General features: G+C 42.4%; 1 protein-coding gene across 2 annotated transcripts; it reads right to left on the bottom strand.

Moving 5' to 3' along the window:
- Positions 1 to 2,217: 2,217 nt before the first annotated feature.
- On the bottom strand, positions 2,218 to 77,921 carry LOC115095532 (loricrin-like). 2 transcript variants are annotated; one of them, XM_029609376.1, is made up of 18 exons: positions 77,770 to 77,921; positions 75,916 to 76,026; positions 75,290 to 75,400; positions 74,030 to 74,140; positions 73,283 to 73,393; positions 72,085 to 72,204; positions 39,411 to 39,419; positions 37,536 to 37,646; positions 37,129 to 37,239; positions 35,511 to 35,621; positions 35,104 to 35,214; positions 33,486 to 33,596; positions 32,742 to 32,852; positions 32,261 to 32,380; positions 6,432 to 6,440; positions 5,735 to 5,802; positions 5,194 to 5,331; positions 2,218 to 2,365 (listed from the first exon to the last, which is right to left on the bottom strand). In XM_029609376.1, exons 1-18 carry the CDS (start codon positions 77,858 to 77,860, stop codon positions 2,291 to 2,293), a joined length of 1,740 nt encoding a protein of 579 aa, XP_029465236.1. In that variant the 5' UTR covers positions 77,861 to 77,921; the 3' UTR covers positions 2,218 to 2,290. The 2 variants fall into 2 exon arrangements, with proteins under 2 accessions (XP_029465236.1, XP_029465237.1); XM_029609377.1 differs by lacking the exons at positions 2,218 to 2,365; positions 5,194 to 5,331; positions 5,735 to 5,802; positions 6,432 to 6,440 and adding an exon at positions 28,906 to 29,112.
- Between the last annotated feature and the right edge of the window lie 27,631 nt (positions 77,922 to 105,552).

Here is a 105,552-nt window from a genome sequence, read left to right on the forward strand (position 1 = left end):
ATGGAAATTATTTCACTGAATTTTTTTTATAAATGTATTTCTCCAAAGATATGAGATTGATGCAAACATTTGTGTTCAAGCAATTTTCTTGTCTCTGTTAATGATAAGGTGGTTTATTGATTTTAAGTATATTTCAATATTTTAAACTGCCTCAATCTTTTGTTTGAGAATGAGGTAAAGAAATAATGTAACACAAATAAATAAATAATAATGAAATTCCCAGGAAAAACAAAATAAAATGAAAGCTCCTATGTTTAAGTGAATGAAAAAAATTTACAAATTTACATCATAAAAGAGCTTTCCAGTGAATGGGTTTTCTTATACCTTGATCACAAATCATGATAATAATATACCAGAAATTTTCATTAATTGTCAATAAATTATAGCCTGATGGCACAGTGTGAACAGGTTCTCCCATATATATTCTTAGGCCATGTTTATTAACAGGGTATGTATTTTTCTAAACTCTTTACAATCATTATAAGAAACCCCTTATGTATGTTGGGTTACCCTTCTAGAGGTCTCTTCTTTAATCTTTTTCCAGTTTGGCAGGAGAGAGGAGGAAAAACAGTTCTCTCTGCCAGCTTCTTATAACAATATGGAAGATTTAATCCCAGATCGAACTCCTAGGCTGGCCTGCTTCTGTGGCTTTCAAAAGGACTATGCTGAATATCCAGGGTGTTTCCCTCCTCTCAGGAGTAAGTGCTTGATAAACTGAGAGAGGATCCTCCCAAAGAATGGGATATTTTATGATCTGGGAAATTCCATGAAATCAGGGAAGAAAACCCATCAGTTCATGTTGGAAGGGTCCTCAATTCACACAGTTTTAACTACCTCTAACTAGCCTGTGAGTCTGAGTATTGAATTTACAATGCTTCACCCAAAGCGATATTCTATTGGAAGGCTTGGCCTTGTGCTTTGAGCAGCAAACTGAAAACCAGAGAAGCCCAGCTCAAATTTTGCTTCTCCCACATAAGTTGTTGGGCAAGTCATATAACCCTCCATTGTCTCAGAAACAAACCAACCCCCTCTCATTTATCAAAATGCTCTAAGGGCTTATTGCATGCAATAGCACCCTATTGTATGGTGTAATTCTGGAGGGTTGGGTTTACTGTTTTGTGAAGCCCTATCATGCAGCTTTAACTGCATCTTTTATCAGGAGAGAGAGAGAGAGAGAGAAACTAGCCATGATGCCCTGATCCTAGATAGGTATTTATATCTCTATGGGAGGCCCACCTAGTAACTCGAGGTGAGGTTTAGGTATTAGTGTAGGGGTTAGGGGCCACTTTGACATTCAATGTGAGACATATTACCAGAACAGTGCTCTCTTGTGAACATTTGATGACCCTCGGAGTGAGGAAAATCACCCAAAGATGAGATTTGTGCAATGTTCTCTCAACCTCTCTCATATGTAAACATTGTCGTCCGTCCCCGTGGCCCCCCCCCCCCCCCTGGTTGTATATAAGAAATGCCACATGCTGGCACTTATCTCAAAGTGCAAAAAAGTTATTGCAATTTGCAGTGACTTAGCTCTTCATATAAGTATTTGTGCAAATTGTGATAAACTCCCTATTACCATAAAACACACCCCCTTTCCCATCACATGCAATATTTACCACATTTTGATAAATCCAGGCCTTAGATTTTAAATCCTCTAGAGCAGGAAGCTACTTTCTTTACCTGATTGCTACATGCTTTGAGCTCTGATTTGACAAAGTGAATAATTAAATCAGAAATTAAAACAACAGTAAATATGCTACTATGCCAAATGTTTGAAGGAATACCATTCATTAAAAGCACCCTTGACCCTGTAAATATTTTTCTCTAGTAAGCAGACCTTTGTTGGAGCCACTCATATCTTCTTCCTTCTGGTTGTTAGTATCCAACACATGGCTTATAAGTTTTAAAGGGAAATTCAGGTTTAAATGAGAAAATTATAAATCTGTGTTTGAAGGGATCCACTGAAGAGCTTACTCAGCCCTGTATAGTGAATGATTCACCCTTCTAGTTTCCTATGTTTACTACATCCTGTGCTTAACTATGATTATTAATATCCCCCAAGGCTCCCTGATCTGCACTTTATCCTAGCAGAGATTCCAAATGTAAAGCATTAATAAATCAGCAAATATTATATGTTTAGTCACAATGATTGCTTTAATATAGCAAGAAAATTATATTTAAGCATGTGATACATTTTGATGATAAATGAAGCCTTGGAGTTAACTTTATATGATTATTCTTTTCAAATCAGAATTTAAGCACTGTGATTAACATGCATGATCTTAATTAACTAAAGCAGTTTTTCAATATTACTTCTTTGAACCACATTGGCCTTGTTTCTGCTGGTCTGTGTATTGATCTCCACCTAGAAAATGAATCATAGAATTAGTGTAAATGCAGTAGAAAACATTTTTTCTGGCTTCCCGGATTGGTTCCTTCATACTTACTTCCCTGTATAATAATAATTTCTATCTGGACATTTTCTTGAATATTTGTTTTACTTTTTCAATATTGGCATAATAATAGAATTCACTCATTTATCACATTCACCACCACCACCACAAACTTGGCTCTTAACTGACTTAGAGGCTGAAAAAACTATGAGTTTTATTTAATTTCTCTGTCCAATATAGTCCAATATAGCTTATAATATTCTTTACTGATTTTTTGCTATGTTTGCTAGAAATTAGATTTAATGATGTGTGATCATTTCTTATGTTACAAAATGTGCTGTGCTTTTAGATGAATTATAATTACAACTTAGGCTATGTTGACCTTTTCCAATCTACCATATAAATGGGCTTGGACCGACGTGCCGCAAATGCGCAGTAGAGAGCAGCTCTACTGAGCATGCGCGAGAGCACGTCGGTCAGAGGGCAGCAACATGGTGCTGGGAAGGAATGAAGCGGCGGGAAGGAGCAACGGCGACGGCGGCAGCACAGAAGGCCTCCGGGGGGTCTCTCTCTCTCGCGCGGGGAGAAGCGGCAGCACAGACATAGAAATGGGAGGTTTCCAGGGGTCTCTCTCTCGCGTGCGCGCCTCATCACCGAGCGTCGGACGGGCCAGCAACGAGCCCGGTGGAGAGGCGCGCACGAGAGAGAACCCTGGAGACCTCCCATGGAGCAGCGGCGGCGGTATCTAAGTGTCAGGCGCGCCTTCTGGATAAGAGAAGAGGGAGTGGAGGAGGGCTGAGGGAGAGGGACGGGGTTGTGGAGGAGGTGGGAGGGGAAGGAAGAGGATGTGAGTAAGTGGGGAGGGTAAAGTTGTGGAGGACAGAAAAAGGGAGTGGAGGAGGGCTGAGGGAGAGGGAAGGGGTTGAGGAGGTGGGAGGGAAGGAAAGGGAAAATGAGAAGGGATGGAAGGAAGAGGATGTAAGTGGGAAGGGTAAAGTGGAGTAGAGAAAAAGAGGAAGTGGAGGAGGGCTGAGGGAGAGGGGACAAGGGGAAGGAAAGGGAAGGTGAGAGGGGAAGGAAAAGGGAAGAGGATATGACTAAACAAGTGGGAAGGGTAAGAAGTTCTGGAGAAGAGAAAAAAGAGTGGAGGAGGGCTGGGAGAGGGAAGGGGTTGTAGATGAGGTGAGAGGGGAAGGAAAGGAATGATGAGAGGGGATGGAAGGAAAAGGGAAGTTGTGGAGAACAGAGCAGCTCTAACCGTGCCAGTCTGACCGATGGAATCTCGCCTGTTTTAATGGGCTTAACGGCTAGTAATGATATAAAACAGGTAAGACATATATTATTGAAGTAAAATGCAGAAGTGAATCTATGATTGATCAATCTGAAATATGACCCTTTCTTACTAGGGCTGAATTGCTAATTATAAGTAGGACAGGTCATGCTGATTCTGTACTGATGACTCATACTGACACTATTTTCTAGAATGTAAATAAGTCTGATTGTATGAATTGGATGTTGGGAGCACCAAGAGATTGCATGAAATGTGGTCTTTCCCATGTAGCTATATTAGAAAATAAAACTGATAACATTGTACTGCAACAGAATTGTCTATTTTTTGTAGAGTAAATTAAAGGGAAATTTTAAATCACCACAGGGCCTATGTGCTCAAGATTTTCTCTTCTTTTTTTATCTGGAAAAAATGCTTAGTGCATGTTATAAAATCCGGGGTCGGCACGTGCAAGGGGGTGCACACTTGCTCACCTTGCGCGTGCCGAGCCTGAGGGGAGCCCCGATGGCTTTCCCCGTTCCCTCCAAGTCCGCTCTGATTTCGGAGCGGCCTTGGAGGGAACTTTTCTTTTGGTCCCCCCACCCCCCCAGCCCTACCTAAATCCCACCCACCTTATTTTATTTCTTACGCCTGCCTCTTGCAGGCGTATCTTGCGCGCGCCGGCCAGCTGCCACCGCACGAACCTCTGGCACGGCCGCTGTGCTGGAGGACTTGGGACTGCCCCCTTCCCGCCACCCCACCCCCGGCCCTGCCCCTTCTCACCCCCTTTCCACCCCTTTTTCCAAGCCCCGGGACATACGCACGTCCCGGGGCTTGCGCACGCTGCTGAGCCCATGCAAAATAGGCTCGGCGTGCGCAGGAGTAGGTTTTCGGGGGTTATGCACGTCTATTACGCGCATAACCCTTTGAAAATCTACCCCAAAGTTACTTGTATTGAATAATAGTGGGAGTGTTGGAAGGGCAAGGGGGTTTTAAAGGATAGGAGGGTACCTTTCAAACAAAATTATATAGAGGCTTAGAAGAATGCTTGATTTGTAACCCATCTTAAACTAAGATCTGGAGAAGACGAGTAAATAAATCTGAACTCCAAATACAAATACAAAAACTTAATTTTTGCAGGTTATGACTCTAATAGAATCAGATGATAAATATTTTGCATGCTTGTTCAAACCCAGCTGAGTTATGACATTTAAGAAAGGTCCTATATTTCTACTAATCTTTATATTTTCAACCAAATTATTTAATTAATTTTCCACCTATAAAAAGGCTGATATCTCACATAGCATAAAGTGGTCAGGTTATTGCTAAAAATAAAACTGAAATGTGAAGCTCACTTACTCAAATTCAATTATTAAAATCAAAATTGAAATATGGAATAATACAGTACCTTCATAAACAATGGGAGGTTTTAGTAATAGAAATCTTTCCCAAGAATGTATAGCAATTCTTACTCAGTATATAAAATTATCTTTATTATTATTATTACTGCTAAGTAAAACTTTCAATCCTTACTTTGACCTTTCCGTTGGCATTGGTTACCAACTCCCTGCGAGCACTGGGACTGCTGACCACACTGTGACTGCTGACCGCACTGTGACTGCTGACCGCACTGCCCTCCATCATTGCCACCCTTGGAAGAAATGCTTGTCTCTAGAAATTCAAAGCAGAATAGGGTAGGAAGAATGATTTTGACTTGTCTGCTTCAACATGTCATAAAACTAGTAGATGTCACTGCTCGGATTCCCTTCCTGTAGGGGACTATAAATGCTGCTTCCACCGTATTTGAGCCACATCTGCCTTGAAATGAAGTTTTGGGATTGAACCCAGGTCACTCACACAGTACTGTGCAGTGCCGCCACTGTGTCATCAGGCAACCCTGGGGCTTTGAGGATATTATTAAATATAAAATATTATTCATGCCACTTGAGAAAAATGTACCATCTACAAAATTAACACTGAAGGTTTTAAAAGATTTCAAAGGACAAATTATTAAAATAAATTAAAACTTAAGACCATAGCCTTGACCTTTCTGTTGGCATGAATCAACTCCAACCTGTGAGCCCATGGTGCTCTGATACGACTGTCCTCCACAACCACTGCCTTTGCCACTTGTGGATGTTTCTGATGTCATAGAATAAAAAAGAAAAGAAAAGGAAGTGTGAGTCTGTGAAGCTTCTGTATTCTCAGCTTCAAGATCTCATGAAACTTCATTCAAACAAACTGGAGTTTTATCTCGATTTCTAACTTGTTCTTTGTAAGATGTATTTGTCTGTTGCATTGCAGAATAAAGCAGAATAGGAAGAATGATTCTATGATAGTTTTGTCTTCTCTGCTTCAAAACATCATGAATCTGCATTTGTAATTTCCTGAAGTTTTCCCTGCATTTACAAAATTGTTTCCATGTTGGCAGAGAACATGATTCTCTCCACAATCTTGTAGGCATTAATCACCCTGAGTCTGTCCAGAAGGCATCTCTGTTGGGATTCCCTTCATTGGGAGACCATAAATGCTGCTTCCACAGTATTCCAGCCCTGTCTGCCTTGAAATCAATTTGGGGAATTGAACCCATGCAACCCACACAGCAGTGTGCAGCATGGCCACTTGTAATCAGACCAACCCGGGTCTTGAAAACAATTATTAAATATAAAATATGATTCATGCTGCTTGTGAAAAATTTACTATCTTAGCTACAAATCTCACTCAGCAATTTTTAAAGGGTTTGTAAGAAAAATTATTAAAATAAAACTTATGACCATAGCCTTGATCTTTCTGTTGGCATGAATCAACTCCAACCTGTGAGCCCCCTGTGCTCTGATATGACTGTCCTCCACAAGCACTACCTTTGCCACTTGTGGATGTTTCTGATGTCATAGAATAGAATAGAATAGAATAGAATAGGAAGTGTGAGTCTGTGAAGCTTCTGTATTCTATGCTTGAACATATCCTGAAACATCATTCAAAACCAGCTGGAGTTTTGCATCTATTTTTAACTGGTTTCTTAGAAGATGTACTTGTGTCTTATATTGCATAAAAAAACAAAGTAAGAAGAATGATTTTATGTATGAAACTTTAGTCTTTTCTGCTTTAGCATATCATAAACTTGCATTTGTAACTACCTGGAGTTTTCCTTGCATTTTAAAAGTGTTTTCATGTTGTGCAGTATCACAGCAAATACCTATGGCCAGAGGATATACCCATAATTCTCTCCAAAACTGGTATGCAAGGCACTGTGAAACTGACCACTATGTTAATGTGTTTCAGTCACAGTTAGGGCTCTCTTCCTCTGAGGGCTGTAAATGCTGCTTCTGCAGTATTCCAGCCCTTTCTGTTTAAGAAGTTGCACCCAAGTTGCGGTTTGAACCAGGGTCTCCCTCACAACAATGTTTTGTAGGGGTGTGCATTCATTTGCAACGCATTGGCAAGCCGCAACGTATATGCCAAATTTGTTGTATTCGTGGGGGTCACGAAACGTATGGCGAATCCCCACGAATACAATATATCACTAACGAATAAACCCCCACCCTCCTGACTCCCCCCCCACCCCCAAGACTTGCCAAATGTCCCTGGTGGTCCAGCGGGGGTCCTGGAGCCATATCCTGCACTCGGGCCGTCGGCTGCCAGTATTCAAAATGGCGCCGATAGCCTTTGTCCTTACTATGTCACAGGGGCTACCGGTGCCATTGGTCGGCCCCTGTCACATGGTAGGAGCACAAGATGGCGCCGGCTGTCCAATGTTAATTCCGTATACACCTAATCACTATCTTAACTCTTCTCAACAGTAGCTTTTGAAAGCTCCCAGCTTTAGAGAAATTAGGCTAGAAAGAATTAGGGAACTGGCCTTTGTATTTTTATCTCCCTCATTTTGGGATTCCCTGACCTTTATACCATGTCTTCAAATGGATTACAAGGAATATACAAAGGGTCTGAAAGTGTTCCTGTTCTGAAGGGCCTATGAAGAATAATTATGATTAATTTAATTTTCCTTCTCTTTTGGTATGGTCCATGAAGAACATTTTATAATTCTTTAGTTTTAATTATATCCTTTATACATTTTGATTTTATATTGTTCAAAAGATATTATTGCCCGATATTTCAAGTTTTTTATCTCATTTATTCTTGATGTGTATGTTTATTTTATTTTTTATTTTTAGAGAATGTAAGGTATTGTTTCTCTTAATTGTATATCAGCTTGGTTTTTACTTTGAATGGAAGAAATTATTTTTCCCAAATGCATTAAACTAACTAAGGGGGTCATTTTCTAAAGGGATTACATATCATAGCTAAATTGGGGCGGAATTGGAGCGGAGTCTGCATTGGAAGAGGAGGAGTCAGGGTGGCGTTGGGGGCAGACTCCACGATGACTTTTCTGATGGCGAAAAGGTAGGACACCTTATCGCTGCCAGTAGCGGGCCCAATAGTGCCTCCTTTCATGGTGGCGCTATTGGGCGGGAAAGCCAGCATCGATAACACCACGGTGGTGTGATTACTGCCGGCTTTCACAGGCCCGCCCCCCGCTTGCCCTCCGCCCCCCAGTACCGCTGAATTCATAGAGCCGGCCCTAAATATCACATTAAATGTAGCATACTTTAACATTGAAACAAAGAGCTGCAAATTCAGGACTCTGTTTCACTTAAACACCTTTGACTTTATGACCTTGCGCAGGAGATATTACATCTTTCTGCTCAATTTTATATTGTAAGCTGTGTTGGACAGGGGCATTTATTTATTTATTTATTTATTTATTTATTTATTTGAAGTCTTTTATAAACTGAGGTATAGCAAGCTGCCTTCACTCCAGTTTACATTTTAACAACTTATTACAGATAAAGGACAATATAACCGAGTAACTTATTAACTGAAATCCTTATTACCTTCTAAGAACAAGCGACATAAACATAATAAGCATAGGTCATGTAGTGTGCGGGTAGTGTACAAACAATGTACAAATAAGTATTGATACATATGTTACATAATAACATGAGTGATTTGGGATTCTCTTTCTATGGTAGAATTGGGTAAGGAACGGGAGGATTATATCTCTGGGATCGGTCAGAGTCAAGCTAGATTGAGCAAAAATATTCACTTTTTAGGAGTCTAAGATTGGGTGTGAATAGTCAAGGGAGAGGTTCTCATAGTAAGATTAGTGCAATTATAATTGGGAGGGATAATGTTTCAGAGCGGTTGCGTTTGGCTTAGCCAACACCATCTGGAAATGTCTGTCTGAATAACCATGTTTTGATTTCCTTATTGAATGTTTTGAAGTTGCTGAGTGTGCTTAGGTGATCTGGTAAGGAGTTCCATAATTTCGGTCCCGCGATTGAGAAGACTCTGTTCCTAGTGTTGGAAAGCTTTGCTGAAGGAAGAGAGGGAATGACTAGGTGCAGTTTGTTGGAGGTTCTCGTCGTTCATTGTGATTTGTGTATCTGAATCATGTTATCGAGGGTGGTGTTGTCTGCTTTGTACATTGCATTGTGTAGTAATGTTAAAGTTTTGAATTTAATTCTTTGTTCAACCGGTAGCCAGTGAAGACTTTTTAGAACAGGGGTGATGTGGTCTGATTTTTTCTTGCCGGTTAGTACTCTGGCAGTGACATTCTGTAGCAATTGGAGCGGTTTTAGTGCGGATTTTGGAAGGCCAATCAGGAGTGAGTTGCCGTAATCGAGGCTGGTAAAGATAAGAGATTGAAGGACGGTTCTGAAATCTTGTTGGTGTAGTAGCGGTTTAAGATGTTTGAGAATGTGAAGTTTATGAAAGCCTTCTTTGGTTTTCGTTGTGATGTCTTAGTTCATTGTCGATCCAGATCCCGAGGTCCTTTGCATTGTTCTTCAGTTGGATGTTGGTGTTGTCAATTTGTAAGGAAGGCATTGGGGATATTTGTCCTGTGTTATTTCTTTCGATGAGGATGCATTCTGTTTTGCACATGTTGAGGCATAACTTTAGGTGGTTCAGCATGTTTCTAATTGAGATAAGGTGGTTGGCTGTTAGGCTCAATGCATCTTCAATTGTTGAGGTTATTGGAATGAGAGTTGAATGTCGGCGTACATATAAAAAGTTACGCCTAGACTTGAGATGAGTTGGCATAGTGGGAGTAGGTAAATATTAAAGAGGGTGGCTGAGAGGGTGGATCCTTGTGGTACCCCTGTTTCGAGGGGGAGGGGATCAGAAGAGTTGTTGTTAAGGGTGACTTTGAAGAACCTGTCTTTTAGGAAAGATGTGAACCAGTTAAGAGTTTTGCCTGAAAGACCTATGCTTGCAAGTCTTGATATCAGGCTGTTGTGGTCTACAGTGTCGAATGCAGCAGAGAGATCGAGTAGGATTAGTAAATGGCTTAGTTTGTTGTCGAAGCCTCTTATTATTTTGTCTGATATATTGAGTAGCAGTGTTTCTGTGCTGTGGTTCTTCCTGAAACCATGTTGTGAAGGATGTAGAATATTGTTCTCTAGGTGTTCATTGAGCTGTAACAGTGCTGCTTTCTCTGTCATCTTTGCGAGTAAGGGAAGGTTAGATAGAGGACGGTAATTATTCAAATCATCAAGATCCAGGTTCTTTTTTTTTAATATTGGTGTGATTGTTGCGATTTTTAATTTAGTTGGTAGCTCACCTTCTTCTAGTGATTTGTTTATAATTGCAGCTATGGTTGGGGCGATGATGTGTGCCATTTCCTTTAACTCTCGGGTTGGGATTATATCAAGATCATGACAAGCTGGGTTTATTTTTCTTAGCATTTTTTCTGTTTCAGTATTTGAAATTGGGTCGAAATTTGACCATGGCGTTATGGTTGTTGTGCTCAAATGTTCTTCTGTGATCGGGGATTTGTTGAAGGTGCCCGTAATTTTGCTTATTTTATTCTTAAAGAACATGGCAAGTTCTTGGCTTAAATTATTTGTGTCGGATGTGGAGGTGTTGTTATTCTCATCTATGAGGTTTCTTACAATGTTAAAGAGGGAGTTGGAGCTATTTGTGGAGTTTTTTTTCTTTTGACTATAGTAATCGCGTTTGGTGTTCAGAATCATTTTTTTGTAGAAGGCGAGTTGTGTGCGGTATCTTTGTAGGGTTACTAGGCATTTCGATTTTCGCCATTCTTTTTCCATCTTCCTCAGGTTGGATTTCATTGATCTCAGTTGAGAGTTGAACCATGGGTTTTTTTTCCCTCTGTTTTGTTTTTTTTTAATCAATTTCAATTTCTCGGTATTTATGTTATTTGCAGTTTGTTCTGTAAGGTGAAACCAGGATTGAGTAGCATTGTTTGTATGGAAGAGGTCCTGATTTGCTAGTTGCTTTCCTAGTTCTTGTTGGAGTAAGTTGGGCTGGAAGGGTGATCTGTATTTGAATGACAGTGGTTTGTTTGTTCTTGTTATGTTGTTGGTTTTTACTAGTGTCCTGCATTGTAAGAGGTAGTGGTCGGACCAGGGGACTGGTTTGGTTGATATTGATGTATCTGAGAAATAGTTGTTGGGGAAGATCAGGTCTTAAGTGTGACCTGCTTTATGAGTGGGGTTGTTAACTAGTTGGTTCAGGTTTAGGCTGGATAGCATGTCGATCAAGGTTTGACAGTTTTGTGATCTGGGGTTAGCATCTGTGTGGAGGTTGAAATCCCTGAGTAATATGGTCGGTTTTTTCCTGCTAATGTTTGTTATTAAGAATTCTAAGTCTACATCCTTGTCTAGAAGTTTGGGAGGGCAGTATACTAGACATAATTGTAGGCATTCTGAGTCAAATAGAGCAATTTCATATTTCTTAGGGAGGTTGTGAGGTATCGGTTTCATTGCGAGATGCTTTTTTATGATGAGGAGTAGTCCTCCTCCTCTGTGAGACTTCCGTGGGACTGAAAATAAGTTGTAAGCATTGTTGGTTAGATGATTTGTTAGCACTTGATCGGTATTTTTAAACCAGGTTTCGGTTATGGCGATGAAGTTGGGGTTCTTTTCTAGGATTATGTCTGATATTAGAATGAATTTCTTGGTTAAAGATTGGGCATTTATCAGAAAGAAGGTGAGATAAAATAGGTTTTTGATATGTTTCATGAGTGGGATGTTAATCAGGTATCTGTTTCTTTTCTGATGAGTCACATTGGGGGTGAATCCATCATCAATTTGTTTGGAGTTTCTTGGGGTGCTCGAGCGACCCTCTGGTCTTGTAGTCATGGGCTAAGTGTTGTCATGTTGGAGAAGATGTTTATGGACGGGAGGGAGGGAGGAGGATTTTGGGAGGAGGTCTGGATGAGTGAAGGAAGAGGCAGTAGCTGAAATTTGATGGGATGATAATTGGATGAGGTCTGTGAGAGTGGTACAGTTGATTAGGAAGATTGTTTGCTGAGGAGCAGATGATTTATTGTTGTGATTCGGATGAGTGTTGGATGAGTTAGGATGAGTGCTGGATGGGTTAGAATGAAGTCAGAATGAGTGCTGGATGCAGTCGGGGAGAATGCTGGATGGAGTCGGGATGAATGCTGGTTGAATGTTGGATGAGAGCAGATGAAGTCAAGTTGAATGCTGGATGAGAGCAGATGAAGTCATGGTGAATGCTGGATGGGGTCAGGGTGAGTGTTGAATGAAGTCAGGATGCGTTCTGGATGGAAGCGGATGATGTTAGAGTGAATGCTGGATGTAGATAGGGTGAATGCTGGATGAAGCCTGTATGCAGCTGGCTGATGTCAGGGTGAGATCAGGACGAGTGCCGGTGAGGTTTGAGTAGGATGGAAGGTTGCTGGTGGAAGCTGGATGGACGTTTGAAGAGGTTGAATGGATGCCTGGGAGGGTTTTTGCGAGTGTTGGAGTTGTATGTTTTAGGTGTAGATGGTTACGCTGTCCGAGAGAGGGAGAGGCCCTTGGTCCTGGGGCACTCCAAGGGGTGCGCTAAGGGGCAGGCCCCTTATGTCGTGCTCCTTCGGACATGCGACGCCTGGCGTGCGACGCTGCTGGGAGGCGTGAAGATTTAAAGCCCTTCCCAGCGCCTTCTGATAGGCCTAGAGCCTCTCAGGGGGCGTGTCACTCACCGCGTGAGTTGGTCGGCTTCTTTTTCTATTTTATTTTTCGCTTTCTCTCTTGTTTTTTGTTGTGTTGTGTTTCCGTTGGCCTCCTCTGCACACATTTAAATCATGTGCAATAACTATTGCACTGCTGAATACACTGATGACACTATTTTGTATAACTAATAAATTATGGGGGCCAAGGAAGGTAAAATATTGCACATGCTTAAGGAAACAGGATAATCTAGGCACATTCATTTGTTTTAATATGATTAAATTGCATTGAAAATTGCCCTGAATGTTATCATATTCATTCTCTTTAATTAGGTCTTTTTGTGTTACTCCAATAAATGTTTTTGGCATATACTTGATGCCTCAAGAAAATAACAGAAAAGAACCTACTTTATAAATTGTGTAAAAGAATGAACACTTTGTGTCATCTTTACCTCATCCACATTTTCTGTGATTCAGTTTGTCAGTAATTTTTCATGGTTTGAAATTATAGCTCTCTTATTAAGATATTTATTGACTTGAGAGTTATACCTGGTGGTAGCACGTGTTAGCTAGGCTAGTAAATTTCCAACAGCAGGTAGAGTTTTCTAGCCATAGATTTTCTGCTGGCTTAAAGAATCCCCAAAGGCTTAATTGACCAGTCATGGCTTTGAAAAATGTCTTTGCAATAATTATTTGCTGAGTCAAGTGAATGAAAATATTTCTAGCCTACATTAGAAAACTGGAACAGAGAGCCTCAGGTATATTGGAGAAGAATAATCCCCACTTCATAAGCTTTTGGGGACATCCCCACTTTTAACTGCATAATACATTATCATCTTCAGTGCAGAATGAATTAGTCACATTTTTCCTTTTCAGACATGCATAGTTATTCATAGGTAACTAACATCTTGAACAGGGTGGAGAAACCAAGTGAAGTATGATAAAAGAATGATGCCAGCAGAAAGAAAGACCAGGAAGTGTTATATTTTGATAGTGCAATTAGGTTCAGTCACTGGGTAGAGGTAGGGCACTTTGGTACCTCCCAATGTATGCAGATCTTTTTCCTTCTGTTGCCCAGGAGAAGATGGAGGAAGCTTTCAAGCTCTAGGCAAGGTGATGGTAGTAATCCATAAACTATTCTTCTTGCACCAAGAAAAATGAGCTCTGGAGGACTTGATGGGAGACACTCAACTTTATCAGAAAGCTTTTCAGTGAATGTAATTTTATGATAGTATTATTAATCTCTTTAGCTGCGTGTATTCACCATATTTCTTCTCTTGATGCCATTAATGTTTTCAATGTAAGAGTCAGCAAAAGAACATGTCTTTCTTGACCAATATTTGTATTATATTTCCAGTATAATAAACTCCCTTTGTTTACCAATAAAGGCTTTTTTTTTTTTTTACTATAGATGAAGGTTTATGAATCATAGCCATTTAGATTGTGGGCCATCTTTAATAGGATTGACGCAGATGATACCAAATCTATAACAGGGAAGTAAGCCAGGAAGGTGTGGAAATCATGAGGAGTGATCTAGTGAAGACCAAAGAATGGTCCAGAGTCTGGCAGCTGAGATTTAATACTAAGATATGCAGAATCTTGCATTGAGCTATTAAGAGCCTGTTCTTAATAGCCACTCTTGTGATAAAGACCTGATTAAAAGAGCAGGGCAAAACATGAATGGAAAAGAGCACAAGCAGGCGAGGAGGTAGGAGGTCAGGGATGGAAGAGGTGAGGGGAGTGGAGGTGGACAGGTGAGGTGAGGTGGGAAGAGGTAGGGGGAGTGGAGGTGGGCAGGTGAGGAGATGGGCCCGAGAAAGAGATGACAAGGTATGGGAAGGGGGAGTAGTAAGGAAGGGGATGGCATAGGACAGAGATAGCAAGGATATGGGAAGGGGAGGTGGCTTGGGGTTGAGCTCTCACTTAAAAGGTTTATGCTTACCATACAAACCCATCCTAGATCTGCCCTATAGTTTCTGCTCCAAGCGTGTGGCCATGTCTACAGGGCACAGCTTGGCCCTAATGACAGCCCCAGCTCCATCTCGACTGTATGTTTTCAAAGGGCAGAGAGTGATTGGGCATTGTGTGATAGGAGTAGTCAATTTAGCCACGGTGTTCTCCCCACCACCACAACTGCGAAGAGTGGGACCCATATGGCATCCTATTGTCCTTGGCATGGTAAGGATAATTTTACAGCTTTGGATTCAGATGGGCTGTGTTTTCATGTATTCTGTAGGAAGGCTGGGTGACCTTTGTCTTAAAAATGGCTGGTTATTCACAACCAGAGCCCCAGCACTGGCCATTCCAATGACGAAGTGTGCTGCCATGCTGTGCCAGTAATTGATTTTAAAATAATGTTGTAAGTGAGCTAGGCTGGAGGGCTTAGCAAAAACCCCACTGCCATCACCCCAACCCTCCTCTCCATATCAGCTGGGTAGATAGAGTCATACAGCTCTAGCTGTGTCTAGCTTTGCACTAACAGCAACACTGGCAACATAACAATCAAGTCCTTAATTTGTTCAGATAACTAAGTTAGATAAGGCTGAATAAATGTGTTATCCATCTAACTTATCTAGATAAGTTTGGCTCACAAAGAAATCCCTGGAAACCCCTTACTTAGTCAGATAAATTGTATCCAGGAAATTTTTTGTTATGCTCAGGCTTGTGAACCCTTGGCTGACAGGAGGACGGTATACCTTTCAGAAGATCCGTAGGTTCTCTCATCGGGTGGCGAGGCAGAGCAGAAGATGGGACCAGCTGACCCTCGGCACTGGAGACTGAGGCGACTGCGGAGACGGATGAAGAGACAAGAAGAGGAGCTGTGTCTTCACCACTGGAAGTCTGTGGTCCCCGCAGGAGGAGCTCGTAGGGACCCAGACTGCTGGGACTTAGGTGTAGCCAAGTCATCATAGCTACAATCCGTGCTCTGAAACTGCAGATCACAACTCCCTCTAGTGTCTGGTGTCTGGTACACTGTGAATCTGGACAGTAGGTGTCACTGAAATCTTTCAGTAAAGGATAAAGGCCCAGGCAGGGAAGCTTCCATTCTTGTGATGAATGAATGGCTACATAGATGATATTGCCAAGAGTGTTTTGGCTTTCGGTTCATAGGACTATATTTCAAGGACTTCTGAGCAGAAATGGGGTCCAACAGTCAAAGAAGAGGCACAATGCCAGAACAGACTGACAACCTACTGAGGAAAGCTTTAAATTAGGATAATCAGGAATGGGTAAACAAAGTTCCAAGGTAAGTAAAAGTACTTGGGTAAGTGAATTTTTAAAGAGAAGTGTGTTAGAAAGAGTAGCATCTGGAAAACTGTGTCCCTGGTGCTCACATAATGTGAAATATAGTCCTAGATCTAAAGGCAGTCATGGAAAAGGCTAGCTTGGATGTAGTGGTTGTCATGGAAACATGGTATACAGAAAACCATGACTGAGATACACTTGTACTGGGCTGTAATCTATTTAGGGGGACCAGGTAGGGAAAAAGGGAGGAGGGATGGTGCTGTACAGTCATAACACAAATTTGCGGATGACACATAATTATAGAGAATAGTAAATTCTCAAAAGGATTGTGAGAAATTGCAAGAGGATCTTGTGAGACTTGAAGACTGGGCTTCCAAATGGAAGATGAAATTTAAAATGGCAAAGTGCAAGGTGATGCATAAAGGGAAAAATAACCTTTGCTGTAGTTAGAAGACACTCAGAATCATTTTGTAGTTACCTCCCAGGTAAGAGATCTAGGCGTCATAATTAGGGATGTGAATCGTATTTCTGACGATTGAAAATAACGTATGATATTTTCAAAATCGTCAGAAATCGGGGGCTCCCCGAAACCGATAGGAAATCCCCACTAAATTGTTTGTGGGGGTTCTCTTATCGTTTTGGGGGAGGGTGGGAAAAACAGCACACAAAAATAACCCCTAAACCCACCCCAACCCTTTAAAACTAATCCCTTAGCTTCCCCCACCCTCCCGACCCCCCCAAAAACGTTTTACAGGTACCTGGTGGTCCAGTGGGGGTCCCGGGAGCGATCTCCCGCTCCCGGGCCATTGGCTGCCACTAATCAAAATGGTGCCGATGGCCCTTTGCCCTTACCATGTGACAGGGTATCCATGCCATTGGCCGGCCCCTGTTACATCGAGGGAGCACTGGATGGCCGGCGCCATCTTTAAAAATGGTGCGGGCCATCCAGTGCTCCCACCATGTGACATGCATTTGCATGTTGAGGGCGCTATTAGATGCCGCGGGTTTGATGCGCATTTTCCTCCCCTTACTGAATAAGGGGTAAGGGAAAATGCATGTCCAAGAGCAGGCTAACAGTGCGCTCCGTCGGAGCGCACTGTACTGTATCGGCCTGTATGTAAATGTAAATGTAAATGTATTTACTATTTCAGATAATAGAAGGGCTAGGGGCATTCCATGAAGTTAGCAAGTAGCACATTTAAAAGAAATTGCATAACATTCTTTTTCATTCAACACTTAGTTAAGTTCTGGAATTTATTACCAGAAGATGTGGTTACTGCAGTTAGTGTAGCTGGGTTTATAAAAGGTTAGGATAAGTTTGTAAAGGAGAAGTCCATAAACAGCTATTAATCTTTAACGAATAGTAGCTTGAGATCTATTTAATGTTTGGGTGCTTGCCAGGTACTTGTGACTTGTTTTGGCCTCTGTTGGACACAGGATGTTGAACTTGATGGACCCTTGGTCTGACCCATTATGGCACATCTTATGTTCTTATGATCACCCTCTACCCCATGACCCAGCATCGTATTTGCAGGGTTTTCAATGGAATGGGTCTTCCCAGGGACTTTAGCTTTTTCAGACTGCTCCCCCTCTCACCCAGCGCCAGTGTCTTCTTTAACCAGGAAAGTGCTGTTCCTGCAGCCAGAGCCTGCATCTCTTCTGTCCTTCCTGCTGAGCTGTTTGATCTGTGGGGCTCTCTATGGGTACGGAGCCCAACATAGTTCAAATATTTAACATTTTAACTGCTCTCAGCAAGAAGGAAAGAAGAGGTATCAGCACTGGCTGCAGGAAGAGCATTCTTCTGGTTCAAGGCACCAATGCTGGGAGGAAGGTGGATCAGCCTGGAGAAGATGTAGACACCAGGCAGATACTTCTTTTGAAATCATGCATATAAGATGCTGGGTTGGGGGTTAGAGCAGGAATGGTGTGTATTTGAGCTTCCCTGCATTGGAACTGTTATCTTACAGGGGCAGGGAGCATGTAAAATTATTTTCCCCTTCACTCCCTGCTGATTTATGAATTTCCTTCCTTGCAGCTTCTCTACTTTCAATCCAGGACTCCTCACAGTTTGGTCCCCCCCACCAATGGAAGCAGCTGAAAGCAGGGAAAGCCATTAGTTACTTCTGGGTTTGTCTTGACTAAAGGCATTCCGAGGCTGCTGCTGCTGCTGTCTCTTTATCTCTCTGGAGCTTCTCTTTTTCCCCAAAATTGGCTGATCTTTGCAGCAGCAGCAGCAATAGCTCTCAGCATGTTCCTGCCACTGCCCTAATGTGGCACAGGTCTTCCTGGAATTGCCACTGCTTCTCTACCGGCTTCCTCTAGGCAGGAGAGAGAGCAAACAGGGGGAAAGAATAAGAGGGTGATGTGTAGAAGAGAGAGCAGAAGAGACAGGAATGAAGACACTGAGCAGAGAGTGAGGAGAGAGATCAGGAGTGAAAAAAGGAGATGCTAAGCAGATAATGAGCTAAGGGAAAGAGAGCAGTAACAAGAAAAATAGCAAGTGGGGAGAGGGGACAGATAGATTAGGGGGAGAAAGAGGGAGATGTTAGGCAGAAGAGAGAGATTCTGGGCAGAGTATAAGGGGTAAAAGAGAGGTGAGATGCTGGAGTGAGAGGAAGAAAGAGACTGGTGAGGAGTGTGGAATGGTATGCGGATTGAGAGAGAGACTGGTGATGATTGGGTGGAGGATGAAGAAAGAGACTGGTGGGGATAAGGTAAAGATTGAGAAAGCTTCCAGCAGCTGTAGAATTCCCTTTACCCCTGTTTCTTAAAGGGGACACCCCTTCCTCACCCACACCACTACTCATTCCCCTTGTTTTTTGGTTCCTTGGCTTTTGCTGTGTAAAAGGTTGGTCACCACTGGGAAAAGGGCATTCTCCTCTGTCCTACCTCCCTTGAGTCCTGAGTTCAGTCCTTCCAGATCTGCTGTCTGGTGGGAAGAGGGTGGGCATGAGGTATTTGTAGAAAATTTCTCTGGGCTTGTTTGTAGGTGAAAGTTTGTGCGGCTCTCGCAAATGCTTAGGAGTTTATTCTAAAGTGAGAAAGTGATGATTATTTTGGCCAACGTTTGCTACTGGACAGGATGATGTTCCAGGTGGGGGCAGGAAGATGCAGAAATGCCCCTTACTGGGATGGACAGCTACAGGTACACCCAGAGCTGCAAGAAACCCATTTCCATGAGGGAGATTTTATGGTCACTCCTGAATTTGAACTTGCATCCTAAAACAGTTCCGAATTCTACCCATTCACTTCAGTGCTGCAGGTCCCATAATGCCTCAGGGATAGGGTTGTCAGGAATCTAGGACTGACCTAAAATCTCCTTCCTGAAACAGGATAACTTGGCAGCTCTCTACATCCTGTTCTGAAAGGGGGCAGCTGTTAGAGTTGGCCAGGCAAGAATTTTAGTGATGGATCTGTCCTGTACACTGAAGGTTGGCATTGTGCTGCCCAGAGCCAAGTGGTCCTTGGGAGGGGGGAAGATCAGAATTACTGATGGAATAAAATAAACCATGAAATCACTGCATTAGAAATCAGGTCTGCGGGCATCTCCTTTCTCCCCAGTATTCTCTTGTTAACATTCAATCAAATTAAAACATTTCTGCTTAGATCACAAAGCTGTGTATATATTAGGGATCTGAATCGTTTTTGAACGATTAAAATTATCTTCAGATAATTTTAACATCGTCCTAAATCGTTAGAGTGCACGATACAATACAAATGCCCCCGATTTATCATCAGGGGCATTTGTATTGTATCGTTAAATAGGGCACGGGAATTATTTGGGGGAGGGCGGGAAAATCGGCACACCAAAACATCCCCTAAACCCACCCCGACCCTTTAAAACCAATTCCTTACCCTCCCCCACCCTCCTGAACCCCCCCAAAATGTTAAATTACCTGGTGGTCCAGTGGGGGGGTCCCGGCGCGATCTTCCACTCTCGGGCCATCGGCGCCATTTTGGCTGCCACTAATTAAAATGGCGCCAATGGCCCGATAAAAAAAAAACCCCACCCGACCCTTTAAATCGACCCCCCTTAGCCTCCCCCACTCTCCCGACCCTTTTTTTTTAGGGAGGTCTGCGCCACTAAAAAAAAAACCCCACCCAACCCTTTAAATTGACCCCACCCTCCCGACCCCCCCAAAACCTTTTAAAATTACCTGGGGGCCTCAGGGGGCCTCGGGGAGAGATCCAGGGGGGCCTCGGGGAGAGGAGAGATCCAGGGGGGCCTCGGGAAGAGATTTCCCGTTCCCAGGCATCAGCTGTTCTAAAAAAAAATGGCACCGATGCCCCTTTGCCCTTACCATGTGACAGGGTATCCGTGCCATTGGCCGGCCCCTGTCACATGGTAGGAGCACTGGATGGCCGGCGCCATCTGATTAATGTTTACTCATACCATGCCACTTATTATATTATAGACTTCTATCATAAATCCCTTCAGTTGTCTCTTCTCTATGTTGAAGAGACCTAATCTTTTAGTCTTTCCTCATAGTGGAATTGTTCCACCCCCTTTATAATTCTGATTGCCCTTCTCTGTACCTTTTCTAATTCTACTATTTCACACAGTATTCATGATGCAGTCACAGCATGGAGTGATACAGAGGCATTATGATATTCCAATTTTATTTTATTCTCAATTCCTTTCCTAATAATTCTTAGAATTCTATTTGCTTTCTTGGCTCTGCTGCACACTGAGCAGAAAATGTCAATGTATCATCAGTGATGACATCTAGTTCCCATTTCTGAAAGGAGACTCCTAATGTAGAACCTTGCATTGTGTGGATATACATGCCCAGTTTCTCAGTTTTGCAAAGCCCTGTTACAGTTTCTCACAATCCTCTTATGATTTAACAACCTTAAATAATTTTGTGTCTTCCACAAATTTAATCACATCATTCATTGTTCCCATTTCCAGGTCTTTTATAAATATATTAAAAAGCAGTGATCCCAGAACAGATTCTTGCGGCACTCCACTATTTACCTTTCTCCATTGAGAAAATTAACCATTTAGATCATACTCTTGATTTCTGTCATTTAACCTGTTCCCAATCCACAACAGGACACTGTGCCCTATTTCATGACTTTCTAATTTCTTAAGAAGTCTTTCATGAATTACTTTATCAAATGTTTTCTGGAAATCCAAATACACTGTATCAACGGCTCACCTTTATCCACATTTTTATTTATTCCCTCCAAAAAATGTAGCAGATTAACGAGGTAAGACTTCCATTGGCTAAATCCATGTTAGCTTTGTTCAATTATACTATGCCTATCAATAATTTAGGAATTTTCTTCTTTATGATAGTTTCTACCAGATTCACTGGTCTGTATTTTCTATATCACCCATTAATCCCCTTTTAAAAATTGGCATTACATTGGCAACCCTCCAGTCTTCAGTTGCCATAGACAAAGCTACAGAATGTTTACAAATTTCCAATAGCAGGTCTACAGTTTCATTTCTCATTTATTTCAACATGCTGTGATGTATACCATCTGGTCCTGGTGCTTTGCTACTCATTAGTTTGTTAATTTGCCCTATTACATCTTATAGGTACACTGAGATTTGTTTCAGTTCTGCTGAATAATCACCATTGAATATCATTTCTTGTTACGCATCCCGTCCTTCCCCGGCCCACGCACGGGCCTGCTCACCTCCATGGTTCCACTGCAGGTCCCGGGTCGGTCTCCCTAGCGGCAGCTGCAAGCGCTTCCAGGCCTCAGCATCCTGCAGCTGTGGCAGTCCCCGGGCCTTCCACTGCACACCAGGCCTCATGCCAGAGCTCGGCATCCTCGGCTGTGTTGGCCATGCCCCTAAGCGTGTGCGCGTGGACCGCCCGGCCTCTTGTAGGGCCAAGGGTGGGTCCTAGCTCTGCAGCATGCCCTGATTGATTCCCTGTTATAAGGAAGTCCCTGCTTGTACTTCCTTGCCTTGGCAATCGGGTCGGCATGTAAGCTAGATTGTCACTGCGTTTGTATCTTGTTCCAGTCTTGTTCCAAGTCTCCTTCCAGGATCCTTCTGTTCCAGTTCTGTTCCTGCCTTGTTCCTGCTTCCTAGTACTCCAGCGTCCTTCTGTTCCTGTTCATCTGTCCGTCTCCCTATGTGGTACCTCTGGACTGTCTTACTGGTACTGACCTCGGCTTGTTCCTTGACCTGCTTGTCTACTGCCTGCCTTCTGACTCCAGTCTGCTCCTCGACTTGCCTGCCTGCTGCCTGCCTTCTGACTCCAGTCTGTTCCTCGACCTGCCTGCTGCCTGCCTTCTGACCGCGGCCTGCCTGTGACCTCATCTGACCTCTGGAACCTGACCTCTGCTTTGCTGACTACTTCTTGGACTGACCCCTGGACTCTGACCTTTGCTTGCTTGACCACGTCTCTAGATTATGGCTCTGTTCCTAGCCTTGTCATCAACTACACTATTCTGGTCCTCCTTGTTCCATCTGACCTCCAGTCTCGAACCTGACCGCGCTCCCCTTATGTCTGTGGGCATGCTGGACTTCCATCCTTCCAGGAGACCCTGTGAGGCCCACCTAAGTCCAAGCGGCCCGGGCCCCTTCGGGCTCCTCCCGGGGGGACCGCGGGCTTCCAGTGGTGAAGCTCTTCCTAGCCTCTGTCTCCTCCAGTACTCCGCCCCTGGGGGCAGTTGCTTCCTGGTCCCTACCAGGAGGCAGTTCTCCACTGCCTCAGGACAAGGGTCCACCCCCGAGCGCAACATTTCTGGCAGGGTTATCTTTCTTACATCTTTCTCAATGAAGACCAAAGCAAATAATTCATTTACTCTCTGCTATGGCTTTGTCATCACTAAGTGCCCATTTTACCCCTTGATCATCTTATGGTCCAATTGACTCTTTCACAGGCTTTCTACATTGAATGTACCTGAAAAAGGTTTTATTATGAGTTTTTGCTTCCATGGCAAGCTTCTTTTCAAAATTTCTCTTTTTTCCTTCCTTAACAAAGCTTTGCATCTAACTTGCTAGTGCTTATGCTGTTTCATATTTTCTTCATTCAGATTCATTTTCCATGTCTTGAAAAATGTTCTTTTAACCATTACAGCCTCTCTCACCTGACCTTTTAATCAGGCCTAGAGTCATTTAGCCTTCCTCCACCTTTTCAAATGTGTGGAATGCATCTGGTCTGGGCTTCCTTCACATGGTATTTTTTAAACAAAGTCTATGCCTGATATAAACTCTTAACATTTGCAGCTACTCTTTTCAGTTTCTTTCTAATCATTTTCCTCATTTTACCACAGTTACTGTTTGAAAATTAAATGCTGTCACAGTAGATTTCTTTAGTGTCCTCCTTCCAGTTATTAAGTGAAATTTGATAATGTTGTGATTACTATTATCAAGTGACTCCAACACTGTTACCTCTTAAAACCAAATCCTGTGTTCCATTAAGAATTAGGCTTCCCCTCTTTTGATTCTTGTACCATCTGCTCCATGAGCAGCCATTTATTTAATCTAGAACTTTATCTCTCCTACATGTCCTGATGTGACAGTCACCCAGTCAATACTGGGGTAAGTCAAATCACCTATTATTACTATGCTGCTGATTTTTTAAGCTTCCCTAATTTCTTTTAACATTTCATTGTCTGCTAGTTCATTTTGGCCAGGTAGATGGTAATGCATTTCTATTGTATTCCCCTTTTCACCTGGAATTTGTATTGATAAATTCAACATTGTATTTTGTTTCTTGCAGAGCTTTTATCCTGTTTGACTCAACGCCCTCTTTAATATATAGGGCAAACCCCTCCACCAATTTGATGTATCATGTTCATTTCATTATAATCTATACCCAGCTATCACAGTGACCCATCCCAATCTCCCTCTTCCAGGTCTGTAAGATGCCAATTATATCTACCACTTCATCCAGTGCTATTCACTCTAACTCTCCCATCTTAAATTTTAGACTTCTAGCATATTATACAGACATTTCAAAGTATGTTTTTTGTTTCTATTAAGAACCTGCTTATTAGTTGGCAGGTTGTTAGAATCTTTCTGCTCTGTCTGTGCTTTTGTTAAAGGTACCATGTCCATTTTAGCATTTATTGCAACCTCTCTACCAGGATGCCCAACTTTCCATGTTTTCTTAGTATCCTGCAAAGATACATCAATCTGAACCATGTGCTTCTGAGTGACTGTCTGTTTCCCCCATCATCTAGTTTAATTGCTGTGCTATCTCCTTTTTAAAGGTTAGATCCAGCATTCTGGATCCACTCTGGTTAAGGTGGAGCCCATCCTTTGGGAGAAGGCCCTCCCTTCCATAAATGATGCCCAGTTCATAATAGGGGTGTGTACGGAAAACAATTCATTTTTCTTTTTTGGTTCATTTTTGGGAGTTTTTTTCCCCATGAATTTTGGTTTACTGAATGATTGATTCATTTCATTCTTGTGAAAAAAAAAAAAGAATCAAACTTAAAAAAAGGACATAAACAAAAACGGGGTCACCTGTCCCTCCCTATACCCACCTGGAAATATGCCATGACTAAGATCCCCCCTGGCCCCGACTTACCCATTCTGGTAGTGATCTGCCTGTGAAGCTTAAGCCCAAGCCAAAGCCTTAGGTTTGAATAGGCTGAGGACATGGAAGAGCAATGCTGCCAGTGTTGGGCCAGGGTTCAGGTAGAGGCCCCGATATTAGAACCTGAGATTTGGGCAGAGCCTACTGCATTGGGCCTGGGTCCAGGCTCTGGTCTATGCTAAGGCCCAGGTATCGGGACCAATCCCCTGGGCAAGGCCCTGGTGACAAGGTTGGGTCCAGGTTGAGGCCCTGGCTTCAGTACCTGGCCTGTTTGCCAAGCCGTGCCATCAGGCCTGGGCCCAGACTTTGGCCTAATCCGAAGACCAGGTGTGACCTGGCCTCAGGGATGTGCTCTGGAGTTAGACTTGGATCCGGATCAAGACAGCAGCATCAGAATTCTAGCAATGGCATCTAGACTGGGTCTGATTAGAGAGCCAGATATCAGGACCCGGACTTGCCACTTCCACGGATAACTGATGGATTAGTTAAGTGATTGTTGAAGTGGGTGCTTAGGTCTCAGCTAAGAACCCAGCATCAGCCCGGGCCTACCCCAATACCCAGGCATCATGCTCATGCCTAGACCATGGCCATGCTTTGGGCCTCAGCCTATTCCCTAGGCAAGGCCGTGGCTTTGGACCTAGGCTTAAGCTCAATACATTCATTTAAAAATAATGCATCAAATGAGGTTTGTTTCATTTTGGGTAATCTCAATTTGTTTCTGGACCCCTGAATGAAACAAATTTCCCTTGTCGCCTGTTATTAGGGATGTGAATCGTGTCCTCGATCGTCTTAACGATCGATTTCGGCTGGGAGGGGGAGGGAATCGTATTGTTGCTGTTTGGGGGGGTAAAATATCGTGAAAAATCGTTAAAAATCGTTAAAAATCGAAAAATCGAAAAATCGAAAAACCGGCACATTAAAACCCCCTAAAACCCACCCCCGACCCTTTAAATTAAATCCCCCACCAAATAACTTAAATAACCTGCGGGTCCAGCGGCGGTCCGGAACGGGCTCCTGCTCCTGAATCTTGTCGTCTTCAGCCGGCGCCATTTTCCAAAATGGCGCCGAAAAATGGCGGCGGCCATAGACGAAAAAGATTGGACGGCAGGAGGTCCTTCCGGACCCCCACTGGACTTTTGGCAAGTCTCGTGGGGGTCAGGAGGCCCCCCACAAGCTGGCCAAAAGTTCCTGGAGGTCCAGCGGGGGTCAGGGAGCGATTTCCCGCCGCAAATCGTTTTCGTACGGAAAATGGCGCCGGCAGATCGACTGCAGGAGGTCGTTCAGCGAGGCGCCGGAACCCTCGCTGAACGACCTCCTGCAGTCGATCTCCTGCCGGCGCCATTTTCCGTACGAAAACGATTCGCGGCGGGAAATCGCTCCCTGACCCCCGCTGGACCTCCAGGAACTTTTGGCCAGCTTGTGGGGGGCCTCCTGACCCCCACGAGACTTGCCAAAAGTCCAGCGGGGGGCCGGAAGGACCTCCTGCCGTCCAATCTTTTTCGTCTATGGCCGCCGCCATTTTTCGGCGCCATTTTGGAAAATGGCGCCGGCTGAAGACGACAAGATTCAGGAGCAGGAGCCCGTTCCGGACCGCTGCCATTCCGGACCGCCGCTGGACCCGCAGGTTATTTAAGTTATTGGGGGGGGGGGGTTCGGGAGGGTGGGGGATTTAATTTAAAGGGTCGGGGGTGGGTTTTAGGGGGTTTTAGTGTGCCGGCTCACGATTCTAACGATTTATAACGATAAATCGTTAGAATCTGTATTGTATTGTGTTCCATAACGGTTTAAGACGATATTAAAATTATCGGACGATAATTTTAATCGTCCTAAAACGATTCACATCCCTACCTGTTATACGTTCATTTTAAACACATGCACTCCCTTGTTCCAAACAAACATAAACATTTCTTTCTTGAACCATCGATTTATCCATGCATTGAGATTCTGGAGCTCTGACTGCCTTTGGGGTCCTGCACGTGGAACGGAGAACATTTTTGGGAATTGTACCCTAAAGGATCGGGATTTCAATTTATTATCTAAAATGCTAAATGTGGCTTCCAAAACCTCCCTTCTGCACTTTCCTATGTCACTGGTACCTAAATATACCACAACAGCCGACTCCTTCCCAGCACTATCTAAAATTCTAACTATGTGATGTGTTGAGTAGGTGATAGCATATTTGACTGTAGTATAAATAGGGACTTTTGTTTTCAATTTTTATTTTATTTTTCCTTGTTCTGTCAATGTAAAAACACAAAACAAATCAGTGAAAAAATAAATTAGTTGTTAAACAAAGGAGAAAAATCAATGGAAATTGTTTTTTCACTGAATTTCTTTTATAACTATCTTTCTTCAAAGATAGAATATGAGATTGTTTAAAAAATTGTGTTCAGGCAAATTTTGTGTCTCCATTAATGATATCATACTTTATAGATTTGAAGTCTCTTTTAATATTGTAAACTGCCTCAATCTTTTGGAGTGTGAGGTAAACAAATAATGTCACATAAATAAATATCAAAATTCACAGAAAAAATAAAGTAATGAGAGAAAATGAAAGCCCCTATCTTTAAGTCACCTAAAATGTTACTGTCCATGATTATAATAGCATACCCTACTCCACTGTAAAAGTGCATTCCAGTGAATGGGTTTCCTTCTACCTTGATCACAAATCATAAAAATAACAAACCAGAAATTTCCAATAATTAAGTCAATAAATTGTAGCCCCATGGCACAGTGTCAGCAGATTCTCCCATATATTCTTGGGCCATGTTTATTAACAGGGTATGTTTTTTTATTCTAAACTCTTGACAATCATCATAAGAAACCCCTTATGTATTGTGGGTTACCCTACTAGATATTTGATTCTTCTTTATTCTGTTTCCAGTTTGGCAGGAGAGAGCAGAGGAGAAACAGCTCTCTCCGCCAGCTCCTTCTAACATTGTGGAAGAGTTAATCCCACATCGAACTCCTAGGCTAGGCTGCTTCTGTGGCTTTCAAAAGGATTATGCTGAATAACCCAGGGAGTTTCCCTCCTCTCAGGAGTAAGTGCTTCATAAACTGAGAAAGGATCCTCCCAAAGAATGGGAAATTTTATGATCTGGGAAATTCCATGAAATCAGGGTAGAAAACCCATCAGCTCATGTTGAAAGGGTCCTCAATTCACACAGTTTTAATTACCTCTAACTAGCCTGTGAGTGTGAGTATTGAATTTACAATGCTTTTCTCCCAAAGCAATATTCTATTGGAAGGCTTTGCTTTGTGGTTTGAGCAGCAAACTGAAAACCAGAGAAGCCCAGTTCAAATTTTGCTTCTCCCACTTGAGACATTGGGCAAGTCACTTAATCTTCCATTGCCTCAGACATAAATTTAGGGGTAGATCTGAAAAAGTCGGGCGCGCATCCATGTGCATGCGCTACCCAACGTGCACACATGGGACACATGATTTTATAACATGCACGCACCGGTGCGTGCATGTTATAAAATCGGGGGTCGGCACACGCAAGAGGGTGCACATTTGTGCAACCTTCGTGCGCCGACACCCGCGGCCTTCCGCAGTTCTCTCTCAGTCCACTCCAATTTAGGAGCAGCCTGGGAGGGAACTTCCCTATCTCGTATACTAACCTTCCTACCCTTCCCTTAACCTTCCCATCCCCTAGCCCTATCCTAACCCCCCCCCCCCCCCCCCCCCCCCAAATCCTTGCCTTATCATTTGCTTGGGGCAGGAGCAAGTTGCGCATGCAGGCACCCTGCTGGCACGCGCCAGCAGGGTGCCTGCTGTGCCAGGCACCTCTTACCATGCTCCGCCCCGCCCACGTTCCGCCCCGCCCCACTCTGGTCTGACCCCTTCCCTTCCCCGAGGCCCCAGTACTTACACGCTTCCCGGGGATTTACGCGCGTGGCCAGGCCTTTCAAAATTGGCCCGGCACGTGTAAGCCCGGCTACGCACATAAATCTACTGAATTTATGCACGTAAGGTTCTGAAAATTTATCCTTTGGATTTTAAGTCCTCTAGGGCAGGAAGCTACTTTCTTTACCTTATTGTTACTTGCCTTCAGCTCTGATTTGGAAATGTGAGTAATGAAATAAAAAATTGAAAAGCAATAAATGAGCTACTATGCCAAATGTTTGAAGGAACAGCATTCACTAAAAGTACCCTGGACTCTGTACATTTTTCTCTACTATAAATAGACCTTTGTTGGAGCCACACATATTTTCTTCCTTCTGTTTAATGGTAAAAAATGCATGCGTTATCAGTTATGGAGGGAAATTGCGGGTTTAAATGAGAAAATTCTAAATCTGTGTTTGAAGGGATCCACTGAAGAGCTTAGTCAGCCCCATATGGTGAATGATTCACCCTTCTCATTTCCCAAGTTTACTACATCCTATACTCTGCTATGACTACTAAAATCCCCAAGGCTCCCTGGTCTGCACTTTATCCCAGCAGAGATTACAAAAGAGATCAGTAGACAAATGTAATTTGTTTAGCCATTAGGATTGCTTTAATATAGCAGGAAAATTATATTTAATCAATTGATAATTTTGATGACAAAAGAAACTTTGGAGTTAACTTTATATGGTTATTTTTTTTCAAATCAGAATTTAATCGCATAAGTTATCATGCATGATCTTGATTGTCTGAAGTAGTTTTTTAATATTGCTTCTTTGAACCACATTGGCCTTGTTTCTGCTGCTCTGTGTATTGATTTCCACCTAGAAAATGAAGAATAGAATTAGTGAAATGGCAGCAGAAAACATTTTTTCTGGCTTCTGTGCTTGGTTCCTTTATACTTTCTTCCATGTATGAAAATAATTTCTATCTGGACATTTTCTTGAATATTTGATTTCTTTTTGGATGTTAACATGATAAAAGAAATCACTCATTTCTCACATTCACCACCATCATAAATTTTGCTCTTAACTAACTTAGGGGGTCATTTTCTAAAGGGATCGCATGCGAAAAGTCCCTTTTCGCATGAGATACCTAGATCGTGGTGGGTTCTGGGCGGCGTCCATACCGGAAGGGGAGGAGTCGGGGTAGCACCGGGGTAGACGCCATGAAGACATCACTGACTGCGAAAAGGTAAGGAGCCTTATCGCCACCAGGAACGCGCCCAATAGCACTACCTTTCATGGTGGTGCTATTGGTTTGCGAAAGCCGGTAGTGATAGCACCGCGGTGGTGCAATCGCTGCCGGCTTTTGCAGGCCCGCCTCCCACTTCGCCCCCCGCCCCCGGTACTGCGCGATTCACAGAGCCGTGCGATGATAGAAAATCTAGCCCTTAGGAGCTAAAAAAAACCTATGAGTTTTATGGTATTTCTCTGTCTAATATAGTATAATTTAGCTTATGATATTCCTTACTGATTTTTACTATGCTTGCTAGAAATTAGATTTAATGATGTGTGATCATTTCTTATCAGTTCACAGGCCCTTTAACACCAAAATGATTCCAGCAGCTAAGACATTAGCACAGGGACACTTGCAGAAATTAAGAAAATGAAAAACAATAATGAATGATAAAGGTTTGTATTATTTTAGCTCTTTTATGTGCAAATGTTAAAATTACAGCAATATCTAATTATATTTAAATTAGTGATTTACCAGCCTGAAGGCAGGGAGGTGTCTCTGAATGTTAACTGATGTCATTGACAGGGAGAGAAGGCCTCTTCTGAACAGAGTGTAAAACTCCCTTTCCTCTTTTCAGATTCTACATAGACTACTTTCATCTCTCATTGTGTGCTGTAATTTTCATAGTGTTTGCAATAGAAATGTTTCAAGTTCTAACATACCCAAAACACAAGGGGTGTGCATTCGTTCGCTATGAATAGGGAATCTGCAACATATAGGGCCTTATTCATTGTATTCGTGGTGAAGCGAAACGTATCGCGATTCCCATGAATACAACGAATCTCGACGAATAATTCGGCCGCCTAAAGGACCCAATTTAAATAAACCCCCCACCCTCCTGACCCCCCCCCCCAAGACTTACCAAAACTCCCTGGTGGTCCAGCGGGGGGTCCGGGAGCCATCCCCTGCACTCATACCCTCGGCTGCCGGTATCAAAATGGCGCCGATAGCCTTTGACCTACTATGTCACAGGGGCTACTGGTGCCATTGGTCAGCCCCTGTCACTTGGTCACTGGCACCATCTTGTGCTCCTACCATGTGACAGGGGCTGACCAATGGCACCAGTAGACCTTGTGACATAGTAAGGGCAAACAAAGGCTATCGACGCCATTTTGATTACTGGCAGCCGACGGCCTAAGTGCAAGAGATCGCTCTCAGACCCCCGCTGGACCACCAGGAACTTTTAGCAAGTGTTGAGGGACCCTCCTGACCCCCACAAGACTTGCCAAAAGTCCAGTGGGGGTCTGGGAGTGACCTCCTGCACTCCATAGCCTTTGCCAGTATTAAAAATGGCTATCGCTAGCCTTTGCCGGTATTCAAAATGGTGCCGATAGCCTTTGCCCTCACTATGTCACAGGGGCGACGTGCAGGGGATGGCTCCTGGAACCCTCGCTGGACCACCAGGGAGTTTTGGTAAGTCTTCACTAGAAAATGCCACATTGATAAATTTAATTGCTAATTTTCTGCTTTGTTTTTGCTATATTGTGCTAAATAAACAAACATTTTGACATATGTTACTCAGATAAAAATAGAGTTAATTTGAGAACATCAATAACATGCAGGTATGTGGATTTTCAGCCTCCTGACAGTATGCATTTAGTTTCATAGCAGATACAAACCTTTTACCATAAAAATTCCTGTATTTGCTACAGGAACATCGGTATAAAAAAAACTAAAACTAAATAAATAAATAAAAAAGAGAAATTCTGGAGGAACTTTCAAAGGAGTGTGCCAGATGTATATGTACTTTACATTTTCTAAAGTTATAAAGGTAGATGGAGGATCACTAATGCATCTTACTTTCCAAACCCATTTATTTTAGCATTTTAGATTTACCTGCATAACAAACCAGTATAAAAACCATGTATATGGGTGCATTGTGATGAAAACAAATGTCGTTGTGTATAGGCTTTCAAGAATGTGCATAACTTTGCAGCTCAGTGTCTTACTGAAAATTTACCCCAGTAACTCAAATTAGTCAGTATATTGTATAACAGGGATTCTAACGTGAGTGTCCCGGGTCCACTAGGGGATATGCAAAAGGGTGTCAGGGATTCTGACAAAACAATAAAAGCTAACAAACAAAATAAAATATAGCAACTATGTTGGATTGTTTTGCTATTTTATATACAGAAAGTTACTTGTGTTGAGTAATACTGAGGGCGTAGGAGTGACAAAGAGTTTTTACAGCATAGGAGGGGACCTCTCAAACAAAATCATATAGAGACTTGGAAGAATGCTTGAATTGTATCCCACCTTAAACTCAGATTTGGAGAAGGCGAGTAATTAAATCTGAAATCCCAATGCAAATATGAAACCCAAAACACACATTTTTGCAGGTTATTTAATGGAATCTGATGATAATATTAGACATGCATGTTCAAAAGCAGATGAATTATGACATTTGAAGAAGGGTCCTATATTACCATTACCTCTTTGATTCATTTATTTTTTAACAAAATTATTTATTTAAATTTCCCACTATAAAAAGGCAGATATCTCACATAGCATAAAGTGAAAAGGTTATTATTAAAAATAAAATTGAAATGTGAAGCACACTGCTACAAATCCAGTTTTTAAAATCACAATTGAAATATGGAATAAGACAGTACCTTCATAAACAATGGGAGATTTTTGTAATATAAATCTCTACTAAGAACATAGAGCAATTCTTACTCAGTACAAAAACTGCCATTATTATTATTATTGCTAAGTAAAACTTTCAATCCTTACTTTGACCTTTCTGTTGGCATTGGTTACCAACTCCCTGCGAGCACTGGGACTGCTGACCGCACTGGGACTGCTGACCGCACTGCCCTCCATCATTGCCACCCTTGGATGAAATGCTTGACTCTAGAAATTCAAAGCAGAATAGGGTAGGAAGAATGATTTTGACTTGTCTGCTTCAACATGTCATAAAACCAGTAGATGTCACTGCAGGGATTCCCTTCCTGACAGGGACTATAAATGCTACTTCTACAGTATTTGAGCCACATCTGCCTTGAAATGAAGTTTGGGGATTGAACCCAGGTCACTCACACAGTTGTGTGCAGTGATGCCACTGTGTCATTAGGCCAACCCTGGGGCGTTGAGGATATTATTAAATATAAAATATTATTCATGCCGCTTTTGAAAAATGTACCATCTACAAAATTAACACAGAAGTTTTTAAAATATGTCTAAGGAAAACATGTTAAAATAAATTAAAACTTACGACCATAGGCTTGACCTTTCTGTTGGCATGAATCAACTCCAACCTGTGATCCCCCTGTGCTCTGATACGACTGTCCTCCACAACCACTGCCTTTGCCACTTGTGGATGTTTCTGATGTCATAGAATAGAACAGAATAGGAATTGTGAGTCTGTGAAGGTTCGCTATTCTATGCTTGAACATGTCATGCAACTTCATTGAGAAGCAGCTGCATTATTTTCTCTATTTCTAACTTGTTCCTTGGAAGATCTGTTTGCCTCTTGCATTGCAGACCAAGCCAGAATAAGAAGAATGATTTTATGATACTTTAGTCTTCTCTTCTTCTATATATATGATGAATTTGCATTTGTAACTACCTGGAGGTTTTCCTGCATTTTAAAATTGTTTCCATGTTGGCAGAGAATATAAAACACGAGTCCCTCCACAATCTGGTATGCATTAAGCACCCTGAGTCTGTCCAGTAGGCCTCTCTGTTGGTATTCCTTTCACTGGGGGACTATAAATGCTGCTTCCACAGTATTCCAGCCCTGTCTGCCTTGAAATCAAGTTGGGGAACTGAACCCATGCAACCCACATAGCAGTGTGCAGCATTGCCACTTGTCATCAGACCAACCTGGGCCTTTAAAACTATTATTAAATATAAAATATGATTCATGATGCTTGTGAAAAATTTACTGTCTTATCTACAAATCTCACACAGCAATTTTTAAAGGGTTTGTAAGAAAAATTATTAAAATAAAACTTACGACTATAGCCTTGACCTTTCTGTTGGCATGAATCAACTCCAACCTGTGAGCCCCCTGTGCTCTGATTCCATTGTCCTCCACAAGCACTGCCTTTGCCACTTGTGGATGTTTCTGAGGTCATAGAATAGAAGAGAATAGGAAGTGTGAGTCTGTGAAGCTTCGCTATTCTATGCTTGAACATGTAAGTAAGCCTCCCCCTCAAATCCCCCCCAGCATTGCCACTGCTTCGCTTTGGTAGCTAGTATCCCGGATGTATTTAAGTGCTACATATACAGAGCATGCTATATCTGACACAAGGCACAACCAGTATATCCTTGTTAAGTTTATTATGCCTCTGGCTATTTCAGTTCCCAATTTCTCATGACCTTGTTTTATTGTAACTTTTGCTTCTTCTTCAATATTAATGTTATAACTCCCTTGTTACATGTAAACCGATATGTTATGATCTGTATCATGAATGTCGGTATAGAAAAGAGTTAAATAAATTAAATAAATAAATGAAACTTCCTTGAGAACCTGCTGGAGTATTTTCTCTATTTCTAATAGGGATGTACATTCATTTTTTATGAATTAGACAATGTCAACGATATTGTCTAAATCGTAATGGACCGGTTGTGCCAAATTGTTTGCCAAAATTTTGTATTTCGTGATAGTGTGCACTAACGGAGTTACTGTGCACTAAATATCTGTTAGTGCACAGTAATACCAATTAGTGCACACTGTTTTCTAAATAACGAACTCCTCTGAATTGATACTTTTTACTTTTTAAGTTGCATTGTTTTAGTGCGTACTAACATTAGTTACAGCGCACTAACACATACTAGTGCGCTGTAAGATCTATTAGGGTGCACTAACTAAACTGTTAGCGTGCTCTAATGAGCCTTAATGTGCATTAATATCTAACTAGTGCACACTGTCTCGGGCGGTGTACTATGCACTAATGCTGAGAGAGTGCGCACTAACTGGTTGTTAATGCATATTAAGGCTCGTTAGTTCTCACTAATGCACTTTGCTGAAAATTTCCAAACAAAACGAAATTTTTCACGGAGCGGCAGATCCGAAGCCCATCCCGATATCTTTAAATGAAGCACATCCCTAATTTCTAACTTGTTCCTTGGAAGATCTGTTTCTCTCTTGAACTGCAGACCAAACCAGAATAGGAAGAATTATTTTATGATAATTTAGTCTTATCTTCTTCTATATATCTGTTGAATCTGCATTTGTAACTACCAGGAGTTTCCCCTGCATTTTAAAATTGTTTCCATGTTGGTACAGGACATAGAGCATGATTCTCTCCACAAGCTGGTATGCATTAATCAGCGTGTGTCTGTCCAGTAGTGTCACTGTTGGGAATCCTTTCACTGGGGGACTATAAATACTGCTTCCACAATATTCCAGCCCTGTCTGCCTTGAAATCAAGTTGAGGATTGAACCCTGGCAACCCACACAGCAGTGTGCCACATTGCCACTTTTCATTTGACAAACCTGGGTCTTAAAAGCTATTATTAAATATAAAATATGATTTATGCTACTTGTGAAAAATGTATTATTTCTTCTACAAAACTCACACAGCAATTTTGATAGGGTTTGTTAGAAAAATTATTAAAACAAAACTTACGACTATAGCCTTGACCTTTCTCTTGGCATGAATCAACTCCAACCTGTGAGCCCCCTGTGCTCTGATTCCATTGTCCTCCACAAGCACTGCCTTTGCCACTTGTGGATGTTTCTGATGTCATAGAATAGAACAGAATAGGAAGAGTGAGTCTTTGAAGCTTCACTATTCTATGCTTGAACATGTCATGAAAATTCATTCAAATCAGAACCGGAGTATTTTTCTATTTCTAACCCACACAGCAGTGTGCAGCATTGCCACTTGTCATCAGACCAACCTGGGCCTTTAAAACTATTATTAAATATAAAATATGATTCATGATGCTTGTGAAAAATTTACTGTCTTATCTACAAATCTCACACAGCAATTTTTAAAGGGTTTGTAAGAAAAATTATTAAAATAAAACTTACGACTATAGCCTTGACCTTTCTGTTGGCATGAATCAACTCCAATCTGTGAGCCCCCTGTGCTCTGATTCCATTGTCCTCCACAAGCACTGCCTTTGCCACTTGTGGATGTTTCTGAGGTCATAAAATAGAATAGAATAGGAAGTGTGAGTCTGTGAAGCTTCGCTATTCTATGCTTGAACATGTAAGTAGGCCTCCCCCTCAAATCCCCCCCAGCATTGCCACTGCTTCGCTTTGGTAGCTGGTATCCCGGTTGTATTTAAGTGCTACATATACAGAGCACGCTATATCTGACACAAGGCACAACCAGTATATCCTTGTTAAGTTTATTATGCCTCTGGCTATTTCAGTTTCCAATTTCTCATGACCTTGTTTTATTGTAACTTTTGCTTCTTCTTCAGTATTAATGTTATAACTCCCTTGTTACATGTAAACCGATATGTTATGATCTGTATCATGAATGTCGGTATAGAAAAGAGTTAAATAAATTAAATAAATAAATGAAACTTCCTTGAGAACCTGCTGGAGTATTTTCTCTATTTCTAATAGGGATGTACATTCATTTTTTATGAATTAGACAATGTCAACAATATTGTCTAAATCGTAATGGACTGGTTGTGCCAAATTGTTTGCCAAAATTTTGTATTTCGTGATAGTGTGCACTAACGGAGTTACTGTGCACTAAATATCTGTTAGTGCACAGTAATACCAATTAGTGCACACTGTTTTCTAGCTAACGAACTCCTCTGAATTGATACTTTTTACTTTTTAAGTTGCATTGTTTTAGTGCGTACTAACATTAGTTACAGCGCACTAACACATACTAGTGCGCTGTAAGATCTATTAGGGTGCACTAACTAAACTGTTAGCGTGCACTAATGAGCCTTAATGTGCATTAATATCTAACTAGTGCACACTGTCTCGGGCGGTGTACTATGCACTAATGCTGAGAGAGTGCGCACTAACTGGTTGTAAATGCACATTAAGGCTCGTTAGTTCTCACTAATGCACTTTGCTGAAAATTTCCAAACAAAACGAAATTTTCACGGAGCGGCAAATCCGAAGCCCATCCCGATATCTTTAAATGAAGCACATCCCTAATTTCTAACTTGTTCCTTGGAAGATCTGTTTCTCTCTTGAATTGCAGACCAAACCAGAATAAGAAGAATTATTTTATGATAATTTCGTCTTCTCTTCTTCTATATATCTGTTGAATCTGCATTTGTAACTACCAGGAGTTTCCCCTGCATTTTAAATTTTTTTCCATGTTGGTACTGGACATAGGGCATGATTCTCTCCACAAGCTGGTATGCATTAATCAGCGTGCATCTGTCCAGTAGTGTCACTGTTGGGAATCCTTTCACTGGGGGACTATAAATACTGCTTTCACAATATTCCAGCCCTGTCTGCCTTGAAATCAAGTTGAGGAATTGAACCCTGGCAACCCACACAGCAGTGTGCCGCATTGCCACTTTTCATTTGACAAACCTGGGTCTTAAAAGCTATTATTAAATATAAAATATGATTTATGCTCCTTGTGAAAAATGTATTATTTCTTCTACAAAACTCACACAGCAATTTTGATAGGGTTTGTTAGAAAAATTATTAAAACAAAACTTACGACTATAGCCTTGACCTTTCTCTTGGCATGAATCAACTCCAACCTGTGAGCCCCCTGTGCTCTGATTCCATTGTCCTCCACAAGCACTGCCTTTGCCACTTGTGGATGTTTCTGATGTCATAGAATAGAACAGAATAGGAAGAGTGAGTCTTTGAAGCTTCACTATTCTATGCTTGAACATGTCATGAAAATTCATTCAAATCAGAACCAGAGTATTTTTCTATTTCTAACCCACACAGCAGTGTGCAGCATTGCCACTTGTCATCAGACCAACCTGGGCCTTTAAAACTATTATTAAATATAAAATATGATTCATGATGCTTGTGAAAAATTTACTGTCTTATCTACAAATCTCACACAGCAATTTTTAAAGGGTTTGTAAGAAAAATTATTAAAATAAAACTTACGACTATAGCCTTGACCTTTCTGTTGGCATGAATCAACTCCAATCTGTGAGCCCCCTGTGCTCTGATTCCATTGTCCTCCACAAGCACTGCCTTTGCCACTTGTGGATGTTTCTGATGTCATAGAATAGAACAGAATAGGAAGTGTGAGTCTGTGAAGCTTCACTTTTCTATGCTTGAATATATCCTGAACCTTCATTCAAAACCAACTGGAGTTTCACATCTATTTTTAACTTGTTTCTTAGAAGATGTTTTTTTGTTTTACATTGCAGAAAAAATCAAAATAAGAATTATTTTATGTAGGATACTTTAGTCTTGTCTGCTTCATCATATCATTAACTTCCATTTGTAACTACCTGGAATTTACTTTGCATTTTACAATTGTTTCCATGTTGTGCAGATATCACAACAAATATCTATGGCCAGAGGATATACATCATAATTCTCTCCAAAACTGGTATGCAAGCACCATGAAACTGAAGAGTATGTTAATGTATTTCTGTGATAGTTAGTACTCTCTTCCTCTAGGGGCCTGTAAATGCTATTTCTTCAGTATTCCAGCTCTTTCTGCTTAAGAAGTTAAAGCCAAGTTGGGGTTTGAACCAGTGTCTCCCTCACAACAGTGTTTTGCTCAGCTACTGGTTCAGGTGAACCCTAGGCAGTGGCATTGCTGCAGAGAAGCAAGGAAAGGGAAGTGCCCCTTCAAAAACTATGACTTAACCCCTTTGGCTACCACGTCCTTCAGTGATGACTTGGAGGAGAGGGCAGGGCTGGGAATAAGCAGGACAATTGGTCTGAGCCCCAAGCCTCAGAAGACTCCATGTTCTGTCCATTGTGAATCTGAAGGCAGCAGAATCCAAGCAGCAGCTAAATGCAGGCTGGTGCCACAGGGAAATGAAAGAGTATTATCATATGGTGAATTGTAAGGGGGAAATATGCTACCTCTCCTCTGCAAACACTGGGGAGAGGACTTTTGTGAATGCAGAATGTGTGTTACAGAACTGGAGGTTTAGTATTTATATTGAAATCAATCCCATCCTATATAGACTCCAGTGTGTAGCAGTGTCAGTGGGTCATCAGGCCAGTCCAAGATCTGGTAGGATACTATTAAGCATCATGCAGCTTGAAGAAAATGGGGTGAAATAAAAATGAGAAAAACACAACTTTCATCTGATTAAAACTTTTTCATCTTTTCAGAATACACTGTCTAAAAAGCAGTTTCTAAGGAAAAATTATTGAAATGAATTTAAACTTACGGCCATAGCTTTGATCTTTCTGTTGGCACGAATCAATCACAACCTGTGAGCCCCCTGTGCTCTGACTCCATTGTCCTCCACAACCACTGCCCTTGCCACTTGTGGACGTTTCTGATATTGAATGGAACAGAATAGGAAGTTTGTCTGTGATGTTTGATATTCTCTGCTTAAATATGTCATGAAACTTCAAAAAATATCAAATTGATGTTTCCCCTATGTTTAACTTGTTTCTATGTAATCAAGCCATCATTGCTACATTTATTGGCTAAAAGCTAAAAACCACAATTCTCTTTGCAATCTGAATTGATACAATAGAGTGATGATTGTGGCTCCCTTCCTTCCAGGTACTGTAAATGCTGCCTCTGAGCATTCCCAGTTGAAGCTGTTTTGAGGAGCTGAACTCAGGCCTATAACATAGCAGGGTGCCACCCTACCACTGTGTCACTAGAACAATTCAGGATCAGAAGGTATTTCATATTAAAATTCTATGAAATTTAATAAACTCATTGTATCAATAACAGAATCAACTTTCATTGTATTAATCATTATCAATGCTTATGCATACAATCATCTTCAAAGAACATTTAAGAGTTTTAGAAAAATTATTATAATTAAAACTTATGACCATAGCCTTGACATTTCTGTTGGCATGAGTCAACTCCAGTCTGTAAGCCCCCTGTGTTCTGATTCCACTGTCCACCACAATTATTGACTTTGCCACTTGTGGGTGTTTCTGATGACAGAGAGTAGAACAGAAGAATTGTGATTCTTTGAAAATTTGCTATTATCTGCTGGAACATACCTTCATTCGTTACTGCAAGGAGATTTTTTCCAAATGTTAAATATTTCCTAGGTAGCCAAGCCATCATATCTACAATCCTTGGTCTGAAACCACATACCACTACTCCTTCTGGAAACTGGTCTACACATACTATGAACCTGGCCAGTAAGAGTAACAGTTATTCTCCCAGTGAAGGATAAAGGCCCAGGCAGGTAAGCTTCCATTTTAGATATGAATGTAAGGCTGCAAAGATGGTATCAACAAGAATGTTCAGATTTCCTGGACCTTGGGATGATGATTCAAGAACTCCTGAGCATAGACGGTAGTCTACCATCAATGCTGGAACAGGCTGGCAAGCCTACTGAGCACAGCTATAGACTTGGACCATCAAGAATGGGTGAACAATGCCCCAAGGTAACTAAATATACTCACGTAAGTCAATTCTTAAAGAGAAATTAAAAGGGGCAACATCTGGAAAACTGTGAATCCCTATTGTCACTGGGCAAACCCCAGGTCAGGAAGGACATCCTTAAAATAAAATGCAACCTCTTTATGTTAAGGAAAAATTAATGAAATCACAGTGCCAATAACAGAATCAACATTCCTTGCATTATACTGAAATAGAACTTACGATCAAAGGCTTTCACTTGGCATGAGTCATTGCCTTGGTCCTGTTGGCATGTTGTCTTCTGATTGCACTGTCTTCCACCTTTGGCAGACATGACTGTTTCTGTCTATGTTGAGCAGTATGGAATAGGAAGAGTGATTCTGTGAGGCTTTAGTCTTGTCTTCAAGAACTTGCCTTTTTATACTCAAGAACTGTTCTTCCCTGTGTCAAATGGACATCACGTGTGCCTTGTTGGAGCTCTTGAAAAGCAAATAGGAATTAAGCATCACTCATATAATTAGAGCTCATTCTCTAATTATTTTCTGTGCTAAAGGAGGATATCACTAAGTGTAATTTCTTGCTCAGATTATTTAAAATGACAGAGTGTCATGATACATTTCTAAATTGTACCTTGTAACTTTTATAGAATGAATCATTTTCCAAATTTAGTCTAATGAAAACAGTACATTTTTTTCTAATTAAAAAAGCAGGCCAAATCAGAGATGTAGGGCAAGAATGAAACAGGATTCTAGAACAGGGGTTCCAGCTGCTAACTTTAATCCTTTCTTTCAATAGCTCATCATGTAGAGTGATTGGATTACATTATGAAGTGTACGTTTGATTTGTGCAAGTCCTGTCATCTACCCTGTTATAATATCATGCTTTTCTACTGTGGGAGTATAAAATTAGGAGATACACAAAAGTAATGAAATGAGAATTAATGTAGTAATATGGATGTAGAAGGAGCAGGAAAATATATAGGCTCCCCTTTAAAATGCTTTGCATCCTTGCTCACTTAAAAGTTATATTGTATGGACTGGAACTTGTCATCATCACAATTCTATAGTCTGTCCTGTGGAGTTCCGCAGGGTTTCATACTTTCTCCCACTTTATTGCCTTCATTGGCTGCTCTTATTCAGAGTTTAGGCTATTCTTGCTTTTAATATTCTGATGACGTACAGATAAATGTGTGTATTGATTCTATTTTGGCTGACAGTATTGTAAAATTCATTCATTGTCTTTCAGAAGTAGCTAACTGGATTCATACCTCCAAATTAAAAGTAAATCCTGGGGAATTGAAAGCTATTTGATTTGCTAAGAAATCTGATATGCCTAATTGTCCTTCTCTTACTATTGCTGGTAGTCACATTTAGCTAAGAATGTTGTTACTACTATGGGAATTAGTACTGATTCCCAGCTTACTTTTGAGCTTTGAATCTCAAAAGCAATTCAATCGCCTTATTTTTTTCCATGTGCTATTCAGCATTTAAGGCCCTTTTTGGGGAATTGAAGATTATAGCTCATGATGAATAGATTAGATTATTGTAATGCATTATGGAGTAGATTTTAAAAAAGGACACATGATTTCACAACGTGCGTGCGCCGATGCCGCTTGTTATAAAATTGTGGGCGGCACAAGGGGGAGTAGGCATAGACCATAATCACGTGGTGACACATTATTCGGCTTCCCCAATTCCCTCCCAGTCTGTTCCAATTAGGGAGCGGACTTTGAGGGAAGGTTCCTACCCCTTACCCTAACCTCCCTTCCCCTTCCCCAATCCTACCCGCCCCCTATCCCTATCCTAGGGCCCCCAATTTTGTTACCTTTCTTTTTGCTCCTGCAAAGGAGATATAGTAAGTTGCTCACATTGGCACCCTGCCAACATGCGATTCCTGGCATAGCGACAAATGGCTGCTGTACCAGGAGCCTCTAGCCCCACCCTGCCCCCCCCCACACTGCCCCTCCCCATCCCCCAGACCACCCCTCTACCGAGGCCCAGCTCTTGTGCACTTAGCGGGCCGGATTTTAATAGCTACACGAAGGCTTAGATTTGTGCGTGCAAACCGGCGCGCACAAATCTTCGCCTGATTTTATAACATGCGTGCGCAGCCGCACGCATGTTATAAAATCCAGGGTCGGCGCGCGCAAGGGGGTGCACACTAGTGCACCTTGTGCATGCTGAGCCCTAGGGGAGCCCCAATGGCTTTCCCCGTTCCCTCCGGCCCCCCCCAGCTTCTCCTCCTTTCCCCTATCTAACCCCCCCCCCAGCCCTACCTAAATCCCCCCCTACCTTTATTTTATAAGTTGCGCCTGCCTCTGGGCAGGCGTAGGTTGCGTGCACTGGCCAACAGCTGGCTCGCGATCCTGGGCACAGCAGCAAATGGCCACTGTGCTTGGGGGCTCTGGTCATGCCCCCTCCCAGCCCCTGACCGCCCCGCCCCCCACCTGCCCCTTTTTTCAAGCCCCGGGATATACGTGCGTCCCGGGGCTTTACACATGCCCCCGGCCCTTTAAAAAAAGGTCCGGCTCGCCTAGGCTTTGAAAATCTGCCCCAACTGGTGTTGCGCACATGGCCAGACCTTTTTTAAAATGTGCGTAGCACTCGAAAGCCCTGGCCACATGTGTAACTACTGTGTTTTACACATGTGGGCCATTAAAAATCCGGCCATATATCAGTACATCTCTGTGTGTGCCTTATATCACCTAAAATATACCTGCCAGAGTTATTTTTACAAAAAGGAAGTACGATCATGTAACACATCTTTTGAAAAGCCTTCATTGGCTTCCCGTGTGTCCTTAGGAATCCATTTTAACGTAGAATATCTCGTATTTAAAGCCCTCTGGTTTGGACCTCCCTCTAATCTTTTCAGACTGTTAATTCCGTATACACCTAATCGCTATCTTCACTCTTCTCAACAGGAGCATTTGAAAGTTCCCAGTTTTAGAGAGATCAGGCTAGAAAGAAACAGGGAACTGGCCTTTGTATTTTTAGCTCCCTCGTTTTGGGGTTCCCTGACTTTTATACAATGTCTTGAAAGGGATTACAAGGAATATACGAAGGATCTGAAATATTCCTGTTCAGTACGGCCTATGAAGAATAATTATGATTAATTGAATTTTCTTTCCCTTTTCGTGTGGTCCATGAAGAACATTTTATTGTTCCTTAGCTTTTAATTATATCCTTTATACATTTTGATTTAATATTATTCAAAAAATATTATTGCCTGATATTTCAAGTGATTTTATCTCATTTATACTCGATATTTATGTTTATTAGAACTTTGTCTTTATTCTTATTAAAATTGGGGAATTACTTAACATGAATCTAAGCCATGTAAATAAAACAATGAAAATAATTCATGTTTTTATGTTTTCTCTTTTTTTTTATATTTAGTGCATTATTTTTTATTTTTTATTTTTTTAATAATTTAAGATATTGTTTCTTTTAATTATTTATCGTCTTGGTTTTTACTTTTAATGGAAGAAATTATTTTTCCCAAATTAAATAAACTAACTAAATAACACTTTAAATGCAGCATACTTTATTAGTATTAGAGTCTAATATGCATTTTTTTCTTTAACATTGGAACAAAGAGATGCAAATTCAGGGCTCTGATTTGTTCACTTAAACACCTTTGACTGTATTATATTGTGCAGGTGACTACATCTTTCTGCTCAATTTTATATTGTGAGCTGTGTTGGACAGGGGCATTTTAATCATGTGCAGTAACTTAAGAACATAAGAACATGCCATACTGGATCAGACCAAGGGTCCATCAAGCCCAGCATCCTGTTTCCATCAGTGGCCAATCCAGGCCATAAGAACCTGACAAGTACCCAAAAACTAAGTCTATTCCATGTTACCGTAGCTAGTAATAGCAGTGGCTATTTTCTAAGTCAACTTAATTAATAACAGGAAATGGACTTCTCCTCCAATAAATTATTCAATCCTTTTTTAAACACAGCTATACTAACTGCACTAACCATATCCTCTGGCAACAAATTCCAGAGTTTAATTGTGCGTTAAGTGAAAAAGAACTTTCTCCAATTAGTTTTAAATGTGCCACATGCTAACTTCATGGAGTGCCCCCTAGTCTTTCTGTTATCTGAAAGATTAAATAACCGATTCATATCTACTCATTCTAGACCTCTCATGATTTTAAACACCTCTATTGTATACCCCCTCAGCCGTCTCTTCTCCAAGCTGTAAAGTCCTAACCTCTTTAGTCTTTCCTCATAGGGGAGCTGTTCCATTCCCCTTATCATTTTAGTCACCCTTCTCTGTACCTTCTCCATCGCAATTATATCTTTTCTGAGATGCGGCGACCAGAATTGTACACAGTATTCAAGGTGTGGTCTCACCATGGAGCGATATAGAGGCATTATGACACGTTCTGTTTTATTCACCATTCCCTTTCTAATAATTTCCAACATTCTGTTTGCTTTTTTGACTGCCGCAGCACACTGAACTGATGATTTCAATGTGTTATCCACTATGATGCCTAGATCTCTTTCTTAGGTGGTAACACCTAATATGGAACCTAACATTGTGTAACTATAGCATGGGTTATTTTTCCGTATATGCATCACCTTGCACTTATCCATATTAAATTTCATCTGCCATTTTGATGCCCAATTTTCCAGTCTCACAAGGTCTTCCTGCAATTTATCACAATCTGCTTGTGATTTAACTACTCTGAACAATTTTGTATCATCTGCAAATTGGATTACCTCACTCATCGTATTTCCTTCCAGATCATTTATAAATATATTGAAAAGTAAGGGTCCCAATACAGATCCTTGAGGCACTCCACTGCCCACTCCCTTCCACTGAGAAAATTGTCCATTTAATCCTACTCTCTGTTTCCTGTCTTTTAGCCAGTTTGTAATCCACGAAAGGACATTGCCTCTGAAGAGAAACTTTGTCAAATGCCTTCTGAAAATCCAAGTACACTATGGGGTGGATTTTCAGAGCCCTGCTCGCGTAAATCCGCCCAAAACCGGGCGGATTTACGCGAGCAGGGCCCTGCGCGCCGGGAAGCCTATTTTACATAGGCCTCCCGGCGCGCGCAGAGCCCCGGGACTCGCGTAAGTCCCGGGGTTCTCCGAGGGGGGCGTGTCGGGGGCGTGTCGGGGGGCGGGCCCGGTCGTCACGGCGTTTCGGGGGCATGTCGGCAGCATTTTGGGGGCGGGTACGGGGGCGTGGCTACGGCCCGGGGCGGTCCGGGGGCATGGCCACGCCCTCCGTACCCACCCCCAGGTCACAGCCCGGCGCGCAGGAGTCCCGCTGGCGCGCGGGGATTTACGCCTCCCTCCGGGAGGCGTAAATCCCCCAACAAAAGTAAGGGGGGGGTTTAGACAGGGCCGGGCGGGTGGGTTAGGTAGGGGAAGGGAGGGGAAGGTGAGGGGAGGGCAAAGGAAAGTTCCCTCCGAGGCTGCTCCGATTTCGGAGCGGCCTTGGAGGGAACGGGGGTAGGCTGTGCGGCTCGGCGCGCGCCGGCTATACGAAATCGATAGCCTTGCGCGCGCCGATCCAGGATTTTAGCGGATACGCGCGGCTCCGCGCGTATCTACTAAAATCCAGCGTACTTTTGTTTGCGCCTGGAGCGCAAACAAAAGTAGGCTATTCGCGCTCGTTTTAAAATCCGCCCCTATATCTACCAGTTCACCTTTATCCACATGTTTATTAACGCCTTCAAAAAAGTGAAGCAAATTTGTGAGGCAAGACTTGCCTTGGGTAAAGCCATGCTGACTTTGTTCCATTAAACCATGTCTTTCTATATGTTCTGTGATTTTGATGTTTAGAACACTTTCCACTATTTTTCCTGGCACGGAAGTCAGGCTGACCAGTCTGTAGTTTCCCAGAACAACCCTGGAGCCCTTTTTAAATATTGGGGTTACATTAGCTATCCTCCTTCAGGTACAATGGATGATTTTAATGATAGGTTACACATTTTTACTAATCGGTCTGAAATTTCATTTTTTAGTTCCTTCAGAACTCTGGGGTGTATACCATCCGGTCCAGGTTATTTACTACTCTTCACTTTGTCAATCAGGCCTACCACATCTTCTAGGTTCACTGTGATTTGGTTCAGTCCATCTGAATCATTACCCATGAATTATCCTCTTCAGTAAACACCGAAGCAAAGAAATCATTTAATCTTTCCATGATGGCCTTATCTTCTCTAAGTGCCCCTCTAACCCCTCGATCATCTAACGGTCCAACTGACTCCCTCATAGGCTTTCTGCTTCGGATATATTTTAAAAAGTTTTTACTGTGAGTTTTTGCCTCTATGGCCAACTTCTTTTCAAACTCTCTCTTAGCCTGTTTTATCGATGTCTTACATTTAACTTGCCAACGTTTATGCATTATCCTATTTTCTTCTGTTGGATCCTTCTTCGAGTTTTTGAATTAAGATCTTTTCGCTAAAATAACTTCTTTCACCTCCCTTTTTAACCATGCCGGTAATTGTTTTGCCTTCTTTCCACCTTTTTTAATGTGTGGAATACATCTGGACTGTGCTTCTAGGATGGTATATTTTAACAATGACCATGCCTCTTGCACACGTTTTACCTTTGTAGCTGCTGCTTTCAGTTTTTTTCTAACAATTTTTCTCATTTTATCAAAATTTCCCTTTTGAACATTTAGCACGAGAGCCGTGGATATGCTTACTGTCCCCCTTCCAGTCATTAATTCAAATGTAATCATATAATGATCACTATTGCCAAGCAGCCCCACCACGGTTGCCTCTCTCACCAAATCTTGTGCTCCACTGAGAATTAGATCTAAAATTGCTCCCTATCTTGTTGGTTCCTGAACCAATTGCTCCATAAAAGTGTCATTTATTCCATCCAGGAACTTTATATCTCTAGCATGTACCAATGATACATTTACCCAGTCAATATTGAGGTAATTGAAGTCTCCCATTATTACCGCACTACCAATTTGTTTAGCTTCCCTAATTTCTCTTTGCATTTCACTGTCAGTCTCACCATCTTGACCAGGTGGACGGTAGTATATTCCTATCACTATAGTCTTCCCCGACACACAAGGGATTTCTACTAGAGATGTGAATCAGAACCGGAATCAGTTTGATTCCGGTTCTGATTCAAATCGTTCATTTTTTTTCGTCCGGCCCGATCGTATTTTTTTTTATCAGCTGTGCCCGATCCGATAAACAAAAGACCCACCCCAACCCTTTAAAACCACTCCCTTAGCCTCCACCAGCCTCCTGACCCCCCAAAAAATGATTAAAATTACCTGGTGGTCCAGCGGGGCTCCCAGGAGCGTTCTCTCATGTTCGGGCTGTCGGCTGATAAACAAAAAACCCACCCTGACCCTTTACAACTGCTCCCTTAGCCTCCACCACCCTCCCAACCCCCCAAAAAATGTTTTAAAACTACCTGGTGGTCCAGTGGGCCCCGGGAGTGATCTCCCGCTCTTGGGCCGTTGGCTGCCACTAATAAAAATGGCACCAATGGCCCTTTGCCCTTACCATGTGACAGGGTAACCATGCCATTGGCCGGCCCCTGTCACATGGTAGGAGCACTGGATGGCCGGCACCATCTTTAAAAATGGCGCGGGCCATCCAGTGGACGGCCGGCTAGTCTCATGCAGGATGTTTATCCTCTTGGACTCTATGCCATCCCGGACATTAAGCGCCACACTGCCTCCCAGGTGCTCCTCTCTGTCATTGTGATATAATTTGTACCTCGGTATAGCACTGACCCATTGGTTGTCTTCCTTCCACCATGTCTCTGAGATGCCAATTAAGTCTATATCATCATTCACTGCTATACATTCTAATTCTCCCATCTTACTTCTTAGACTTTTGGCATTATCATACAAACATTTTAAAGTTTGTTTTTTGTTTGTATTTTCATTCTGCTTTTTAATTGATAGGGATGTTAGAATTTTTTAGCTCAGGTGAGATTTTAGTTACAGGCACTTGGACTACTTTTCTTATTATTGGAACCTCACTGTCAGGATGCCCTAATTCTAATGCTTCGTTAGTATCCTTTGAAGATACCTCTCTCCGAACCATGCGCTGCTGAGCGACTGTCAGCTTTCCCCTTTGTTCTAGTTTAAAAGCTGCTCTATCTCCTTTTTAAAGGTTAGCGCCAGCAGTCTGGTTCTCCCTGGTTAAGGTGGAGCCCATCCCTTCAGAAGAGACTTCCCCTTCCCCAAAAGGTTCCCCAGTTCCTGACAAAACCGAATCCCTCTTCCTTGCACCATCGTTTCATCCACGCATTGAGACTCCGGAGCTCTGCCTGCCTCTGGTGACCTGCACGTGGAACAGGGAGCATTTCAGAGAATGCTACCCTGGAGATTCTGGATTTAAGCTTTCTACCTAAGAGCCTAAATTTGGCTTCCAGAACCTCCCTCCCACATTTTTCTATGTCGTAGGTGCCCACATGTATCACGACAGCTGTCTCCTCCCCAGCACTGTCTAAAATCCTATCTAGGTGACACGTGAGGTCCGCCACCTTCGCACCAGGTTGGCATGTTACCAGGTGATCCTCACACCCACCAGCCACCTAGTGCACTGCTGAATACACTGATATCACTATTTTGTATAAATAATAAATGATGGGGACCATTGAAGGTAAAATATTGTACATACTTGAGGAAACAGGATAATCTAGGCACATTCATTTTAATATGACTAAATTGCATTGAAAATTACCCTGAATGTTAGCATATTCATTCTCTTTAATTAGGTCTATTGTTCGTGTTACTCTAAAAAATTATTTTGGCATATACTGGAAGCCTCAAGAAAATAACAGAAAAGTACCTACTTTATAAATTGTGTAAAAGAAGTGAACACTTTCGGGTAGATTTTCAAAACACGCGATTTGGCGTACTTTTGTTGGCGCATCAGGCGCAAACAAAAGTACGCTGGATTTTAGTAGATACGCGCGTAGCCGCGCATATCCGCTAAAATCCTGGATCGGCGCGCGCAAGGCTACCGATTCCGTATAGCCGGCGTGCGCCGAGCCGCGCAGCCTACCTCCGTTCCCTCCGAGGCCGCTCCAAAATCGGAGCGGCCTCGGAGGGAACTTTCTTTTGCCCTCCCCTCACCTTCCCCTCCCTTCCCCTACCTAACCCACCCCCCCGGCCTTGTCTAAACCCCCCCCTTACCTTTGTCGGGGGATTTACGCCTCCCGGAGGGAGACGTAAATCCCCGCGCACCAGCCTGCCGCTAGCATGCCGGGACGCGACCTGAGGGCGGGTCCGGAGGGCGCGGCCACGCCCCCGGACCTCCCCGGGCCGTAACCACGCCCCCAGACCTGCCCCCAAAATGCTACGTCCTGCCCCGAAAACGCCGCGCGGATTGGGCCTGCCCCCCGACACACCCCCCTCAGAAAACCCCGGGACTTACGCGAGTCCCGGGGCTCTGCGCACGCCGGTAGGCCTATGTAAAATAGGCGCACCGGCTCGCAGGGCTCTTAAAATCCGCCCCTTTGTGTTATTCTTTGCCTAATCCACATTTTCTGTGATCCAGTTTATCAGTCATTTTTCATGGTTGGAAACTACAGCTCTCTTATTAAGATATTTATTTAATCATTTTCTATACCGACATTCATGATGGATATCATGAATGTCGGTATAGAATAGGATATCTTTTATCATGAATGTCGGTATAGAATAGGATATCTTTTACTTATGCCTACATTAGGCAATGTATCTTTTACTGGTTAACCCCATATATACCTATCCAAGTTATATCGACCTGTTCATTGTAAGACATTTACTTGTAAATGTGATTGTTCTGTTATAATGTAAACCGAGTTGATCAGTAATTCTGTTATTGGAAAGTCGGTATATAAAAATGCTAAATAAATAAAAATAAATAAATATCATATCAAATCGGTTTACATCGAACATGGGTAGTGAGAACTTTAACATTAATCGTAGCTAGGATGCTACTGGAGGAGGTGAGAGAAGGGCTAAGTTACATGGAATGAGGGTAACTTGAATTTGGATAATGGAAAGAGAAAAGGAGAGAGGAGCAGTTGTATCATAATGTATATAGGATAACTCTTAATAGTATATATAAGATGTATATAAGATATATAATAATATGTATACGGTAACAATGGTAGGAGGAATAGTTAAATAAAGTATGATAAATAGTATAGTATAAAATAATTTAACAAATGTAAGATTGCGAAATTATATAGCATATCTACAATAGATTGAACGAGGGTTACTGGAACTTGGATGATGGAAAGAAAAAAGGAGAGAAGAGCAGTTGTATAACAAAATATATAGGACAACGCTTAATAGTATATACAAGATAACATACACAAGATACACAACAATATGCATACAGTAACAATGGCAAGAGGAACAGTTAAGCAAAACATGTTAAACAGTACAATGCAATTTAATATACCAAATGAAGACTGTGAAATTATGCAGCACATCAACTATAGAGTATCGGGAGACAGCCAACAAACAAATTGCATAACAAATATATCGTATATACATGAGGTTTAAGGAAAATTTGTATAACCATAATATCGTATATATATGAGGTGTATATAAATATATAGCATAATATATAGCATATTTATTGACTTGAGAGTGATACCTGGTCAGCAAGGCTAGAAAATTTCCTACAGCAGGTATAGTTTTCTAGCAATAGATTATCCGCTGGTTTAAATAATCCCCAAAGGCTTAATTGACCAGTCAAGGCTTTGAAACATGTCTTGACAATAATTATTTACTGAATCAACTGAATAAAAATATTTCTAGCCTACATTTGAAAACTGGAATAGAGAGCCTCAGGTGTATTGGAGAAGCAGAATAATCCCCACTTCTTAAGCTTTTAGAGAAATCCCTACTTTTAACCGCATAATACATTATCGTCTTCAGTGCAGAATGAATTAGTCACATTTTTCCTTTTCAGACATGCATAGTTATTCTTAGGTAACTAACATCTTGAACAGGGTGGAGAAACCAAGTGAAGTTGGTCGGCTTCTTTTTCTATTTTATTTTTCGCTTTCTCTCTTGTTTTTTGTTGTGTTGTGTTTCCGTTGGCCTCCTCTGCACACATTTAAATCATGTGCAATAACTATTGCACTGCTGAATACACTGATGACACTATTTTGTATAACTAATAAATTATGGGGGCCAAGGAAGGTAAAATATTGCACATGCTTAAGGAAACAGGATAATCTAGGCACATTCATTTGTTTTAATATGATTAAATTGCATTGAAAATTGCCCTGAATGTTATCATATTCATTCTCTTTAATTAGGTCTTTTTGTGTTACTCCAATAAATGTTTTTGGCATATACTTGATGCCTCAAGAAAATAACAGAAAAGAACCTACTTTATAAATTGTGTAAAAGAATGAACACTTTGTGTCATCTTTACCTCATCCACATTTTCTGTGATTCAGTTTGTCAGTAATTTTTCATGGTTTGAAATTATAGCTCTCTTATTAAGATATTTATTGACTTGAGAGTTATACCTGGTGGTAGCACGTGTTAGCTAGGCTAGTAAATTTCCAACAGCAGGTAGAGTTTTCTAGCCAAAGATTTTCTGCTGGCTTAAAGAATCCCCAAAGGCTTAATTGACCAGTCATGGCTTTGAAAAATGTCTTTGCAATAATTATTTGCTGAGTCAAGTGAATGAAAATATTTCTAGCCTACATTAGAAAACTGGAACAGAGAGCCTCAGGTATATTGGAGAAGAATAATCCCCACTTCATAAGCTTTTGGGGACATCCCCACTTTTAACTGCATAATACATTATCATCTTCAGTGCATAATGAATTAGTCACATTTTTCCTTTTCAGACATGCATAGTTATTCATAGGTAACTAACATCTTGAACAGGGTGGAGAAACCAAGTGAAGTATGATAAAAGAATGATGCCAGCAGAAAGAAAGACCAGGAAGTGTTATATTTTGATAGTGCAATTAGGTTCAGTCACTGGGTAGAGGTAGGGCACTTTGGTACCTCCCAATGTATGCAGATCTTTTTCCTTCTGTTGCCCATGAGAAGATGGAAGAACCTTTCTAGCTGTAGGCAAGGAAGAAATGGTACCCTGTTGTAGAGTCCATCAAGCTAGGGTGAGAGAACATAGTAGAAATTTCATCTTTGTGAGACTTTCCTCACTCCAAATGACTTGAAATATTCACCAAGGTGTCCTGTGCTGTTTATACGCCTCACTCTACATGTGAAACTGGCCCCTAAACCCTAAACCACCACCACCACCACCACCACCACATCTCGACCTAGCAGGTGGCCCTCATATAGAGATATGAATACTTAACTACTAGGGGGGGGGGGGGTTGTATAAAGTCAGTCTCTCTCTCTCTTTCTTTCTCTCTCTCTCTCTCAAAATATGGCCCCTAATTTAACTAAAGCCCACCCAAATTCCTCCCCCAATTCCACCCACCTCAAAAAAATTTGCATTTGTACCATGCGCCACTATACATTTGCATGCATTAACGCCATAACGCATTTTAATAAATGATCCTATAAGCTAGATAAAGCTGAATAACCGTGTCATCCATCTAACCTATCTAGATAAGTTTGGCTCACAGAGGACTGATCCTGAACCCCCTTACTTATCCAGATAAATTGTATCCAGGAAATGTTTAACCCCTAAGTGTGTCACTTTCCAGCTTAGCTTGACAAATCCTTTTGCATATGGCTACTAAAGTCTGCAAATTTGAACCAGAGCTTTTCCTTGCCCTACCTGAATCTTTCAGGCTTATGAAAATCCCTCCAATAACCACCCACTAGTGACACCCACTAGTGAGATAGAAATGCCAATTTTTAAATATAGATACCATGAGGTAATCTGAGAAAAATCATAAGGCAAACACATATTTCATGTTTGGCAACCAAAAATGCAAACTAATATAAGAACATTCACATTCCATAAAATGCACTTCTTGTCTCAAGAAGGTAACAATTGATACAACACACATTTTATATTAGACAACATTAGTAAGCTAATCAGGTTACATCAGTAATAAGATGTACTCCATCCTTAAGAGGATTATCATTTCTTCCTGCTTACGAAAGTAACCATTTATGGAAACAGGTTCATCAAGATCCAAGGCTAGGCACTTGAACAATACCAAAACAAACAGTACTTCCCACTTCACTCCCTGCGTTTCTTCATTGAAAAATACCAATTAGTGAATTCATCTGACTAATGAAGATACATCATACTCCTTACAGGTATCTTGTCCACTTAGCACCTGTTGCGTGTCCCATCTGCGCTCGGCCTGCACCCGGGCCTGCTCACCTCATCCCTGCTCCGGCGGGTCCCGGGTCGTACTCCCCCGCTGCTGCTGCCAGCTCTGCTTGGCCTTGGCATCCCGCAGTGGCGTGCGCCAGGCCTTCTACTTCTCACCAAGCCTCACAGCAGGACTCGGCATCCTCCGTGGCGTTGGCCTCGCCCCTAGGCGCATGCATGGACCGCCCGGCCTCTTAAAGGGCCAAGAGCAGCTCCCAGCTCTGCGGCATGCCCTGATTGATTCCTGGATATAAGGAAGTGGTCAGACACCACTTCCTTGCTTGGCAATCGGGTGGTACCTTCCGATGTCTCTAGTTTTCTTGTTCCAGTGTCTCTTGTTCCAGTGTCTCTTGTTCCAGCGTCTCCTGTTCCAGCGTCTCCTGTTCCTTCATCTCTCCATCCCTGGTAGTACCCTTTGGACTGATCTCACAGTACTGACCTCTGCCTGTTCTCTGACTACTCCTAATTACTGCCTAGACCTGATCTCTGCCTGTTCTCTGACTACTCCTGATCGCTGCCTGGAACCGAGCTCTGCCTGTCCACTGACTACTCCTGATTGCTGCCAGGAACTTGACCTCTGCCTGGTCTGACTACTCCCGGACTGACTACAGGTACTGACCCCTGCTTTGGCTGACCATTCTGGACTGATACTCTGGCCTTGATCCTCGCTATCCACTCTGATACTCTCTTCTGGCCTCGTGCCTGAACACCGGCTGAGTACCCTTCTTTGTGGTGGGTACTCCCCTGCACTTCCTCTCTAGGAGACCTTGTGAGGCCTACCTAAGACCAGGTGGCCCGGGTAACCAAGGGCTCAATCTGAGGGAATCCCGGGTTGCTATTGGCGAAGCTCCAGCTAGCCTCTGTCTCCTCCTGTGCTCCGCCTCCTGGTGGCAGGCGCTCTCTGGGTCCGACCGGAGGGCCGTACCAATCCTGCACCAGGCCAAGGGTCCACCTCCAGTGCATCAGGTTGCCAAGACCATGGCCTTGGCAGAGTCTCCCGCCTTGCAGGCCATCCCTGGCCTAGCCGCTCATGTCCGAGAACAACAACGAACTTTGGAAGCATTGACTTCATCTGTGGAGAGACTATGGTCTCAACTAGAGGATTCTGTTATGGCCAGTTCAGGGGTTGGGCTCACACCCCGCCTCCATGAGCATCATTGGCCCTCCCAGCTCCACCCCATTTCAGTGGGGATCCACGCCTCTGTCGAGGCTTCCTCAACCAATATTTTATGCAATTTGCACTACAGCCTTCACTGTTTCCCAGTGAGACCACCAAGATCATCTTCATCCTCTCATCCTCGAAGGAAAAGCCCTGGCATGGACTTTCCAACTTTGGGAGCATTCTGATGACATCCTCCGTCACCTCTCCCACTTCATTTCCATTTTCAAGCGGACCTTCGAGGATCCTGGTCGACAGGCGGTTGCAGGTCACCAGCTTCTCCACCTCTGTCAAGGCTCACATTCGTTCACTGAATTCACGGTAGAATTCAGGACACTAGCCACTGAACTGGGGTGGCAAGAGGACTGCCTACGGGCAATCTATCTGGACAGCTTGTCTCCTGCCCTCAAAGACGAGCTGACTGCTCGTGAAATTGATTGATCACCGCATACATCAGAGACACCAGGAGGTAAAGGTCTCCCGGCTTTCTGCCCTACACCCAGTCCGTGCTACAAGTCCCCAGTTGAAGGCCTTTCCGGAACCTCCTCCATCACCAGAGGAGCCTATGCAGATCAATCGCGGTTGCTTGTTTCCTGAAGAGTGCCTTCAATGTAAGAAGAAAGGCCTATGTTTATACTGGCCTGGCTCGGTTCCTTGAGATGTTAAAAAGACATTACGGGTGGCTCAGCATGGTTAAGGACTCCCGCAGTTATGTAGACTCCTGTCCCATCTGTGCACAGCAAAAGCCTCCAACTGATCACTTTTAGGGGCTCCTCCAACTCTTCCAGCTCCCACTGAACCCTGATCAAACTTCTCTACTGACTTCATTGTCGATCTACCCCCATCAAAGGGCAACACGGTCATCTGGGTCATCATCGACTGCTTTTAGAAAATGGGCCACTTCATTCCACTGCAGAGCCTCCCCTCGGCTCTTGAGTTGGCAAAACTCTTCTTAAATAATGTATTTCGCTTACATGGCTTACCCAGAGAGATCGTCTCTGACCGTGGACCACAATTCGCTGCCAAATACTGGAAATCCTTGTGTAAAAAGTTTGATATTACCCTGAACCTGACGTCAGCCTATCACCCTCAAGTGAACTGCCAAGCCGAAAGGATGAATCGGTCCCTGAAGACATTCTTGAGATCCTACATTAATGATCAACAGAATAACTGGGCCAACCTCTTGCCATGGGCCGAGTTATCCCACAATACCCACATCACCTCTGCCACTGACGTCTCAAAAAATAAATGCATGTGAATTAGGACAGGTTTCATTTCTTGTTTGGAATATCACATATTGTTGTTTTTGGACATAGATCATTATCCATTTCTTTCACTCCACTATGAGATCTTATAAGCCCACCTTTAGGTTGTGTCACTTTCTCAACATTTTGATTTCAGCTTGCATGTAATTGAATTTTTTATTTTTTTTTATTTTTTTAAATTATTTTTACGCTTTTTGTCCACATCTTATGTATCTTTCTTTCTTTGTGCTTTTATTTCAAGATATGATTGTTTTACAGTTCAAAAACACAGACTTTGAGGAAATGGGGAAGTACCTAGAGGAAGAACTAAATGGATGGGAAAATGAGAGAGATGTGGATCAACAGTGGACCAATCTAAAAGGAGCAATCGCCAAGGCAACTGCTCTATATGTTAGAAATGTAAAGAAAAGCAAAAGAAAAATGAAACTTATCTGGTTCTCAAAGGAGGTGGCTGACAAAATTAAAGCTAAAAGAACTGCATACAAGAAATACAAAAGATCCCAAAGGGAGGAGCACAAAGAAGAATATCTGATTCAACTGAGGGAGACTAAGAAATTAATCAAGTTGGCAAAAAGTCAAGCAGAAGAGAGGATTGCCAAGGAGATAAAATATGGTGACAAAACATTTTTCAGATACATCAGCGAAAAGAGAAAAGTCCAAAGTGGTATAGTGAAATTGAAAGGTGGAAATGATCAATGTGTGGAGGGAGACGAAGAAATGGCAGAAATATTAAACGAATACTTCAGCTCTGTGTTCACTAAAGAAGACCCTGGAGAAGGACCATCTCTACACAACAAGAAACTGGAGGGAAGCGGAACAGAGGAAAATCCATTTACAGTAGATAATGTATGGGAAGAGCTAAAGAATCTGAAAGTGGACAAAGCCATGGGGCCTGATGGGATTCATCCAAGGATACTGAGGGAGCTCAGAGATGTTCTGGCAGGTCCGATGTGTGACCTGTTCAATAGATCCCTAGAAACAGGAGTGGTGCCGAGTGATTGGAGAAGAGCGGTGGTGGTCCCTCTTCACAAGAGTGGGAACAGAGAGGAGGCTGGTAACTACAGACCGGTTAGCCTCACTTCGGTGGTGGGAAAAGTAATGGAGTCACTGTTGAAAGAGAGAATAGTGAACTATCTACAGTCCGGAGAATTGATGGACCAGAGGCAGCATGGATTCACCAGAGGAAGATCCTGTCAGACAAATCTGATTGACTTTTTTGACTGGGTAACCAAGGAATTGGATAGAGGAAGAGCACTCGATATCATATACTTGGATTTCAGCAAAGCTTTTGATACGGTTCCGCACAGGAGACTGGTGAATAAAACGAGAAGCTTGGGAGTGAGTGCCGAGGTGGTGACCTGGATTGCAAATTGGTTGACGGACAGAAGACAACGTGTGATGGTAAATGGAACCTTCTCTGAAGAGAGAGCGGTTTTAAGTGGTGTACCGCAAGGATCGGTGTTGGGACCGGTCCTGTTCAATATCTTTGTGAGCGACATTGCGGACGGGATAGAAGGTAAGGTTTGTCTTTTTGCGGATGACACTAAGATCTGCAACAGAGTGGACACGCCGGAAGGAGTGGAGAGAATGAGACGGGATCTAAGGAAACTGGAAGAGTGGTCGAAGATATGGCAGCTGAGATTCAATGCCAAGAAGTGCAAAGTCATGCATATGGGGAGTGGAAATCCGAATGAACTGTATTCGATGGGGGGGGAAAGGCTGATGTGCACAGAGCAGGAGAGGGACCTTGGGGTGATGGTGTCTAATGATCTGAAGTCGGCGAAACAATGCGACAAGGCGATAGCTAAAGCCAGAAGAATGCTGGGCTGCATAGAGATAGGAATATCGAGTAAGAAAAGGGAAGTGATTATTCCCTTGTACAGGTCCTTGGTGAGGCCTCACCTGGAGTACTGTGTTCAGTTCTGGAGACCGTACCTTCAAAAAGACAAAGACAAGATGGAGGCGGTACAGAGAAGGGCGACCAGGAAGGTGGAGGATCTTCATCGGATGACGTACGAGGAGAGATTGAAGAATCTAAATATGTACACCCTGGAGGAAAGGAGGAGCAGAGGTGATATGATACAGACTTTCAGATACTTGAAAGGTGTTAATGATCAAAAGACAACGACAAACCTTTTCCGAAGGAAAAAAATCAGCAGAACCAGGGGTCACGATTTGAAGCTCCAGGGAGGAAGATTCAGAACCAATGTCAGGAAGTATTTCTTCACGGAGAGGGTGGTGGATGCCTGGAATGCCCTTCCGGAGGATGTGGTGAAGACCAGAACTGTGAAGGACTTCAAAGGGGCGTGGGATAAACACTGTGGATCCATAAAGTCAAGAGGCTGCCAATGAAGAGTGGGTGACTCTCCAGAATGATGGCTACTGCCTGGAGTCAATACCCTTATTAAATAAACATACACAGGCTTACGGTGACTCCAACATCGCTCTAAGCTTCAACAGCAAGAGAAAATGTGGAAAAAAGGATTCACACTCACAAAGAGGGGAGTAGCTGGCTTGTTACGGTGGTTACTACCCCAAATCAAATAAGCCTGATACTTCACTTTCAATGCATATACAGCAAAGTTCTCTGATTCAACGGCAGGGGAGAAGAAAAACTGATACTTCACACATCCAGCAGAGCTCTCTGCTTCAACGGCAGGGGAGAAGAAAAGAGGGTTCGCACTCACAAAGCGGGGAGTAGCTGGCTTGTTACGGCGGTTACTACCCCAAACCAAATGTGCCTGATACTTCACTTTCGATGCACATCCAGCATGGCTCTCTGCTTCAACGGCATGGGAGAAGACTTATACGTCACGCATATCCAGCATAGCTTCCTGCTTCAACGGCAGGGGAGAAGAAAAACAACCAATAAGGGCTAATAACATAGTCTGGGTAAAACAAATAAGCATGGGTGCAGCTTGCTTATTGCGGCGGCTACTACCCCTAACGAATCAAGCTAGATATTTCACTTGGATGCAGCTCCATCACTGCTCTCTACATTAAAGGTGGGGGTGGAAGGGAAATAGAACCAAGAGCTAAGAGAAACAGATAAGTATGAGAGAAAATATGTGTGAGGCTTGCTGGGCAGACTAGATGGGCCATTTGGTCTTCTTCTGCCGTCATTTCTATGTTTCTATGTTTCTATGTTTCTATGTTTCTATGTTTTGTGTTTGCACACAGTTCATAGTCTGTCAATTTATTCTTTATACAGTTATTTATTCAGAAGAAAACCAAATGGTAATAAGATCTGCCATATATATTTAAGAGATTATTTCACCAAGGTAAAATCATCTATATATTTTTTCACATTTCATTGATTCAAATTACAAGATTAGTATATATTTAATCAAAGAAGATATTACATTTCACTGTTTATTTATGTTTTATATTCATTAATTGCTTTTTGAGCATTTATGTTGTTTTATGTGAGTCATGTATGTTTACATAGCCATATTGATATAGTTACATCTGCCCTAAATTAATTAAGGATCATGTTCCATTTTAAATGTTTTATATATGTTTTATATCCATTGTTACCTTTTAAGTATTAATTTTGTTTTTATTATTTATGTATGTCATGTAATTTTTGTATTGTATTGTCAATAATTGACATTTATTTATTGTAGTCCCTGAGGCAGCCCCCGCAAGGGGGGCGAAACTCGGTCTGAGTCGGGCATATTGTGCATTGGACCTGCAAGTCTCCTTAATAAAGCTTCCAACGGACATTCTTAGGCATCTATTTTGTTTGTATTTCCCCCACGGCTTTTTTAGATTGCCTACCTCCTTGTTTTATCAGCCAGTAACTTAACAACTACAGCTACCTCGTAACATGGGCATCCACAACACATTTCATGTGTCCCTCAATAAACCTCTGGTACTGTCGTGGCCCACCAGATGTCCACCCGCTCCACCGCAAGTCTCCGCTGAACCTGACGCCAGTCTTCAGGTAAGAGAGGTCCTCGACATCCGTTCTGTTGGGAATACCTCCTTGCCTGGGAGGGATTTGGGGCCAAGGAAAACTCTTGGGAACCCTCACATAACATACTTGACAAGAACTTGTTGCAGGACTTCCACCAGGCTCATCCAGACAAGCCATGACCGAGGGGGGGAGGCCTAGAGGGGGGATACTGTTGCGCATCCCGTCCGTGCTCAGCCCACACCCGGGCCTGCTCACCTCATCCCTTCTCCAGCAGTTCCTGGGTCATCCTCCCCTGCTGCTGCTGCCATCTCTGCTCGGCCTTGGAGTCCCGTGGTGGCATCCGCCAGGCCTTCTACTTCTCACCAGGCCTCATGGTGGGGCTTGGTGTCCTCCGTGGCATCGATCCCGCCCCTAGGCACGCGCGCGTGGACTGCCCGGCTGCTTAAAGGGCCAAAGGCGGCTACCAGCTCTGCAATGCACCCTGATTGATTCCCGGATATAAGGAAGTGGTCAGACACCACTTCCTTGTCTTGGCAATTGGGTCGTACACTCCGGTGTCTCTAGTTTGCCTGTTCCAGTATCTCTTGTTCCAGCGTCTCTTGTTCCAGCTTCTCCTGTTCCAGCGTCTCCTGTGTCTCCTGTTCCAGCATCTCCTGTTCCTTCTTCTCTCCATCCCTGGTAGAACCCGTCAGACTGATCTCACAGTACTGACCTCTGTCTGTTCTCTGACTACTCCTGATTGCTGCCTGGACCTGATCTCTGCCTGTTCTCTGACTACTCCTGATTGCTATCTGGACCTGATCTCTGCCTATTCTCTGACTACTCCTGATCGCTGCCTGGAACTGACCTCTGCCTGTCCACTGACTACTGTTTATTGCTGCCTGGAACTTGACATCTGCCTAGCCTGACTACTCCCAGACTGACTACAGTTACTGACCCCTGCTTCGGCTGACCATTCTGGACTGATACTCTGGACTTGATCCTCACTATCCACTCATGCACTCTCTTCTGGCCTCCTGCGACCTCTGGACACTTGTGCCTGAAGACCAACCTTGCACCCTTGTTCATGATGGGCACTCCCCTGTGCGTCCTCCTAGGAGACCCTGCAAGGCCCACCTAAGACCAGGTAGCCCGGGTAACCAAGGGCTTAACCTGCGGAAACCCCATGTTGCTATTACAAAGCTCCAGCTAGCCTCTGTCTCCTCCTGTGCTTCGCCTCCTGGTGGAAGGTGCTCTCTGGTTACGACTGGAGGACTGTACCAATTCTGCACCAGGCCAAGGGTCCACCTCCAGTGCAACAGCACCTTTTCGAATTCCATCCACCTTAGCTCCTCTTTGGAAATGCAAAGTAAATGAGTTGATTTAGCAATTTTCCACTGTCCATACTATTCTGTTATACAAGTAATCCTACAAGACTCAATGCATAGAGACAAAGCCAACAGGAAAGGAAAAATGTAATAGGCTCCATATATTCTAATGAATTCTTCAGCAATAATCCAAAAATAGTGTAATATTTGTCATAGGAACACAACCTAACAACATATAAGAACCTATTTTCATAGAAAAACATATGTTGGCCACTAGATTGCATAGTTCCCTACTCTAGGAATAAATTAGCCAGAAGGGGATTCCTCTTATCAGCACTTCCCCCAGAGGCTGTCTGGAGTGGGAGGATCCTCTTTCCTATAATTGGCAGCTAGGAGTAGATGAGGTGTGGCATATTTTGGTTGGAGATTGTAAAGTGAGAAGCCCTTACTACTTTCTTTTATTGTGAGATGTACCAGTTATCCTTGCTATGCACACCCTGCTTGTTGAGGATCGACCTCAGGTTTAGAACAGAGACTTCATTTAAGAAGATTTTCTCTTTGTGAATTTTTTTCTGGAGTGCAGCCTGGAGGCCAGGACGATGAAGACCTACTAGCTCTATTTCAGGCGAAGAAGGGATGCAGTGACAATAGTACCCCATAAGGGTTGTTCAGGACAGTTGAGTAAAGTATTTTCTCTTTTGATTGAGAGGAGTTTTCTGTCAACCATCCTCTCCTTTAGACACTGGGCTGAATAGCCTCATCCCTGGTAACTACAGACTTTTCCATCTGAAATGTCATCAGGACTGATTTTTGAGAAAGAAGGAAGATAACCAGAATTGGAGACCCACCACTGGATCTTCCCCCTAGGAACAGAGGAGCAGGCTGGATGAAAGAAAAACAACCTTGGACTCAAGTAGGAGTTTTCCACATTCTAAGGGGATCCCATGTACAGTAGGAAACTTCTTATGCACTCATCTGCAGGAGTGGTAGGAATCACCCACGGAACTTGAGCTCACTTAAACAGAGAGAAGACATCCAGCTGAAATTTCAGTTAATGATGATTGGACATTGACGTAACTTTTGACTAAATAAACAAAATATTATTTGAACACTCAGTCCTGTGTCCATCTCATCTATCCCAATTCAGCAGCACCTCAGAAAAACATCTGATAAACAGACACACATTTGAGAGATTCACACCACTGCATGGGCCATAACCCTTAATTTCCCCTCAACAGAAAGAACTCACTCTTTTGAAGTAATTGGAGGGGGAAAATATTACCAGAGACATCCCCAATATAAAATTCAATTTTTGGGTGCCCTCTGGAAAATATGCCACGCCAAACAAAAAGGTTACACATAGAATGAAAAACATGTCTTTATAACAAAGGCTGGTTAAAGTTATTTGCGTAGATAGCATTGCAGAAAAATGGTAAGGCAATGCCTTTGGAAAAACTTTAACAGCAGGTAACTATCCTGCTTTTAAATTAGGCCTTTGCTTGCACTTCAAGTACTGGGCCACTACTGGTCTGGTCCTGAGGATGATTCTGCAGAGAGCTCTCTCAGAATGAGATAACGTCACAACCTATAATATAAACAGGGGCCATAGATTTTAAAAATGTTAAGTCCAACGAAGAGGGTGTGCATCAGTCCATCAGCTCTCTCAAAGCATGAAGAATGTGGGCCTCAGGGTGTCAAACAAGAAATTAAACCTTAGGTCACTTAGAGCTCAAGAAGGTGGTAGCAGGCTACAAAAATAAATGCCAAAACTTTGGAGAAGCAATAATACATAATGGCCATGATCATGTTTCTTTACTGATTCTCCTGAAGAATGCATAACCTATACAGAATAACATTTCATTCATCTAGCTGGGTGTTGGTACACTTTAGACCATTCCACAAACTTTTCTAGATTCCTCCTTATGTTTTCCATACCTTTCTGAGTGTCTGTTGCAGATTTTGATATTGTCCAAAAAATGACATACTTTTCCTAATAGCCCTTCCACAATATTGTTTATGAAAATGTTGAAAAGAACCAGTCCAAGGACTGATTCCTGTGGCACAGCACTAGTAAGGTCCCTCTTCTCAGAGTGAACTCCATCTATCAACATTCTTTCTCGCCTCTCACTCAAGCAGCTTCTAACCCATTCTGTCTCTTTAGGCCTATACCAAAGACACCCAGTTTATTGATAAGTTGCCTATGTGGAAGCATGTCGAGGCTAGACTGATATCCAAGTAGACTAGATCTAGATCTTTCCCCGATCCAATTCTTTGGTCACCCAATCAAATAAATTAATTAGATTCATCTGACAAGACCTACGTATGATAAATCCATGCTGCCTTGGATCTTGTAATCCACTGGATCCAGAAACTGCACAAGCCTCTGTTTTAGCAGTGATTTCATTAATTTAGTCACCACAGAAGTCAGACTAACTGATCTATGGTTCTTAGCATTCTTACTTCCACTTTTGTGAAGATGAACCACACCTGCCTCTCTCAAGTCTTCTGGAACTACTATAAGTAAAAAAGTCAATCAGCAGAACTGCAAGAAGTTCTCTAAATTCTCTTGGATGTATTCCTTATGGTCTCATTGCTTTATTTACTTTTAGTTTACCTACTGCCTCACAAACACAGTCTTCTAAACATCATTTGGGGTTTACTTTGCTTCCAATCTTATTTGTATCCATTTTCTGTGTTTCTGCTCCGGACCCTTCTTCAGTGAACGCTGAATAGAAATATTTGTTAAGCAATTACTCTTTTACACATCAGCCTGTACATATTTATCCCCTTCATCTTTGAGTCCATTAATGCCATGTTTATACTTCCTCCTATCACTAACTTACCTAAAAATAAAGTCTTCTCATCCCATTTGACCATATTTTACTATTTTACTTCAATTTGCATCATCAGTCTTTTAACTACTTTCCTAGCTTCTCTTTGATTTTCATGGTAGTATAGCCTTTATCCACATGTTTATTAACCCCTTCAAAAAAATGAAGCAGATTTGTTAGGCAAGACTTCCCTTGGGTAAATCCATGTTGACTGTGTTCCATTAAATCATGTCTTTCTATATGTTCTACGATTTTGGTCTTGAGAATAGTTTCCACTATTTTTCCCGGCACTGAAGTCAGGCTCACTGGTCTATAGTTACCCAGATCACCCCATGGAGCCTTTTCTAAATATTGGGGTTACATTGGCCACTCTCCAGTCTTCAGGTACAATGGATGATTTTAATGATAGGTTATAAATTTTAACTAATTGATCAGAAATTTCATTTTTGAGTTCCTTCAGTACCCTAGAATGCATACCATCCGGTCCAGGTGATTTGCTACTCTTTAGTTTGTCAATCTGGCCTACTACATCTTCCAGGTTCACTGTGATTTCCATTATATTCTTAGGCCATGTTTTTTAACAGAGTATGGTTTTTTTTCTAAGCTCTTGACAATAATCATAAGAAACCCCTTATGTATGTTGGGTTACCCTATTAGAGGTCTCTTCTTTAGAGATCCGATTCCAGTTTGGCAGGAGAAAGCAGAGGAATAACAGCTCTCTGTGCCAACTCCTTATAACATTGTGGAAGATTTAATTCCACATCTGTCTCCTAGGCTAGGCTGCTTCTGTGGCTTTCAGTAGGGGTGTGCATTCATTTGCAATGTATTGGCAATCCGCAACTTATATGCCATATTCGTTGTATTCGTGGGGGTCATGAAACGTATGGTGAACCCCCACGAATACAACGTATCACTAATGAATAAACCCCCACCCTCCTGACCCCCCCAAGACTTGCCAAAAGTCCCTGGTGGTCCAGTGGGGGTCCTGGAGCGATCTCCTGCACTTGGGCTGTCGGTATTCAAAATGGCACCGATAGCCTTTGCCCTTACTATGTCACAGAGGCTACCGGTGCCATTGGTCAGCCCCTGTCACATGGTAGGAGGAATGGATGGATGGCACCATTTTGTGCTCCTACCATGTGACAGGGCCGACCAATGGCACCAGTAGCCCCTGTGACATAGTAAGGGCAAAGGCTATTGTTGCCATTTTGAATACCGGCAGCTGACAGCCCAAGTACAGGAGATCACTCTAGGACCCCCACTGGACCACCAGGGACTTTTGGCAAATCTTGGGGGGGATCAGGAGAGTGGGGGGGGGGGGTTTGTAGTTAATTAAATTTAAAGGGTTGGAATAGGGTTTGTTTTTTTTAATGAATACATATGTAACTAATGAATGGATCGGGGTCCCCGAGAACGGATGCAACAGATTTGGGTCCCCACGAATATGAATACCGAATGGGACAAATCCATCCCTGCTGCACATCCCTAGCTTTCAGTAGGATTATGCTGAACAGCCAGGGAGCTTCCCTCCTCTCTGGAGTAAGTGCTAGAAAATCCACATAAAAGAACTCAGAGTATTGATCTTGCACTTGATAAACTGAGAGGATCCTCCCAAAGAATAGGATATTTTATGATCTGGGAAATTCCATGAAATCAGGGAAGAAAACCTATCAGGTCATGCTGGAAGGATCCTCAACTCACACAGTTTTAATTACCTCAAACTAGCCTGTGAGTCTGAGCATTGAATTTGCAATGCTTCACTCAAAGCAATATTCTATTGGAAGGTTTTGGCTTATGGTTTGAGCAGAAAACTGAAAACCAGAGAAGCCCAGTTCTAATTTTGCTTCTCACACTTGAGAGTTTGGGCAAGTCACTTAGGGCCTCATTTTCTAAAGTATCACAGGCCTGCGATACTTTAGGGAATGAGGGCCGGGGGGCCGAAATGGGGGGCGGGCCTGAGCTAGCCGGCAGCGATCGCACCGTCACAGTGCGATAGTTGCCGGTTTCGCACCCAATAGCGCCACCATAGAAGGTGTAGCTATTGGGCGCCAACTTGGACACGAAAAGGGCCTTACCTTTTCGTCATCTGCGGCATCTTCGCAGAGTCAGCCCCGGGGACGCCCGACTCCTCCTCTTCCGGGGCCGACTCTGCTCCCATTTTGGTATCGCGTGCGATCCGTTTAGAAAATGAGGCTCTTAATCTTCCATTGCCTCAGACACAAACTTAGATTTTAAGTTCTCTAGGGCAGGAAGCTATTTTCTTTATCTGATTGTAACTTGCCTTGCGTTCTGATTTGGAAAGGTGAGTAATTAAATCAAAAATTGAAAAGCAGTAAATAAATAAGCTACTATGCCAAATGTTTGAAGGACCCTGTAAATATTTCTCTGCTGTAAATAGACCTTTGTTAGAGCCACACATATTTCCTTCCTTCTGTTTGCAAGTTCACAAGGCATGGCTTATCAGTTATGGAAGGAAATTGCAGATTTAAATGAGAAAATTATAAATCTTTGAAGGGATCCACTGATACCACCATCCACAGAAGAGCTTGGTCAGCCCTGTACAGTGAATGATTCAACATTCTAGATTCCTAGGTTTACTACATCCTGTGCTCAACTATGACTACTAAGATCCCCAAGGCTCCCTGTTCTGCACTTTAACCCAGCAGAGATTACAAAATTAATGCATTAAAAGATCAGTAGACAAATGTAATTTGTTTAGCCACTAGGATTGCTTTATTATAGCAGGAAAATTATATTTAATCAATTGATAATTTTGATGACAAAAGAAACTTTGAAGTTATCTTTATATGGTTATTCATTTAAAATCAGAATTTAATCACAGAAGTTAACATGCATGATCTTGATTGTCTGAAGTAGTTTTTTAATATTGCTTCTTTGAACCACATTGGCCTTGTTTCTGCTGGTCAGTGTATTGATTTCCACCTAGAAAATGAAGAATAGAATTAGTGTAATGGTAGCAGAAAACATTTTTTCTGGCTTCCCTGCTTAGTTCCTTCATACTTCCTTCCCTGTATGAAAATAATTTCTATCTGGACATTTTCTTGAATATTTGTTTTTCTTTTTGGATGTTAACATGATATAAGAAATCACTCATTTCTCACATTCACCAACACCATAAATTTTGCTCTTAATTAACTTAGGGACTAAAATAAACTATGAGTTTTATTGTATCTCTCTGTCCAATGTAGTACAATTTAGCTTATGATATACTTTACTGATTTTTAATATGATTGCTAGAAATTAGATTTAATAATGTGTGATCATTTCTTATCAGTAAGAAAATGTGTTGTCCTTGTAAGTAAATTATAATCACAATTTAGGCTATGCTGCCCTTTTCTAATAATGCCATAAAACAGGTAAGGCATATGTTGTTGAAGTAAAATGCAGAAGTGAAACTGTGATTGGTCAATCTTAAATATGACCCTTTTTGTTACTAGTGCTGTACAGCTAATTATAGAAACATAGAAACATAGAAATGATGACAGAAGAAGAACAAACGGCTCATCCAGTCTGCCCAGTAAGCTTTCACAGTAATTTTTCTTATACTTATCTATTACTTTGACCGCTGAGGTCAGGACCCTTATTGGTAACTTTTTTGGTTCTAATCTCCTTCCATCCCTGCCATTGATGTAGAGAGCTGTGCTGGAGCTGCATAAAAGTGAAGTATCAAGCCTAATTGGTTAGGGGTAGTAACCGCTGCAATAAGCAAGCTACTCCCACGCTTGTTTACCCAGCCTGTGCAATTTAGTCCTCGTTGGTAGTTGTCTGAATGTAAATCCTCTTATCTTCATTCCCCCCTGCCGTTGAAGCAGTGAGCTGCACTATATATGTATTCAAAGTGAAGTATCAGGCTTAATTGGTTTGGGGTAGTAACCGCCGCAACAAGTAAGCTACTCCCACGCTTATTTGTTTACCCAGACTATGCAATTCAGTCCTTGCTAGTAGTTGTCTGAATGTACATCCTCTTATCTGCATTCCCCCCTGCCATTGAAGCAGTGAGCTGCGCTATATATGTATTCAAAAGTGAAGTATCAGGCTTAATTGGTTTGGGGTAGTAACCGCCGCAACAAGCAAGCTACTCCCACGCTTGTTTACCCAGCCTGTGCAATTTAGTCCTCGTTGGTAGTTGTCTGAATGTAAATCCTCTTATCTTCATTCCCCCCTGCCGTTGAAGCAGTGAGCTGCACTATATATGTATTCAAAGTGAAGTATCAGGCTTAATTGGTTTGGGGTAGTAACCGCCGCAACAAGCAAGCTCCTCCCACGCTTATTTATTTACCCAGACTATGCAATTCAGTCCTTGCTAGTAGTTGTCTGAATGTACATCCTCTTATCTGCATTCCCCCCTGCCATTGAAGCAGTGAGCTGCGCTATATATGTATTCAAAAGTGAAGTATCAGGCTTAATTGGTTTGGGGTAGTAACCCCTGCAACAAGCAAGCTACTCCCACGCTTATTTGTGAATACAAATCCTTTGTCCCACATTTCCTCTTGCCGTTGAAGCATTATCTTATCTTCATTCCCCCCTGCCATTGAAGCAGTGAGCTGCGTTATATATGTATTCAAAGTAGAGATGTGAATCGTGTGATCGATCGTCTTAATGATCGATTTTGGCTGGGGGGGGAGGGAATCGGATCGTTGCGGTTTTGTTTTTTTAAAAATCGTGTAAATCGTAAATCGGGGGAGGGCGGGAAAACCGGCACACTATATAGCAGGGTCACAACTCCAAATTGCGATCCAATGCACATATCAATCCCAGGAAGTTAGCTTCCGGTACTATTTCTCTAGAGTTAGTATTCCTAGGCACATTAGGGATGCTTTGCTCACCTGAATGGGAAATTAGCTTGCGTTAAGGCCAGAGAATATTTACCTAAATTAATGTTTAAGGCAGCTGTTTTGTCATAATTTACTTGAAATCCAGACACTCTAGTGCTTCCATTAGGAAAACAATGAGGTATGTTAGAGCGCCAAAACCCACCCCGACCCTTTAAAATAAATCCCCCACCCTCCCGAACCCCCCCCACCAAATGTCTTAAATTACCTGGGGTCCAGTGGGGGGGTCCCGCTGTGATCTTCCACTCTCGGGCCACGGGTGCATTAATAGAAATGGCGCCGGCGCTACCTTTGCCCTGTCATATGACAGGGCAAAGGTAGTGCCGGTGCCATTTTGGTTCCTGTTCCCGACGTCACGAGCGTAGGAGATCGCTCCCGGACCCCCGCTGGACCCCCAGGGACTTTTGGCCAGCTTGGGGGGGCCTCCTGACCCCCACAAGACTTGCCAAAAGTCCAGCGGGGGTCCGGAAGCGACCTCCTGCACTCGAATCGTATTTGCCGTATTGCAAAATGGCACCCCTGGGGGTCCAGCGGGGGTCCAGCGGGGGTCCGGGAGGATCTCCTGCGCTCGTGACGTCGGGGGACAGGAACCAAAATGGCGCCGGCGCTACCTTTGCCCTGTCACCGGCGCCATTTCTAACAACGCACCCGTGGCCCAAGAGTGGAAGATCACACCGGGACCCCCCCCACTGGACCCCAGGTAATTTAAGACATTTGGGGGGGGTTCAGGAGGGTGGGGGATTTATTTTAAATGGTCGGGGTGGGTTTTAGGGTTGTTTTAGTGTGCCGGTTTTCCCGCCCTTCCCCTTCCCCTCCCCCTTCCCCCGATTTACGATTTTTGACGATAAATCGGGGGAATTCCTAGTGTATATCGCCTCTAACGATTTTTGATGATTTAAAATATATCGGACAATATTTAAAATCTTCAAAAAACGATTCACATCCCTAATTCAAAGTAAATTAGTTTGGGGTAGTAACCGCCGCAACAAGCAAGCTACTCGCACGCTTAATTATAAGTAGGACAGGTGATGTTGACCTGTTAACTGAACTTGATCTAAGACATGCTGACTCATGCTGACTCTGTATTCTCGATATATAAGTCTGATTGTATGTACTAGATTTTGGGAAGACCAAGAATTTGCTCGAAATGGGGTTTTCCCTATGTAGCTACATTAGAAAATAAAAGTGGTAACATTGTATTGCAACAGATTTGTCTATTCTTTTGTGGAGTAAATTAGAGGGCCTATGTGCTAAATGTTTTCTCACATTTTGTAGCTGGAAAAAATATTTAGTACTCAGGCCCTTTAAACAACTGAAAGAATCCTTGCACCTAAGTCATCAGCACAGGGACGCATGGTGAAATTAAGAAAATGGAAAACAATAATGATTGAAAAGTGTGTAGTGTATTTTAGCTCTTTTATGTGAAAATGTAAAAATTACAGCAATATCTAATTCTATTTAAATTAGTGATTTACAAGCCTGAAGGCAGGAGGTAAGAACATAAGAACATAAGAACATGCCATACTGGGTCAGACCAAGGGTCCATCAAGCCCAGCATCCTGTTTCCAACAGTGGCCAATCCAGGCCATAAGAACCTGGCAAGTATCCAAAAACTAAGTCTATTCCATGTTACCATTGCTAATGGCAGTGGCTATTCTCTAAGTGAACTTAATAGCAGGTAATGGACTTCTCCTCCAAGAACTTATCCAATCCTTTTTTAAACACAGCTATACTAACTGCACTAACCACATCTTCTGGCAGGTAAAACCTACCACATCCTCTGGCAACAAATTCCAGAGTTTAATTGCGCGCTGAGTAAAAAAGAACTTTCTCCGATTAGTTTTAAATGTGCCCCATGTTAACTTCATGGAGTGCCCCCTAGTCTTTCTATTATCCGAAAGAGTAAATAACCGATTCACATCTACCCGGTCTAGACCTCTCATGATTTTAAACATCTCTATCATATCGTATCATATCGTATCTTTGAATGTTAATAGATGCCAGTGACAGGGAGAGAAGGTCTCTTCTGAACAGAGTGCAACATTCCCTTTCCTCTTTGCATAGGCTACTTTCATCTCTCATTGTGTGCTGTATTTTTCATAGTGTTTGGAATAGAATTGTTGCAAGTTCTAACATACCCAAAATGCCACGTAAAGTGGGAAAATGTAAAATAAAATCATTAAATGAGATAATACAGAAAATTCTGTTAAAAGCAGATTTGTTCTTTCTGATAATGAATAGTAACATAATAAATAACAGCAGATAAAGCTCATGATGGCCCATCCTGTTTGCCTGGTAAAGATTCATCCGCTTAGGGTAGATTCACTTAGAAATTTCCATATGCTACTGTACTCAGATTAATATAGAATGAATTTGCGAACATCAATAATGTGCAGGTATGTGGATTTTCAGCCTCCTGACAGTATGCATTTAGTTTCAAGGCAGATAGAAACTTATAAACATAAAAAAGAGGGATTCTGGAGGGACTTTCAAGGGAGTGTGCCAGATATATTTAAGCTTTAAATTTTCAAAAGTTATAAAGATCGATGGAGGACCCCTAATGCATTTAACTTTCCAAACCTTGTTCTTTAGCATTTTAGATTTACCTGCATAGCAAACCAGTTTTCAAACCATATATAAGGGTGTATTGTGATGAAAACAAATGTCGTTATGTGCAGGCTTTTAAGAATGCACATAACCGTGCATCTAGATGACTTACTAAAAATTTACCACAGTAACTCAAATTAGTCATTATAACAGGTACTCTAAAATGAGAGTCCCAGGTCCACTAGGGAATCTGCAAGATGGTGTCAGGGAGTCTGCCAAATACATCAAAAGCTAACAAACAAAAAATATAGTAAATATGCTGGAGTGTTTTGCTAATTTATATACAGAAAGTTACTTGTGTTGAGTTATACTGTGAGCAAAGGAGTGGCGAAGAATTTTTACAGCCTAGGAGGGGACCTCTCAAACAAAATCATATAGAGACTTAGAAGAATGCTTGAATTGTAACCCACCTTAAAGTCAGATTTGGAGAAGATGAGTAATTCAATCTAAAATCCCAATGCAAATACAAATCCCAAAACTTAAATTTTTGCAGGCTATGACTCTATTTAATGGAATGTGATGTAAATATAGACATGTGTGTTCAAAAGCAGATGATTTATGACATTTGAAGAAGGGACCTATATTACCATTACCTCTTCTAATCGTCATTTATCTATTTATTTATTTGTTTGTTTGTTTATTTATTTATTTATTTAAATGTCCCACTATAAAAAGGCAGATATCACACATAGCATAAAGTGGAAAGGTTATTGTTAAAAATAAAAATGAAATGTGAAGCTCACTGCTTCAAATCCAGATTTTTAAAATCACAATTGTAATATTGAATAATATAGTACCTCCATAAACAATGGGAGGTTTTTGTAATTGAAATCTCTCCGAAGAACGTATAGCAATCCTTACTCAGTACAAAATAATTATTATTATTATTACTGCTAAGCAGAACTTTTAATCCTTACTTTGACCTTTCTGTTGGCACTGGTTACCAACTCCCTGTGAGCACTGAGACTGCTGACCACACTGGGACTGCTGACCGCACTGCCCTCCATCATTGCCACCCTTGGATGAAATGCTTGACTCTAGAAATTCAAAGCAGAATAGGGTAGGAAGAATGATTTTGACTTGTCTGCTTCAACATGTCATAAAACCAGTAGATGTCACTGCTGGGACTCCCGTCCTGAGAGGGATTATAAATGCTACTTCCACAGTATTTGAGCCACATCTGCTTTGAAATGAAGTTTGGGGATTGAACCCAGGTCACTCACACAGTTGTGTGCAGTGATGCCGCTGTTTCATTAGGCGTTGACCATTAGGGATGTGAATCGTTTTTGAACGATTAAAATTATCGTCAGATATTTTAAAATCATTCTAAATCATTAGAGTGCACAATACAATACAAATGCCCCCGATTTATCGTCAGGGGCATTTGTATTGTATCGTTAAATAGGGCACGGGAATTATTTGGGGGAGGGCGAGAAAACCAGCACACCAAAACAACCCCTAAACCCACCCCGACCCTTTAAAACCATTCCTTACCCTCTCCCACCTCCCAAACCCCCCAAAAATGTTAAGTTACCTGGTGGTCCAGTGGGGGGGGGGGGTCCCAGCATGATCTCCCGCTCTCGGGCCATCGGCGCCATTTTGGCTGCCACTAATTAAAATGGCGCCGATGGCCTGATAAAAAAAAAACCCATCCGACCCTTTAAATCGACCCCCCTTAGCCTCCCCCACCCTCCCGACCCTTTTTTTTTTAGGGAGGCCCGCGCCGGTAAAAAAAACAACCCACCTGACCCTTTAAATTGACCCCCCCCCAAAACCTTTTAAAATTACCTGGTGGTCCAGGGGGGCCTCAGGGGGCCTCGGGGAGAGATCCAGGGGGGCCTTGGGGAGAGGAGAGATCCAGGGGGGCCTCGGGGAGAGATTTCCCATTCCCAGGCATCAGCTGTTCTAAAAAAAATTGGCGCCGATGCCCCTTTGCCCTTACCATGTGACAGGGTATCCGTGCCATTGGCCGGCCCCTGTCACATGGTAGGAGCACTGGATGGCCGGCGCCATCTTTAAAGATGGCGCCGGCCATCTTTACTCATCAGCCCCTATTAACACAGATGTTTTTTAAATATTTCTAAGGAAAACTTATAAAAATAAATTACAACTTACGACCATAGCCATGACCTTTCTGTTGGCATGAATCACCTCCAACTTGTGAGCCCCCTGTGCTCTGATAGGACTGTCCTCCACAAGCACTGCCTTTGCCACTTGTGGATGTTTCTGATGTCATAAAAATTAACAGAATAGGAAGAGTGAGTATGTGAAGCTTTGCTGTTCTATGCTTGAACATGTCATGAAACTTCATTCAGAACCAGCTGGAGTTTTTCCTCTATTTCTAACTTGTTCCTTGGAAGATCTGTTTGTCTCTTGCATTGCAGACCAAAACAGAATAGGAAGAATGATTTTATGATAGTTTAGTCTTCTCTTCTTCTATGTGTATGATGAATCTGCATTTGTAACTACCTGGAGTTTTCCAGCATTTTAAAATTGTTCCATGTTGGCAGAGATCATAGAACATGAGTCCCTCCACAAGCTGGTATGCATTAATCAGCCTGAGTCTGTCCAGTAGGTGTCACTGGTGGGAATCCCTTCATTGGGGGACTAAAAATGCTGCTTCCACAATATTCCAGCCCTGTTTGCCTTGAAATCAAATTTAGGTACTGAACCCAGGCAACCCACACAGCAGTGTGCAGCATTGCCACTTGTCATCAGACCAACCTGGGTCTTAAAACTTATTAATACATATAAAATATGATTCATGCTGCTTGTGGAAAATGTACTATTTCTTCCAGAAAACTAACACAGCAATTTTTAAAGGGTTTGTAAGAAAAATTATTAAAACAAATTAAAACTTACGACTATAGCCTTGACCTTTCTGTTGGCATGAATCCACTCCAACTTGTGAGCCTCCTGTGCTCTGATAAGACTGTCCTCCACAACCACTGCCTTTTCCACTTGTGGATGTTTCTGACGTCATAGAGTAGAACAGAATAGGAAGTGTGAGTCTGTGAAGCATCGGTATTCTACACATGAACATGTCCTCTCATTCAAAACCAGCTGGAGTTTCATATCTATTTTTAACTTGTTTCTTAGAAGATGTGTTTTTGTATTACATTGCAGAAAAAATCAAAATAAGAATGATTTTATGTAGGATACTTTAGTCTTGTCTGCTGCATTATTTCATTAACTTCAATTTGTAACTACCTAGAGCTTTCTTTGCATTTTAAAAGAGTTTACGTGTTGTGCAGATATCACAGCAAATATCTATGGCCAGAGGATATACATCATAATTCTCTCCAAAACCTGGTATGCAAGCACCGTGAAACTGAAGAGTATGTTAATGTATTTCTGTGATAGCTAGTACTCTCTTCCTCTAGGGGCCTGTAAATGCTATTTCTACAGTATTCCAGCTCTTTCTGCTTAAGATGTTAAAGCCAAGTTGGGGTTTGAACCAGTGTCTCCCTCACAACAGTGTTTTGCTCAGCTACTGTTTCAGGTGAACCCTAGCCAGTGGCATTGCTGCAGAGAAGCAAGGAAAGGGAAGTGCCCCTTCAAAAACTATGACTTAACCCCTTTGACTACCACGTCCTTCAGTGATGACTTGGAGGAGAGGGCAGGGCTGGGAATAAGCAGGACAAATGGTCTGAGCGCCAAGTCACAGAAGGCTCCTTATTCTGTCCATGGTGAATCTGAAGGCAGCAGCATCCAAGCAGCTGCTAAATGCAGGCTGGTGCCACAGGGAAATGAAAGAGTATTATCATATGGTGAATTGTAAGGGGGAAATATGCTACCTCTCCTCTGCAAACACTGGGGAGAGGATTTTTGTGAATGCAGAATGTGTGTTACAGAACTGGAGGTTTAGTATTTACATTGAAATCTACCCCACCCTATTAAGACTCCAGTGTGTAGCACTGCCAGTGGGACATCAAGCCAGTCCAAGATCTGGTAGGATACTATTAAGCATCATGCAGCTTGAAGAAAATGTGGTGAAATAAAAATGAGAAAAACACAACTTTCATCTGATTAAAACTTTTTCATCTTTTCAGAATACACTGTCTAAAAAGCAGTTTCTAAAATGTTTCTAAGGAAAATGTATTAAAATAAATTTAAACTTACGGCCATAGCTTTGACCTTTCTGTTGGCATGAATCAACTCCAACCTGTGAGCCCCCGGTGCTCTGACTCCATTGTCCTCCACAACTACTGCCCTTGCCACTTGTGGATGTTTCTGATATTGAATGGAACAGAATAGGAAGTGTCAATTTGTGATGTTTGATATTCCCTGCTTGAACATGTCATGAATCTTCAAAAAATATCAAATGGATTTTTCCCCTATTTTTAATTTGTTTCTATGTAGCCAAGCCATCATTGCTACATTAATTGGTTAAATGCTAAAAACCACAATTCTCTTTGCAATCTGGTATACAAACACTCTGAATTGGTACAACAGAGTGATGTTTGGGACTCCCTTTCTTCCAAGTAACTGTAAATGCTGCCTCTGAGTGTTCCCAGTTCAAGCTGTTCTGAGGAGCTGAACTAAGGTCTCCAACACAGCTGTGTGCCACCCTGCCACTGGGTCATTAGGCCAACTCAGGATCAGAAGATATTTCATAATAATCTTGTATAAAATTTAATAAAATCACTGTATCAATAATAGAATCAACTTTGAACATGTTAATCATTAATAATGCTTTTGAATGGAATCATCCAAAGATCAAATTATTATAATTAATTAAAACTTACGACCATAGCTTTGACCTTTCTGTTGGCATGAATCAACTCCAACCTGAGAGCCTCCTGTATTCTGATTCCACTGTCCTCCACAATTACTGACTTTGCCACTTGTGGATGTTTCTGATGACAGAGAGTAGAACAGAAGAATAATTACGAATCAGTGAAGCTTTGCTATTGTCTGCTTGAACACACCTTCATTTGCTACTATAGGGAGATTTTTCCAAATTTGAATTTTTTCCTCTGTAGCCAAGCCATCATATCTACAATCCTTGGTCTGAAACCACAGATCACAACTCCCTCTGGAATCTGGTCTACACCTCCTGTGAACCTGGACAGTAGGTGTCACATATATCTCCCCAGTAAAGGATAAAGGCCAAGGCAGGGAAGCTACCATTCTGAATGAATGAATGGCTGAATGAATGAATGGCTATATAGACGGTATCAGCAACAGCGTTCTGAATTCCTGGACCTTGGGATGATGTTTCAAGGACTCCTGAGCATAAACAAGGGTCCACCATCAGTATCAGAACAGATCGATAAGTCTCCTGACCATGGCTTTAGACTTGGATCTTAGTGAACAATATCCCAAGATAACTAAATATACTCAGGTAAGTCCATTTTTAAAGAGAAATTAAAAGGGACAACATCTGGAAGACCTTGTACCCTAGTGCTCCATATATGTTAAATGTATTCTTAAATCTAAAAGCAGTCATGGAAGACACTGACGGAGATAGTGTTTATTAGGGAGACGTGATGCACAGAAAACCATGATTGAAATGTAGTTATACTGGGCTAGAATATGTTCAGGAAGGACAGGATAGGAAGAAAAGGAAGAGGAGAAGCACTGTATATAATATATAATATTATCACAGCAGAACTGCAGGTTTTATGATGTAAAAAAGAAACTCTATGGGTTAATCTGGAAAGAGAAAATGGAATATCTGTTAATTTTGTGTGATTTATAGATCTCCAATAATTACAAGGAATGATTAGAGAATGAATAGAAGACATTTACAAAACTGCATGAAAGGAGGTAATATTGCCCCTATATAAAAAAAATGGTGAGATCTCCTTTGAGAATACTGTGTATTATTCTGGTGTCCACACCTTCAAAAGGATATAAACCAGATGGATCAATCCAGAGAGTTATGGTCAAAGGTATTTGTTCTAAAGCATATGGAGATAGACTTAAAGATATAAACATGTATACCCTAGAGAAAAGGTGGGATCTCATAAGTATCTTAAAGATGTTTAAATAACCTAAGGAATCAATGCACAGAGATTTGTGTCTTTCAATAGAAAAGAGGTTCTGTAATGAGGGATTATGAGATTTGGGTAAAATTGTAGACTCAGAAGTAATCTAAATAAATATTTCTTTACAGACAGGATGGTGGATGCATGGAACAAACTTCCACTGAAGGTGATGGAGACAAGGAAAGTATCTGAATTCAAGAATATATGGGTAAGCACAGAAATCTCTGAAGGAGTTGTAGGAATTGTAGAGCTGAATGGTTAGTGTGAATCATCAGAATCATCAGATTTGATAAAACATATGCTGTTTTTTGCTGACACATTTCTATTCCAGAAGGGATTCTCTACCTTCTGGAATTGAAAATGCTTCCTCTGCAGCATTCTGAGTTTAGGTTAGGATGCCTTGAGTAGATGAAGCCAGATTTGCAATTTAATCAGGGACTCCAACATAGCAGAGTGCATCCCTGTCACTGGGTCATTGGGCGAAACCCATACCAGGAAGGATTATCCTTTAAATAAAATGCAACCTCTTTATCTTACGGAAAAATTAATGAAATCACAGTGCCAATAACAGAATCAACATTCCTCGCATTATACTGAAATAGAACTTACGATCAAAGGCTTTCACTTGGCATGGGTCATTGCCTTGGTCCTGTTGGCATGTTGTCTTCTGATTGCACTGTCCTCCACCTTTGGCAGACATGTTTGTCTCTGTCTGTGTAGAGCAGTACGGAATAGGAAGAGTGATTCTGTGAGGCTTTAGTCTTGTCTTCAAGAACTTGCCTTTTTATACTCAAGAACAGTTCTTCCCTCTGTCAAATGTGCATCACGTGTGCCTTGGTGGAGCTCTTGAAAAGCAAATAGGAATTAAGTATCACCCATATAATTAGAGGTCATTTTCTAATTTTTTTCTGTGCCAAAGAAACCCAGTGTAATTTCTTGTTCAGATTATTTAAAATGACACAGTGTCATGTTAAATTTCTAAATTGTACCTTGTGACTTTTATGAAATGAATCATTTTCCAAATTTAGTCCAATGAAAACATTGTACATTTTTTTTCTAATTAAAAAAGCAGGCCAAATCAGAGATTATAGGGCAAGATAGAAACAGGATTCTAGATCAGGGGTTCCAGCTGCTAACTTTAATCCTTTCTTTCAATAGCTCATCATGTAGAGTGATCGGATACATTATGAAGTGTACGTTTGATTTGTGCAAGTCCTGTCTTCTACCTTTTTCTTATTATAATATCATGCTTTTCTACTGTGGGAGTATAAAATTAGGAGATACACCATGAAGTAATGGAATGACAATTAATGTATATGTAGAAGTGGTAGGAAGATATATAGGCTCCCCTTTAAAATGCTTTGCATCCTTGCTCACTTAAAAGTTATATTGTATGGACTGGAACTTGTCATCATCACAATTCTATAGTCTGTCCTCTGGAGTTCCACAGGGTTCCATACTTTCTCGCACTTTATTGTCTTCATTGGCCACTCTTATTCAGAGTTTAGGCTATTCTTGCTTTTCATATTCTGATGACGAACAGATAAATGTGTATATTGATTCTATTTTGGCTGACAGTATTGTAAAATTCATTCATTGTCTCTCAGAAGTAGCCAGCTGTTTCCATACATCCAAATTAAAAGTAAATCCTGGGAAATTGAAAGCTATTTGGTTTGCTAAGAAATCTGATATGCCTCCTTGTCCTTCTCTTACTATTGCTGGTACTCACATGTATCTAAGAAATGTTATTACTACTATGGGAATTAATATTGAATCCCAGATTACTTTTGAATTAGGAATCTCAAAAGTAATTCAGTTCTCTTAATTTTTTCTATGATTTATTCAATATTTAAGGCCCTTTTTGGGTATTGAAGATTTATAGCTCTTAACCTATTCACTTGTGATGAATAGATTATTGTAACATATTATATAAGTAGATCTCTGTGTGTGCCTTATATTGCCCACAATTAGTCTAAAATACAGCTGCCAGAATTGTTTTTGTAAAAGGGAAGTATGACCATGTAACACATCTTTTGAAGAGCCTACATTGGCTTTCTTTGTCCTTAAGAATCCAGTTTAAAGAAGAATGTCTCATGCTTAATGCCTGCTGTTTTGACCATCCCTCTAATCTTGCTAGACCGTTAATTCCATATTCACCTAGTCGCTGTCTTTAATCTTCTCAACAGGAGCTTTTGAAAGTTCCCAGGTTTAGAGAAATTAGGCTAAATAAAAAAGGCATCTGGCCTTTGTATTTTTAGCTCCCTCGGTTTGGGATTCCCTGCCATTTATACTATGTCTCTAAAGTGATTACAAGGAATATATGAATGGTCTGAAAATGTTTCTGCTTGGTAGGACCTATGATAAATAATTATGATTAATTTAATTTTCTTTCCTTTTTGGTATGTTCCATGAAGAACACTTTATTATTCCTTGCTCTAACAGCAACACTGTTAGCATAAGCAATCAAGTCCTAAACTTGCACAGATAACTAAGCTAGATAAGGCTGAATAACTGTGCCATCCATCTAACTTATCTAGATAAGCATGGCCCACAGGGGAATTATCCTGGAACTCCCTTACTTATCCAGATAAATTTTATCCAGGAATTTTTAACCTCTGGTTGTGTCAAGTTCCAACTTAGTTTCATAAATCTTTTTACATATAACTCCAAAAGTCTCCAAATTTGTACCAGGGCTATTCCTTACCATACCTGAATCTTTTCAGGCATATGAAAACCTACTGTGACCACCCACTAGTGACACCACATATCATGAACAATGGTTGAGATAGAAATGCCAATTTTTAAAATACAGATACCATGAGGTAATCTGAGAAAAGTCATAAGCCAAACACATATTTCATGTTAGGCAATCATAAATGCAATCTGTTATAAGAACATTCATATTCTATGAGATGCACTTCTTCTCACAAGAAGGTAACAATTGATACACCTATTTTATATTAGGCACCATTAGTAAGCTAATCAGGTTGCATCAGTATAAGATGTACTCCTTCCTTAAGAGGATTAACATTTCTTCCTGCTTACGAGGGTAACCATTTATGAAAACAGGTCCATCAAGGCCCAAGGCTAGGCACTTGAAAAATACCAAAACAAACAGTACTTCTCACTTCAATCCCTGAGTTTCTTAATTGAAAAATACCATTTAGTGAATTCATTTAATTAATGAAGACACTTCCTTCTCCTTTCAGGGCTATTGTCCACATAGAACCTCCTCAAATTAAATCCACCTAAAGCTCCTCTTTGGAAATGCAAAGTAAATTAGTTGTGTTAGCAATTCTCCACTCTCTATACTATTCTGTTCCACTGGTCATCCTCCAGACACAAAGCATAGAGACACAGCAAAAAGGAAAAGACAAACTTAATAGGTTGCAAATATTCTAATAAATTCTTCAGTGGAATTGAAATCAATGATCCAAAAATAGTGCAATGTTTCTCATAGGTGCACAACCTAACAACACATAAGAACTATTTTCATAGAAAAACAGATGTGACGACCCCCTTATTGCTCACTAGATTGCATAGTTCCCTACCCTAGTAATAAATTAGCTAGAAGGGGATACCACTTATCGGCACCTTCCGCAGATGCTGTCTGGAGTGAGAGGACCCTCTTTCCTATAAGTTGCAGCTAGGAGTAGATGAGGTGTGGCATTTTTTGGCTGGAGTTTGCAGAGTGAGAAGCCCTTAGTGCTTTCTTTTACTATGACATCTACCCCTTAACTGAGTATACATTTGGAGGAAAATCCATGTTATGTTTTCCCTGCTCGTTAAGGATCTACCTCAGGTTTAGAATAGAAACTTCATTTAACTACCTCTAACCAACTTCCAATCACTACCCTTACGCAGAAAACTATAACTTCCAGTGTCCACCCTTACGCAAAAACTACAAAATACCAAATGGACATGTCCTAGTAAATACCATAAACTCTGTAAATGTACCCTGTCAAATTTCGGTTAATACATTCTGTTAAATTTACTCTTTTCTCTGCTCCCAGTTGTACTTTTCCCTGTTTTATTGTAACTGTAATTGTTTTCATTCAGCACATGTTATTTATTTCGTTCACTGTAACTTTTATCACTCCCCCTGTTTATTGTAAACTGGCATGATGTGATACTCTCACGAATGCCGGTATAGAAAAAACTAAAATAAAATAAAATAAATTTAAGAAGATTTTCTCTTTGTGAGTTTTTTTCTCAAGTGCAGCCTGGGACCCTCTTGGAGATAGCCATCCCCTGGTTCCGGAGGCCAGGACAATTAAGTCCTACTAGTCTCTTTCAGGTCAGTGATAATAGCACCCCAGAAGGGTTTTTCAGGTCAGCTGAGTGAAGTATTTTCTCTTTTGATTAAGAGGAGGTTTCTGCCAATCATCCTCTCCTTTGGACACTGGGCTGAATAGCCTGATTTCTAGTAACTACAGACTTTTCCAGCTGAAAGGTCATCAGGACTGATTTTTGAGAAAGAAGGAAGAAGACCAGAATTGGAAACCCACCACTGTCTGGATCTCCTCCCTAGGGACACAGGAGCAGGCTGTGTGAAAGAAAAATAACCTTGGACTCAGGTAGGAGTTTTCAACATTCTTTTTTTTAACTTTATTTATTATTTTAAAATCTGTTAAGTTAATACACCTTGACAAGAAATGGTACAATATAGATCAAATTAAGTAAAATGAGGAAAAATAACATAATAGGAAGTATAAGATCTCAAAGACCACAAAGAGGAGGAGGTCCAATGAAAATAAGAAAGAAAACATTTTATAAAGAAAAAAGCCAAACAATGCTAAGGGCAAGAATCTTCAAATATACAAAGCGCCAAAAATCACATGAGTTACAGACTGGGAGTTAAGGGTGTAGTATCCTGTCTAGCTTTATCATTGAGGAAAACATTTAACTGGGAGGGATGAAAGAAGACATATTTAAACCCCTGGAACTTAGCAACATATTTGCAAGGAAAATAGAGCCAAAAAAGTCTCCATATTTAAAACAGCTGGATGCATCAGCAGAAATCATTTCCTCTTAAACTGAGTTGCTTTGGACACATCTGGGAACATACAATATTAAGCCCTAACAAGGAAATATTTCTCTTATGAAAAAACAATTTCAAAATAAAGTCCTGATCAGAATCCAAAGCAAAGATAACAAGGTAGAAGGCACAACAGCTTCATCCATCTAGCTTTCAAGAAAAGAAGAGAGATGGGAAGAATCAACTAGACCAACATCAGCAGGAGTATCCCTCGCTTGAGCAACTTTTGCATTCACAGGAGGATAATAGGCTTTAGAAATTGGAGGAAGCAGGCTTTCCTTGCTAGATAAAGTTTCCATAAAATATCTGCATATTATCTCAAGCAGGGTGGTAAGCCTTTTTTTGGGAAAATTAATGACCCTGATATTTCAGCGACATGCCACATTTTCCAGATTTTTCAGCTTATTCAGCAGAAACAGATGACCAACCAAAATGGTTTTTGACAGAATTCTGCAAAGCGACCTCCTTCGTCTCCCAAGATTCTACTTGTGATTTAATTTCAAGCAACTGGGAATGGAAAGCTTGAAATGAATTGGATAATTCACGTTGATGTAAAACAAACTGAGAAACTTGGTTGGAAAGATTTTCTATGGCTTCCCAGATTATGTCCAAGCTAATGTTAGAAGGCTTGACCATAGGAGTAAAAGTTATCTCTTTGAAAACTGTCTCAGCCATTGATAGAACAGGAGAGAAGGAAGCAGACAGGAATTCAGCTCCCCGAGCAGCCTGGCTATCAGCTCCAAAGCTCATCTCTCCATGCAGGCACTTCCCAACACTGAAGAAATGGGCAGTATGATGTCATCTAAGTGCAATTGGAGCAAAGTGATCACATCAGCGCTACCCTTGGGGAGGGGCCCGGTTGTGGAGGGACTTGGCGCTGCTATGGAATTGGAGATGACTCACGGTCTATGACTGCTAGTGACAGACCACCTCTCCTCTAGCTGCCCAAAGACACTTAAACAGAACTGGAGAGAAGATCTTGGCTCCGGAGTGTTTATCCTTCAGACCAGTTGAAGATGGACCTTCGGATATATCCAGGCATGCTTTAGCCTTGCCCTTCCTCTTACCCATATTGAGAAAAGGTAAGAAATTAAAAGGCAAGAATATCAGAGGCAAGAAGGGAGTCAATAGAGCAGCAACACTTAGTGAGCGGCCATCTTGGATCGCCACCGAGTTTTCCCACATTCTAAGGAGATCCCATGCATAGTAGGAAACTTCTTGTGCACTCATCTTCAGGAGTGGTAGGAATCACCCAGGGAACCTGAGCTCAAACACTTAAACAAAGAGAAAAGGATATCCAGCTGTAACTTCAGTTATAGATGATTGGACATTGATTTAACTTTTGACTAAACAAGTGAAATATTATTTGAGCACCCAGTCCTATGTCCAGCTCATCTGTCCCATTTCAGCAGTACCTCAGAACATCATCTGATAAACAGACACATATTTGAGAGATTCACACCACCACCTGGGCCATAAGCCTTAGTTTCCCCTCAACAGAAAGAACTCATTCTTTGGGAAGTAATTGGAGGGGAAAGCTTATTAGCAGAGATAGCCCCGATATAAAATTCATTTTTTGGGTGCCCTCTGGAAAATAATATGCCATTCCAAACAAAAGGGTTATGCATAGAATGAAACACATGTCCTAATTATAAAGACTGTGCAAATAAAAATGGTAAGGCATTGTCTTAGGAATAACTTTAATAGCAGGTAACCATCCTGCCTTGAAACTAGGTCTTTGTTCACAGTTGGTCTTCTTGAAAATCAATCTGCCATTTTCCCAAAATTTCCATGCCACCTTGGGGATTTTGCTGCCTTTTTATCTTGCTGCCTTGCTGCTGACATTACACCTTTGATGTCTTACTGCCACTCTTCCTAACTGCCATACCCCTAATACAACATTATTAAGGTTCTTACTCTGCCTATCTGCCAAGCCCCTTAATTGTACTTTGGGGGTTCTGTTGCCATTCTGCCTTCTTTCCCTGCTATAATATTATATCTAGGGGCTCTTGCTGGCATGCTACCTTGCTGGTATGCCCCTGATGCTACATCTTATCACTCTGCCTTTCTGCCTTGCCCATACCAATACCTCTTAAGGGTCTTGTTGCCACTCTGCATAGCTACTATGCTCCTGATGCTGCACCTTGGTCTTGCTGCCCCTCTCTGCCTTGCTGTCCTGCCCCTGATGCTACACATTGGGGGTCTTGCTGTTACTCTGCCTTGATCCTGTGTTTCTTATGCTTCACTGAGGGGTCTTGTTGCAAATCTGACTTCCTGCCTTGCTCCTGATTTTATATCTTGGGGGACTTGCTTCCACTTTGACTGTCCTCTATACCTCTGATTATACATCTTGGGGATTTTAGTAAAACTGTGTTTGCCACTTGGATCACAGCCTAGTTCTTCCACTCTACTTCTTTATTTTGTCATTAAAATTTACAAAAAGGAAAAATGCAAGTTTCTCCTGCCACCCCACCTCTTTTCTGGTTCTCTATCTTATTGTTTTGTTGTACCCCTCTAGGAATCTGGCCTAGTTCACCCACCCTATTTCTCTCTTGTTTATATTGCAGTATTTTTCCTCCAAAAGAGATAATGTTAAAAAAAAGAAAGAAAATTACATATTTCTGTTCTCACCCCACCTCTTTCCTGGTTGTATGCCTTGCTATCTAAGTCTGTCACTGTTAATGCCTGATTTGTTCCTGGATAGCTCTTGGTGCCTTGGTACTCCTATGGTACTGTTTTCCACTTTGTGGAACCTTAAGGTATTCATGCTATTGTTTTTGCTGCTTTTGCTGCTCTTCTCCTGCCTTCACTGCCTTGGGCTGTTCATACAACTATTGTTGGTTTCCTTTGCTCCTCTCATCATGTCTTGGCGGCTTTGATGTATCTGTGCTGCTTGTGATACTGTACTCTACATCTTGCAGATTTTGATGCCTCTTTACTGTTTGAGATTCCCCACACTGAATGCTTTGGGACTGCGACCTGAAAAGTAAAAGAGAGAGCGAGGCCCCCAAGGAGCGGGTACCCCTGGTAAAGTCCGAGGAGGCAGAGTAGCATGGTATGTGGAGAGCGGATCCCATCCACAGCAATACCTGGAGGCAGCTAGGTAGGAAACCCTTTGCTAACTCGATTAGTTAGAGAAATGAAAGACCTTTAAATATCTGAAGATTACTTCATCTTAGAGGGAAGCCCCTGAGGTTCGCACCACTGCTAGTACTTTAGTTGGGGCCGCGCCGCACACGCACCCTTAGGCCTCAGGAGAACATGGTAGAAGGCAGCGTCTAGCCAGTCCGGGAACGCCGGAGGATGTTGGCAAGATGATGCCGCGGCAGCCAAACTTCCATCAGCCCAGGAGGGAGTCGCCAAAGAGGTAAGGAGGGCGGAGTGGGAGATGTCGGCAGCGACGGTCGCAACAGTACCCCTTCAAAGGGCGATCTCCTCTTCGGGTACCAGGCTTGGGTTTTGAAGGATGCGTGATGTGGAACTGATGAAGCATCTCTTTGTCCAAGATATTGATCTGAGGCTCCCAAGAGTTTTCTTCAGGACCGAAACCTTCCCAAGATAGGAGGTATTCATAAGTATTGCCTCTTTTCTGAACATCCAGAATCTCTTCGACTTTGTACTCTAAGTTATCTTCTGCATTTATGACAGGTGGGTCATGAGATTTGGAAGTAAATTCGCTGAGTATGAGCGGTTTCAGAAGTGAAACGTGGAAAGCATTATGGATGTTGAGACCAGGTGGTAGCTTTAGACAGTAGGTGACTTTGCCAATACGTTGAAGAACTAGGAATGGTCCCACGTAGCGAGGCGCAAACTGAGAGGAAGGTATAAGTCTGAGGTGCTTGGTTGACAACCAGACCTTGTCTCCTGGCTTGAAGACTGGAGCTTGCGAATGGTGCGCATCATAGTACTTCTTAGCACGGTCACTCGCTTTGATTAGCATGTCCTTTGTCTGAACCCACAGATTATGGATATCATCAGCAGTGGATTGAGCTGCTGGGGATGTCACTGAGAGCTTCAGTGGAAGTGGCGGTGTTGGAGAACGTCCATAGACCACTTCAAACGGTGACAATCCAGTAGATGTTGTTGGATGAGAGTGATGGTGAATTCAGCCTATGGAAGCAATTTGGCCCAGTTATTCTGTCAGGACATGACATAAGCTTGAATAAACTGCTTCATTGTTCGGTTCGATTCATCCATTCCGACTGGCCATTTCACTGTGGATGATAGGCTGAGGTGAAGTCTAGAGAGATGTCAAACAATTTGCACAAGGCCCTCCAGAATCATGCCATGAATTGGGACCCATGGTCGGATACAATGTGAGAAGGTAGTCCATGGAGGCGGAATATGTGCTTTATAAAGAGCTTTGCAAGCTCCAAGGCTGAAGGTATGCCAGGGAGTGCCACGAAGTGTGCTATCTTGCTAAATCGATCCACTGTCACCCAAATGATATTCATTCCTCCAGAAGTAGGTAAATCAACTACAAAGTCAGTAGCGATGTGAGACCAGGGTTGTTCCGGAACTGGCAGTGGTTGCATCTGACCCCATGGTTGTCCAGAAGCGGGTTTATTCTTAGCACAATTGGTGCAAGATTCCACGTAGGAATAAGTATCCTTCTTGATGGTAGGCCACCAGTACAGCTTCTGTATCTTGAGCAGGGTACGGCGTTGGCCAGGATGGCCAGCCAGCTTGGAATCGTGAGCCCAGAAGAGCACTTTCTTCCTGAGTCTTTTTGGAACAATAGTTTTACCAGTGGGTACAGACTGAGTGGATGCCAAGAGGATCTTCTTCGGGTTAATTATGTGCTGTGGCTCATCAGACACATCCTCTGAATGAAAGGAGTGCGACAGAGCATCTGCTCTGGTGTTTTTATCTACAGGGTGGTACTTTAACACAAAATCAAAACGATTAAAAAATAAGGACCATATGGCCTGTCTGTAATTCAGACTTTGTGTGTGGTGGAGATACTCTAGATTTTTATGATCCGTGAATACGGTTATTTGATGTTGAGCACCTTTGAGCCAAGTCCGCCATTCCTCGAATGCGAGCTTTATTGCCAAAAGCTCTTTATCGCCGATCCCATAGTTTTTCTCAGCTGGAAAAATCTTCGTGAGAAGGGCTTGTTTGGGTCTGGATGCCACAAGCATGGTTCTGTGGAGAAGGCAGTCTTCAATTTCACGAACATGGAAATGGCCTCTGCTGACCATTTTGAAGCGTTGGCACCCTTGCGGGTCATTGCAGTCAAGGATACGGTTAAAGAAGATTAGTTCTTTATAAAGCTTCGGTAATAGTTGGTGAACCCCAGGAATCTCCTTAAAGCATTTAGGCTGGTAGTTTGGGACCAATTCTTGATACTTTCAAGTTTGTGAGGGTCCATTTGGAAGCCTTCTTTTGACACGATGTAACCTAAGAAAGGCACTGAGTCTTTGTGAAATTCACACTTAGAATTTGGCGTACAGCCGGTGTTCGCGAAGACGGTGGAGTACTTGCTTGACATCTGCAACGTGGGTATCCAAATCCTGGGAGAAGATTAGTATGTCGTCCAGGTAGACCACAACATTCTTGTACAGCAGGTCCCGCAAGATGTTGTTCATCATATTTTGGAAAATGGCGAGTGCATTGCAGAACCCGAATGGCATTACAAGATACTCGAAGTGGCCGTCTCGCATATTGAAGGCTGTTTTCCATTCATCGCCACTCCAAATGCGAATGAGGTTGTAGGCCCCCTTCAGGTCAAGTTTGAAAATATCTTTGCCCCTCCGACAGCTCCGAGATTAACGGCAAGGGGTAACGGTCTTTGATTGTGATCTCATTAAGACCTTGGTAATCGATACATGGACGTAGGGTACCATTCTTATTTCCCACAAAGAAAAAGCCTGCGCTGGCTGGCGACTTTGGTCGGATAAAACCCCTCTGGAGATTTTCTTCAATTAATTCTGACTGTTTTATTCTCAATGGCTGAGAGAGGATACACCCGTCCTTTTGGGGGCTCAGCATTGGGCTTCAGTCTTATGGCACAGTCATAGGGCCTATGTGGAGGAAAAATATCAGCTGCTTCTTTGGAAAATGCGTCCACGAAGGAAGCGTATTGGGGTGGCAGTCCTGGCATCACTGGAGTCGTAGGCATGCAAATGATAGGCGAGATTTCATTAAGGCATCTCCCGTGACATTCTGGGCCCCAGCGGGAGAGATCCAAGGATGTCCATTCGAATTGGGGTTGGTGCACTTGCAAACAGGGTAACCCCAGAACAATAGGGTGCATGGCCCTTTCTAATACCAAGAAGGAGAACGATTCAGTGTGGAGAGCTCCAGTGGGAGAGTAACTTGTATGGTTTGACAAGTCACGTCGCCCGGTAAGGGTTCTCCATGAATGGAAGATAATAGTAGTGGATCTTTCAACTTGGTGAAGGGAATCCTCAGGTATTCTACTAGATGCCTGGGAATGAAGTTGCCTCCTGCTCCTGAGTCCACCAGGACAGGAGTCTGAACTGTGACTGGTCCATAGGTCAAGGAGACTGGGAGAGAGAGCGGAGGAGAGGGCATATTGAGGCCTAAGAACAGTCCTCCTGCAGGACTTAGGCCCATCCGTTTTCTGGTCGAATGGAGCATGTAGAGATGTCGAGGCCGGGCTGACCACAGTACATGCATTGGCCGCACCTCTTCTGGAGTCTTTTCTCTTTGGAAGTCAAACATCCATGACCAAGTTGCATCGGTTCATCAATATCAGCAGCAGGGATTACTGGAACCATCCGAGGTGCAGGTATAGCACTAGCCTGTTTCAACCTAGGTAACACCTTAGGCCGGAGTTCCTTCACCTTGTCCCAGAGCCGGTGATAAATCGGAGTGGACAAGGCTAGTAGTTCATCCAGCGAGTCAGGTGTTTCACGAGCAGCCAGCTCTTCCTTTAAATGGTTATCCAGGCCTCTGAAGAAGAGAGTCTTGAGACATTTGGGGTCCCAGCAGAGTTCTGCTGCAAGGGTTTTGAACTCTATGGCAAATTCAGCCAATGATCTGTTGCCTTGCTTCAATTCATCCAAAGCAGAACTGGCAACAGCAGTTCGGGCAGGGTCTTTGAAAACGGATTTAAATAAGTCCATAAATCCTATGTCCTGAAAAATGGGGTCCTTGCATTCCTACAAAGTAGATGCCCAAGACAAGGCACTACCATCCAAGTAGGATAGGATGTAGGTAGTCTTGGAGAGAGCCATAGGAAATAAAGATGGCTGTAAGATAAAATGCATGCAGCACTGGTTTAAAAAGCCCTGAGTCTTCTGGATTTCTCCGGAAAAGCAGATTGGAGCCGCCAGTGGTACAGCAGTCTTTAAAGTTACCTCCTGTAACTGACGTTCATGGTTGGAAGCTGTGCCTTGAACCTTTTGTGTGTGTAGCTGATGGAACGCTGAAGTAAGTTTCTTCAAGGCATCTTGCTGCTCCGAAATGCGCAGGACCAGGCCCAGTATGGCCTGCAAGGCATGGAGCTGTGCCAGATCCACTGAGTTAGCAATCTGTTATTATTTGTGATAATTGTGGATGGATCCTTGGGCCAGTGGCAGATGACCACACCCTCAGGGGAAGATCCTGAGAGGGACCACCGGTCAGGTTCAGAGTTGGGAGACAAACACACACAAGTTCTTTTATTAAACAGTTTAGAGAACCAACAGAGGTGGAAGTAGTGAGCTGGAAGGGCCCGGCTGGGCTGTAGCCCCTCAGGCACTGGAACAGAAGAAAACTGAGATAGTGAGTATGTAGAGTTCAGGAACAGAACCTAGATGGTAACACTCACACTGTAGTCTCTTAGAATAGCCCAGGAGCTGGAATGAAATAGGTCCTCGAGGAGTGAGTACCTGGTTCCAGGGAAAGCTCTGAGAGAGAGATGGTAACTCTGTTGTAGGCAGCGGTGACTTCCTGGCAGAAGTTATATTCAGTAGCAGGTCCGGGAACGTGGGCCCTCGAGGAGTGAGTACCGGTTCCAGACTGCGACCTGAAAAGAAAAAGAGAGAGCGAGGCCCCCAGAGGAGCGGGTACCCCTGGTAAAGTCTGAGGAGGCAGAGTAGCAAGGTATGCGGAGAGCAAATCCCATCTGCAGTGATACCTGGAGGCAGCTAAGTAGGAAACCCTTTGCTAACTCGATTAGTTAGCAAAATGAAAGACCTTTAAATATCCGAAGATGATGATGTCATCTCAGGGAGAAGCCCCTGTGGTTCGTGCCACTGCTGGTACTTGAGTCGGGGCCGCGCCGCACGCGCGCCCTTAGGCCTCAGGAGAACATGGCGGAAGGCAGCCGACCTCCGGGAACGCCGGAGGTCGGCAAGATGACCCCATGGCAGCCAAACGTCCATCAAGCCAGGAGGGAATTGTCAAAGAGGTAAGGAGGGCGGAGTGGAGATGTCGGGCAGCGATGGTCGCAACAGTTTTCATCAAAATTCAAAACAAAACAAAAAAAATTGGTGAATTTTAAGACCCACGTGCATGCGCAGCTCGTGCTCATGAACGCGATGATTTAATAACATACACGGGTATATGCGTATTTACATGTGCCTGTTATAAAATCAGCTATGCATGAGTACATGTGAGCATGACTTTATACTGACGTGCACATGTGTGCACAAATGCCGCCTCGATCGCATAAGTGGGGGGGATTTTAGTAGATACATGCACCGACGCAATTACCTATTTCCCTAGTTCATTCCCAGTTCACCCCAGTAAAGGAGAGGACTTCCTGAACCACCTAGCTAACTTGCCTCCCTTTTACTCTATTTGCCCCAACCCTTAAACCAAGCAGATTACTCTAGTTTTTTTTATTTTATTATTTACACACAATCTATTAGAGATGTGTATCGTGTGATAGATTGTCTTAATGATCGATTTCGGCTGGGGGGGGGGAGGGAATTGGATCGTCGCGGTTTTGTTTTTCTAAATATCATGTAAATCGTGAATCGGGGGAGGGCGGGAAAACTGGCACATTAAAACATCCCTAAAACCCACCCCGACCCTTTAAAATAAATCCCCCACCCTCCCGAACCCCCCCAGAATGTCTTAAATTACCTGGGGTCCAGTGGGAGGGTCCCGTTGTGATTTTCCACTCTCGGGCGTCGGGCGCGTTGATAGAAAATTTCGCCGGCGCTACCTTTGCCCTGTCATATGACAGGGCAAAGGTAGCGCCGGCGCCATTTTGGTTCATGTTCCCCGACGTCACGAGCATAGAAGATCGCTCCTGGACCCCCGCTGGACCCCCAGGGACTTTTGGCCAGCTTGGGGGGGCCTCCTGACCCCCACAAGACTTGCCAAAAGTCCAGCGGTGGTCCGGGAACGACCTCCTGTGCTCGAATCGTGTTGCCGTACGGCCGGCGCCATTTTGCTGTACGGCAAAGCAAAATGGCGCTGACAGGGCAAAGGCGCTGACAGGGCAAATGGCACTGACAGGGCAAAGGTAGCGCCGGCGCCATTTTCTATCAACGCGCCCGATGCCCGAGAGTGGAAGATCACAACGGGACCCCCCCCCACTGGACCCCAGGTAATTTAAGACATTTTGGGGGGGTTCGGGAGGGTGGGGGATTTATGTTAAAGGGTCAGGGTGGGTTTTAGGGATGTTTTAATGTGCCGGTTTTCCCGCCCTCCCCCTTCCCCCGATTTACGATTTTTGACGATAAATCGGGGGAATTCCTATTAAATATCGCCTCTAACGATTTTTGACGATTTAAAATATATCGGACGATATTTTAAATCGTCAAAATACGATTCACATTCCTACAATCTATAGCAGAAGTAAAGTTATGAAGTAGGGGACCCCTTGCAGACTTCAAATTACAGACTCAGCCTGCCCATGCCCTGCTAGACCCCGCTCATACCCTGTTCCTTTTTTGAACTTTATGATTTGTACGCATACCAAGAGATATGCATATAATCGTGCTGTTTTTAAAAGCCGTGAGACATGCACCGGACTGAGTCACACGCATATCTCCCGGCTTTGGTGCGCATAGGGCATTTAAAATCCACCAGATAGGGTAAACAGTGGAGTACCTCAGGGATCTGTACTTGGACCGGTGCTTTTCAATATATATATATAAATGATCTGGAAAGGAATACAACGAGTGAGGTTATCAAATTTGCAGATGATACAAAATTATTCAGAGTAGTTAAATCACAAGCAGACTGTGATACATTGCAGGAGGACCTTGTAAGACTTGAAGATTGGGCATCCAAATGGCAGATGAAATTTCATGTGGACAAGTGCAAGGTGTTGCATATAGGGAAAAATAACTGTTGCTGTAGTTATTTATTTTGTATTTATTTAAAGTTTTTTCTATACCGGCATTCGTGATTAAAAATCACATCATGCTGGTTTACAGATAACATGGGGAGTGAGTCAATAACAGAACATTAACATTCCATCAACAAGTGCGAAGGTCGTAAAGTTACATTAAAACAGGGTAAAGTCAAACTGTGGGAAAGAATTAGAGCAGGAAAACTGATCAGTTAAGGAATAAATATTTACAATATATTGTGAAGTCTCTTAGAGGATGTTGTTGTCATTCAAATGGAATCTGGGAAGGCTTGCTTAAACAGACAAGTCTTGAGCCTTTTTCTGAAAGTGGGTAGGCATGGTTCTTGTCTCAGATATGCATATATCTGAGATATGCAGTTACACGATGTTAGGTTCCATATTAGGAGCTACTACCCAGGAAAAAGATCTAGGCATCATAGTGGATAATACTTTAAAATCGTCAGCTCAGTGTGCTGCAGCAGTCAAAAAAGCAAATAGAATGTTAGGAATTATTAGGAAGGGAATGGTTAATAGAACGGAAAATGTCATAATGCCTCTATATTGCTCCATGGTGAGACCACACCTTGAATACTGTGTACAATTCTGGTCGCCGCATCTCAAAAAAGATATAGTTGCGATGGAGAAGGTACAGAGAAGGGCAACCAAAATGATAAAGGGGATGGAACAGCTTCCTTATGAGGAAAGGCTGAAGAGGTTAGGGCTGTTCAGCTTGGAGAAGAGACGGCTGAGGGGGTTATGATAGAGGTCTTTAAGATCATGTGAGGTCTTGAACGAGTAGATGTGAATCGGTTATTTTCACTTTCGAATAATAGAAGGACTAGGAGGCATTCCATGAAGTTAGCAAGTAGCACATAAGACTAATCGGAGAAAATTATTTTTCACTCAACGCACAATAAAGCTCTGGAATTTGTTGCCAGAGGATGTGGTTAGTGCGATTAGTGTAGCTGGGTTCAAAAAAGGTTTGGATAAGTTCTTGGAGGAGAAGTCCATTAATGGCTATTAATCAATTTTACTTAGGGAATAGCCACTGCTATTAATTGCATCAGTAGCATGGGATCTTCTTGGTGTTTGGGTAATTGCCAGGTTCTTGTGGCCTGGTTTTGGCCTCTGTTGGAAACAGGATGCTGGGCGTGATGGACCCTTGGTCTGACCCAGCATGGCAATTTCTTATGTTCTTATGTTCTTAATTGTGTATAGAGAGGATGTGATAAGCTGGGATGGGGTGCAAGGCTGTAAGGTTTGCCTACAATGCCTAACACCCTTGAACTGGCCTTGAACATTGCAGTACAAATATTTGTCAGAGTCTCCTAATCTAGTGTCATGCTTTGTGTAATGGGTGAAAGTCCAGCTTTTCACTTAGCCATAGGCGCCAAATTGCCTGGCTATGGCTCTACCCTCGAGGCCTGCACCAACAGCTGGCAAACTCGCCCTCTAGTGGGAAAGTCTGGAGCTTCTCCATTACAAGTCACCTCCTAAGCAGAATGGGCCCTTGGATTCTGTTGACCAGCAGTCCTTAGGTGGGTCTCTAGGGCAGCGATGGTGGCTAGAGTCCAGATACACACCAAAGAAAAGGTAGACAGCAGGCTTACAGAAGTCAGAGGAGAGCCAAGATCGGGGCAAGTACAAAGCAAGAGTAGGCAGGTCCAGGTTAGAGATCAGGGCCAGGCATCAAGCAAACATGGCAAGTCCAGCCAAGATGTCAGGTCCTAAGCATGCAAGCCGACGGAGAATTGGACACAACAGGAGACACTGAGGACAGGTACAAGGAAAACAGGCTGGACAAGGCTGGACCGGGTGAAAAGTAATGGCACAGAACTTGAGTAGAACTGATTGAGGGATGAAGTGCTACATGAGTACTTCTCATAGTCATTGACTTCATTTTGCTCAGAAGGAAATAAGAAGTTGTAATTTGGCATGATTAAGAAGAATAAGAATGTGAGTAAGCAGATATAAGCAATAATTTAGGTAATTTTAAAAAATAGCTGCACACGTAAAACTGGACAGCTTTTATTAGTGAGACTGTGACTACAAAAAATTATTATTGACATTGAGTTTATATACTGTCAAATTGGAAAAAGAAAAGCGTGCATGATAAGAAAATAAAAAATGTAATTAAAAATCCTATGAGGATTGAGAAGACATTGATAAGGATATAAGAAGAAAGTATATATAATACAGACATAAACTGTATTATAGAGAAGAAGTCTGTCTTTAACAGAGATTCAACAGACACCTGCAAATAAAATAGCACTTTTTTGAAAGACTATGTCAGTCTCACAATATAATGCAAAAATAATACAAACTTGCTAGTTAGGGTGAATATGATTATCTTTTTTATATATTTAGTTAGAAAACAGTAATAATTAGATGCAATATGTACACCTAGGTTACACGCATATTTATAGCTAGTGGAAGAACTGTACGCAGTTAGGGAAATAGTTCCTCTTATTGTTTTTGTTACAGATAGGTAATAGGTAAAGTCAGAAAAACAAAAGAGAAGATACAATGTACTCTAGTTGTGAACCCTACAAGAAGAAAAGAGAACTTTGAGAGAATATAGAACAGCTAAGTGGCTACATAAGCAAGCTTGTTTATTGCTTAAAATTATAAATAAAAAAAAGGACTAATACTTAATTTCTTAAGCCTGGATCATTCACAGACAAAAAAGGGGCGGGGAAAAAGCAGTTAGCCTGGTCGCAACTGCAGTGTGTGATACCGCACCGCCGCGATGCAGCCGGCTGCACACTTTCGCCTTGTAGCACCAGTAGAAAAGCTGTAGTTATTTCTGGCGCTATTGCTGGCAATAATGTGCAAAACATTATCACCTGCAGCAGTACCGGCCCCTCATTCATCACATCCCTACCCAAACTCCTCCTTTTTTATTTTAATTTGAAATTTAAATATTGAAAGTGTGATGTGGTAATTATTGCATGCATTACCGCAGTAATGCATGCGATAAGGCACTATTGTGATTTGATGAATGACCCACTTAGTGATGCCACACCTCATCTAATCCTATCCACCACTCATAGGTCAGAGGGACCTCCTACTTCAGGCAGCATCTGGAGGAATACTGATAAGTGGTATCCCCTTCTAGCTAACTAATTCCAAGTATGGGGAACTAGGGCCATCTAGTTGCAGAACAGGGGGTTGCCACATATATTTTTATATGAAAATAGGTTCTTATGTGTTCTTATGTGTTTCTATATTGTGTACCTATAATAAATATTGTACTAGTTTTGGATTGCTGATTTCAATTCTACTTAAGAATTCACTAAAATACTTATAGCCTATTAAGTTTTTATTTTTATTTTTTGCTATATCTCTATGCTTTGTGTCTTGCAGGCTGACCAATGAAGCAGAACAGTATAGAGAGAACAATTACTAACACAACTAATTTACTTTACATTTCCAAATAGGGGCCACAGGTGGATGGAATTCAAGGAGGTACTATGTAGACCAAAGCCCTATAAGGAATAAGATGTGTCTTTTATTAGTCAAATGAATTCAATAAAAGATATTTTTCAATGAAGAAACTCAGGGAATGAAGTGGGAAGTACTCTTTGGGGTAGATTTTAAAAGAAGCGCGATCAGCCTACTTTTGCTTGCGCATCAGACTCAAGCAAAAGTACGCTGGATTTTAGTAGATACGCGCGGAGCCGCGCGTATCCACTAAAATCCTGGATCGGCGCGCGCAAGGCTATCGATTTTGTATAGCCTGCGCGCGCCGAGCCGCGCTGCCTCCCCCCGTTCCCTCCAAGGCCGCTCCGAAATCGGAGCGGCCTCGGAGGGAACTTTCCTTTGCCCTCCCCTCACCTTACCCTCCCTTCCCCTACCTAACCCACCCACCCGGCCCTGTCTACACCCCCCCCTTACCTTTGTCGGGGGATTTACGCCTCCCGGAGGGAGACGTAAATCCCCGCGCGCCAGCGGGCCTGCTGCGCGCCGGGCCGCGACCTGGGGGCGGGTACGGAGGCCGCGGCCACGCCCCCGGGCCGTAGCCACGCCCCCGTACCCGCCCCCAAAACGCTGCTGACACGCCCCCGGAACGCCGCGACGACCGGGCCCGCCCCCCGACACGCCCCCCTCCGAGAACCCCGGGACTTACGCGAGTCCCGGGGCTCTGCGCGCGCCGGGAGGCCTATGTAAAATAGGCTTCCCGGCGCGCAGGGCCCTGCTCGCGTAAATCCGCCCGGTTTTGGGCGGATTTACGCGAGCAGGGCTCTGAAAATCCGCCCCTTTATTTTGGTATTATTCAAGTGCCTAGCTTTGGGCCTTGATGGACCTGTTTCCATAAATGGTTACCCTTGTAAACAGGAAAAAGTGATAATCCTCTTAAGAATGAATGAGTGCATCTTATTACTGTTGTAATTTGGCATGATTAGCTTACTAGAGGTGCCTAATATAAATATGTGTTGTATAAAGTGCATCGCATGGAATATGAATATTGTTATAATGGTTTGCATTTATAGTTGCCTAACATGAAATATAGGTTTGCTTTATGACTTTTCTCAGATTCCCACATGGTATCTGTGTTTTAAAAATTGACACATTTTCTATATTAGTGTTCATGCTGTGTGGTGTCACTAGTGAGTGGTCACTGGTGGGTTTTCATATATCCAAAAATGTTCAGGTAGAGCGAGGAATAGCCCTCATTCAGATTTGGAACTTTAAGAGTCATATGCAAAAGGATTTGACCAGCTAAGTTGGAACTTGACAAACATAATGGGGTTAAAAGTTTCCTGGATAAAATTTATATGGATAAGTAAGGGTGTTCCAGGGTCATTCCCATGTGGGTCAAACTTATCCAGATAAGTTAGATAGATGACACAATTATTCAGCATTGTCTAGCTTAGTTATCTGAACAAGTTTAGGACTGTTTCAGGGCAGTCTAAAAGTTATCCACTTATGTTTATCCAGATAACGTGGACCTATATTTAGCATATTGCTGGTTAAGTAAGAATGGAATTAAATAATATTAAAGCAGATCAATGTCCCCACCAACTAAAAAAAAATTAAAACAATTTTAGTTCTAATGACCACTCCGTCCCCCACACCCAACCTCCAAGATAACGACCGCAAACGTAATTGCTTATGCTATCAGTGTTGCTATTAGAGCAAATCTAGGCAATGATGGAGCTGCATGACTATCTCCCCAGTTGAGCTGGAGAGGAGAGTTGGGATAATGGCAATGGAGCTTTCACTAGCCTGCCAGCCTAGCTCACCTGCTCCTTTTTTTTTTTTTAATCAATTACTGACCTAGCATGACAGTGCCCTCTGACACCGGAATGGCCAGAGCTGGGATTCAGGTTGTGTGTCATCATCTATCTTTAAGAAGGAGGTCCCCCAGCCTTCCTACAGAATACCTGAAATCACAGCCTGCCTGTATTGGATAGTTTTAAAATTATCCTTACCACGCCAAGTACTGTAGGATGCCTATCGAGTCCGGCTGTTCGCGTTTATGGCAGTAAGGAACCCGATGCTACTAATGCACCCACGCAGCAGCTAAACTGACTGCCCCTATCCTGTAATTCCCAAATGCTCTCTGCTCTCCGAAAAACCACAGTCAAGAAGGAGCCAGGACTGTGACCAGAACCTCTGTACACATGCTCATAGCTGGGATGGCCAAAGAAAACAGGTTTGTGTGGAAAGCATAAACCTTATGAGTGAGAGCTCAGACATCACAGCCCCCTCTCCTTCTCATGTCCAGTCCCACCTCTGCCCTGTGACATCTCCCTTCCTCAACCCACCCCCTTCCTGTACCTCGTCATCTCTTTCCTGGGCCAATCTCCTCAACCACCCACCCCCAGTCCACTTCCCATCTCTTCCATCCCCGTCCTACTGCTTCCTTACCTGCCTGTGCCCTTTTGCACCCATGTTTTACCCTGCTCTTTTTATTAGGTAGTCACAGGTTCTTTATCACAACAGAGACTAAAAGGAACAGTTTAATGAGTCTTTACTAACCATTTGAATACAGCCCAAATGGATGACTATTTTTTAGATGAAATCTCAGCTGCTAAATTCTGTACCATTCCTCAAGCTTTGTAGGATCACCCTTCATGTTTTCCACACCTTCCAGGCTATCTATCCTGTTGCAGTTTTTGGCATCTTCTGCAAAAATGATAAATCTGTTACAGATGGTTCACATTCTAAATGGACATAAATCCTCAACAATGGCCAAAAAAAGTCCTTAATGTTATAAAAGGAAATGTATTACACTGGAAATGTAATTCAAATATTGGTCAGGAAAAGAATTCTCATTTGCTGACTCTAATGTCGAAAACATTAATGGTATCAAGAGAAGAAATATAGGGGCAGATTTTTAAACATATGCGCGGGCGTAGATTTGTTCAAGCAACCCAGCTCGAACAAATCTATGCCCGATTTTATAACATGCGCGTGCTGCCGTGCACATGTTATAAAATCCAGGGTCAGCGCATGCAGGGGGGTGCACAATTGTGCAACCTGCGTGTGCCGAGCCGAGCAGCCTGCCTCCGTTCCATCTGAGGCTGCTCCGAAATCGGCACGCACAAACCCCCTTCCTGGGGTTCGTGTGCGCCGCTGAGCCTATGCAAGATAGGCTCGGTGCGCGCAGAGGGAGGCAGGGGTAGGTTTTCGGGGGTTGCGCGCGTATCTTACATGTGCAACCCTTTGAAAGTCTACCCCAAAGTGAACACATATGGCTAAAGAGATTAATAATACTATTTTCACTGAAAAACATTCTGGTAAAGATGAAGGTTTCCCACCAAGTTCATAGATAAGAGAAAAGCATGATTTCCTCTAGAACTCATTTTTCCTGGTGCAAAAGGAATAGTTTATGGATTACTTCTATCACCCTGCCTAGAACTTGAGAGCTTCCTTCACAGCAATTCATCTTCTCCTGGGCAATAAGAGGAAAATCTTCTGCAAGCCCTGGGAGGTTACAAAGTGCTGTACCAGGTTCTAGCTCAATCCAGTGAGTGAACCTAAATGCACTATCAAAATATAATACTTTCTGTTCTTCGTTTCTGCTGGCATCATTCTTTTAACATACTTCATTTGGTTTTTCCACCCTGTTTGATGATATTAGTGACTTCAGGAGAATAACTGTATATGTCAGAAAAGAAAAATTTGACTAATGCATAGCACTGAAGATAATAATGTATTATGCATTTAAAAGTGGAGATTTGTTGTGTGTCCCATCCGTGCTCAGCCCGAGCCCGGGCCTGCTCACCTCGTCCCTGCTCCAGCGAGTCCCAGTTCGTCCTCCCCCGCTGCTGCTGCAAGCTCCGCCCGTTTATGACGTCCTGCACTGGTATCCTTCGGGCCTTCCACCGCTCACCAGGCCTCACGGCAGGGCTCCATGGCATCGGCCCCTCCCCTAGGTGCACACACGTGGATTGCCTGGCCTCTTAAAGGGCCAGAGGTGGCTCCAAGATCCGAGGCACACCCTAATTAAAGGTAGAATTTAAAGAAGTGGTCAGACACCACTTACTTGCCTTGGAATCGGGTCGTTTCTCACCTGCCTGTTAATTGGCTCATTGGGACCCATTCCCGGTTGACCGCATCCTAGGACCATCGTTCTGTCTAGCGTCTGTTTCCACGGTGGCCGGGGCCCAAGTCCAATGAGCACCTCATTCAGGTCGTACACTCCGGTGTCACTAGTTTGCCTGTTCCAGTGTCTCCTGTTTCAGCGTCTCCTGTTCCAGCGTCTCCTGTGTCTCCTGTTCCAGCGTCTCCTGTTCCTTCGTCTCTCTATTCCTGGTACTACACTTATTTATTTATTTATTTTTATTTTTTCTATACCGACAATCCTGTAAAAAATACAAATCATATTGGTTTACAATGAAACTTCAACATTCGCTCAAGGGCGGTACAAGGAACATTGGTGCCAGTTAACAGTGAACAGGTCAAAAAATTCATCTAAACATAAACCTGAAAATCATATAACTCATCTTAATATGACTTAAGATAAAGTCCTCTCTAATCATCTCTGAAACAGAAGAGATGGTAGCTAGAGTAAACAGAAGAACCGAGGAGTGCACTGAGGTGTCAAGCTGGAGTATTTGCTTGAGAGGGTGAGGATGAAGGGAGTCTAGGTGTCTTGAAAGGCTTGGCTAAAAAGCCATGTTTTTAGTCTTTTTTTGAAGACAGAAGGGCAGGGTTCTCGTCTGAGGTCAGGGGGTAACGCATTCCATTGATGTGGTCCAGCTGTCGATAAGGCGCATTTTGTTAGTGATGTTTTGGCTTGGGGGGCATTTAAGGTGTCTTTGTAGGCAGTCCTGATTGGTCTGGATGAAGTATGTGACCCTGTTAAATGTATAACGCTCCGGCGTAAGTTCCTGTTCATTGTACACCGACGTGATATCTTTGATGAGCGGCGGTATATAAAAAACTTTAAATAAAATAAATAAATAAATGTGGTTTTAGTTGAGTGGAAGTGTTGAGGGCGGTGAGGTTATGGATACCTTTATGGATAATCGTGAGTACCTTGAAGAGGATCCTAAATTTGATGGGGAGCCAATGTAAGTTCTGAAGGGTAGGGGTGATGTGTTCCCTTTTTTTGGTATTGGTAAGTAGCCTGGCTGCAGAGTTCTGAACCATTTGAAGGGGTTTTAGTGAGTTGGCTGGGAGACCGAGTAGAAGGGAATTGCAGTAGTCTAGTTTCGACAATATAATTGATTGAAGTACCAGTCTGAAATCTTGGAAGTGAAGGAGTGGTTTTAGGTTTCTGAGGACTTGGAGTTTGAAGAAGCACTCCTTGGTAGTGGTGTTCATGAACTTCTTAAGGTTCAGTTGGTTATCTAGAGTGACCCCTAGGTCTCTGACGAACTAAGAGGGTTTAAAGGTTGGATTTGCTGGTTGAGAGACTGATCTCACGGTACTGACCTTTGCTTGCTCTTGACCTCGTCTGACTGCTGCCTGGAGCCGACCTCTGCCTGTCCACTGACCTCGACTGATCGCTGCCTGGAACTGACCTCTGGCTGTCCACTGACCTCATCTGACCACTGCCTGGAACTTGACCTTTGCCTGACCTGACTACTCCCGGATTGACTACAGGTACTGACCCCTGCTTTGGCTGACATTCTGGACTGATACCCTGGTCTTGATCCTCGCTATCCACTCGGACCCTCTCTTCTAGCCTCCTGCGAACTCTGGACATTCTTGCTTGGACATTGACAACGCACCCTTCTTCGTGGTGGGCACTCCCCTGTGCTTCCTCTCTAGGAGACCCTGCGAGGCCCACCTAAGACCAGGTGAGCAGGGTAACCAAGAACTCAACGTGAGGGAACCCCGGGTTACTATTGGCGAAGCTCCAGCTAGCCTCTGTTTCCTCCTGTGCTCTGCCTCCTGGGTCTGACCAGAGGGCCGTAGCAATCCTGCACCAGGCCAAGGGTCCACCTCCAGTGCAACAGGACTATCCTAAACGTTTATAAAGTGGGGATTATTCAGATTCTCCAAATATTTTCATTCACTTGACTCAGCAAATAATTGTTGCCAATAAATTTTTCAAAGCCTTGACTCGTCAATTAAGCCTTTGGGGATTCTTTAAACTAGCAAAAAATATTTTACTTGAAAACTCCACCTACTGTTGAAAATTGACTAGCTCAGTTGACAAATGCTGTCACCAGGTATCACTCACAAACAATAAATATCTTAATAAGAATGCTGTAATTACCAAATATGAAAAAGAACTTGCACTAAATACTGACAAACTGGATCACAGAAAATATGGATGAGGTAAAGACTGCTACAAAGAGTTAGTTTATGTTTCACAATTGACAAAGTAGGCTCTTTTTTATTTTCTTAAAATTTCCAGTATATGCCAACAATGTTTATTGGAGTAATACAAACAATAGACCTGATTAGAGAATTTACATGATAATATTGAGGGCAATTTTCAGAGCAGTTTAGTTCTTTGATAACAAAAATCAATGTGCCTAGATTCTCGTGAATCCTTAAGTATGTGCACAGTTTTACCTTTCTCAGCCCCCATCACTTATTAGGTATACAAGTCACTGCACATGGTTAAAATGCCCCTGTCCAACATGGAATATAATATAAAATGGATCAGAAGGTTTTAAAGTCTCCCGCTCAATGTCAGACAGTGAAAGGTATTTAAGTGAAAGTAATCACACCACTGATTTTGCAGCTCTTTGTTCCAATGCTTAAGGAAATATACAGGGGACACTCTATTATTAATAAAATATGTTGTATTTAAGGTTTTATTTATTTGATTGCTTTATTGCATATGATAAAACACATTTCTTCGATGAAAAGTAATAACCAAGACAATGCCCAATTAAAAGAAACAATATCTAACAATCTCTAAATATAAAAAATGAAATAAAAATAATGCTGTAAATATTAAAAAATGATTAAACATCAACAAAAAATCATAAATGTAAACCAAGATGAAGGCACATCTAAAAAACATAAGCATCAGGAATTAGGGATGTGAATCGTGTCCTCGATCGTCTTAACGATCGATTTCGGCTGGGAGGGGGAGGGAATCGTATTGTTGCCGTTTGGGGGGGTAAAATATCGTGAAAAATCGTTAAAATCGAAAAAATATCGAAAAATCGAAAAACCGGCACATTAAAACCCCCTAAAACCCACCCCCGACCCTTTAAATTAAATCCCCCACCAAATAACTTAAATAACCCGCGGGTCCAGCGGCGGTCCGGAACGGCAGCGGTCCGGAACGGGCTCCTGCTCTGAATCTTGTCGTCTTCAGCCGGCGCCATTTTCCAAAATGGCGCCGAAAATGGCGGCGGCCATAGACGAAAAAGATTGGACGGCAGGAGGTCCTTCCGGACCCCCGCTGGACTTTTGGCAAGTCTCGTGGGGGTCAGGAGGCCCCCCACAAGCTGGCCAAAAGTTCCTGGAGGTCCAGCGGGGGTCAGGGAGCGATTTCCCGCCGCGAATCGTTTTCGTACGGAAAATGGCGCCGGCAGGAGATCGACTGCAGGAGGTCGTTCAGCGAGGCGCCGGAACCCTCGCTGAACGACCTCCTGCAGTCGATCTCCTGCCGGCGCCATTTTCCGTACGAAAACGATTCGCGGCGGGAAATCGCTCCCTGACCCCCGCTGGACCTCCAGGAACTTTTGGCCAGCTTGTGGGGGGCCTCCTGACCCCCACGAGACTTGCCAAAAGTCCAGCGGGGGTCTGGAAGGACCTCCTGCCGTCCAATCTTTTTCGTCTATGGCCGCCGCCATTTTCGGCGCCATTTTGGAAAATGGCGCCGGCTGAAGACGACAAGATTCAGAGCAGGAGCCCGTTCCGGACCGCTGCCGTTCCGGACCGCCGCTGGACCCGCAGGTTATTTAAGTTATTTGGGGGGGGGTTCGGGAGGGTGGGGGATTTAATTTAAAGGGTCGGGGGTGGGTTTTAGGGGGTTTTAGTGTGCCGGCTCACGATTCTAACGATTTATAACGATAAATCGTTAGAATCTGTATTGTATTGTGTTCCATAACGGTTTAAGACGATATTAAAATTATCGGACGATAATTTTAATCGTCCTAAAACGATTCACATCCCTATCAGGAATAAACAAGCAATAAGAAACAGTTGTAATATCAAGCAATAACATCCTTTGAACAATATAAAATCAAAATGTATAAAGAAAATAATTTTAAATGAAAGAATAATAAAAAGTTCTTCATGGACTACAGCAAAAGGGAAAGAAAATTAAAATAATCATATTTATTCTTCAAAGGCCCTACTGAACCGAATGCTTTCAGACCCTTTGTATATTCCTTGTAATCTCTTTCGTGACATAGTACAAGGGGCAGGGAATTCTAAATGGAGGGAGCTAAAAATATAAAGGCCATTTCCCTGATTTTTCTAGCCTAATTTCTCTAAAGCTGAGCCCTTTCAAAAGCTCCTGTTGAAAAGAGTGAAGACAGCGACTAGGTGTATATGGAATTATGGCAAGGTAAGAGGGATGGCCAAATCAGCAGGCTTTAAACGTGAGACATCCTACTTTAAACTGATTCTTAAGGACATGGGAAGCCAATGGAAGGCTTTTCAAAACGTATTCTACATGATTCTACTTCCTTTTTCCAAAAATAGTTCTGGGATTTGTATTTTGGACAAACTGTAGGTATAAGGCATGCATAGAGATGTAGTGATATAAAGCATTAAAATAATGTATTCTATTAATCATGAATACCTAAAAAAAGGCCTTAAATACCAAATAAATCATAGAAAAAAATAAGAGAATTGAATTTCTTTTGAGATTTGTGGTCGAAAAGTAAGATGGGAATCAATACTAATTCGCATAGTAATAACATTTCTAGCTGAATGCGTACCGACTTGAAATAATAGGATAAGGAAAATTGGACATATCAGATATATTAGAAAACCAAATAGCTTTCGCATTTCCCATGATTTAGTTTTAGTTTGGAAGTATGAAATCAGTTGGCTACTTCTCAGAGACGATGATTGAATTTTATAATACTGTGATCAGAAATAGAATCAATAGACACAATTATCTGTACATCATAAGAATAAAAAAAGCTAGACTACCCTAAACTCTGAATAAGAGCGGCCAATGAAGACAATAAAGTGGGAGAAAGTATGAAACCCTGCGGAACTCCACAGGACATTCTATAGAATTGAGAAGATGATAAGTTCCAGTCCATACAATATAACTTTTAAGAGAGAAGGATGAAAACCATTTTAAAGGGGAGCCTTTATATCTTCCTACTGCTTCTACATACATATTACTACATTAATTCTCATTCTATAACTTCATTGTGCATCTTCTAATTTTATACTCCCATAGTAAAAAAGTGTGATATTATAACTAGAGCAAGGTAGATGACAGGACTTGCACAAATCAAACAAACTTCATAATGTATTTGATCACTCTGTATGATGAGCTGTTGAAAGAAAGGATTAAAGTTAGCAGCTGGAACCCCTGACCTAGAATCCTGTTTCTATCTTGCCCTACAATCTCTGATTTGGCCTGCTTTTTTTAATTAGCACAACAAATACTAATGTACAATGTTTTCAAATGCTAAATTTGGAAAATGATTCATTCCATAAAAGTTACGAAGTACAATTTAGAAATATGACATGACACTGT

This window comes from Rhinatrema bivittatum, chromosome 7 (assembly GCF_901001135.1).
Source record: "Rhinatrema bivittatum chromosome 7, aRhiBiv1.1, whole genome shotgun sequence".
NCBI lineage: Eukaryota > Metazoa > Chordata > Amphibia > Gymnophiona > Rhinatrematidae > Rhinatrema > Rhinatrema bivittatum.

What these genes read in the sequence shown, in the direction of transcription:
- LOC115095532 (XM_029609376.1), bottom strand. Translation starts at nt 77,860, where the DNA reads ATGTCTGCCAAAGGTGGAGGACAGTGCAATCAGAAGACAACATGCCAA. An exon ending in GAAAGGTCAAGCCTATGGTC is followed by an intron (nt 32,381 to 32,741) that starts GTAAGTTTTAAT and finishes TTGAATTTCTAG; the next exon opens with AGTCAAGCATTTCATCCAAG. An exon ending in AGAGCACCATGGGCTCACAG is followed by an intron (nt 5,332 to 5,734) that starts GTTGGAGTTGAT and finishes TTGAATTTCTAG; the next exon opens with AGACAAGCATTTCTTCCAAG.